This window comes from Alosa alosa, chromosome 23, assembly GCF_017589495.1.
Source record: "Alosa alosa isolate M-15738 ecotype Scorff River chromosome 23, AALO_Geno_1.1, whole genome shotgun sequence".
Lineage (NCBI taxonomy): Eukaryota > Metazoa > Chordata > Actinopteri > Clupeiformes > Clupeidae > Alosa > Alosa alosa.
The window spans coordinates 25,579,367-25,723,494 of NC_063211.1; the positions used below are offsets into that span (position 1 = coordinate 25,579,367).

Sequence of the window (144,128 nt, forward strand, 5' to 3'; positions counted from 1 at the left end):
TAGCCTAAGCTAAGATGTGTGATGATAGTACTGTAACATATGATCATATAAGTTAGCTAACTTTAATTTATCACATGCCATAGCCACTGAGAGACATTCTCTCAACATGGATTTAGCGTTTGCGTGTTAATTCTTGACATAACGCTAGTCTAGTCATGTAATCTAACGTTAACATTAACGTTAGTTAGCACAAGATATCTTCTTTTAGCGTTAGCTTTATGGCTAGCGCTAACGTTATAGCAGCTTGTATGATGTTCCGACCGGTCAATCTTTTGCGAATTTATCACTTGCTGAGAAGACATTTAATACGTTATTTCACACGTTAATTTAGTATATGTATCTTTGTCCCAAATATCCCAAACCCAAATTTGCGTCTCATCAAAGAATGAGGACATGTATAAATCACTGAGGAGTGGTGTTTGATGCCTGATGGAAGGAGCCGCAGTGTCCACCATAGAGAAACAACTCGGATTCTGCCCATTTCACATTAGTAGGATGGAAATATATTTTGATGAAATACAAGCCAAGTTTCATATTCAAAGTAAGCCACATTTATGTGTAATGCGCCAGAAGTCTTAGTTTATGGCACCTCAGGGGGAAAATAACATTTTAGAAAAGTCCAGAATGTCAGTTAACGTATTCATTGGTAACTCAAAAACGTTATGTTTGGCATATTTTATATTTCTACGTTAGAATTCTAGTGGACAGTGTAACTTGAGGTGAAGCTTATGGTTGTCCTGATGCAAGTTCTCCCAGCTTTAGTAGCATGACCCAGATATGCCCTAATATTACACATCTTTGCCTGAATGTAATGGCACCTTCTTTTAGATATTTATGTTAATGGTGTGTTTTGTGTAAAACACCTGACTGACTAACCCCTGACAGTTCATCAGATTGATGGCTCAGGTATATTGGAGCAGTTGTCTTGGGTATCACATGAAAATCCCTTGAACCAGCACGAAAGCCATTCAGCAGCTAAGAGTCTTTTGATTCCTGATCATTCAGATAACTGGAATTAGGTTGAACCACAGTTGGCGACACCTCCGATAACATAAGTATGCCCACTGTGTGTGTGTGTGTAAATATGCGTGTGAGTTAGATTGGCTGACTGAAATTGAGTCAGAGCGATTACAGGTAAGTAAATAACACGTAAAAGGTCAGGGGATAACATTGCTATCAAGTTAGGTGCACAGGGTGTTATGGGAGCTTCAGCATCCATATAGATTACTAAAGGTATTGTGGCTGTACCCTTACTATTAAAACTCTCGTTGTGATATGGAACACTCAAGCTCCATATCTCAATGTGTCCCCGTTCTTGGGAGGATGGGGGGTGGGAAAAGAGGCTGAAGTTTGTTTGGTGTGCGCTATATTGGGCAATGTTGATTGGGAGGGGTCTAGGTTTTCATGGTGGTTGTTTTGGGGCAGTGTGACTTGCACATGGCCTGGAACACACAGGGGCACCAGACGGAGCCAGCAGCTCCGCTGCAAGTTATTCCAAGAATCTTAAGGGGCCAGACTCAGGTTTCTGGCCCAGCAGCGGGCCTCTGGGCTGGGGTAGCAGTCCCGGGGGCTCAGCCGGCTTACGGAGCTCTGCCTCGAGGGTGTCTGGCCCTCTGGATGGACTTTAGTCAGTCAGGGCAGAGCTTAGCACAGTTGGCGAGAGGGCTAGCAGCACGCCTACAGAGGGATTGCTGAGTTATTTGGGATTACCGAAGCGCTCACTTGCAGTCAGATAGTAGTGCAGTATTGATGTGCAGTACTTTAATTTAGATTCAGGCTACGTTTATACGGTGACGATGAAAAGAGAAGACGCAGAAGTGGCGTCTCGTCTTCATTTTTTTATTCACATTTAGACAAGCATTCTCAGGGGGAAATCTTTGTTTATATGAAGACGCAAGAGTATGTGATATTCGATTGGATATGCATTCCAGACCGCTGGGTGGTGGAGTGATAGAACCCCGATACGTCACTCGCAGACATTCTAATTTGACAGTTTAGAGATGGTTTAGCCGTTTAGACAGAGACGCAACCCGGGTCGTCTTCAAAACTCTACACTTTGGAAGGAGTCTTCAGATTTTTGCGTCTTCAAGCCCCGATGGCGGGGTCGCCGTGTAAACGAAAGGCCCTTATGATAAAATATTTTGTCGTCTTCCTTCGCAATCGTTCTCGTATAAACGGCCCCTAAGTATATTGTGTGTGTGTGTGAGAGTTGTGGAAGTGAGGCAGTCTGTCTCTGCATGGGGTGTTGAATCTTTAGGCACCAGAGCCTCGCTGTGCAGGAAATGCCCCTGAAATGCTGGTTTTACAACCTGACGATGGATCTCATCCTGTGTTCAAATGCAGACACCATTATTACACATGATTAGCACTCATTAATATTGTTACACACACACACACACACACACACACTTGTCTTCCCAGCAGTCCCAAGCTGTTGTCCCTATGTGCTTGCTGTGATGCGATCCATCTCCTTTACTCTTCTTTATACACAGCAGTGCTGTGCACATAATCATGACTAAACACACACATCTGCATCCAAGATTAGCAATGCACACACACACACACCTCTACTCTGATTAATATGTTTATAAACACTGCACATTCTCACAGAGAGGTAATCTCCGTTTATTGCTGCATGCATGATCTACACCAAGGGCAGCTGCCGTGAAACAAATGCCTTAGAGAGAATCAGTAAGCTGACACATAATGTACCACACTGATGCGTCCTTAACATCCCTTCATTCAAAAGGCTTCTCATCAGAACTTTGTTTGAACACTTTGTGTTCTCCTGCAGATGGTACAGTAAGCCCCTCGTAGTAGCCTGGTAAGTGGTGGGGTTCCTCCCTCATGGTAACCAAGTGGCTCCCTCCTTCCTCAGCCCTCCTCTAACCCCTCCACCCCCTGGCATAGGTGATATTTTTCTCCTCTATCTGGTTGCGTAAAGGCCGTTTGCAGCTCCTGCTGAAATAAGAACCCGGCCGCTCCATCACAAGGTCTAATCCGATCCAGCCACACTGGGCCCGCTTCCTCCAGCTCTCGTGCAAAGCTCTGGATGCAGTGTGTGTGTGTGTGTGTGTGTCCTCGTGCATGCTCGTATGTACGTACGTGTTCTGGTTGCACATGGGCTGTGTAGTGTTCAAGGCTGGCTTAAGCCCATGATAGAATTTAGCCATTTTTGACTTGTTGCCACACACACACACACACACACACAGACATACAAGAGGCCATGCATATTGCACTCTTCTGTGTGTCCTGTCACTGTCCTATTATGTAACTCCATAAAACACCTTTTTCAGTAACTAGTCACTGTGCTATGTTCTTTCGTGTGTGGATACATGATCACAACATGCACTAGTGTGCAGAATGTAACTGAGTGACAGCTGGTCTCTATGGTTGCCTTAGCGACAGCGGCTCGTGTCTTTGTTCTTGGTGGTGGCCAGGCATCCCCAGTGCAGGCCATTTGTTCCTGCTGGTTCTTGGTTGCTGTGCGGCTCTAGGTTCCAGTAGGATATTTTGATGGACATGGTTGAGGGTTTTTTCCTGGGGTTATGAATATGTTTGTGTATAAAGACTGAATCTGTGCATAATTATTATAGGCTAATTATTGTATTGGATTTTGGAGGTTAACTTTTTCTGTTTTACTCTTTTTCAGACAATGCGAAGACACCGTAATGAAGTGACAGTAGAATTGAGAAAGGTAAGTGGCCCAAGTATATGTGTGTGTGTGTTATTGTGAAAGATGTGTGTATAAGTTTTGGTGATGCACATGATGCTGTGATTGCTGTCGACCAGCCTGTCAGATTTTGTTTAGTTTCACCTTAAAAAACTTTTCAAAGAAAAACCCAAACCGGACTTTGCCACTCTGCTGCCAGTTTGCATATGATGTGTATTTGTACAGATTTTCTGTGAGGAACAAACCAGATGTGTCATTAGCTTCCTGACTAGCCTAGAATGTGTTGCACTGGAGTCTTTTATCTGCACACAACACTAACAGAGAAAGTAGTCAAACAGGACCAGTATAGAGTAACATGTGACGAGAGGCCCTCAAATGCCCCCACACACACACACACCCCATCACACCCTCCCCCTAGTTTCAGCTCACCCAGTTTGTGCCCTGATGACTTCCTGCTGCTTTTGTGACGGGCAGAGATGGAGATGTGACTCCAGTTCAGAGGGCCTCCTTTGTTGAGAAGGTTCTCTTGGGTCCCTCATCCTGCCACTCTCTGTGAGACTGCACTATCTGCACTGTGGTCGTGTCCTATGGCTCAGCAAGTGAGCTGCACTGGATATGGAATGTTGAAGTGAATAGATGTTGCAAGACCACTTGACCATTGAACATATAGTGACATGCTTACAGTTGCTGAGCGTTGAACTTGGTTTAACACGAGGCTCATCAATGTCAGTTTGATGTATCCTAGCTACATTTCAGGCCTTGTCACCAATCAAAGCAATACAATTATTTATATAGGCGAGATATTTCTGTCTGTTGCATATAAATGAGGACCGATATTTCACATCACATCATTCAGCAGTGAGATAGAACTTCATCAAATAATATGGCCTGAGCGCTGCTCCCTCGATATTTCCAGTGTGATGTGGTGCACGTGTTAGCATGTGTAAATCAGTATCTGTGTTAGAGGGTGCGGGTGATTGATAAGGATGGAGAGATGGAGGCCAGGCTTGTTAGAGTGTTGTGTGGCTCTCTGATGGTCTGCAGGGCTGCAGTGTGTGGGCGGCTTGGTGTGCGAGCGTGGGAGGGAAGCCGAGCATTCTGCGACTGTGGAGGACCAAGCAGGGGCAGAAGCATTTTAATCTTGCCTGCTACTTTGCCTGCAGCACCGCAGGACACCGTGGTCCGACAGCAGTTAGTGTTGCTCGCTGCTCACATCAAACGCCAGTGGCGGGAATAATGGTGAAATGTTATGTTCAACACACACACACACACACCGCACACACACACAAGCAGTCATGCACACACTGGGCCGTCTGAGCATCGGAGGCTGCTCTACTTCAAATGGAGGCTGTTGCCATGCCAGTTCCTCTTTTGTGTGTGAGTAATTTCCACTGGCTTTTGCACTGGCCACGGGGCAACATTTCTGGTCTCTGTCCACTTTACTCCCTTAGACCCCTCCCATCTGAGTCACACTCACCCTTGACCCTATGTGGCAAACACTGGACACTGGTCACTTTTGAGCTTTGCACTTGATGCACTTCCCCTGCTCTCCACTGCAGACCAGTGGTGGCATAACACCATGGATTTGGTCACCAAGTGATCTATCACACAGTTCTGATCATCCAAAACCATAATGGGTATTTGGTCAGTATTGGGTGAGGTGTGAATGTGTAATGTGTTTATTTCAAGACCGTCATCATGATATGGTAATTGAGCTGTGAGCTCCCCACACCAGCAAGTTGACCATCTGGATGTGCTCTGCTGTGCTCTGCTGTGTTCTGCGAGTCTTTCAACTTGTTTTTCTGAAAATGCGCATGCTAACTGTAATGCTAATTTGCCACTGTGGTCAGTATCATCCAAGCTCTTAGGCGTACCCATCCACAAAACCCAGCTCACACTAGCATTATGCCTGCATCAGGTGAGGATTACAGAAAGGCCAGTTTAGGCTGGCACTGTCCCAAGACAACATCAGACTGGCAAGACTCAACAGCCAGACCAGGTAAAGTGGACAACGCCCAAATCTCATCTCAGACAGACATTCCATCAACCTAAAATCAGCCTATCTGCGCGTAGCTTTCAAAGTGGTGCTTCATTGAATCTCTGGCTCTGTGGATCTCCCAAGCAGCAGTTTTTGATTGGGCCCCAATTGGGTTGAAGACATCAGTGGCCAGATCGGGTAACCCAAATTAAACCAGACATTTCACAGATTTTTAAATCATCCTTAAATCATCTTACCTTGGCCTAGCTTTCAAACTAGCTTAAATATTCCATCTGTATCTAACGCCTCACCCTTGTGTGATTGTTTCTGCCATGATGGCTGAAGGAGAAGCAGAGTGTGTATGCTGGGCCCCCCTGTCGGGTTGAATCTCAGCTCCCACTATTGTTCCACTGGTGGGTCCGCAGCCCTGAGTGGTGTAGCTGCATGTGCTGCATGGTGCCGTGTGTCCAGCGGAATGGCCTCTGACTTGGCTCAGTGAGGCTGTGCAGTGATTGCAGAGTGGGTTGGCTCCATGCACAATGGGGCTGGGGCTGACGCACACAGAGCCAGAGTGAGTTGATGAAGGGGAGGAAGTTCGGCCGGGGCTGACTGGATCTGGGTCACCCCTTCTACCCCTCACACACACACACACACACACACACACCCTCAGTCTTAGCCCCCGTCAGAAGGGTCCTGGCTGTACCCCAGCAACTCTAGCTGAAGGGTTTCCCTCCCTCCCCTGAGCTGGCTCCCAGCCAATCAGGTCACCTCTTGCACAGGCATCACAAGCTGCCGCCAGGGACTGTACACCACCGCACAGGTACACATCTGCTCTGCCACAGCCTTCCACCTGTCACTCACAGCCCCATGACCAATCCGGAGCCCTGACTCTGGCAGGCTGATGGAGGAACTTTGGCACTTAGCTGGGTCCAGTTATGTCTGTGATTGTGGCATTGCTCCAGTTTGGCTGGTGTGGTTCAGCAAGGGGCCTGGATGGGAGGGAACTTTGTGCTGTATAGGTCCAGGGAACTTGGGGTCTTTGTCAGTGACACAGCAGTGCTGGCCTTATTTGGCTGTCAGACACACACAGGCTTACATGAGGAGGGAGGGAGGGAGAGAGAGAGAGAGAGAGAGAGGAAAATAGATAGAGAGAGAGAGCAGCACATTCCTCCCTGCACACATTCCTCTTGAGTCAGTCGTCCCGCATTTGTTTTCCTCTTCTTTTCTTCTTGTTTTCTTCAGTGCTCTTTCTCTCCCTGTCAGCTGACTCATGCTCTGTGTGTGTGCATGTCTGAATCCACCCTTAACACTCACACACACACACACACACAGTGGTTTTCATTGCAGTGCTGACATTTAGCAGTTGTTAAGACTGGGCTAGTTTGGGCTGTCTGGCATCAATGTGACTTCACTGCATTGGGTTGCTGGTGGTACTCTCCCTCCCCCTGTTTCTGCTGTTTGGGTGTCAGACACCGACTTCACTGCTGCTCAAACGAAAGCAGAAGTCTGGCTCTTCATCTATCTTTTCTCCTAGAGCAGTGGCAGCCTTGGGTTTCTAAGTAATGTTGTGGTGTAATGTGTGCGTGCGTGCGTCTGTCTGTCTGTGTCTGTGCGTCCTAATGTAAATTGTTTTTTTATTGCAGAACAAACGAGATGAGCACCTGCTGAAGAAGCGCAACGTTCCTCAGGAGGAGAGCCTCGAGGACTCAGACGTCGACTCCAGACTTCAAAGGGGTGAGGGAACGCATACACACACCCAACCATTCACACCCAAATTGTCACTTATGTCTGGATGGGATTTCCTGTTTTTGCCTTGTGTGTTGTGCTGCAGTCTCACTTAAAAATGTCTGACTGAGATTGGAATAGTCTGTGTGGTCTAAACGCAGTTCTTTTCTGCTTTTTCTATTTCAGCAAAATGTAACACTAGATGCCATCCTACAGGTCAGCAAAGCTCTCTTCACACTTTTGCATTGTGTGTTTGTGTGTTTGTGAGTGTGTCCGTGTGAAAGGAGAGTTGTGGATGACCAGTTGAGGGTGAAGGGCAATGCACAGTGACCACTGTAGGGCAGATGCTTATGTGTGTGTATATGCATGTGCGTGGGTGTTTTCTCACTTTCCATGCTGTATGCAGTCGTTCATTTTTGCTTTTCTTCTGCTCCCTGTGGTTTCTAGAACGCAACCAGTGACAATGCAGTAGTACAGCTCAGTGCAGTGCAGGCCGCCAGGTAACATGCCCAAAGCACCCACTCTCAGAGTGCCACCGCTTTCACACTATATGTTGTTCCCCATCACAAGGAATGACCCATATGCTTTCTCAGTTAAGATGACTTATATGTTTTTATGCATTTACTGACTGACCTCAAGTGCAGTATTGTTTACCTATGTCCAAAAGATGTTTTTTTTGAGGCTGCCTGCTTTCAATGTGGTGCCATTCTGGCTTTCCTTCCTCTGCAGAAAATTACTCTCCAGTGATAGAAACCCGCCCATTGATGACTTGATCAAATCTGGAATCCTCCCCATTCTAGTAAAATGCCTGGAAAGGGATGACAAGTGAGTATGCACAATGAGATCGGCCTTGCTTTGTGTGTGTGTGTGTGTGTGTGTGTGTAAATACGAGAGTGTGTGTGTGTGTGTCTGTCTGTCCAAATGCGAGGGTGGTTGAGTGTATTCATATGAAAGAGTGAGAAAGGAGCAACGAAGCCCCTTAAGTGGCAGCCCATCCTCCTGCAGGCCTGATGCTCTCTGACTCTCTTCATTCTCTCTCTCTCTCTCTCTCCCCCACACTCAAACTCTGTCTTTCTTGCCCTCCTTCTCTCTCGCCCTACTTCCTTCTCTCTTTCTTTACCCCTCACTCAAACTCTTTTCTCTCCCTCCTTCCTTCCCCTCCTCTCTCTCCCTCTGACCTCCTCTGCATGACTGCTTCAGTGAGAGCGCGGGAGCTGTGGTTCTGCCCTGCTGCTCTGGCAGCCCTGCAGTCGTCCCTCAGAGAGAGAGAGAGAGAGAGAGAGAGAAAAGGATAGGGTGAGTGAGAGAGCGTGAGTGAAGGATAGGGTGAGAGAGAGAGAGAGAGAGAGAGAGTGAAGGATAGGGTGAGAGAGAGAGAGCATGAGTGAAGGATACGGTGAGGAGAGAGAAGAGGAGAGGAAGGATAGGAGAGGAGAGAGAGAGAGAAGGATAGGGTGAGATAGGGTGAGAGAGAGAGAGAGAGTGTATGGGGGCTGGTGGTGGGGGAGAGAGAGGAGGGACTCCTGTGGCCTGAGCTGGGCCCAGTGACGTGAGAAAAGGGAGATTTCTGTTTTGACGCAGTTGCCAAAGGCCCCTGTGACTAATCCAGCAGGCAGTGGAGGAGGGAGGAGGGAGGAGGAGGAGGCAGGACGAGAGTGTGTATGGGGGAAGGTGGTGGGGGAGAGAGAGAGGTGTGATGGGGGCTGGTGGTGGGGGAGAGAGAGGAGGGACTCCTGTGGCCTGAGCTGGGCCCAGTGGCGGAGAGAAATTTCTGTTTTCTGCTTGACGAGCAAAGGCCTGTGACTAATCCAGCAAGGAGGGAGGAGGGAGGCAGGACGAGGGCTGGGGGCTCGAGCGCCAAGAACAGTGGACTTGAGCTCTCAGACATTGCTGAAATGCCTCATTCCTCAACCAAAAAAAAAGGCATCAACGTTTAACAAGCCTCTGCTCATATAAAGCTGCCTCTGTTTGTTATGAGAAGGAGCTGTTGGCCACTTAAGGCAGTCTCAGCCTGGGTCTCACAAGAATCTGGATTAAAAAATGTCACCATGTTGTCTGTCCATATCGGAGTTAGAAAGATGGGAGTGGAAAGGCCTGCCCAGCACTGCTGTTATCTTTTGGCTGTTTACAGAATTTTCAAGAACTGGTCTTGCTAATGCTGGTCTTTGTTTAGCTTACGCTGGTCTTAGTTCAGATATTGCTCGCCTGGATTTGGCCCATTGTGATCTAGTTAGGTTGAATAAGTGTAGCATTCTTCTTTGAGTGTATATTTGAACAGACCTGTCCAGCCTTCACTATTGTTTGTCTGGGTGTCAGTTGTGTAAACCCCTATACTGGTTATGGTGGTTAGGGTTGGAATGGGAGAAGGTCATTATTGGGGGTAGCACAATAGCACTTTCTTGCCCCATACCGATATAAGAACCTTGAGTATCTCCGATACCAATCTGATCTGTCTTCCCCTCTATTTAAACCACATTGCCAGGCTCCCTAATGCTAAGTAGGGGAAAGATTTCTGTTTGACTTCTGTCATTCTGTTTGTAATTGTTTGATGCCAGCTATAGTGTGAAGTTTGTGACGTTCTGCCTTCATGGCATGTTCTTCCGTGATATATATATGAGAACTTTATCTTTGTGGATTGGATCAGATTGCTATTGTGTTATTGTCCTGTATCCAGTTGAGTAATTTTGGCAGATATCGGACTGATACTGATGCTGAATATCGGTTGGCACACCCCTAGTAATCATGAGTAATCGTGATGATTAGTCATATCGTTATGCTCTGAGCTGTTATGCTCCTTTGTGTGTGTGTGTGTGTGTGTGTGTGTGTGGACTTTTTGAAGTCTCTCTCTCTTTTGCGATACACACACACACACACTGCTTGGAAGTGGGGGGTATTCTAGTTAAACCAATATTAATCCTGGATGGAGGTGTGTGTGTGTGTGTTGGTTGATTATTAGTCTTTGGTCCTTTGGGAGTCTGGTCTGAAAGCCTTTCTGACCACCTGCTCTCTCTGCAGTCCCTCGTTGCAGTTTGAGGCAGCCTGGGCCCTGACCAACATCGCATCCGGCACATCCGCACAGACCCAGGCCGTGGTCAAGTCCAGTAAGTGTATGTATGTGTGTGTGTGTCAGTCTGTGAAGGGGACGGGGGATCAATGTTGGTAACCGTTACTCTTGTTACTGACAATGCGAATGATCGATAGAGAGATTGTCCCTCAACTGGTTTAATAAAATGTCACTGGAGGGAAGCAAGCATTAGTCTTCTGTTGTTTTTTCTCTCTATTTGCTAGTGATGATTCTTTTTGAGTAGTTAGGGATGCCATGGTAGAGTGAGCCTACGCTTCAGTGGGGACATTAGAACACTGTTTTTTCCATCATGTAATTAAATTCTGAGTCTGTAACCACCAGGTGCAGCTGTGATTCTATTAGCGTTCTTACTGCTGTTATTAGCACGTACCATTTGGTTCGAGAATGTACCATGTACCTAATAGTAACTATGTTTATCATCTTACTGTCCTATCATCCTTTGTGTGTGTGTGTGTGTGTGTCCTTGCGTGTGCACGTGTACAGATGCAGTTCCCCTGTTTCTGCGGCTGCTCCACTCTCCCCACCAGAACGTGTGTGAACAGGCCGTGTGGGCGCTCGGTAACATCATCGGTGAGTAGTGACTCCAGATGAGTCATTCAGATCTACACCATGCAGCTGTGTGAGTGTGTGTGTGTGGTAACAGAGATTATAGAGAGCTGGCAGATTCTAACTCCTGGTTCAACAAAAAACAGTGCAGTTTTATTTTGTGTCTCGGATGATTGCAGTCAGTCGTGATTGTGCACAGGCACCATGATCACATCTTGCACAGAGGTTGCAGGAATGCACCATCAGAACTGTGTAGATGTGAGGGCACTTGTTCTAGACCTAGTCAGACTTATACTCCTAATGAGTGTCTAGGCTCTCCCCTAACAAACTATATGGCACTGAACTGGCAGAAATCATAGGGATGCAATGCTGTGTTATTAATCTGCCTTACAAGACTAGTGACCACACACACACAGGACCACAGTGGTCAAAACAGCCTGTGGACATCTATCCTCTGTACTACTGAGAAATAGTTTTGGTTTGCCCAGGCAGTCAAGTGATTCAGTAGAGGTGGATGCTGTGTGAATGTCTGATTCTCTGGTCTTTTCTTGCTTTGCCTGGAGCTGCCTGGATAATAAGCAGCCTGACTGATGCAGGCTCATTTCAGAGAGGTTGTGCTCTAACAAATGAAATAACACTTCCTTTTTTTTTTTTCACTCTTCTTCCTTCCTTCCCTTGCTTCCTCTCTCGCTCCATCAGGGGATGGCCCTCAGTGTAGAGATTACGTCATCTCTCTGGGCGTGGTCAAGCCGCTGCTGTCCTTCATCAATCCCTCGATTCCCATCACCTTCCTGCGGAATGTCACCTGGGTCATTGTCAACCTGTGCAGGAACAAGGATCCTCCGCCACCCATGGAGACCGTCCAGGAGGTGTGTGTGTATGTGTGTGCGCATGGATTCTTGACTGGCTGCCCTGTGACTTTAGTTTGGCGTGTGTGTGTGTGCACATGTTGTCTGGTCTAGAGAAGCAGCCCCTTGACTGTCGGCCAGAGTAATGTGGTGCCAGAGGTACCAGAGGCTAGTGGCCTGCTGGTGTTTTGTGTAATTAAAGCTCTGAGTTATGGCCATTCTCAGATGAGAAATATGCTGCAGGAGACTTTCCACCTGCCTCAGCTCTTACTGATGCTGTTGCCAGACACTCACTCACGCACTCACTCACTCACTTTAGAGCTCAACCTTGGTACTTGCTCTCTACTGCTGTTACAGGATGCACAGAGATTCATGTGCACTCACACTCATACACACCACCACTATCAGAATCTGTCCTCTCCAGTCTCAGTCAGTTTGTTTGCAGATGCTTGACACACGCACACACACACACACATGGAAGGCGTGCGCACACACACACATGGAAGGCGTGTGCACACACACAATCAGCACCAGCTGTTACATAGATCCCTACTGTGCACCTGCTGGGTAATTATTAATCTGTGCCTCACACAAGCGTGCATAGTCTTGCTTGTGTTGTCAGAGTGACCAATGGAATTGCAGTCTTAGGCTTGGCCATACTGAGCAAGTGGTTGTGTGCTTGTGTGTGTGGTTTTCAATCAGTCAATGTATTTAAGAGGGAGACTGGAAGATTTAGTGTGTGTGTGTGTGTGAGAGAGAGAGCGAGCGAAAGGGAGAGGGAGAGGCTCCATAATTCTGCTTTGTCATACCTGCCTCTGCCTGTGGGCATGCTATACTTCAGCAGTGCTACTTGATGGGATAGCTCTCTGAAGCATGTTAGGGTAGTTCTAGGAATGTGCCTCATTGTGTGTCCATTCATGAGGCAGGTATTCCCTATGGGTTTTCCATAAATCTGTGCAAAGACTTGTGTGAGGGAAGTAACTAAAACTTGTAGAATTAAATGATTGTGTTGACTTTTTACATTCACAGAAGATCTGCCCTTCACCTTACATACATCATTCAGATCAGTATCCTAGAACATTCCGGTTCCCTGTGGCTGTGGATTAAAGCGTCTGCTAAATTCCACTCACCTACCTGACCTGACCTGACCTTTCTCTCTGTTTGTTTTCTGACTCTTTGTCTTTCAGATCCTGCCAGCCCTTTGTGTCCTAATATACCACACTGATATAAATGTAAGTTTACCTTTGTTTTATGGGTTATTACTCTAATGTGTTGTGCTTATATGGCACAGTTATCCAATGTGAATAGTTAGCTGTCAATCATTTTCAGTCTCCATTGCAATTGAAGAAATAAATATGCATACTTACATATGTGTGTGTGTGTGGTCATGTAGATCCTGGTGGACACCGTCTGGGCGCTCTCCTACCTGACAGATGGAGGCAATGAGCAGATTCAGATGGTCATTGACTCGGGGGTCGTGCCCTTCCTGGTCCCGCTGCTCAGCCACCAGGAGGTCAAAGTTCAGGTAGGATAAATATACCCCTACACCAAAATACACTTGCAGATGCACATGCCTGCGTTTTATGCGTACCCTCGGCCTCTAGGGAATCCCAAGATCCTCATCAAGTTCTCAGAGGCAGATAGGCCAAGGCCAGTGTTGTTAAGTGTTGACACTCAAATGTAGCTTTAAATACTACATCAAGAATGCTCTATCTCTTGTGTTTGTCAACTTAAGTTTTGGTCTTATTTATTTAATGGCACACAGTACACAGTATCTCTCTGTTCCCCCTTCTTCCATTAATGCTCTTCCCACCCTCTCCTTCCTGCTTGTGTCATTTCCTGTAGACGGCTGCCCTGAGGGCAGTGGGGAACATAGTCACGGGGACAGACGAGCAGACACAGGTGGTTCTGAACTGTGACGTCCTCTCACATTTCCCCAACCTTCTCACACACCCAAAAGAGAAGATCAACAAGGTTTGTGTGTGTGTGTGTGAAGAAAGGAATTCTCCTATCAAAACCATACAGAATTCCAGTGATGCTTTTCAAATAAGAAACACTCACCCATTCACTTAATGTGTGGGTGTGTGTGAAGAAAGGAATTCTCCTATCAAAACCATACAGAATTCCAGTGATGCTTTTCAAATAAGAAACACTCACCCATTCACTTAATGTGTGTGTGTGTGGGTGTGGTCTGCAGGAGGCGGTGTGGTTCCTCTCCAACATCACCGCGGGCAACCAGCAGCAGGTCCAGGCAGTGATCGATGCCGGGCTCATCCCCATGATCATTCACCAGCTGGCCAAGGTGAGGCGCTCTCCCTCCCTCTATTCTCTTGAATTTCCCCTGGGGATCAATGAAGTATCTATCTATCTATCTATCTATCTATCTATCTATTCCACCCACCCCACAAACACCTTCTGCCCCTAAAGCTGCAATCAAACTAAAAACAAGGCTGTAGTGTAGTGATGGGCAAATGAAGCTTTGGTGAACCACTAAACCACAGCAGTGTGAAGCTAGCAACACTAATGAACAAATCCAATATGGCTGCCACATGTAGATTTTTCAACATAAAAGTCCTTACCCAAACCAGTATATGAAGCCAAAAATATTGGTTTGCTAAGGACTTTTATGTTGAAAAATGTATGTGTGGCGGCCATCTTTTTGCTTTTCAGCTAGTGTCACAAGGTTCACACTGCTGTGGTTCAGTGGTTCACCAAAGCTTCATTTGCCCATCACTACTGTAGTGCTACACGGGGACAGTCCGGCCTCAGTGCTAAGTGATGATTTAAGTTTGCTTTGTCCTTTTGGCTGGGCTTGTAGTAGCCATTGCATTGTGTTAAGTCTTGACCTGATGATTGTACGCTATTCTGACATTCATGAGTGTTGCGTTGTGTTCTGAAAGGGAAATCTCTGGCCACCATAGCACTGGTTTGCCCCCAGAGTCGTAGCAAACAATAGCAATGTGTCTGCCATTGCTGCTACTGCTGCCCAGTGCCGTGCCACTGTCATGTCTGCTGTGCCACCTTTTCTGCCAAACACTCACACCTGTTCCTCTCACCTCTGCTCTCATTCTCTCTCTCTCTCTGCCTACTGTGCTTCTTCTTTACCCATTGTTCTCTCCTCACCACACTCTCTCTCTATCTCACCCCCCCTCTCTCTCTGTCGACATCCCTCTTGCCCACTCCTCATGCGGTTGCATGTGGCACCGGAGGCAGGCGGCCATGCCAGTGCCTCCCCACTTTTTCACACTCTGCCAGGGGCCAGGCCCTCATGTCAGCTGCTCACACTGTTGGCCGCAGCTGCTCGTACACAAATCTTCTGTGATGGAGGGAAGGGAGATGCTGCATGTGATGTGTCTTCATTGCGTGTGTGTGTGCGTGTGTTGAACAGGGCGACTTTGGTACACAGAAAGAAGCCGCCTGGGCTATCAGCAATCTGACAATAAGTGGCAGAAAGGACCAGGTGGGTGACTTGGCTTTTTCTCACACACATCTACCTCGCACGTTCTCTCGCTGTCACATTTTTGACCATTGGCAAGTTTTTTTTTTTTTTACTGTTAAAGAATACACAATTGATGGCAATACTTAAATAAGTTTAAAAAGGACTTCTGTTCTCAAAGAGAATTAATCTGTTGAGTGACCGGTATTTTAAGAGCCTCAACATCTGTGGACAGACCCTTTATGAACTGACTGAATGCCATGTGCTGTTGTCACACTGAGAGCAATGCTGCCTAGTATTCAGTTTTCACACACAGCCAAGGAGTAGTGCTAACAGTGTCTTGCTACTCAAAGCACATTCTAACATTAATGACTGCTTGCAGAAGATTCACATTGTCAAACCAAAATGGGTTAGAAAATTGCCATTTGTGTCCTTGGCGGGCATAGCTATATTAAACAACAAAAACTGGGATTACTGTGTTAACACAACTGAGCAACCTTTGCAGTTGTGCTTTTATGATGTGTCCTCTGATTTTAATGGCTTGACTTGATTGTGTGTTGGTGTTGTGCACTATGATTGGCAGGTGGAGTACCTTGTCCAGCAGAATGTGATCCCGCCCTTCTGTAACCTGCTGTCGGTGAAGGACTCGCAGGTGGTACAGGTGGTGTTGGACGGCCTCAAGAACATCCTCATCATGGCTGGAGATGAGGCCAGCACCATCACAGACATAATCGAGGAGTGTGGAGGTACCAACAGGACCACCAGCATGCCATAAAAATGGAGGGTTAATAGAACCAATGGAGAACCAATAGAGCCAATGGAGGGTTAATAGAACCACAGAACAACACAAGAGGGTCACAGAGTTCATCAGCGGAACAGAATCATATGTTTATCAGCTATTGCTGATGTTTCTGCTCTGTGTTGATTGGATTGCACAGTTTAATTTGGTCTTAGGCTACAGGCAGCTCATTTGGTTCTGGGTTGATGCTGAAACATGATTTCAAAATATGTATTGTTGTCTGTTGTTCAGGTCTGGAGAGGATTGAACATCTCCAGCAGCATGAAAATGAAGACATCTACAAACTGGCGTTTGAGATCATCGATCAGTACTTCTCAGGAGACGATGTGAGTAGCTCTATACTGCACCCCAGGAAGAGCACTACCCTGTTAAACACAATGACTCCTATCCCCACAATGCTGAAAATGTATATGGCATGTGTGTTAACTCAGTCTAATGCTGAGTAGGTAGAACAGGTAGCTCTGGGTACCAGATAGTGTCCTCGTCCTCTGACCAAATGCTCTTGTGTCTGTCCAGATCGATGAAGACCCAAGCCTCATCCCCGACGCTACTCAGGGAGGAACCTTCAACTTTGACCCCGCCCCTAACCTGCAGACTAAGGAGTTCAAGTTCTAGGTGAGCGCGTGTTTGGGTGGGTGTGGCCTGCTCCTCATTCCGGCCCCGCCCCCAAGACATCGCGCCAACACACCAGATCTACTGGACACATACACACACATGCAGACATACACACACGCACTGAAGGATCAGCCTCTTCACCACCCATCCTCTCTGATGCTTCTGAACGAAGGAACGCAAAAAAAAAAACGAAACAGAAACCGACCACAGACTAAAAAATGATCACCACCCGCCTCCTCTGTCACTGCAGTTGCCAAAAAGTTGCTCTTTTTCCTTTTTTTTCCTTCACTGTTCTCTCTCACACATACATACACACTCACTCACTCACTCACTCACTCTCTTTCTTTCTTTCTTTCTTTCTTTCTTTCTTTCTTTCTCTCTCTCTCTCTCTCTCTCTCTCTCTCTCTCTTCTCTCTCTCTCTCTCTCTCTCTCTCTCTCTCTCTCTCTCTCTCTCTCTCTCTCTCTCTCTCTCATGTAGACTGGAGTCAGAGTCAAACAATGTGCATGAAAGTTAACACACAGACACACACACAGACACACAAAGAAGAAATGTGTGATCAAACCAGGCCTCATGTTCTTGAGGGATGGACTTGTGTGAAATCCTCACTTTGAAGAAGGCAGGGATTCCCTCCCCTCTCATCAGACAGTCACCCTCCTCCCTCACCCCCACCCCACCTCAACATATGAAACCTCTGTGCACAGTGTCCCAAGAGGCCAGACCCCCATAATCCAGCCTTGAGAGGTACAGGCCTACACTTCCCTGAATTCCTTTGGGGCTCTGCTCTCAGGCTGGGGAAGGAGGTTCCCTCCACACCCCTCTTGGACACCAGATTTTTTTTTTTTTTGGTCCAAATCTAATGGAGTCATCATGAAAACTACAAATGAACCATGGATGTTGCGTTCAAAAGGAAAATAATGAAAGGAAAAGACAACACACCACACTTGAACAGAGGAGATCATTTTCTTTCAAAGCGTTGTCATCTGTTCTGATTTTGAACACACAAACATGAACATAAACAGCCTGACTCATGCACACAGGATGGAAGTGAACTCTGTGAGATCGACGCCTGGTGGTAGCCCACCCCACCCCACCCCCCCGTCACCTCTCCCTCTGGGGCCAGGGAGCCCCACCCTAACCCCTCACCTGCCCAGAACCACCACACTGCTCCACACCTACCACTGCTGAGTCTGCTGGAGCACCAGGACCCCACCCACCCAGAAACCCTTGCCCCCCACCACCACCACCCTTCCTGTCTGGACCTGCACTGAAAAGAGCCCCTCAGCTGAAGACTGACCCTTCCTCTCACAGACACATACACACCATTTGTTTAGTGTCCCCCCCTTCGCTTAGAGGGAGCTCAACTCTCTGCTGTTCATTGTAAGGGCAAAAGAGAGAGAGAGTGGCTCAAACACAAGAGTTTGCTGCAGCAGTTGGATTTATCGGAAATACATTATTTTATTTTTTGTTTTAGTATAAGTTTTTTTTTTAGTCTGGAGTGGCAACAGTGACTGCCCCACCACCCTTTTCTCTCTCTCTTCCAACCCCCGAATCCTCTGCACATCCCCTGCAGTTACCCCTCAACCCCCAACCACCACCACCCTTCTCTATTACCTGTGGTTAGTGGAACTGCAGTATGTGTCACTGCGCTGTGGAGGAACCCATTCCCGTCGGCAGGGTTCCGCTTTTATTTTTCTTTCGCTTTTTTTATTTTCAATTCTGACATTTTATTTGCCACAGACCTAATTGTACAAACAAACAAACAAAAAAAAAAAAAAAAAAATGAAACTTAAACATAACTATCCAACTTTCTGCTCACGTAAGGTCTTTTATGAAGCCGCTGCTGCACCTACTAGTCTTTTGGTTGGGACACTTGCAGGCGCTAACCTTGTTTTACTGATGTCTGCAGTCACCAGGAATGCTGGTGTAACATGCATATTTGTGATGACAGAACGCTGTTCTTTGGACATGGGCTTTCTCACTGTTTGTGACTGGACATTTTCTTTGTTTTCCCTGTGCATTCACTTTGTAAAGGGATTTGGAAAAAAAAAACGATCTATATATAAATATATAAATATACATTTGGACTAATGTAGTAATGTTTTGGCTGTGAACTACTGAACGAGAGCTGGAGAAACAGCCAGAGCCTCTTGGAATAGCCATTTCTAATTGATGAACAAAAACTCCTAGCAGGTGTACCTTCCTGACAAATATCTAGACACATAGTAAAGAGCCACTTTAAAGGTAAGATTTTTTTCTTTTTTGTCTTGTATCAGAAACGGATACAAGCTTATGCTTGTTGCAAGATTTTACTTGCTAAAGAGAAAAAAAAAACAAAAATATGAAAAAGCGACAGATAGCATTTTGGCCTCTGATTGTTTATATCTTTTTATAAATTTTAGAATCAATTTCTCTTTAAGGTGGCTCATTGTCTCTTTTCAACTCCTGTGCATATTAAAGAAAAGAATGAGTTGAAATTCATTGTGCCTTTTGTTTTTCATTTCTGAGCAACGATTTAACCAAGATGTCTCTTAGTTAACCACTCGAGCTTAGCAGTGCTTTGAGACCCTGCAAGGGTGTGATTGGGTGTGGCGTCTCCTTGGTGATTGAGTGTGGGGGGGCTGATCACAGCTACTCTTCCAGGCTTTACTATGTGCTATGGAGTTTTACTCTATTCTCATTCTATTGGCTGACTTGTATTTGACTCCTCCCTTCATTTCCTCCCCACTCCACCCTCTCATGCTCATTGCCATGGCCACCGTACCATAACTCAAGAACCATCTCACTCATGCTCACACATCATTAAACCCTTTCCATCCCATAACCATAACCATCACAGCCATCTTCACCACCATCATATGGTTTCCATAGTCATCAGTCAACCCCCCCTCCCCAGGACATACTCTGTATCGATGATCCTAACCAAAATAAACTTGCTGTTAGCCATCGGCTCTGGACCCTTCTCCTCTGATTGACCTCTTTCAGTCTACCCCTAAATCTCTTCATTTCTCCTACTCTGATTTGTGTTCCTCCCAATCCCCTCCCTCTTTTCTTTGCCGTCTCCCAACCCTTTTCAGATATGTATTTTGTCTTTCTCCCTTTGGATTTCTTGGCCTCTTACTCTAAATCTCTTTATATTTTATTTCTTGTGTGTGAGTGAGTGAACGAATGTGTCGTTTCTGCATTGATTTACTTACTTGTATAAATGTAATTTAAGTTTTAAATAATTCTCAGTGACACCATTTGGTCAGACTCTTGGTACTAACACTAGTATTGTTACATAGAGAAACTCTTAAAAGCTTTATATACAAATGTACCCTGCCCTATAGGTGTGCTGTTGATGGTAAGTGTTATCAGAGGATGGAATTCTATCTCGGTCAAAACAAGTCAACATTAACCCACCCTGTCAGACACTTTGCCCTACTAGTGGTTTCTTAGCCCAGGGGTTCCCAAACTTTTCCACAACAAGGCCCCCCAAATACCACTAGGTTCTGGCCAAGGACCCCCTTGATGTTTTATTGATAAAACCCATCGACAATACTACGGCAAATGTAAAAATACGTTAAGCTAATCTAATAATTATTTTAGCCACAACCACATCGCGATGGAGCATACAGTGTGTAAACATTTTATTTGGGGCTTTCTGCTATATGAGAGCCATCACTCTACTATTATTCCCAGTCATTATCATGGGAAATATGTTCAGATATGCGTCACATTATTATAACGGCATTGTATAACAACCCTCATAGTATATTTTAAATGTTTCAAATGTATTTATTTCTTGCTTTTATTTTTCCCTCCAACTTACTGAGGCTCCCCAGGGGGCCCCGGCCCCCACTTTGAAAACCACTGTCTTTGCCAATACAAGGCTTGACTGGTACATTCTGATGTTAAGTGGACGTTGAACATAACAGTTAGCCTAACTGATATTTTGAAGCCATTGTCCTGGCTTGAATCCAATAAAAGGTTGTAGGTAATTAGGAGCGTAAGGTTTACCTGAACCTGGGGTAGGGTTATTAAATATAATTTATGGTACCCTGTTTGTAGGTGTTCAAGTATCTGCTATGCTTTAACTTTGAAGAAGTCTTGTATACCCGTAGTCATCAGATATGTCCCCATAGAAGCTTAAATTGCAGATATGTATTTTGAGCAACAGTTTAAATGATCTGAGGTAGGCCATAGTAGTGTGATGAAATACCGCGAGTGTCAAAACTCTTTGGCGCCAAATGTTCAACACTGCCTCTGTTTTTTGGATTGGAGACGTCTGAGCATGGGCGGGACCAGAAGTGGAGAGATTTTTCAAGGAGCCAATCGCTGCTGGTAGGTGCGGCTGGAGGAGGTAAGGCAGCCTTTGTAAAATACAATTAGTCAATGAACAAATCTTAATGCAGCTTCCATTTGTAACGGCGTAGACTCCACAATGACTGAAGCGATACAGTCAGACTCCCCTGTGCTATTTACGCAAGTCACTGTATATTCTCTCTTGGCATGCGCTGCGCAGTTTGCTGCAGGATACCTGTTTGCACAAATATGGGGCAAAAAGTGTTCAGTCACTGACCGATGGGTTCTTGTGTGGTTGTTCTACGACGCAATTGTCCACATCACTTTGGTAAGTTCGAGGAATAAGCTACACAATGTTTTTTTAAATGACTATTTTTGTTGTCATTAAGTCTTTTGCATCGCCTTAACTCAGGAGGGACCATTTGTGTACATGTCCTTCGTTGGAACCGTGGCGACCTCAGACAACATCCTTGCTGAGTTGTGTGAGTAGGCCACATTGAAGCTGACCGACAGTGCGATTATAGGCCTATTACATAACGTGTAACAGTATTAGATGCGGCAACTGGCGTTATTGTATCTGTTCAAATAGAATGCATGAGTTTACCAATGAAGACATCTAGTGGATATAATTGGAATTGTCCAAATCTAAATGGGGACATAACCATTATCTCCATGGGAAAGATTATTTTTCATCCCAATACAACAAACAACAGTTTGTGGTTTTGATGCAAATTCAGTGGTGTGTTTTGTATTTTTTTCTTATTTAAGGGAAGGAATATGGGAAAGCAGATTCACGCTGGCTGCATTCAGATCCCACCATTGTGTCCCTGGAGCTGCTGACGGTGGTGCTGGACGGCTTTCTAGCTCTGCTGTTGGTTTACGCTATAGTGAGGGATAAGCACTACCGGTAAACTATCCCATATTAGAGCCATTTGAATGCACAGACACACATGGTTTACCTGTGTCGCGTCAGAGGGTTATTGGTATCGGTCTTAACTGCTGCATTCATTGTGACTATTGGCAGGCAGAGCTTAAAGGTGCAGTCGGCGACCGTAAACGATTTCAAACCCATAGCATTTTTTGTCACATTCAAGGAACAGCATCTCACAATCCTCCTATAGCTGCCCATCCCTGAAAAAGTCTACTGAAAAAAAAAAAAAAAAAACTCTGATCTCTAGGCAGTTGGAAGTTTTTCTGGGAATAATGAAGGGAGGGGTGAGCTACCTTTGGTGTGTTTTGTTAGGTCCTTGATTTAAAATATAATATAATTTACATTGTTTTGTACACAAGCATCTGATAAGAAATTGAAATATAAACATCAATAAATGCAATGCCATGCCCAATCGCTGACTGCACCTCCAGTAAGGCTCATATGACTTCCTTTGCATATCTGACCCACTGAATGTCTGTCGTTTATTACTTTAGGCTTACTAATAGGTTATGACACATACCTACTTTTTAACCTGAATGATGGAAATATTGTATGACTTCTGCAACCTGCATTTGTTTGCTTCTGGTAAACAGGCACTTCATCCAGATCACCCTGTGCGTGTGTGAACTCTATGGGGGTTGGATGACCTTTTGTCCGGACTGGTTAATGGGAAGTCCCAGCTTGAACACCAGCAACTGGCTCTACCTGTGGGTGTACCTGGTGTTCTTTAACGGGGTGTGGGTAGTGGTGCCCGGCCTCCTGCTCTGGCAGTCCTGGCACGCACTCCAGAGTGCCCACCATCTTCTGGGAGACGACTCACGGAAGAAGAAATGACCCCTTCAGTCAACTACATTTAATTTACTCCCCCAGACATCAAATTAGTTAAGCTGAAATGATTGTGGGATACATGTTTGATAAATGGGAGGACCAGTGATAAATTCACCGGGCTCATTTCACAGATACTTTTCTTATGGGTGTATTCAACAATAGACATGTACAAATATTATTGGTTGGTAATCACTTATACACCATAACACATCTGTGCGTGCAGGCACACACACACACACACGTCTCTTACATGCAAGAAGCATCTAATTTTGTTTTACGTAGTACAAGTTAGGTTTTATTTTTTATTCCTGTCAAACATATTGTGAATTAGTAAGGATTGCCTACATACTTTCAATAAATTAATCTTCTTGTCCTGTGATGTTATTGTACTTAGTGTTTACTGTTGAAGAGAGGTATTGTACATGTCTGTGTACAGCAAGGTCATGGCGTTTTGATTCACAGAAAAAAGTCACTTTGTCAGTCATCAAAGGACGTTATCTTCGTCCATTCAGCAAACTTCACAAGAGTGTAGGTATAAATTGTTATGTTTATGTTCATGATCTCTTCAATCGTATTCTCATCTTTTTTTTTTTTCAGTCCAATGAGAAACAACACTCACCTTCAGATTGAGCAAGCATGGCCCTCTTTGACCAGCAGTCTGAACTGCCCCACCTAATCTGTATCCAGCTCAACTCTTCCTGATAAGTTTGGCCAACGACAGGAAAGCCTGCTGGAGCCCTAGACCCTTCACAGCACTGCAGCCCTGCATCTCCCAGGTCCGCTCTTTGTAGCTGGGAAGGTCCAGCTGATTAGACACCTCTCGGATGGTCATGGAGTTGGGCAGGTCCTTCTTATTGGCCAAAACCATAAGTGGCACGTCTTTCATATTCGCATCAGACAGAATTTTCTTGAGAGCCTTCTGGGCCTCTCCCATGCGCTTCCGGTCACTGCTGTCCACCACAAACACCAGAGCCTTACAGCCTTCCATATAGTATTTCCAGTTGGTCCGCATGGTATGCTGTCCTCCTATGTCCCACACAGTCATGGATGTCTTTTTGTCCAGATCCAGGGTCCCCACATTAAAGCCCACTGTTGGGGAGGTCTCCATAATGACTCCCTGCAGGAGATGGGATAGCAAGGTGGACTTACCCGCTGAGTCCAGGCCCATTAGCAGTACTTGGACTGGTTTCTGTTGGTTCCTGGTTAGTCCTAGGCCCATGGTGAGCTGATCTTGAATATGACCGAGAGCGGATTCCTCTGTTGACCAGAACAGCTATAACCTCAAGCACAGAGCTCGCCTTTGCTTTGCATATACAAGAGAGCTTGTGAGAGAGGTACTGATAACCTTGTGTGGCTGTTTGTTTTTCAAACACGATGCAAAGCAGAAGACAGACTGTTTCACAGAGCTACACTGTTGTCCACACATATAAGAGATACTCAGGGGCTGGTCTTCCCCTCTGAACCATCACGTGACTGACAAACTTGTCCTTTCACATTCCTTACATAGGAGTGCCAACTGTTGAGGAGGCTTGTAGGTAACCTCCCTCTTCATTTCAGATTATATAGATTCACACAGATTCACAGTACAAATAAGAATAATACAAAGTATGGTACATGGTATATTATTACATCAGGAAGTAGCCTGCGAACCTCTGGGCCTATAAATATTAACTCATGTCACCAGACTGGTGGTGAGTGAACTTGAAAATACAAACATGACCTCACCTGACAGATTGTCTAGTGGTCTCGGATCATGTGTGTTACTAAAACAGTTCTACAGTTAATTGTTCTAACAATTATGCAGCCGGGAAGAACAACATAGGTCTGCAATGGTGGTATTGCCAGTAGCCCTATTTGAATCCGATGGATGCATATGATTACAGGCCTAGTTGTGGGTTAGCATCTACTGTGGACAGCCAATTTAAACGTCAGCTGATAAGTAATGGCATGTCATAAACATAATCGTTGTATTATTATAACTGATTATACCCAACTTCTCAGGCAAATAATTGATACAGTATTTTTGGGGACGTTGCGTGTTCATGCCATAGCTTGGCAGTGACGTCAAGACGTCCGCGTTCAAGTACAGCGTGGCTGGTAAGAGCATCAACATCAGCTGTGCAGTCTGGGACGCAGCAGATAGCTGCAAATTGTCAACAAACGGGAGCTCGGCATCGGTAATACGGCTAATTGCCAACTGTGAATAGGGTAGGTTTACCTGTAGTTGACCCCTTTAAACTGCTAACTGTTTCTTTTTCTCTCAGTCTTCCCGGTGTCGCGATGGAGCGGTGCTCTAGGTTAGTAAAGTTACCATTAGCTGTAACGATAACCTGTGCTAGCTAGCTTGCTAACTTACATCGAAATGGTAAGCAGATGTATGTTAGTGACATAGCTAGCTAGCTGAGATTCTTTAGAAAGCTCAGCTAGCCAGGTAGTATTAACGTAACGTTAACTTGCCAGATAACGTTAGTGTTCCCTACCTTGTGTCACAGCTACATTGTAGATTGTAGCCTGGTTTGCAAGCTTTTGTTTCGTGTTGGTGGTGTTAGCAAACGTCTAACACGGTCACAGCTTTTTTGGTGTCTGTACACATGCATCTCAATAGCGTTAACCCAATCGTACTGTTAATATCTCTAACAAATCCTGCTAGCCAACTTGTAAGATAAAGCATATGTCATTCGTCTTTGGCTTGGTCTCGCTGAAATGTATATAGCGACCGCCGACTAAATTAGCACAGTCAATACCCTCATTAGTTTTAGGATGGGAGGTTGACCTGGTGTAGGCTAAGCCAAAACCAGTTAACCAACCATTACATAGCATTTCTGTCACAATGTAGCTAACATTATTGTCCGCTCGAGTTGGATACATCCGGCGAGCACAATAATGTTTTGAGAGCTGTCTGGAGCGACAGGTCAGCAGTGTGTGTGTCTGTCAGTGTGGTTATGAGCTATTCTAGCATTTATTTCAATCATCTGGCCACGTTTATGTTTTCTTTGTGTTTCTAAGCGTTTTAGTACATCTAATTGTGTAACTCGAAACAAGCATGAGCATTATTCGAGGTAGTGTAGGATAAAATGAAGACGCTAAGTTCTTGTTGAGACTATTCGTGATTGATTTGTACTCTTTACTTACATTTACATTAATGATTAGCCTTGTTTTCTTTGCGTCAATTATACAATTAAATTGCTCAATTTTAGTCAGACTTGGTGTTCTTGATGTATCATATGCTGTAAGTTTGTCATGATACAGCAACAATGATTTTTTAGGCAAAGTTCATTTGATACCCCTTGCTGTCACGCTGAGCTGTGTGCCTAGAGCCTCCCTCTGACAGTGCTTGACCAGTGGTTTGTGCATGTGTATGTGTATGTGCGTGTGTGTGTGTGTCTTGTTTGTGTTGTTACCGGGATTGTGTTGTGGGGGGTTGTGTATTGTTTGTCGTGTTCAGTGTCAGCAGCAGGGGCAGCAGCTGCGGAGCCACCCCCATCCTTAGCCCGACTGTGCCGCCACCTCCACCTCTGCCCGCGCCCCCTGGCCCCTCCACTCTGCCTGCCCGCTCGGCCCGGCAGTCCCTGAAGTGCCCAGTCATGGTGGACGTCAGCAAATGGCCACTCTTCACGCTGATGTCTGCCCAGGAACTTGTCTCCATCCGACAGGCCTGCGTCTTTGGCACCTCGGCCAACGAGGCCATCTACATCACCCACGACGATGAGGTAAGTCACCTACCTGTTGCTGTGAAGAGATGGTGGTTGATGCTGTTTGTTTGTGTGGCTGGCATGTTGTGTTTCTTTGGTTCAGTGTAAATTGGCCAAACAGCAAACAGTTAAAACAGTTGAACGCTTTGCTACCCTGTAATATTGCACCATTACAATGCCAATCTCTTTGCACCCTGCCGCTGAGCCAGAAAAGGCTTTTAGACAGATTTAAGCTGTAACCTACTTCTTCCCATTGCTGCAACTCATGACTAGATGCTGAAGTGACCGGGTGGCCTGAGTCAGAGGCTTTGTCCGAAATAGGGAAAAATCCTGCATTCTAAGATGGCATTCATTTGCAACAAGGCATCGATGCATGTCTGAATCATATATTTGTATAAGATACTGCCTTCTAAGATATCTTTGTTTTGTAGAATTTTGAAGGCAGTGTATATATTCTTAATGCTGCCTTCAACCAAAGATTCTTTAGAACATTTCTGCTTCAACTCCCTCTTATTAAGTCAGCTGTCGGTATCCTGGCAACAGTGTTTTGTGTTGCAATCTTGCTAGGCTGTCCGAAACAAAGTTCATCACTTGTACCTTGATGCCTGCATTTGATGACAAATGACTAGTTAGACAGTTGAAGGCAGCGAGGCAGCTGGCAGCTGCCTTCCATTGCGAACAGACCCACAGAGTTGTGTCCTAACTTGTGAAGTGTTCATGAGCTGACTAAGCTTGGAGAATTATGCTTTAGCAGACTTCATTAACGCCATCTCTGGTCATTTTGACTTCCAGGTGTTTGTATGCTCCATGATACATAAACATACATGGTTCTGACCCACAGGTGTTCGTGTTTGGGCTGAACTGCAGTAACTGCCTGGGCACTGGTGACAGCCAGAGCACCATCGTGCCCAAAAAGCTGGACATCCTGAGTGGGAAGAAGGTGGTCAGCCTGAGCTACGGCAGTGGACCTCATGTGTTACTGGCCACCGAAGGTAAGAGCTCCATCCACCCCCGCAGTCCCTCTTCCTCTTTTCTACCCCCCCACTCCTCTCCTCTCCACCCATTTCCTTTCCTCTCCTCTCATTTCCTTTCATCCTCCCCCTCCCTCCCCCCCTCCCTCCCCCCTCACCTGTCCCTTAGCCCAGCCTCCTGTCAGCTGTAACGCGTGCCTAAACTGCATCATCTGTTTCCTTGACCTTTTAGTAGGTGGTAGTTTCATACCCCAACATCCACGTGAACAGGAACTGGACATCATTGCTACCTCTGCAATCATTCCATGATAACAGCATTAAAACCCACTGCACACTTGCTACCCACTTTTATACCATCTCTCCCTCTCCCCTGTACACCTTCAATATGATTAGTCACACTAGTGTCACCTGCTGGGCTGAAGTGCTCTGTGCGTGAGGCTTTGTCTCATAAGTGTCTCTTCTGGCAGATGGAGATCTGTACGCCTGGGGCCACAATGGCTACAGCCAGCTGGGCAATGGAACAACTAATCAGGGCGTGGCACCGGTGCTGGTGACCACCAACCTGCAGAACAAGCGAATCACAGAGGTCTCCTGTGGCTCTCACCATTCCATGGCTCTTACATCTGAAGGGGAGGTAAGGGGTATGTGTGTGTCTGTGCGTGTGAGAGTGTTTGTGGCTTCATCTACTAGGGGAATTTGTTTTTTTCAGTATGATATTTTTTAAGTGTCCACAATGCATTGTTTCCAGAAATATTCTTGTACAGATGGAAGAGAGTATATTTTGTTTGTATGCAGACTCTGCTCACTGAGGTAATTTCCTGTGTGAGTGTGCGGATGGCCTCAAATGTTTAGAGCATGTTGACATTTTTGCTCAACTATTCCTTGCTGCAGAGTGAAAATGCTCCAAAATCTGTGTTAGTAGGTGGTAGTTATCACTGAAATGGGCAGTCTAGATTATCAGATCATGGCCAACACTTGTGAGTCATGCTCTTCTCTATCAGAGTGTTTGAACTTCATAAAGCTCCTAGAAGACTTGAGCTTGGTATGCCTGCTTGGCCTTGTCGAAGTTAAGTAGCTAACATGTACTGGGATTTGTTAGCAGGTGGCTGGTTTTGGTGTTGGTGTTGGGCTTGGTGCTCTCTGCTTGGCATTCTTAAAGTGTTATTTATATCTCACTGAAGGCTTTGAATGTGCAAGTCAGACCTGCTGGATTAGTGCAGTCTTTGCCCCAGGTGGCTCCAGGTGGCTCCAGTGTTCTAGTGTTCTGTGCTGAAGGCACACGGCATACCTCGGGGCTTTTTGGTCTTCTGCCCGAAGATTCTTGAGATCAGACATGTGATGTTATCCCTGCTGCGATATAGTGGAAGTTGCAGCTCCAGTTGTTTTGTGTGAGATAGCGTCTTTGTAGCAAGACGGCGCACTGATGCACATTTGCAGAGAAACCACGCTGCCGTTGCAAATTCTTGCTATAAATGTCAGAGGCTGTGTGTGCATTGTGTATGAAATAAGATACTAACTGAGGTTTGGGCTGTGGTTGAAATACAAATGCAAACAACCCTATTGCTATTAAGTCAAAGAATTGTTTTTATATGACTATATTGTAGTCATCTATCCTTTGTACTATCATATAGGGCTGTTTTAGAAAAGTAGGCCTTGTATGCATGTTGAATATGAATCTCTGAGCTTTCAGTGGGATTGAGTGATTGAATGGCTGACTTCTTGGAAGCCTTGTGAAAGCGCCCACCTGCACTCCTACTTCACTTTTGGCAGCCTTCTGAAGTGTTGTGAAACGGAGGCAGAAATGTAGGTTAGCTGCATATTAAGTGGCTTGAGGTAGATTTGGACTGGTGTGGTGCTTTAGCTGCTTAGCGTGGCAGCATGTGACCAGCTGTGCTAATCCACCACCATTGTCCGTCCCCGCCTGTCCAATAAAGACCCGCATTCTTCTGCCCAACACTTACATCACGGTGGCCTCATGTCGACCAACACGGATAAGAATAAAATAATTGTGACTTATGTCATTTAAGGAGCTCTTTCAGAGGGCTGTTGATTTATGTTGGAGCATTATGAGTAGAATTTAATTGCATATGTGTGTTCATTACTTTATTTTTCTGAGAAGCACAACGTGCACATTGAGATAAAAAATCGCATTTACAATGTGATGTGGTGAATGCAAAACCTAGGAAAGAACTTAACTTAAAAGTAAAAGACATTTGAATGATGCAATTTAGTCACTGTATATGGAGGATTTCTCAAAAGTGGTTGGTCAGAAAATTTTTATTTTTTTATCTTTTTACCCTACATTTGTGCATTGATAGCTTTTATGGTTGGTGCTTTTAATGTAGAAGCATGGTTACTACTGTCTGGTGGTAAAACACCATGTGTGGGTGACAGGTGTGTGTGTGTGTGTGTGTGTGTGTCTGATTGTCCCCTTGGTTGACTGCTGTTGCTGTTCCAGGTGTATGCGTGGGGCTACAACAACTGCGGCCAGGTAGGCTCAGGCTCCACGGCCAATCAGCCGACGCCGCGGAAGGTGTCCAACTGCCTGCAGAACAAGCACGTGGTCAGCCTGACCTGTGGCCAGACGTCCTCCATGGCTGTGGTGGATAATGGAGAGGTGAGCAGATTGAGCCGGTGAAAAAGGATGGCTCTCCGCGGGGAACCCATAGGTCATATATCCACGCCTGGACACTGGGGTTTACCTACAGCCAAATCTGGAGGCTTGTGACACGCTCCACTGCAATTGAAACTCTGCCGTGTGTGTGTGTGTGTGTGAGTGAATCTACTCATGTTATAAACATGTTCAGGCCTGGATAGTGGCTGGGTGATGGACTGGGTTTAGGTTGCACTTGGCCTGTAGTCCGTGTGCATCTCCATGTCCCAGTGTACAGCTAATCACTGCACTGTAGGTTGCACTGCTTTCATTTATTCATCATGTCTCATTGCAGGTGTACGGTTGGGGTTACAATGGAAATGGGCAGCTGGGTTTGGGGAACAACGGCAACCAGTTGACTCCATGTCGGCTGGCTGCTCTGCAGGGCTACTGTGTACTGCAGGTGAGAATGACCTTAGTCCACTAGTTGTCTTATTCACTCGCCCCTTTTCTTGCAGCATATTATGTCTTTAGAGGTATACTATGCAGTTTCAGGTATTTTTGGCGACTGTAGAGCTCCCCCTAGAGTCCCGATATGTTGATGTATTTATATTTTACTCTGCCGTTGTAAATAGTCTACTTCTCATGGCTTGTACTGCTGTTCACAGCACTACGCTATTTACAGTTACTGACATACTCTGAGTCTCTTACAGCCAGGCATAGTGAGCTGGCCCTCTGAAGAAAAAGTTTGGTCCCCATTGCATTAGCCGCATCTGCCAAGGGTTTTGATCATGTAATTAGGAACGGATGTCTTTAGATGTATGTTGTGTGTGTGTGTGTGTGTGTGTTTGTTGTCTGTGCTGTTGCCTAGATTGCCTCTGGCTACGCTCACACACTGGCCCTGACGGACGAGGGGCTGCTGTACGCCTGGGGGGCCAACACCTACGGGCAACTGGGCACTGGCAACAAGAGCAACCAGCTCAGCCCTGTGCAGATCATGACCGAGAAGGAGAGGTGAGTTATCACTGGGGACCGCCACAGGCCCCGCCAGGGTCAAAGGTCATGTGAGATGGGAGGTGTGAATGCTGAGCCATAGAATATGGTACACCACTGAGTCTACCCAGTTGAAGATCTGTTATAGATGTCATTTGAAATTAGATGGATTTGTGGATTCACACTGGAATAAGCTCAGTGTCACATTTACAGTGAATTTAAGATTCAAAAGACACAAGGCAGTATGTTTGTGAGCTGTTCAAAAGGTTTCAAGGTTTGCATGCCTTTTAGGTAGTTAGTTTTATTGTCTCTGGCATAAAGACCTGACTGCTACCTTAACTTCCCAAGCATGGCCAAGGCAACAGTGGGTAGTAGAGGCCTTTGGGTGGCCCCAGCTGAGGGACGGAGAGTGAGGGGGCAGAAGAGCAGTTGGAAAATTGGATTTTGTTAGTCCCACGTAGGCCAGAATAGAGATTCAGAAAAGCGAAACTGAACTCATTGAAGCCCTCTCAAGGCACGCCAGGAACAAATCAATGTGTGTGTGTAGACAATATTTATGTGACCTGATGAACTGCCGTAGCTCTGCATTGTTGTGTACCATCGACCACTTCCTGTTTGTAGTGAGGCGTTTCCTGTTCAGCAGTTTCCTGTTTTGGGGAAGATGGGTGTTGGAATGGCCCAGTGTGACACTGAGGTGCCGAGTCACAATTTAAACTCACTCGTGCCGTGCACTCACATTGGACTTTTACATTCAAATGTATTTACATACATTAGAACAGCTTTGTTTTTTTTTTTAAACAAAATGCAAAAGAAGCTGTAATGTAATGTTAATGTGTGATTTTATGAATATTGAGACCTTTCTAAATTAACTCTCACACACATGCTATGCCAGACATTATGCTATGCCACCTATGACCGCATGACTGCTCTGTTTACATACTCTCTCTCACACTTGAACTTCCACTCCCTGCTGACGTCAGTGCTCTATGCAGGATCGTCGAGATTGCAGCGTGCCACTCCACACACACGTCGGCAGCAAAGACCCAGAGTGGTCAGGTGTTCATGTGGGGCCAGTGCCGGGGCCAGGCCATCGTCCTGCCCTACCTCACACACTTCTCCTGCACCGACGACGCCTTCGCATGTTTCGCCACCCCCTCAGTCATGTGGAGGCTGCTCGCCATGGGTAAAAGAGAGAGAAAGTGTGTGTGTGTGTGTGTGTATGTATGGAGGAGGAGTATGTCCATCTTTCTGTGTGTGTATGAAGTAAAGGGGGTTGCTTTTTCCAAAGTTTATATGTGGGGTTTATGTGTGGTGCTTTTTCCCAATGTTTATGTAATCCAGGGAGCATGTCATTCAGCTTGAACGGATGGTCCTGTTGATTTCTAAAAATAGTCTTTATCGCACTTGTCACACCTCTTGTCATGTGCTATATAATGGAAAGAGAAGCCATATGGCTGGCTTAAATGAAGGACACTTCATGCCTGCATACCGACGGTCAGTGCAGTAGACTGCTCTGTCCAGATTGAGGGGTGGCATCACATCCTGTCTGTGTGTCCGTAGAGCACGACGACTTCCTGACGGTTGCGGAGTCCCTGAAGAAGGAATTTGACAGCCCTGAAACGTCCGACCTGAAGTTTAGTGTTGATGGGAAGTACATTCATGTACACAAAGCTGTCCTAAAGATCAGGTGACTATACACACACACACACACACATTACAAAAGCAGTCTTGGAGACGGTATGCCCATCCATACAGTCACACACATGAACATATCTGCATGTGATCCCCTGACTACTAGAGCGTGTGAACACAGCAAACGCGCTCACCCACGTGCAAACTATTCAGCCAAACACAAGCAATGCAACAGCATGCAATTCAAATATTCCTGTGAGTTGTGATGTAGATAATTCATTACATATATGATGTTTTCACACATTCTAGCATCATTTAATACATTATGATGACATAGATGCTGGAATTCAGATCATCATATGTGATAAATGATAACAACAATCATCTACCATCAGTCAGTATGGTAAGATTGATGTTTTGAAAGGTATGATGCTCTCAAGTGAAGACTGCAGCAGTGATGTCCATCGGCCTGTTTGCAGGTGTGAGCACTTCCGGTCAATGTTCCAGTCACATTGGAATGAGGACATGAAGGAGGTGATTGAGATTGACCAGTTCTCTTACCCTGTGTACCGCTCCTTCCTGGAGTTCCTCTACACAGACAACGTGGATCTGCCACCAGAGGATGCCATTGGTGAGTTCTCTGTGTGTGTGTGTGTGTGTGTGGATGAAGGGGAAGAAGAGGGGGGAGATTCCCTAGCTAAACTGAATGCTTGCAGCTTGCAGGTTGTGCTGTGTGTGCACTGTGCACACACACCCATACCTGTGTGAGTGTGAGCGTGAGTGTGGTAGAACATCATAGGCTCAGTTTATTACTCTCTTGGGAATCGATGAACTTCAGAAATCCATCATCTGTTTTCTCAGTACATTGAGTTATTTACGTCACACAACCTCAAACCAGTCATAAAGGCTTTTAGCAGTGGGTGGTTTGGACACTGTACTGTGGTTGGCAGTGAAGTGTGTCCCACGCATTGTTTTCCTAGTGATGACACTTTGTTTAGCCTTGTTCCTCAGAGCAGCTGTCTAGGTGGGGCTCCAGACTCACTTTTTGCATTGGTTGCAATGGTGCGCCAAACTTTTTTATTTATGTGCACCCAAATTTTTCATCGCGCCACCTTTAACGTCACAATTTCAAGGTCCCCTTTTTATTGCTCTCTATATACATTCCGTGTCTGAGCTGTTGTCAGAGTATGGACTAGGAATGACCGTATTGATTTGATTTGGGGCCATATTTCATATTTTGGAATTCATAAACTTTCTATATTTTTATGGTATAGTATTGTATGAATGGCATAATTACTAATAATAATATTTAGTCATTTGAATGCTTCATGTTGATTTTTTTTAAACTATTACAGTTGTCTTCAATATTATTACAGTGGTTGTGTGTAGGTCTAATTGAGCACTCACTCTCATCGAGCACCTTACCATGCATACAGAATTAAAGGCTCAGTCCCTGCCCTGTCACTGCAAGCGCCTCATGCTTGATCATCCTTAAGCACTCTATGTGGATATTTGATTTAGTTTATATAGTAGTATTTAGTATAGTATTGTTTTTATCATCTACTGTCTCTATTGTGCAGTGGAGTTTTTTATATTTATATACTTATATTACTTTTGTTCTGCTGTAAGTGCATGTTGTGTGTGTGTGTGATGTCTGTATGCTACTGAGACCTTGAATTTCCCCTTGGGGATCAATAAAGTATCTATCTATCTATCTATCTATCTATCTTCTATCTCACGGTTTTAGGCTAGAGCAAAATAGTCATGCGTCGTCCAAGGATATATGGATGCAATTCATTATGTTTTCTGTCATATAATCAAATAAATGTTCAAAAAACTAACAAGTCAAAGGAAATATTTATGGGATCATAGAAGAGATAAGTGTCTTGCAATGTTCTATGATTTTGTTGGAATCATCACTAATGATAGACATAACGTGTGAGCTAACAGAAACCTAGAAGGAACTCTCTCAAGATGTAAAAGTTTGCCAATAAATTCTGTAGCTTATTTCGGAAAATCCAACAGTAGGCCTAAATGAACTAAATTCCATAGCCTAGGTAGGTTAGCAAAACAAACTTGAGAGGTGCAAATCAACATCGCTACTCGATCGGATCACAACAGCTGCAAGCGAAAAGCTGCGTGCGTGTGAGGAGAAAAGACATAAAGGCTACGGGAAGCGCACCGACTGTCATTCTTAAAAGTAGGATATATCGATACTAATAAAATTAGGTATTGTGACATTTCTAATTTTAGGGTATTGCCATACTTTTGTAGTATTGGTGCATTGGTCCTAGCAGATGCTAGGAAAGTCTAGGCGCTCGCCCTTATGACGTTAGGTGCACCAGTGTGACCCAGGAAAAATTTTAGTCGCACCCTGGAGCCCTGCTAAGTGTCTGATGAGGAAGCTGAGATCAGTGGAGCTAGAAACTCTCATTGACCTGAGTTAACTTCCTGTGCTCAAGTGCACTGGTGCAACTGTCTTATAACCAGGGTAATCTTGGCTAATTTAAATGAGCATTTTCCCTCCAGTTTGGGAACTTGTGTTCCACTTGTTTGCAGTTTGCAGTCTGCATACAGCCTCCAAAAATGTTCCGATACAAACACACATATCTTTGACACATCATATTTACACTTGCACCGTGCTTTCACAGAAAAAAACAACGCCCTTGAGTGAAAAGGACTATTGCTACATTTGTCAACCATTTTCTATTATGAATAAGAAAAAAAAAAACAAATCTATTTGGCACTAGATGACAGGGTACCACCTGCTGTTCTTTTAATAATACAGCACAGAGACCTTATTAACCTCATCATTGCAACATTATTTCATCATTTGCTGGCTTAATCTGCCTCATAATAATTTTATGTTGGAGAAATTTGGCCAAGTATTTCATCAGAAAATCACAAATTAGTGTGAAATAGACACACGGTTGTGGGTGCCGTCATAAATGAGCTCACGTGCCAACCGGTCACGCTTGCCATGAGCTTCTGACCTCTCCTGTAGGCTGTGTGAAATAAAGGAATTAATTCCTGATGGAGGTCGTAAATAATGAGAGTGTGTGCTTTGGGAATGTTAATGGCCCTGTGTGTGTGCTTTGGGAATGTTAATGGCCCTGTGTGTGTGCACCTAATATTCGCTCCGTCATGGTTCTCCCTATAAGATCGACCGGTCATCTCAAGAGACAGAGCTGATACTGTACCTACTTATTGTGAGGGCAACCTTAAGTCAGAGTTCATCTTTTAGTACTGAGAGGGACTGGAAGAGTTTAGCGACCAAATTGAGCAGTCACCCCATCGAACCTCAAGCCCTGGTCTGAGGAACCTCACATTCAGCTTGACTGCAACGGTGAAGAGTCAGGCTCGCTAGTACAGCAGTCAGAATGCGTGCATGCGTTCGTGCGTGTGTGTGTGTATAAATCCTGTCTGTGTCTGTAGGGCTTCTGGATCTGGCCACCTCCTACTGTGAGAACCGTCTGAAGCGACTGTGCCAACATATCATCAAGAGAGGCATCACCGTGGAGAACGCCTTCTCCCTGCTCTCCGCCGCCATCCGCTACGATGCAGAGGTGAGTTCACACCACGACCTGATCCAAAGCAGACTGAGAACAATTACCGGAGTAAATCCAGAGCACACTAACATGTATTGTACGATAATAACGCAAGAGTACGTCTCAAGGCGCTTTACAGAGCCCAGTTTAAACAGCTTGGATATTTCATCTTTTACTGCTTTTATAAGTGGAATCTTGATCAATTGATCATTGATTTGGCCTTTTTTTTTTTTACAATAATTTACAGAAATTCCATTCTTTAATGTCAAAGGACATAAATATTCACCCCTCTTAAAGTGACTGACTTCAACAGCGGTTCACTCAATTAGTGCTAGTAGTCTCACAATTGACCGATCCCAAGCCCCTCCTCCCATTGTCAGTCCCATAGTTACTGTTGCTAAGTCGGACAAGTTTGCAGGAAAGTGTGCGAGAACGCATGTTCAACATGGGTAATGCCAGCACCATTTAGCAGAGTGTAACAGTGTATGCTAGATTTCTGGGCCAAGTAATATTGATATATTCAAAAACAGAGGCCAGAAAGGCCTTCAGTATTCGGAAGGACACATTCACAATGTCTGCTGTTATCAAAGAGGTGGAACACCACAAATTGAGGACAAACCAATCTGGTGTTACGGATCTTAATGGGATGCATGTTAACTGGGGATAAACAATTAGCACGTTATCACAAGCAGGTAGTTTACCTTATTTGCTGCAGATGTGACTGATTCAATAAACAGGTCTGTGCAAACATATGGTGTTGCGATGTCCATATCAAAATCTAACCATATTTCGAGGATTAATTAAAGACGGGTCCAAGTGTTGCAGATCCAAGTTCCCACGAACTTGGGAGAGTGGCTAGCCTGTTAAGCAGCTCATGTTGGGGAGGTGGAGAGATAGCTTCGGCTCGGTAGGCCGATAGCCTACTTATTTATTTTGAATGGCTGCTTTAGAAGGAAGAGTTCAAATAAACATGATACAAATGTGGGCTATTGAAAAAGAAACCACTAGATCTACCCGAGTTTACCCATACAACGCATACGACATATCTGCAGTTTGCAGACGGATTTGTCTTGCACAAGACTTCATCAGTGCCCGCTTATGCTATACTTAATTTAAATGTGGGCAATGTAGTAGGCCCTAATATTGGCGATTTCAGACTGCATAGCCTATACAGCAAGGTTTTCAATCGGGCACATGATTTGATCTTTAGAAGACATTGGCTATCTCTCGCTCAGCCATCAATGATGCATCGCAGTAGTCTATTCCGCTTGTTGAAAAATGGTCATTAGCTTATTTCTGTGAACAGTCTTCTATCCCAAGTTAAACATGGCAAGGTAGCCTATGCCTAAAAGCTGAAAGTATTCTTATTGTGTGTAAGGCGACACGTGATTGAAGGTGTAGCCTATGGCGCTGCATACTTCCAATTGTATGAGTGTGAGTTCAGTTCCTGCAAGGTAGGTATAATTTTTTTATGAGGCTTATGTTGTCGCTTTCAACAGTGGAAACCAGGTTTAGTTATGTTTTTGTATGTAGTTATGAACATAAAAAGGGAACATTTTTGTACACACTCAGATTTCTTTACTGAAAAGTAGCAGCCTATCCAAAGTTATGTAAAGTTAGGCCTATGTCTGTCAACGTTTCACACGGTCAGGATATCGGATGTCACTTCTACAAGTATCCCAGGCATATATTTGAACCTTTTTGAGCTCTTTAGTTATTTAGTTACTTAGGCTACTCTTGAAAAAGAAGCATTAGCATTCACATAACCGCATTGTAGGCTACAGAATGGACACTATAAAATTCAAAATTGACCGAGGTTGACCGAGGTCCTCCGACGTCCTCATTGTGACAGTAAAAGGGGGCGGGGCTTGGGATCGGTCAATTACGGCCTCTACACACAGCTGCGTGCATTGCAGTGCTGGAGACACATCCCATTCACTTTACATGGGCTTACGTCATCCGTTGCCGAACTGAATTGTGGGTCCGTTGCGTCGCGTTTCTCCCGTCGCTGGCGTTGAGAAGTTTAGCTTTTGCTGCACCCATAGACGGCGCCGCCCAATCAAGCCAATCGACGGACAGCACCAACCAATCAAATTACGGTTATACTTCAAGTCATTTGCATAGCTACCATCGGGAACACCCACTGGCATGCGTTGACTGAACGCAACTGTGTGTAGAAGCCATTAGAGAAATGGTGATCGCCTGAGTGCAGTAAATATTTATAGTATGTTTATAGTAATATAAAGACACCTGTCTCTGGAAGGTCCAGTCACTGGTCAATCGGTATTCCTGGCTACAATTCCACCATGGAGAGAAAATGTTATTGAAAATGTTATTGAAAAGCATCAAGCCAGCCAGCATAAATGAAAGGATGGATACAAAACATTTTCAATTCACTGAACATCCTCTGGAGTTCAGTGGAATCCATTATTAAAGGTGCTCTAAGCGATGTCATGCGTTTTTTAGGCTAAAACATTTCTTGTCACTTACAGCAAACATCACCTCACCATCCGCTAGCTGCCTGTGTCCTGAATACACAACCTAAAAAAAACATGATCTCTGTGGACAACCCAGGTTCCAAAAACAGCCACAAAACAACTTGGGCAAACTTTGACCATAAAAAAACATCAACTGTTCCAGCAAATCACAGATGAGATGCGCGTTTAGGAGTTTCAATTGCACGGGAGGGAGGGGGAGGAAGTAGCGAAGCTAGCTTTCTGTTTTTTTTGAACGTCAACAGAAGTGACATTACCCAGCATCGCTTAGAGCGCCTTTAAGGAATGTAACGAATATGGCGAATGTGCAAATCTGTCTAGAGAAGGCCGTCACCACAAACTGAGTGACCGTTCAAGAAGAATCGTGGTGATTACCCTATGATTACTCTGAAGAAGTTAAAAGCTTCAGCAGCTGAGGAGAAATGCATACTACAACTTTTGCCTGAGTTCTTTGCCTGAGTTCTTCACCAGTTAAAGCTCTATGGGTGAGTGGCAAAGCTGTTATTAGACATGTGAGAGACTCCAAGGTCAAAAGGAAGAGGGTTCTTTGGTCTGATGAGACCAAAATTGAGCTTTTTGGCCATCAGACTTCATGCTATGTTTGACAGAAACCAAACACTGGACATCACCAAAAACATACCATCCCTAATTTGAAGCATGGTGGTGGAAGCATCATGCTGTGGGGATACTTCTATAGCAGGCCCTAGAATGCTTGTAGAAGTAAAATTAATTCAGCAAAATATATGGAATTTCTGGAAGACAATCTGATTTAGTCTGCAAGAGAACTATGACTTGAGAAAAGATTTACTTTCCAGTAAGACAATAAGCTGAAGCATACAGCGAAAACTGAACAGAAATGGAGTGGTAGAGTCAAAGCCCATACCTCAATCCTACAGAATATCATACAGCGGAGAAAATAAGTATTAAACACGTCAACATTTTTTTCAGTAAGTATACTTCCAGAGAGGCTATTCGCATAACATTTTCTACAGACATTAGTATTAACTTAGGTAATCCAGACATATTAAAAAATCCAAACATTAATGTCCCTAAGTAGAGTTATGAGTAAAAAGTGGAATGGCATAAGGAAAAAGTATTGAACACACTAAGAAAAACAGTACACAAAGGCAAGGAATGGCAAGGAATGAGCTGGAATCTATACATAGTTAGAGAGTAATTATCCCTCCTATCTGTGCAAATTAATGTAAGCTGGGTTAGTACATATTGAGCTATAAAAAGGTTTTTCGTTACCAAGTCGTCACACAAGAAACATGTCATGATGGGTAAAAGCAAAGAGCTCTTCCAAGACCTTTGCAACATTATTGTTGCAAAACATATCAATGGAACTGGTTACAGATGCATTTCAAAACTTCAGAATCATCCAGTAAGCAGTATTGGAGCCATTATCTGCAAGTGGAAGGAACATCACTGCATCATCAATCGGCCATGCACAGGATCTCCTCACAAGATTTCTGACCAGGAAGTCAGAAGGATAGTCAGAAGTGTAGCCTAAGAGCCAAGGACCACTCCAGAAAGACTTGGAGGCAGCAGGTTCAATTGTTACAGAGAAAATCATAGGTAATGCACTCCACCGCCATGGCCTCTATGCACGCTCACCCCACATGACTCTATTACTGAAGAAAAACTCGAAGCTCATTGAATGTTTGCTACACAACATTTGGACAAGCCTATGACATACTAAGAGAATGTATTCTGGTCAGGTGAGAGCAAAATTTTACTCTTTGGATGTCATACTACACACCATATTTGGAGGAGAAATGGCACTGTGCATCACCCTAAAAATACATTACATTACATTACATTACATTACATTTGGCTGACGCTTTTTAACCAAAGTTTACTAACAACATGGTAAACAGTAAGTTTTAGAACAATTCTCACAATTTTAGGACAGTTTAAAAACATTAGAGTACAGTAAGAATAAGGCCGGTGAGTGCTGTTTTTAGCAGTTACTTGTCAGTTTAAAACGGCTGGTGAGTGCTAGGATCAGTAAGACTTGTTGTAAGTGTTGCTATGAGAGTAGATGTTCTCTAAAGAGCTGGGTCTTCAGGAGTTTTTTGAAAGTGGAAAAGGATGTCCCTGCCCTTTGTAGGAACTGGCAGTGTGTTCCACCAACGAGGAACAACAGATGAGAAAAGTTTGATTGGCTTGAGCGCATCGGGTGGTAGAGCTAGACGCCGCTCGGCCAGAGGAGCCGCGAGCGGTCTGGAGGTAGTGTAAGTCTGTAAGAGGGCATTCAAGTAGGTGGGAGCAGAACCGAGACTACTTTGTAGGCAAGCGTTAGAGACTTGAATTTGATGCGGGCCGCCATAGGTAGCCAGTGTAGCTGGATGAGCAGCGGGTAACATGTGCCCTTTTGGGTTGGTTGTAGACCAGGGCCGCCGCTCTGGATCATCTGAAGTGGTTTCACCGCGCAGGCTGGGAGACCTGTCAGGAGGGCATTGCAGTAGTCGAAGTCCTGAGATGACTATTGCCTGAACCAGAAGTTGGGCAGCATCTTGAGTCAAGTAAGTCCTGATTTTCCGTGATGTTGTAGAGTGTAAACGGCATGACCGGGCTTAATTGAGGCAACATGATCTGAGAAGTTTAGTTGGTTGTCAAGAACAACTCCTAGATTTCTTTGCAGTCCTGGTCGGTGAAACAGACAGGGAGTCAAATTTGATGTTGATGTCGCGGTGTATGGTAGGTTTAGCTGGGATGACCAGCAGTTCAGTCTTTGAGAGGTTCAGCTGGAGGTGGTGTGCCTTCATCCATGTAGCTATGTCTGAAAGGCAATCTGAGATCCGCGGCTGAAACCAGGGGGTCGCCAGGTGGAAAGGACAGATAGAGCTGTGTGTCGCCTGCATAGCAGTGGTATGAGAAGCCGCGGCGAACGGATAATCTGTCCCAAGGAGGTGGTGTAGATAGTAAAGGGGGGGGGGCCCAGCACTGAGCCCTGGGGACCCCTGTGGTGAGATGGTGAGGTGCGGATAGCTGACCAAGCCATGATACGCTAAACGAGCGCCCCTGTGAGGTAGGATTCAAACCAGGAGAGAGCAGAACCGAGATTCCCATGTCAGCGAAAGTATAGAGAGAAGGATACAGTGATTAACCGCGGTCAAAGGCAGCCGATAAGTCAAGCAGAATGAGTACTGATGACCAAGCGGGTCGCTCTGGCTTCTTTAAGGCTTCTGTTACAGACAGCAGAGCCGCTTTCGTAGAGTGGCCGCTTTTGAACCCAGACTGATTTGGATCCAGAAGGTTGTTCTGTGAAAGGAAGTCAGAGACCTGTTTGGAGACTGCTCGCTCAATGCCTTTGGATAGGAAAGGCAGTAGTGAGACAGGGCGGTAGTTCTCGAATTTGAGCAGGGTTGAGAGAAGCTTTAAGTAATGGTGTTACCCGGCCACTTTGAACGCTTGCTGGAAATGTGCCGGAGGTTAGCGAGGCATTGATCACATGTGTGATAGCTGGAGCGATGGTCGGGCTGATGGACTGAAGTAGGCTCAGAGGTATAGGGTCCAGTGAGCATGTGGTAGGACGGCTGCATGTCAGGAGTCTGGACACTTCCACTGGACCCTCGAGAGAGGCGTGAATGCTGAAAAAAGATGTTCCAGCTGTCCCTAGAGGTTGTAGGAGCGGTATCTGAGTCAGATGCGCTGAGTGGGCATGTAGAGAATTGACTGCTGATTGCCGCCACTTTGTTTGTAAAAATGAGGCGAGGGTATCTGCAGTAAGGCTGGATGGAGGAGGAGGCAGCTGAGGGTTGAGTAGCGATTTGAAGGTTGAGAGAAGTTTTCGAAAGTGTCTGTAGCTGTTGATTTTGTCATGGTAGAAAGCAGTCTTAGCAGCAGTGATGCTGGCTGAGAAGGAGGTCAGGAGGTCTGGTAGTTTTGAGGTCGCCAGCTAGTTTGGATTTGTGCCATTTCCTCTCCGCCGCTCTGAGTTTGGTGCTTTCGGCGCATCGGAGGGGTATCATTTAGCCATGGATGAGAATGTTTGGATCGAGCTGGCCTTGTGGTAAGAGGGCACAGCTCGCCCAGACACGAGGTCAGTGTGGAGCAGAGCGAAGTCAGTGGTTTCATTAACCTCCAGAGAGGAGAAGGTGTTGAGTGGAGGTAGACCGGAGGCAACCACAGAGGAGAAGCGCGCGTTGGAGACAGGTTCCGATGTTGCGGGCGAACGTGACCATCGGGCTGAGGAGCCGGAGGCTGTTCTGACAGGCTGACGCTGAACTGGATGAAGAAGTGGTCAGAAAGATGGAGAAGCTGCCACCAAGAGGGTGTCTGTGCTGCAGTCGGGAAAGTGAAGATCGTCGAAGCTCTTTGCCAGCTTTGTGAGTCGGGTGGGCTTTGAACCAGTTCGAGGTCAAAGGAGTGGACCAGGGCCAAAAGTCCGCTGGAGCCTGGGGCATCTAAGGGATGTTCATATCCCCGAGAACAAGAAGCGGACAGTCATGCTCAGGGATGGAGGATAGCAGAGTGTCAAGTTCGCCAATAAAGTACTTAGTTGGCCTGGAGGGCTGTAGATGACCAGCACGTAGAGTTTTGCTGGGGCTTATCACCGTGATGGCATGGAATTCGGTAATGAGACATATTTGTTTGAAGGCAGTAGCGGGTGAATTTCCATTTGTTGGAGATCAGCAGGCCGTCCCCGGCCTCGGCCCAGATAGGCGAGGGGTGTGGGATAGTGTAAGGTTAGTGGAGAGTGCAGCCGGGTGGCAGTGTTCTCTGGTTTGATCCAAGTCTCAGTGAGAGCAAGGAGTTCCAATGAAAGGTGGTTGGCATAGCCAGCTATGAAGTCGGTTTTGTTGACTGCCAAATACCATACCAACAGTGAAGTTTGGAGGTGGAGGCATCATGGTGTGGGCTGTTTTTCATCTCATGGTACTGGCAGACTTCATACAGTTGAAGAAATGATGAATGGAGTCATTTTTTTCTGGGAGAATCTTGCCATCCACCAGAACAATGAGGATGAGACATGGCTAGACCTTCCAGCAGGACAATGATCCAAAGCATTCAACAAAGGAAACTCTCAATTGGTTTCAGAGAAAGGAAATTCAGGCCCTGACTTAAATCCAATTGAACAGTTTTGGAAGTTACCTAAAGATCAGGATTTACAAGAGGGACCCCTGGAATCTTCAATATTAAAAGACTATCTGTTTAAAAGAATGGGCCTCAATGGGCCTGAAAACTCTCATAACTCTACTTATGAACATTAATGTGTGGATTACCTAAGTTAATACTAATGTCTGGTGAAAATTTCATGCAAATAGCCTCACTGGAAGTATACTTACTGAAAAAAATGTTGACAATGTTCAATATTTATTTTCCCCGCTGTATCTGTGGCTGAACTTAAATAGGGCTGTCTACTTTCACTTTGACATTAAAGAGGGTAATATTGTAAATTATTGTAAAAAAAGGCCAATTAAATTGATCAAGATTCCATTCATAAAAGCAGTAAAATATAATAATATATATATTATAATAATAAAATAATACGGAAATATAAAAGGGGGTTGAATACTTTTATAGGCACTGTATATTATACGCCATGATTGTTAAAATCAATTCTAATTGGGAACTACTTACTCATATTGTTAAATGTGAAATTTGCAATGAAATGGGCAATGCATCAAAGTACTTGTTGTTGATGGTTAACTGTAGTAGAATGTTTCTGTCTGATGTGTGTGTTTGTTTGTGTGCGCGTCTGTGTGTGTGTCTACGTGGAGGACCTGGAAGAGTTCTGCTTCAAGTTCTGCGTGAACCACCTGACAGAGGTGACTCAGACGGCCGCCTTCTGGCAGATTGACGGCCACATGCTCAAGGAATTCATCAGCCGCGCCAGCCGCTGTGGAGCCTTCAAGAACTAGGATCCACTCGCCGTGGCAACACCACTCTGGTGCCGTGGGAACGCCAGGCCGGCACCATGCCCCTTTTGAGAACCCTGCCGTCAATAACACTTTGCCCAACATCATCAGCCAGTTACTGTCACACACACACACACACACACACACACACACACACCAGAGAGCCTGGCCTGCACTTTTAGGGGGGTTTAAAGGGTGACTGCATTATTTTGTGATGACCACTATAGTGTTTATTCTCTTTTCTGATTGAGTGGTGCTCATGCGTACTGGCAGTGTGAGGGTTTAGAGAGAGAGAGAGAGAGAATGGCTTTTGGCTTTGCTACAGGCATTACAATGACTATGCTTTAGCTGGGAACGCTAAGAACCAGTAGTTGCTTAGTAGCTTTTCTGCTCTAATGGATTTGGGTGGAATAGTGTTTTCACAGGATTTTAAGGAGGGTGTTATGTTTCCTCTCTCATGGCCACTTTAGAGGAAGTCTCATGCCTACAGTACTGCTCTCTGAGCCTTCCATTCTGCACTTAAATGTTTTTGGTGAATGTTACACCAATCAAAGGTTCTCCTCTTTTTCTGAAATGTGAAGGAAACGTGTGGTTTACCTGCCTGCCAAGATGCAATTAGACATTCTTTTAACTTTAAAAAATTGACCAAAAAGGACTTGTAGCCATTGCTTTACAGTCTGATTGAAATGCTGAGTGCTTTGAATTGCTTGTGTTTGTATCGGAGAATACAGTTAAAGATAATGTGGACCAGCCTAGCGTTGACCATTGGAGAATTTTGAGTTCTATTAGCAGAAAACCTGGCCAGCTGGAAGTTTGTTTCAGCTAATCCAGTTTTTGAAAAACAACTCTACCCTGTCTTTTTTTTCCAGGGGAAAGGTTGCAGCACTCACGTTCACTTTGCAGAAAATGTGTAGCATTTCCTCTTGAAATGGTTGCATTATTTTCAAATTTAGTGACATGGCTTAAAAAAAAAAAAAAAAAAATCCTACTGGGACAATAAAATTACATATTTTTTGTTGCAATAAATGCCAACATTGCACCATTTTGTTACAAAGCTGTCAGCTGCATTGGAGAACAAATGAGATAATAAATATTATAGTGTATAGTTGCTTTTTGAAAAGAAGAAAAAAACATTGTATATACTGTATAGTTTTTGCATTACCTTGAAAATATAATCTATTTTATGAAGTTTTATTTATCAAGGACCTCTTATAAAAGGAAAAAAATAAATAAAAGTTTTGTTCTTCTCATGTATAGTGTGTTTTGCTTTCCACACTGTAATGTGCACTAAAACCCTTTAGTCCAAATGGCATTTTATCATGAGGAATCCTAGGGGGCCCTGCCTTGTGCTCATGTAAGATTCCATCTTGTATTAACCCAGCCTTACTCAAACTTCTTTGACTTGAGACCCAGTCATGGCAGTCTTTTGGAGTCATAGGGCCCACCTACACATAATGTAGCCTATACTAGCTGTGCTGTTACCATTCAAAGGAGCATGAATATGGAGCCATGATTTCTTTACTAGGTACAGTATACATCATTGTCCCTATTCCCTCCCAGCCAAGAAGGCGTATTTCTCATCTCCAGGATATAACACTGGACTATGAACCTGGGAGTAGTAGGTTAAAAACTTTATTACTGGAAGATACACTCAATGAAACACATCCGAAGTATTCTTCAATTAAGTTTCAGGTATGTTAAAAATTTTACTCCAAAAGCCTTTAAACAACACTGTCTAGTGAATAATTAAAATATTTCCCCAAGATTTCAGGAAAAAAGTGAGTTCACTCACTGAACTGTTTATAACTTTATTTTTAAGTTCTGCATTGCTTGGTAAAGGCACACCGTTTTGGTAAATTATGTTAATTTGGTTCAGTTGTGCATTGTAAGATAATTCATCAGTCTGGCTGTCTTCATCTAGAATCAATGCAATTGCCTGAGAACAGTCTTACAATTAGTGCATTTTCCCTGTGTATAAGTTAAAGACTACATGCATTATTGTGTTTGACACTGAGGATGGCCTATCTGAGAGACGGTGGTCTGGTTCAAATGAGTTACGTTGTGAAATTGATAATGGCACTCCGACTAAATCATTAAGTCTATTTCTTAGTATTGTGAAATTGAAATGAAATATGGACTATTGCAATCAATAATATATTGAAATTAATTAAAAGGAATCAATTTCTATGAAAAAATGGATTCCTTTTAATCTGTCAGTTGTGTGCGTGTGTCAAGTTAGGCCTGCATACTGCGCAAAAGCGCCACTCGCGCCTAGGCTATTTAATTGTATCTCCTTTAGGCTATACGTGGGATGTGCCAACTTTTCATGAGATAGAGAGACACCTTTAAAGACAAAAAGATTATTCGAGCCCTGATAGGGCCACTTTGATTTCGAACTTGAGCTGTGTGTGTGACAGAAGGGAATGGAAGAATAAGCATAACTGAAAAGTGCGAACTGAAAAAAAAAAAAAAAAGATTTACGCGCAAATGGGAGAATTCCCCCCTAAGTGAATTAAAATGAACAAAATTATGGCAATAGGCTACTTGCTGTAAATTCATAGTAAAACAAGAAACATTGAAGTTCTTATTTGATGTTCTGAGGGAGAGGTCTGTGCCAGTCCTTGATATCAGTGAGTGTTGTAGTCAAGTCATATGCCTCGAGTCCGAGTCTAGGTTCGAATCTCCAGTATTCAAGTCCAAGTCATTAAAAAAAAATTCCAAGTGAAGTCCGAGTCTAGTCCACTACTCATCCGAGTCAAGTCCGAGTCGAGTCACTATTAAATGCAAAACTGACAACCTTCGGGTATCTATGTCTCCAGGCATTTGGACAGTCGATGGGTAAAGATAGCCAAACAGTGCTGACTCTCTAAACAATCACAATACATTTGTTCATCCATTACCTTGGATTATAAGTCACTTACACCTTTATAGCTACATTGTTTTACAAAAATTATTTATTTATTTTTCAAATGCCTCTGTCAGTTCCACGTTTCAAGCTATCAAAACAAAGGTCATTTTGGATGGATGGATTTTTTTTGTGAAAAATTTGGTTAATGCACAAATTTACAAAACTTGCTGTATGCAAAACTGACGTCCGGGGCATTCATGTCTCCAGGCATTTGGCGCCTTTAAAGTTAACGTCCGTTATTGTAGGAACATGGCGTGACGTGTGATGTACAGGCCCGTATTAAGACAATGTGGTGCCCCCCCCCACCCCTGTTTCCCGTGCTGTCCTCCGGTCAAAAACATCACACATAATCAAGGGGATTTCTCTAATGTAATCTTCTATTCACTAACTTACACAACTACAGTACATGTAGGCATATGACTAGTGAGCAATATTCAATTTATTTATTATTTATTTATATTTAATATCTCATTTCAAAATGTTGAATTCAAAGCACTATATTAAAAGCACAATTTAAAATGTCTATCAATTCAAAAAGCCAAAATCAATACACATCAGTGTAGGCCTACACATCAGGCCAGCGCCACAAAAAAACACAAGACACTCCCATTATGCAGAATAGGGGAACTTCATCAGCACAGCTGACGCTGAACATCAAAACAGCAGCAGAGCCTTTAGCAGAACTGCTTCTTCCTTGATTTTGCGCAAGCAAAGGTGTGGACTACATCCCCAAAGTCCATTTCTTTGACCAACTCCGATTCAATGGTAAGCAGGGAAAGTGCAGGCAAACGCTTTCGTGTCATTGTCGTCCTGAGCTCATTCTTCACTTGTTTCAGTCGGGAGAACGACCTCTCACCTTCAGCATTTGTTACAGGCAGGGTTAGGAAAATTCTGAGCGCAACACCCACCGCTAGAGCTCGTGGTACCATCTCCCCCGCTAGCGTTACCGTCTCCACGGTTAGCTTCAGCTTCAGCTTCATCAGCAGCTGCTAGTGACCCTTCTGATGTTCTCACAAAAAAACTTTCTATCCCTGCAACATTTTGAATCGTGGCTAAACGTCAAGAATCCTTGTTTTTCTTTAACTTTCTTTTAGCACAACCACTAAATTGATGTCGGTTCATTTTGGATGAATTTTCTGTAGCAGTTAAAAGACAATACATTTGCACATCCTTGTGGACCAGCTCAACTATGACAGATTGGGGAGGGGGAGTGATAGTGATCATGTAGCCTAATCTTGATTTATTTATTATTTATTATTATTGTAACATCAGTGTTCACAAAACGAATAGGCCTAATGTAGGCTATGGTCTTTCAACAATTTCAAGTGAATAATATAACAATTTATGAAGTATGTCATGTGGTGCCCCCCATGGTTGGTGCCCCTGGGCACAGGCCCACTGGCCCTTATGGATAATCCGGCCCTGGATGTATGACATGAAGCAGTAAGATTCCATTGCACTTATATTAATACTAAAAATAATTTAGATATTAAAATCATATACCAAATACTATTCTAATGACATATTGCAATTATAGCCTAATGACATTACAAAAAAAAGTTGAGTCTTTGTCTCAATTTCCGAGTCTGCATGGTCTGAATGTATGAGTCCGAGTCCAAGTTCGAGTCATTTAGTGCTCAAGTCCAAGTCAAGTCACGAGTCTCTAAATTTAGCTAATGACTCGGACTCGAGTCCTACAACACTGCTTGATATCAACAAAATTTTTCAAAGAACAGAATTTTTCATGCAGAGTTAATGTAGGCCTTCTACTGTAAATTATTATTTTTTTCAGGTACACTCTCAATTTGTATACATCTCTGACATTAAGAAGTCAATTTTACAAATATATATGTGTCTGTTTTTCTGAACATAAGGCGTACTCCAAACACTTCTGCAGGTTTGGCATTGGTTTCATTTTACCCGCCTATCCCATGAGAATTACTATTTCTGCAATTGGTATTATTTTTTACCCTTAGCGGTCTTAAAAAGGTCTTAAAAGTCATTAAATTTGTACTTAAAAATGTGCAGATACTTTGGTAGAAGACGTTTGTTGTAGTTCATTTTAGCACCTAGGTCTACAAATCTATCACCACACAAATTAGGATTACTTTTGGAAGATGCAGTAGATTCATGCTTAATTTCCTAACCAAAGTATTTTCTCTGGTAGTGGGTGAAATCTGCAAGGAAAATGTCCACACCACTGGGTTAAACAGTACTGATCAGAAATTAGGACATGGGATCTGCAAGTCATTTTGTCAGGACATGGGCTTAGGGTACTTTTGATGGTTGATTGATAGGCAACTGTGGGAAATCACCTACCTATAACACAACGAATTTTACACCTCTCCTGTGTATACCGGAAATGGAATTTACAATTACTTGCAAGGGAGAGCTACCTGTATTGTATTGTATTGTATTGTATTGTATTGTATTGTATTGTATTGTATTGTATGTATTTATGTGAATCTAGATTGATCTATCCAAAAAAGCTTTCACAGATGAAAAGTTAATGGAACATTAGGCATGTGTTTTTTCGTGAGTCGTTTACTGTAACTCAAATTGCTGACTGAGGCGGGAGTAGGAAATGAATTTTCACAATTGTGGTTAAGATGTGAAATTCAATTCAGGGGGCGTGCAGGGTCCCTGACCACATCTAAATATAACCATCTGCTACTGTTCAGGCAGAATCACAGTTCTTACATACACTAATATCTCTCAGGTAGGTAGTCAGATAATATAAAGGCCACTTCTCAGTCATTTCCATCAAAAAACGTGCCGCTTTTTACACAAATTGATGTAAATTGGGGATTTTCTGTTTTGAATAACTCTATATTTTGTTCTGCCATGTGGTTAGACAACCTTGACCTCAAAGGTCAAATGCTCCACCCGACGGCGGGCTGAATGAAAAACAGGAAATGGCAGTGGCTTACTTAGTCAGCACCCTAAATTTTATGTTTTTCTAACATATGTCATGTTACAGGAAACATCCGTTGAGAAAAGACGGCTAGTTGGTGTATGCAGGCTTTTGCTGGGCCCTTCTGGTTCTTGCATGCAGGCCAGCGACCTCTGAACAGCATGGTCCAGGTAGTTGGAAATGCCAACAGAAAAGACCTGTAACAGTCAGCCAGCAACTGTATTGTGGGGTTCATGCATGAAATGTGATTGTTCTGATCTTATTTGTGCAGAAACTGTGATGCAAATGGGTTTTTCACCACTCAGCTGAATGTAGCCTTGCGGAGTGACGTTCAGCTCCTATAACAGCACAAACCAACATGGCCAACTCCACACCACAATTGTCTCACAAAACAGCTCAGAGTAAACACAACATCCAACGCTTCACTCTCCCTCCCCAGTACCCTGTGTATTTTCTATGATGTCTACCTGACATCCTCCAACAATGCTACTATGCTGAAACACCAGATGCAGAACTGGCTGGAGGAGGAAGAAACCCTGTCCAGTGAATTATGTGTAGGGTGTTTCTGTATTCTTGCAGCATAGTCCATGTGGTTGCTGTAACTGTTTGATCTCAATCAACTGCTGACATCTTGATTTCTTTGAGCCTTTTGTGTTTCAGTGTTCAATTCTTAACCAGAGATGCCAAAAACGGATGTAGATATAGATGCAAAATAGTTACGCTTCCAAATTTGTGTGTGTGTGTGAGAGAGAGAGAGAGAGTGTGTGTTTGCACATGGACAATGCAATTTTTGTATTTTTATCTTTGACCATTGAATAGGGCATCTTACCTAATTCTATACATTAGAAGACATTAGCCAACATGGGTCGGCAACAGGCGACCTGCGGGCCAAAGCTGGCCTGCCAGCAATATTACAGTATTTGGCCCAACAGATTATTCTGGTACACTCTTAAAACAAATGTGTTGGAAACAAACAAATATTTGTTAAAAACAACGCAAGTTGTGCTATGTTCAACATATTCGTTTTAGGAGTTGTGAGGGGAAAATGACAAAGACGGGCCTTGTGTTGTTTTGATTTGATACTTGTGTTTCTGTAAGATCTTACACTTTTGAATGGACTTGAAGCTTAAACCTAGTTTGTAATGTTCCTTAGAATTGATACTTCTACTGCAGTGTGAATTCATTCTTCCGTTGGAAACCTAGTTCTTAAACTTCTCATTTGATACTTCTGTTTCAGTAACTGATGGCAAATCATGTGTTGTATGACGATAGAAATGTTCCTAATTGACCAAGGTGTGTGTGTGTGTGCAGAGAAAGTGTAATGATACAATGAGATTATGATACCGTGCGAGGTATAAATGTGTGTGTGTGAGAAACACACAGGGATTAATAAACTACTAACGAGAAAGACTCAGTATTTATAGCTCTTTAAGCTAAATTTCTTCCACAGAGTGTAGCCTAGTCTGATTTCTTAAATCATTTTTATTTTACAATATTGATTTAAAAAATAGCCTATTCACCAATCAGACGGGCAGGTGCTTTAACAAATATGAGAAAGAACACCAGAACGCACTATCTATATTTATGTAATATAATTTACTGTATATCTACTCATTTGTAATTGTGATTCAATATCAGGTTTTGATTATTCACTGTTTGACTGTGTGCTTCTAGTCATAGGTCATTATAGTCAAACAAATATGAATAATTTAAATGCAGACATAGTGACAAATGGATTCATATAGTTATACATACTGGCTGTTGATAGAGTTCAACAATTTAAATTATTGCGCTGTTTGGAGTTGAACATATTTGTGTGTAACAGTATGGCATCAAACACTTGCCACACCTGGTATGAATGTGGAAGCTGAATATAGAAGTGAGACATGGAATGTGAAATAAAAGCATCAGACAGATCCCTTTTTGCTTGATGTATTCTTGACCCCGATGTCCACAAATCAAGAAGCATATGATATTCATTTCAGAAATGGGTAAATGCAAAGGTATTATTCTTTTTCTATGAAAACCCTTCAAAGGGCCTGTTTGTTAATTGTAGTGATTGAACAGGTAAGGCTAAGGTTCAGATAAGGGTAAGGATCAGGGTTTTAATTGTAGTGTTTTGTCCAATATCTGTATTTTATGCACTGTTGTATTTGAAGGGGTTAATTGATCTGAAGTGCCCTTCAGAAGTGCTTGCACAAGGGAAGACGTGCAAGGAAGCTTCCTGTTTGGCACCTGGAGCAGATGTCTCTTTGTCACTCTTCTGCTGCTTTGAGTAGGTGGAAGTAAGTGACAGAATCAAGCAGTCTCTGCACAATCTGCTACAGGTCGCCGCAACCAGCCTGCCATGCCCTGCTGCTCTGCTTTCGACCACACAGATCTCCGTACATGTCCGTGTTCTGTTTTGTTCTGTTTTGTGTTGTAGTTAATTGCTGATTCCGCTGGAGCTTGGTGTGTGGACTGCTGTACATTTGATCTCTTGGCTGAGTTTTTGGAGGGAGTCTGTCGGTGTCCAAGCCCGTTGCCGTGCTATATGGATAGAGGAATGGCTGCCATGATGCTCTGGGTTTTTGCTGTCCACCTTTGTCTTAATGTGATTTGCGAGGCTCAACCAGAGATGTTCAGTGGCTGTAAAGGTTAGTGCTATCTTCTGTATAATGTTGCAAAAGGTTTTTGATATAACTGGATGCATAGGTGATGAAAAAATGGTAAATATAAAATTTGAAATGTTATGTTTTTTTTTGTTCCAAATCTGTGAGCTGGCATGTAGCCTAGTCAGTCTTTGTACTCTTTCCATTTTGGCTCTATCCGTGACATACCCAAAAACTATCCCTTAGATCTGTGCATACTTGGTTGAAGAGCCAATAGTGCTACACTACTGGGGGCATGAACATATGGCTCATGAACATGCCCCCACTGTAGCTACGTGGTAGCTTTAGCTGTTGGCTGCAACAACTCGAGCTAGGTATAACCAATTGTTTTCAGGGTTTTTTCCATACCAACCGTACGCAGTGACCTTGAGAAACAGAGATCTAGCCTATGTGAAAAACCACCGGAATTCTCCACATTTAAATCAAACAAATATAGATGTTGTACATCGAAAAATTTGACATCATATTTTACCAATTTTAAGTCCACAGACAAACCAAATTCAAGTAAACAAAAAAGTTAAATAAGTAAATAAGAGGGCACATATAATAATGAAAAAATAAGACCTGAAAGGCTGTATCTGTCAGGCCACACTTGTTTTTTGCATAGTGGGCAGGATCAGAAGTGTTATGTAATTACAAACTGCAAAAGCCTTTTCTTGTATGTATTCTTGTATTATTAAGAAGCCTGGTGATCAAACAGATTGTGAGGGGTGACTTGCATCACTCACAATTTTTCCTCCTGTACATATAATGATAGATAATTCAGAGAACTGGTCAAATGTGAAATACAAAGACCATGCCAGAGTTCAGAGTGTTATCAGCATATGATGCCAAAGTTGCTCCTCATTTCCGGATACTCATGTTGTGAAGAAACTTTCAACCAGTCAAAAAGTTATATCATATTTATTTTAGGAATCTATTGGGATTGGAGTGATAGTCTTGGTACGCCTGTTGTGGTATATCTCTCCACCTAGAAATGTTAATTGTTAATTGTACAGTTAATTGTAAATGTACATAGTTATTTTTTGAATCTATAATCTCTAATATTTGCCATTTACCAAAGTTTTATCGACACTTTTGCCAAATTGGTCTTCAATAGATGTGGATCACAGTTTGTAATTGCAATAAAAATGCAAAATTACCAATTGTGTTATTTATTTTTAAAAATCTACCATTGGTTCTATAGTTCTATAAAGTATTTTCATCTTCTGTGCAACTTCAAAGGAGCTTGATGATTCAAGTATTCCTTCTGTTGTGTGAGACAGTTCAGAGAACTGAACAATGCGAGATACAGAAACCATCTGAGTGTTCTGCAGCCTTTAAGGAGGAGTGGGTTGGAGTTCAATGGAAAGCTTTTGTCGAAAGTTTCAAAGCAAAAGATAAGTGAAAGAACTTCCACACATCACGTCCTAAAAATGAACACCTTTGTGTGTGCCAAATGCCAGTGCAGAGGAAGAGTACGCAGAATCAGTGGCAGACGCCTGTCTTATAAAATTCCATTCCATTACCCACAAGCATGCACTGCCTGTCTGCATGTCTGTTATATGCAGAATTGAATCCACAGATGTGAACCGATTACAGTATTCTCATAACTACACTTGGGTTTTGCATGCATTTTTTAGATGATTAAATATAAGATAAGAGTCAGGAAGCTGATTTCTCTCCCTAGGCTCCTTCCTAGACAGTTTTTTGCTGTAGGAAAAGTGAAGAAATGTTCCTGCATTAGTATGGCACCATTGCCCTGCTTCCTGTTTGTCTAGGTGTGCCTTCTGAACTAGGCTTTTCAGCATGTCTCTAATAGTATACTACTCTGAGCACACTAATAATACTTATTGAGTTGAAGTAAAAAATGTAATACTTCGATGCACACAAGTCTTACTTCCCTTTAAATTGGTAAAATTTTACATTTTTGTGTGCATCGAAGTATTAGATTTGGTACTTTGGTAAAATTTAACATTTTTGAACACTTCACTTTTGCATTCAGTTCACAGGGGACATATTCTGCCCTGGTGAACATTCCAGCAGTCAGTCAGTATGCCAATTGCAATCCAATTCGGACTCAGAAGTTGGATTTTTTCTTCTTCTTTTAAATAGGGTCAAGGTCATTTGGAACTAGATGTACCGAATAGCGGTACAAAATATGACCGCCGCTCAGTCCTGTACATCCATTCCGCGAAAATAAATCACACTTCAATTTGTCTCCATATTTTACTCCATCCCCCACTCTTGAAACTTTTGTGTATGCTTGTTTGGCATGCCTGAGTGTGTGTGTGTGCGGCTGCACAGAAAGTAGCCTACTGGTGCTGAAAAGGTGAATAGATTGTAGAATAGCCAAAGAAGATGTAGCATTGTTATAAAACCTTTAACATCTCTAAACAATCACAAGTAGGGCAGTTCATCACAGTTCATCCATTGCAACTGGATTGATGAAAGGTCACTTACAGTTGTGCTCAAAAAAATAGCAGTGCCTTTAGAAAAATGAGTAAATGTCAAAATTCTTCAAACAAATTGTACTTTCATGAACACAGATGCATTGGGGACACAGTACATTCTATTCCAAAGAAAAACAATTGGGCAAAGTCATCAAAACTTAAATAATAATAACGATATTTCATAGAAAGTCAGAAATGCCATGTTCAAAGAAATAGCAGCGTTGCCATCTTTCCTTGGAAACTCAAAAATGTACTGTACAAACTAAGAAATTCTTGATAAGTGAACTTGGCTGAGTATCCTAAACTAATATTTTGTTGCAAAACCACGGTTTCTGATAACTGCTTCACATCTGTGGTGCATGGAGTCAACCAACTTCTGGCATCGTTCAACAGGTATTGCAGCCCAGGTTAATTGTACTGTATTCCACAATTCCTCTTTGTTTCTTGGTTTTGCCTCATGCACTGCACTTTTTATGTCAGCCCACAAGTTTTCTATGGGATTAAGGTCCGGAGATTGTGCTGGACACTCCATCAGTTGAATCCTGTTCATATGGAACCATGCTTTTGCTCGCTTGCTGGTGTGTTTCGGGTCATTATCTTGTTGAAAGGTTCACCTCAAAGGCATTTCCTCTTCAGCATGACCTCTTCCAGTATGTCAGACGCCCTGCAAACACCGAATTCAAGCCACAGTACTCAGTGAACCGTGTTATCAGGTTATCAGGTTATCAGTTATCAGAAACCGTGGTTTTGCAACAAAATATTAGTTTAGGATACTCAGCCAAGTTCACTTATCAAGAATTTCTTAGTTTGTACAGTACATTTTTGAGTTTCCAAGGAAAGATGGCAACGCTGCTATTTCTTTGAACATGGACTTTCTATGAAATATCATTATTATTATTTAAGTTTTGATGACTTTGCCCAATTGTTTTGCTTTGGAATAGAATGTACTGTGTCCCCAATGCATCTGTGTTCATGAAAGTACAATTTGTTTGAAACATTTTGACATTTTTTTACTCTTTTTATTCTTTTTTCTAAAGGCACTGCTATTTTTTTGAGCACAACTGTACACCTGTAGGCTACATTGTATTTGGGAAAAGCAAAAGGTATCAGCATAATGTTATTTATTTATTTTTTATGTATTTATAAACAAAAACATCTCTGTCAGTTCCATGCTGTTTTCAACAGCTATCAAAAACAAAGGTCATTTTTGGATGGATGGATTTTTTGTGAATGTTTCTTCTTCTTCTAAAGATTTTAGTCATCTTTAGTTCATGTAATACTTTATTGTAGATGCACAAATTAAGTAACAGTAGTCTGAAACGTTATTGTTAATGCACAAATTAAGTAACAGTAGTCTGAAACGAAATGCTGTTTTACATCTAACCAGTGGTGCAAATAACTGACTTGTCCAAATGGGCCTTGATGAAATGCGTCGCTAGACTGTTCATACACATTTTAACGGGCCAAAGTTGAAGAGCTTTTGTCCGTTATTGTTCGTGCAAATATAGGCTGATTCATGTTCCCTTGCATTGTGTAACTGAGGTCTGGCTTTCATCAGACCAAGCTCAATCTTTTAAGAAATCAAAAAATAAATAGCGGGCAGATCAGGCTGGGTTCACCCAGCCTAGTCCATAGGCACCCGATATTGTTTAATTTTCGATTGAGATATACAGCTCTGGCTATTCTAAATGCAAAAATGCATCAGGGAGTTATGACAAAACTGTAACTAACAAACTAGATCCTAATAGAAAGCTGTTAGCTTCCCTAAGCTACAGGTAGGATTATAAAGGTAGGCCTATTTACAACATAAATTGTCAATAGGCTATGCTGGCTTGATAACAAATAAAATCTCCTTTGGAAACCAATGTCTTCGCCTTACAGTATCAAGCGGACTTAAACTGCCATATCGCGGCTTAAAAGTTGTAATAAAATTCACGCAGCTCCATGAGTCAAGGAAAGCGAATGAAGTAGCCACTTCTAAATGGGACCCACAGTAGCTTAAGGTGTGTTGCTAAAGCAGCCATAATGAAATGAAGGTGTCATTGTTTGGATACTTCACACACACGTGCTTTTTAATTTCACAGACTACAACTACCAAGCTGGAATCAAAGCACATCGATTCCCCTCTCACACCCTGCACGCACTTAAAACAAAATAAACAGGCGTCTCAGCAGGGCGTCGCTAGCTATTTAAAACATTCGGGGCTAGAGCCCAGAAATTAGTCTTTTTTGTCCGGGGGATCGGGGGATCGGGAGAGATTTTGAAAATCGGGCTGATGAACATGAAATTTTAACCTACTTTGAGAATGAAAAGGAAGGCCAATCGTAATGACTCACGCCATGGCATTCGAATATTTTGATGTTTAAAGACCGTGTAAGGAGAACGTCTCTTCTGCCAAAGTGCACCATACAACACCCAAAATATGACATTAAAATAGCCTGTAGAATAAACATCGCCATGCACCTCTGTCAAGTGCACAGGTGTGAGCGTTAGATCTCCGGGATAAACATTTGGACGTAATCACCTTCAATTAATGGGCTATGGGTGCCTTGAAAGCAATGCATTTGGGTTGTGTATCACTAACTTTTGCCCAGAGAAAAAGTTCCATTCTGTCAAATGCTACAGGAGAGGAAGGGCGGAGAGAAAAGGCAGTGTGTAATTTCTCAATCTGTACATCTACCGTCATAATTCCATGGTATTCTGCAACTTTCACATCCAGTCAGCGATGGCTCAAGAGAGGATTATTGTGCAAGTCTAGTCAGTGTTCTCTTAGTCAGGTTCAGTGCCGGTGTTACATGGCAACTGGCACCCATGTTAACTGGCTGCGTTGGTGACGTTTCTTTGACAGATGTGGCCGCTTGCAGATGGCTAGCGCCGGCCCTGGTCAGGTTTCACTTCTCTTATGAATAACCCCTTACAAAAAAATAACTATAGAAATCTTTTAGTGTTTTGTATTGTATATTATATTAATACATGCATGATCACATCATATACTTTCCCAGATATGGGTAGCCTATACTGACTTGAAAACTATATAGCCTAGTATAACAGATGGCCCTTACATTGAGCTTACTAGTAAAATTAGGCCTACACTGAAAATGGCCTAGGCCTCAAAGGGTACCTAATTCATTGAAGCCCTTTAAAGGTGTGATTTACAACCCTGGGGGCTAAGCCCCCACTGTCTTTCAATCATAGTGATGTCCCTGTCTCTTACCAAAGACGTTAAATTAAAATATAGGCTACTACTGGACATCGACCTACCCTCTTGAACAAAGCATGACTGCACTTCACCACCACACCACTAGACTATATGAGCAAACTGCATAACGATCGATTTGACAGCACTTTCGCCAAGTCCGAAGAACTCACCCCTGCTTTGATGCGAGTGTTTTGTCTATTTACATAGGCGTCCATTGGGCTAGCCTACATGATTTGATACGTGCTGAAAAAGTCCTGTTTGCTGTTGAACTTGCGCTTCGCCTCTTCTATGTTTATTGACAAACCCATGAATTATGACCCATAATACAGCCTACTTCAATGATTGTGTGAATTGATCTGTAGCTATCCTCAGCCTATGGTTCCAGATAGCCTATCTGAGACGGTGGTCTGGTTCAAATGAGTTGCGTTATGAAATTGAGAATGACACTCCGACTAAATCGTTTAGTCTATTTCTTTGTATTGTGAAATTGAAATGAAATATGGACTATTGCAATCAATAATATGTTGAAATTAATTCAAAGGAATCAATTTCTATGAAAATCTGTCAGGTGTGCGTGTATCAAGGTATAGCCTAGGCCTACCGTGCGCATACTGCGCAAAAGCACCACTCGCGCCTAGGCTATTTTTGTATCGCCTCGGGATGTGCCAACTTTTTATGAGATAGAGAGACCCCCTTATAGACAAAAAGATAATTCGAGCCCTGCTTACCTTGCAGTAACAATGAATGTCAACATTCTTCTCACCACTGATAATGTGATTTGGACTTGAGACTGTATTTTGCCAGTGTTTCGTTTTCTTTCATTTTGGACACCACATACATTGAGTGACAGAACACCCTGATTCGTCATACTATATTTACATATTTGGTATTGTTGGATTCAGAACAACCCTACCTTTCTCATAAGCCATCTATGTGTTTCTATGATAATCCCTGGTAAAGCAGCTACAAAGTAAATGAAAACATTCTGCATAGATATTTATTATGACCGCCGCTAGCGAAGCGGTCATATAGGGATTGTCAAAGTTTTTTTCCGTCATCTACTTCCTGATTTTTTGGTCAACGATACCCGGGACAATCGAACCACGGGACACATGAAATTTGGTGGGTATGTAGCCCCACTAGACTTTTTACGGAAAAATTTTGTTTTAGATCCCCGGGGTCCACTCTCCCGTGCTGGGCCCCGAACCGTACCTGAACCGTGGACTGAGGGATGAAGAATCTTTTAATGGTATGTTGGTCTCAAGGGCCCACATCAATCTGGCCCATAATCACTCATTTGTGATTTGCACCCCCGGTAAAAATGAAAATGCAATATTATTCTGCTTTAATCGCCCTATCTTCAGTTAAGATGTTCAGACCTGCACCAAATTTTATTTGTATGATTGACCTGGCATTCTCTGGGGGTATGCCAAGTTTCGTAGAATTTCATCCATGGGGGGGTCTTAAAAAAATAGATTATGTGTACATTTAGTGACTGTACACTCATTGGCCTGTAGATGGCGGTGCACACATATACACATGCACACACACACACAGGCACCCACATACTATCGGTATTAGAACGGCCGATACATAATTACAAATTCAGTTGGATTAAAAGAAAGCCAAAATATATATTCATCATCATCATCATGGCTGCATTTCCAGTATTGGCGATAAGTAGTCGTTTGTCCACTAGATGAAGGTTCTAAAATTCGTTGCAGTGAGGCGTAATTTTGTTGGAAGTTAAGCGTGGGTTGGAATAACAATGGGACGCTTCCTACAAGGACTATAGTTTACCATGAGAGAGCGTCTAATAAGGATAGGATGATGTTCACATGAAATGTAATTCCCTTTTTCTTCTTGAAGCCGAAATAAATCTGAGGATGTTTATCGGACATGCTTGGTTTTACTGCAGGTGCGTTAATCTTATAATATCAATAAGGACCTAGGTAATGTTACCGTTAAGCGTTGGTTGAGTGATGATGGAGGCCAATTTGATTGATTGCATTTGTAGAAAACTATAAATGCGGTTATACCAAGCAAATTGATAGCAGCACTGTAATTGTATCTTTCGACTGTCATTTGTTGCATGTGCTACAAAAATCATTCTGTGCAATGGAAGATTTACCAACGTTACACCGGTCTGATACAGTTTTGCCTATACATGCGTGAGACTGAGACGCCTGTTTATTTTGTTTTAAGTGCGTGCAGGGTGTGAGAGGGGAATCGATGTGCTTTGATTCCAGCTTGGTAGTTGTAGTCTGTGAAATTAAAAAGCACGTGTGTGTGAAGTATCCAAACAATGACACCTTCATTTCATTATGGCTGCTTTAGCAACACACCTTAAGCTACTGTGTAGTGGGTCCCATTTAGAAGTGGCTACTTCATTCGCGCTTTCCTTGACTCATGGAGCTGCGTGAATTTTATTACAACTTTTCGCCCGCGATATGGCAGTTTAAGTCCGCTTGATACTGTAAGGCGTCAAGCCATTGGTTTCAAAGGATATTTTATTTGTGTAAGCCAGCATAGCCTATTGACAATTTATGTTGTAAATAGGCCTACCTTATAAGCCTACCTGTAGCTTAGGGAAGCTAACAGCTTTCTATTAGGATCTAGTGTGTTAGTTACAGTTTTGTCATAACTCCCTGATGCATTTTTGCATTTAGAATAGCCAGAGCGTGAACAATATCGGGTGCCTATGGACTAGGCTTGGTGAACCCAGCCTGATCTGCCCGCTATTTATTTTTTGATTTCTTAAAAGATTGAGGTTGGTCTGGTGAAAGCCAGACTAGCCATGGACCTCAGTTACACAATGCAAGGGAACATGAATCAGCCTATATTTGCATGAACAATAGCGGACAACAGCTCTTCAACTTTGGCCCGTTAAAATGTGTATGAACAGTCTAGCGGCGCATTTCATCAAGGCCCATTTGGACATGTCAGTTATTTGCACCACTAGATGTAAAACAGCATTTCAGACTTTTACTTAATTTGTGCATTAACAATAGCGTTTCAGACTACTGTTACTTAATTTCTGAATTGACAATAAAGTATTACATGAACTAAAGATGACTAAAATCTTATGTAGAAGAAGAAACATTCACAAAAATCCATCCATCCAAAATGACCTTTGTTTTTAATAGCTGTTGAAAGCGGCATGGAACTGACAGAGATGTTTTTGTTTTTTAAATAAATAAATAAATAAATAAATAAATAACATTATGCTGATACCTTTTGCTTTTCCCAAATACAATGTAGCCTACAGGTGTAAGTGACCTTTCATCAATCCAGTTGCAATGGATGAACTGTGATGAACTGCCCTACTTGTGATTGTTTAGAGATGTTAAAGGTTTTATAACAATGCTACATCTTCTTTGGCTATTCTACAATCTATTCACCTTTTCAGCACCAGTAGGCTACTCTCTGTGCAGCCCACACACACTCAGGCATGCCAAACAAGCATACACAAAAGTTTCAAGAGTGGGGGATGGAGTAAAATATGGAGACAAATTGAAGTGTAATTTATTTTTTCGCGGAAAGGATGTACAGGACTGAGCTTAAGGCGGTCATATTTTGTACCGCTATGTGGTACATCTAGTTTTTGTATGTCCGCTTATTTTTAGGTGTATGTTTACATGTCTATTCATTCTTTACATCAAGATATTCACGTACAGTCATTTCTAGTAGGTAAAAGCAACTTCCTGACTATAAACATGCCAAGTTTCAAAGTTCTCAGAGCTTGTGTGATTGATCTGCACTAATTTATATGCCTTAACTCCAATACAGACAGGCTATATTTTAGTCCTTTTGATTTTGGGGTGTATAACAATATCTGTTAATTTAACAATCTTAGCAGTAAAATAATTTTAGCCAAGAATCCATTTCATATATGGATATAGAGATGAGGAAAAACATTGTTGGGTTTAGTTCTACCTCCGGTAGGGGTATGTCAAAAACTAAAGCTCTTTCTGACCATTTGTCACTAGCCTATAAGTTAGTGTCTCTTTCTAGTTATTCAAACAAAGTGTCCTTCAAGTTAGTGAGGTGCAGTGGTAGCCTGCTAGCTAGTAACATCAGCATTGATCAACGTTGTCTTTTAGGGCTGTTTCACGAACCTGAGCTGATCGAAATGTCCTCCTGGGTTGCGGGAGATGATGACACACTGAGTTTCCACTTCTTGTCCCTGCTCTGCCCTTTTTTTTCTAAAGAAACTTCTAATATCCATTTGTCCTTCTGTACACTTATTATGACCGCCGCGCAGCGAAGCGGCGGTCATATAGGTTTAGTCAGATTTTTTTTTTTTTTTTTTTTTTTCTTTTTTCGCATGCCCAAATTTCCGTCAATGAGTCCCAGGACACTGAAAGACCGGGTACATTTAAACTTGGTGGGCATGTAACCCCACATGGATAGCATGGAACCATCGTTTTTCGTTTTGATCTGTAACCCCCTGCTTGACTGGACCCCGAAAAGGAGGGTAGGGCAGACACAGTTTTCTGTGAATATCTCGAAAACCGTGGGGTTTAGGAGGACCATTTTTTTTGTATGTTGATCTCAAGGGGCCATGTCAACCCATTCCATAACCACTCAATTCATGTATAGCCACCTAGTTAAACACAAAAAGTAAAATGAGGTGTTGTAATTGAAGGTATCTGTGACCTAACATAGTCAAAACTGCACGAAATTGGAAGTGTATGATCATTATGACACCCTCTGTATGCACGCCAAGTTTTGTGGAATTCCGTTCATGGGGGCCGTTCTGTGAATATCTTGAGAACCGTGGGGCCTAGGAGGTCCATCTTTTTATGTATGTTGGTCTTAAGGGGCATGTCAACCCATCCCATTACCACTTATTTCATGTATAGCCACCTAGTTAAAAATTAAAAAGCAAAAATTTGGTGTTTTCATCACAATATCTCTGGCTGACAAGGTCAAAACTGCACGAAATTAAAAGTGTAGGATCATTATGACACCCTCGAATGCATGCCAAGTTTTGTGTACTTTCGTTCATGGGGGCCTTGCAATAAAATAATTTATGTGTACATTTAGTGGCATTACACCAACAAGGATTCGGGACACTGAAAGACCGGGGTACCGAAACTTGGTGGGCCATTTACCCCACATGGATAGCATGGAACCGTCATTTTTTTAGTTTTTGATCTGTAGCCCCCGCTGGACTGGACCCCGAAAGGAGGTAGGGCAGACCACAGTTCTCTGTGAATATCTTGAGAACTGTAGGGCCTAGGATGACCATTTCTTTTCATTATGTTTGCCTCAGGGGTCATGTTAACCCATTTCATGTGCACACATGTGCACAAACAGATACACACACACACACATACATTCACAGTAATGTCACAGGCACAAACACAAGCACACACACACACACGCACACACACACACACACACACACACACACACTCACACTCACACACACACACAACATAAACATAACACAAACAATCAAGAATTTCTCAGAATTATAAACAGGCAAGATGGAGGTGGGGTTGTATAAAATGAATTTTACATGTGAAATCTATGAACTAATCATGTTTTGGTACTTGTTGTCTAGCAGATACCAGTGAGAATTGAGTGTGGATAATGCAATTTAGTGAGACAGTTAGAATCATATAGGCCTTTCAGCGTGATTTCTTTTTGTGGAAAAAATGTGCTGGACTGGGCGGCGGTCATATTTTGTACCGCTCTGTGGTACATCTAGTTTCGCTAAGGCTAGTAGAAGCACGAAACAGCAATGCGATATAGCGTAGAGGAGAAGGTACTTGAAATTGCAACATTTTGCAACAAATGATTCTAAACCTGCCCAGATCACGTCAGATTTTCTTGCGCTGCTGTTAATGCACACAATGGACACAAAACACAAAAGTCTCTTCTACGGGGCTATTTATTTCATTCACGATTAGAGTTTTTGTTGTTGTTGTTGTTGACGGCCCATAGATCCGGGGCTATCCCCAGACAATCCTGGGCTAAAGGCCCCGAATGCCCAGGTCTAACGACGCGCCTGCGTCTCAGTCTCACGCATGTATAGGCAAAACTGTATCAGACCGGTGTAACGTTGGTAAATCTTCCATTGCGCAGAATGATTTTGTAGCACGTGCAATAAATGACAGTCGAAAGATACAAACAGTGCTGCTATCAATTTGCTTGGTATAACCGTATTTATAGTTTTCTACAAATGCAATCAATCAAATTGGCCTCCATCACTCAACCAATGCTAACGGTAACATTACCTAGGTCCTTATTGATATTACAAGATGAACGTACCTGCAGTAAAAACCAAGCAAGTCCGATAAACATCCTCAGATTTATTTCGGCTTCAAGAAGAAATGGGAATTACACTTAATGTGAACATCGTCCTATCCTTATTAGATGTTCGCTGGGGTAAATTACAGTCCTTGTAGGAAGCGTCCATTGTTTTTCCAACCCACTTTTAACTTCCACCAAAATTACGTCTCACTGCAACGATGCGCCATCTAGTGGACAAACGACCACTTATCGCCAATACTGAAAATGTAGCCATGATAATGATGAATATTTATTTTAGCTTTCTTTTAATCCTACTGAATTTGTAATTATGTATCGGCCGTTCTAATACCGATAGTATGTGGGTGCCTGTGTGTGTGTGCATGTGTATATGTGTGCACCGCCATCTACAGGCCAATGAGTGTACAGTCACTAAATGTACACATAACCTGTTTTTTTTAGACCCCCCCATGGATGAAATTCTACGAAACGAAATTTTTCCGTAAAAGTCTAGTGGGGCTACATACCCACCAAATTTCATGTACCCCGGTGGTTTGGTGTCCCGGGTATCGTTGTCTAAAAATTCAGGAAGTAGATGACGGGAAAAATTCTTGAAATGTGTGCGTGTACAAGTTTATGTTTATGTGTGTGGGTGTGTGTGTGTGTGTATGTGCGTGCTTGTGTGTTTGCCTGCGTATGTGTGTTTGTGCATGTGCATGCATGCGTACATATGTTTACTGTGTGAGTATGTGTCATACGTATGATTACTGTAAATGTATGTGTGTGCGTGTGTATCTGTTTATGCACATGTGTGCACATGGAATGGGTTAACATGACCCCTGGAGGCAAACATATGGAAAAAATTGGTCATCCTAGGCCCTACGGTTCTCAAGATATTCACAGAAAACTGTGTCTGCCCTACCCTCTTTTCGGGGGGTCCAGTACAGCGGGGGGCTACAGATCAAAACGAAAACCGATGGTTCCATGCTATCCATGTGGGGTTACATGCCCACCAAGTTTGGTGTACCCGGTCTTTCAGTGTCCGGGGAATCCTTTGTTGGTGTAATGCGGTCACTAAATGTACACATAAATTATTTTATTATAAGGCCCCCCCATGAGCGAAAGTACACAAACTTGGCATTCATTCGGAGGGTGTCATAATGATCCTACACTTTCAATTTCGTGCAGTTTTGACCATGTCAGCCAGAGATATTGTCGAAAACACCTAATTTTTGCTTTTAATTTTTAACTAGGTGGCGCTATACATGAAATAAGTGGTAATGGGATGGGTTGACATGCCCAAGACCAACATACAAAAAAGGTGGACCTCCTAGGCCCCTACGGTTCTCGAGATATTCACAGAAAACTGTCTCCGCCACCTACAGGCCAGTTGGTGGATAGTAACATAAATTAATTTATTGTGTGGCCCCCCATTAACGGAATTGAATAAACTTGGTGTGCATTCAGAGGGTGTCACTTCCAATTTCGTGCAGTTTTGACTATGTTAGGTCACAGATACCCGCGTTACAACACCTCATTTTTACTTTTTTGTGTTTAACTAGGTGGCTTATACATGAAATGAGTGGTTATGGAATGGGTTGACATGGCCCCTTGACATCAACAAACAAACAAAAAATGGTCCTCCTAAACCTTACGGTTCTCAAGATATTCACAGAAAACTGTGTCTGCCCTACCCTCCTTTCGGGGGGTGCAGTCCAGCGGGGGGCCTACAGATCAAAACGAAAAATGATGGTTCCATGCTATCCATGTGGGGTTACATGCCCACCAAGTTTCGTTTACCCCGGTCTTTCAGTGTCCCGGGAATCCTTGACGGAAATTTGGACATATATAATATTTGGTCATATTTTGTACCGCTCTGCGGTACATCTAGTTGTCAATTTTACTGTATGTTCATTACACAGCTCTCATTAAAGTTTTCAATAACATACGCCTGAACACAGATTCAGGTAAAACATAAGTCCTAGTGCTACTGGACCTTAGTGCAGCATTTGACACTGTTGATATTTTACACACTTTTTCACAATATTTTACTACACACACTAGAACACTGGGTTGGATTTACAGACATGGTTATCAACTGGCTCAAATCATATCTACAAGAAAGGAGCTTCTTTGTTGCCATCAGAAACTGTACCTCAACACCAACGTCGTCCTTGACCTGTGGTGTTCCCCAGGGGTCGATCTTGGGGCCACTATTATTCAACCTCTATCTGCTCCCACTTAGACAAATCATCCAAAATAATTTGATTTCATATCATAGCTATGCAGATGACTCAAATTACTATGGTCCCCTTGAATCTATGTGTCAGTGTATAGAACAAATCAACACCTGGATGTCTCAAAATTTTCTTTAGCCTAACAAAGAAAAAACTGAAGTAATTATATTTGGTAAAAAGGAGGAAAGACTTAGGGTTGCACTCTCCTTGACACAAAAGGGTTGAAGGCAAATGATACTGTTAAAAATCTTGGTGTATTAATTGACAGTGATCTAATTTTCAGCCACATGAAAGTGATAACTAAATCAGCTTTTTACCATCTCAAAATATTGCCAAACTTAGATGGCTGATGTCAAAACATGATTTAGAAAAACTCATTCATGCATTTATCTCCAGCAGGGTTGATTACTGCAATGGACTGTTCACAGGCCTTCCTAAAAAGACAATCAAACAGCTTCAGGTGATACAAAATGCAGCAGCTAGGATTCTAACAAAAACTGAACTGACCACATTACTCCAATTCTTAAGTCAAGCCTGCACTGGCTTCCAGTAAGTCACAGAATTGACTTTAAAGCACTACTGCTGCTTGTTTATAAATCAGTAAATGCACTCAAACGCTCTGGTGCACGGCTGGACTGTGTTAGCATGTTGCTATGCTAGCGGGCTTTGCCGTAACTAGCCGTAGAAGTAATCAAAAACATCCACGTTTCCCGACTTAAATACAGTTGCACGAGTAGTTGATAGAAATGTCTACGACCACACAACATGAAATGTGGCGATTTTCCAAAGCGAATAAACAGGAGAACTACAATGTGTGGTAGCAATAGCACTTGGGAGTACTTGCCGACCTAAGCGTAGTAGTATTGTTAACACCTAATTGTAGATCCTATCCACTACAGAGTTTAGAATCCATGCTGAATCGACCCTCAGCCTCTCCCTCCCCTCTGGGCAAGAGAGAGGCACACACCTAGAGATCGCTGATGGGCTATTATTTCAACCATAACTGCATAGTAAAACTTATCATCCATCAGCACCAAAGTTTTTGACCAATTTTTCAAAACCGCACCCGCCCACCATCCGCTGGTTGTTTTAATGTAGGCTATATGGGTGATGCAGCGCTGCTGACGTGAGGCTAGAAATATTTGTCTATTCTGCCAGCTGTTGTCTATTCTGCCAGCTTGTGACAATATATCGTCCAAAATGCTTGATTGCATTGCATTCTCCACATTTTTAGCTAAATTTTCATGTACCACATCAGCATTTTTGTTCAGTGAATCTTTTGTAAATTGCTTTACAATTACCGTCCAAACATGGAGGGGGTGAAGAGGCAGACAGACTATGCAGAGAAGTCTATCTCTCCTCTTCCCTTAAGTGAAGCATTGAACAGTTCAATGGCCCTAGGGACAAATTACTTCCTCAGTCTGTCTGTTGTGCAAGGCAGTGAGCGAAGTCTCCAGCTGATCAGGCTCTTCTGCTTAACAGTAGTGCTGTGGAGTGGGTGACACTCATTGTCCAAGATGTTGATCAGTTTGTTCAGGGTCCTTTTGTCAGATAGTGAAGTGATGCACTCCAGTTCAGCTCCCACTACAGAGCCAGCTTTCCTTACCAGCCTGTCAATTCGCCCCGCATCCTTCTTCCTTGTGCTTCCTCCCCAACATACTACTGCATAGAAGAGGACGCAAACCATAAAAGGCCTCTAAACATACTACTGCATAGAAGAGGACCAAACCATAAAAGGCCTCTAAAATTCACACTTACTTTGATAGCAAGTTAAGGGGCTGTGGGGGGCACAATAACAGCTTGATACTGTAATTTGGACTCGGGATCAGGCATTGGGGACTCAACTCGGGCCCAGGTAATGGGGACTCGACTCGGTCTCAGATAATGGGGTCTCGACTCCGACTCAGGTAATTGTGACTTGACTTGACTCAAACACGTCTTCAGTGACTGACTTGGATCCAGACTTGAATGAGGACTTCGGTTTCGAGGTTGATTAGAACACATGAATAAGGACGTTTTCAAAATAAGCATTATAATAGTCACCATGCTATTCATTACCTTTGACCTTTTATACTTGCCTTAGCTAACCTGTACTTCCTTTTCCACGCTCTCAGTCTGTGGGAACGTCTCAATGCCATGCCCTGGCGTGCCCGGTGATGAGAAGAGCCACAAACTCTTCAGAAACGGACAACTTCTGCACTCTGTGAACTATGGCAGCAACCAGTCCAAGAAGGTCCTCAGCTCCAGAGAGCTCAGCCAGCTTATAAACCAATCGGACAATAACTCCTACTTCTTGATCTCGCAACTGAACGTCAACTCTTCCGGGATCTATGGTTGTGAGGTCTGTGTCCACTACCCGCCACCAATCACCTGTAAAAGGAACTCAGAAGCTGTTGTGTTCATAGGTATGTACACAGATATACTCAGCGCACACACATATGTGAAAAAAAAAAGAAAAATAGAAAAAAAATAATCTGCATATTTGATCTGTTTTTTGATCTGTCAGAGCGAATGATGTAAAATGTAGTGAATGCAGATAAGTGAGTCTGAGAAACTAGATTAAGAAACACTGTGAATACAAAAGGGTGCTGTTTTAAAGGGATATCCTGTTGGCATACATAGCCTGGTCAGTGGCAGACTGAGCCACTTTAAAAATGTGAAAGGCTAAGAATTGTTTCTCTATGTTTGTGCTATCATTCCACATTGTACTTCTCTAGACTTATCAAAGTGGTTATGAATGTGTTTTGATCAGATTTTCATGAGGAGGGTGAGCACTGGATCTCATGCTATTAACATTCATAATATAATAATTAAGATAATGGCCCCTATTTTGCACCCTGGCGCATGGCGTAAAACTCGTTTTCCACCCGGCACAAAGTTTATTTTCTTATTTTGCATGTCTATTTTTTAAACAATGCGCCCAGGGGTGTGGTAATTAACAACCTAGGGAGTGGCTTGGCACATTGCTATTGTACACCACCTAAAACACATTACGCCACTGACCAAGAGAAACCTGGTCAGAGGTCTATGGCGAGTTGTTTATATGTTATTTTAAGAGCGCATTGTCAACAGTCATATTGGCGAGTGCACAACGCACCATCCTTCTATCCTCCATGAACTCGCACCCGCGCATGCACATCCATGCAAAACATTAGAAATTACACGATTAAGCTACAATGGGAAACATAAATAGAATGAAGATATTATGAAATACATCTCACAATGCATTTGCAAATTGATAATAAAGGTTAAAAGTGATTAGGCGAGAGCACAGCTGAAGGTGCACTATCACGAGAAACAACTCCTGCAGGATAAACATTGTTTTATTCAGTCATTCGAAAAATATTAGGGTAAGTGTTGCTTTTTCCAGCCTATGTTTTCGATGGTAACCCATTGTCAGTCAATAGTGAAAGTAACTTACTGCGTATAACTGCCTTGTCGTTGACTGACACCATGGTGAAGTTAGTTTCACTTTGCCAATGAGTTCAAATAATAGACGAGTGCAAATGCGTAAAGGCTATGCTAGGTTTTAGTAAAGCATGGTTTAGTGGAATGACTGTTCCATACAGTCTCGCAAGCAGACTCCTTCAAATGCATCGTTGACTGTCAAAATACCAATGCATTCTTTGACGTCACGCTTTGCGCCGTTAAAGGAAATGACAGATGTTGGTTTCTGTGGATTCTCATTGGTTTAAATGATGTTACGCCCCAAACACACCCATGACTGATTAAGAAACTTAGGAACACCTTGTTGTGCACTCAACATTTGATAACAAAAACACTCCTAATTTGGACTGGACATCTTACTAAATTTGAATAAACTTTTGACTAGTGACGATGCACTTTAGACTGTCATGATAGGGCCCATAGTGATAATTTACATATATCACAGTCACTCTCCCAATTCTTCACACCCCCTTGTGTATATAACACATGGTAACGTAGTCTCTATATGTTTTTTGGACTCTCTTTCACCCTGCTGTCGGACTGCTTCTCAGAGTACAACTGTCCTTCTGTGAAGCCCACTATGGGAGTGACCAGCCCCCCAAACCCTATGCCTGACCACAGACACATCCCTCTGCTGGTGGCTCTTGGCTTGGTCACCCTCTACGGTCTCCTCCTCACCCCTGTCACCTTCAAATTCTGGGTGAGTGAAGCACCAAGCAGCAAAATAATATATATTCTATTAGTATCTGGAATTAGTTTGTTATGAGAAAATTCTACTTAGCATGCCTATGTCTAATACACTACTTGTTATGTCTGAACTACCTGAACAACCATCCAGCTGTCTGCTGACACCAAACAGGCTTGCTTTTTAACTGTAGCACTGCAAAAAATCCTTAAGAAAGTTAAGAGTGATACAGATGATAGAATGATATTAGTTGGAAAGCATTTTAATACGTCTTTTCAAGGCTGACCAAGGTTTTCCAGTCTGTCTATATCCTGTGAGAATTTGTCAAATGTGTTTTTACAAATCATGATTTGTTCTACAGGAGAAAAAAAAACACATCGCCAGGTCAGCTAAATCATTAAACATGGCAGTTTTAGAGATAGAAATATTTTAGAAAGTTTAGAAATACTTACGTTTAGATGAATCCAAGAACTGATACAACGTAGGGTGGCTGTAAGAATGTTCAACTGAGGGATAATAAATTAGAGTATGTATAAAGTAGAGGATATGTATCGACACTAGAAACCAGAAAGAGTTTTTTCTTCTTCAGTGTACACAGAATAACTGCTCCTCACTCTTGTCTGTCTTTCTTTGTTTTTTCCTTTTTAAACAGAGAGCATCAAGAAAGTCACAATTTCAGGATCACGACTACATAAACATGAGACTGTTTGGCCGCGGCAAGTACAATGGAGTCCAGCACCCAGTCCACCCAGGAAAGCATTAACATGCAACATCTGCATGGAAAAGCTTGAGGAAGGCAATCAGTCACACAGAGGCCTCAGTAACCTGTATAAGCCTTATCTAAAGGACAAACTGAAATCTAAAGGACAAAAAAGAATTTGGTGTGTTTTTGACCACTGTCTATGGTGTGTTGATGTGATTCTGTGGGTGAGTCTGCTCTGTTATTGTTTTCAAAAGTGGCCTTAACAACTAAGGTACTAAGCTAAGGTCATGCATCTGTAAATGTAATCAAAATAATGTTCCTGACTGCTCCTGAGAATGAAAGCCTAATGTGTAGGTAGGATGAGGAATTGGGCTAGTGGTCTGTCATCATGTGTGTGTCTGTATACCTGTGTTTTATTCCTGGTTTAGTGTGAAATCATTTATTTGTGTTCTAGAAATAGTTGACATACTGTAAGATTCATGTTTTAAATGGCTATTATGCAGACTGCTATTGGCAATTGCATTTTGCTATTTTTCTGAGGGCAACTGAGCTGACTGTGTAACATGACAATCTACTGTCATAGTGTGGTTAAAACTGAAAATGCCTAGCTCACAATGTTATTGAATGATTGCACGAAAGGAAGTCTATAGGGAAGCTTTCTCCATGCAGGGTGATTCCTCCTCCTCTTCCAACCATCACCAGGTTTTGCCCAGTTTGTTGGGGGCCAAGCAGAGTAGCTGGTTTTAGACAGTCCCATCCATGATTCCTTTCAAGGTTCATGTCTGCACCTTGAGTGCTGTAGCACCACCCACAGGTTAAAGTTGGACGTATGTTAACTTTTGATGTGTTGGGAAACTTATTAGCAGTATCTGGTAATATTGTCAGAGGTCCCAACGTTGAGGCATGCAAACTTGTGACATCGACTTATCCAATTTGGATATCATATTGAATTTTCCTGAAAACTCCACAAATTTCATCCAATTTTCAGAAAATTCACAATCAGTGAAACGCTTTCCCCTAAACTTTTTATCCATTTATTATTCAGGTGCCCTTTTATTCATTTTACCCTCTTATTGTATCTATTTTACTATTTTTGTCATTGTTTTATTATTTATTTTACTTTTCTCTTCTACCATTCTAGTATTTCATTTTATTCAGAGGGTTACTGTATTTATGATGTTTTCTCTGCTGTGCCCTACTTGTCTTTTTTATCTGCCGTATCTTTTTTATGCACATCATAATAATGGTCATAGTAATTTGATGATGTACTATAAAGCCGATGTCCCATGTCCAATTAGTAGAATCCCAGATGTTCCATTTGTAGAATCCCACATCTGTGGGGTCCAAATATCCCAAAAAATAAACATCTTTTACCATTTCAGATTTTTATGCAGCCATCTATTTCATAAAATAGACACATCAAAGATATAAAAAAAACATGGTTGTGCTTGAGTGGAGGTAGAGTGGAGGCTTTATTCCCACTACTGGGAAGTAGGGTCAACACTGAAGCAGGGGTGTGGCCAAGAGGTTGAACAAATATTGCCACCTGGTAAATCAGATTACATAACACCTGAGAGAAGAGCAGAGAGACAAAGAGGGAGAGAAATGCATGAATTCAGAAATGAAAGTTATTTTGGGGAAAAAATTAGAATGAACTCCAGGAGTGTAACAGCCTTCTTCGGCCTCCAAGATGTATCTTCTACCAAAATGCATTCTCATCTGACGACCAGCCATGCGTTGTCATGCCTGCCGTGCCAGTCAACATGTGAGGCACCAAAGGGGGGCATGGAGCCTGCCATCTGTGGGTGGTGCACTGTCTGTGCCAAGCAGAAGAATGAGAATTGTGGCGGCATCGTTGGTGGAACTTGACCAAGGTTGCCAGCGCTCCAGTGCTCAGACAAGTGAACAGTACCATTTTCATCATGTTTGAAGGAGTTTGTGAAGGTCTGTATGATACGAAAGGGCCTTAAGCACATTTTGTTGAATGAATGTAGGCCTATCGGTTTATGACAAGTAATTTTTAGTGCTTCCAGATGTATAGTGACCACATTTACTGTGCTTATCAGGCAATATCTGATCAGACCATTTGAATAAAAAAAATCCTGACACATATGAACAGAGGGCATTGTGCAAGACAAAATTCTGGACGGGATTGGAGGGGTTGGGGTCTGGTGGGCGTAAATACTAATATTCACACAATTATCTTAAATTATCTACAACCTGGAAACACTACTGCTATCCAACATGTCCCGACCTGCCTCAACTATGAGCGAGTTACAGACTGCAGAAATCACCAGGCCCAGTTTCAGTGTCTGAATTTAACAAACTTTGCAGCGCAATCTCCACAACACCAAACCGTGGAGAAACAAAGCCAGCAAACTTGTTTCCCCAACAGCAACGTGAGCTGAGAACAATCAAACAACCAGCGGCACCTGTGAAGATTCCGCTGATGAATGAATCTGTGTCACGCCCCCCATTTCCACGCAATTAAGGATCATCCTACCACATATGCAAATATTACCTTATACTGATGGTGAAAAACTACATATCATTTATGGTTTTATTTTGGGATATTTTATTGATAAAAATATATATATTTTTCTATTTTTTGGACCCTCCCACCTGAAATATTTTTTTGTTACCAAAGGGCAACATTGTGCGTTCCAGAGTGTAATACACATTCAAAAATCCTTTAAAGCAATCAGATAAAAAGTTAAAATCACTTCAAACATTTTGATTTTTATATGTCGTATATCATGTATTGTGTCGTGTCACTTACTACATGTTCTTCACCCTGTGTGAAATTTCAAAAAGCAGTTTTCTGTTGTGAACCACCTTCTACACATCACTTTGGGTGTTGCTGTGCAACCAGGAACTCTGCACCTGCTTGTCACACATTATTGGCCAACATGAGGTATTGTCCATGCGGACATCCTGGTTAGGGATTTACCTTTACATTTAGCCGACACTTTTACCTTACAACAACTTACAACAATTAAGGTACAATAAAGGTACAGTGCCACTAGGATATTGTTAGTGCAGCAATAAGTACTAGTAGTATAGAATAGAATAACAGTTCAAGCAGAGCCCAGGGAGGGAGAAGAGGGATAGTAAGGATAGGGAAGAAGGTAGTGGTAAGTGGTAAGCATGTCTAGTGGTAAGCATGTCCAGCTAAGTGTCCAGGTAAGTGGTAAGCATGTCCAGCTGTTAGTAGTGAGGTACTCTCAGAAGAGTTGGGTATTCAGGAGGTTTTTGAAGATAGAATGATATCCCTGGTCCGGGAGGAACTGGTAGCACATTCGACCAATGGGGAAAAAACAATGAGAAAAGTTTGGATTGCCATGAGCGTACGTGTGGCAGAGCCAGGTAGCATTCATTAAAGGTGTGCAGCGGTTGATAGCTTTCGACTCGCATATGCCTGAATGAGGGCATTCAAGTATGAGTGTGCGAGTCAGTGACTATTTTGTAGTCAAGCATTAGCAATTTGAAACTTAATGCCACCAAGGGGTTGTCAGGTAGGAATGACAGATAGAGCTGTGTGTCATCTATATAGTAGTGGTATGAGAAGTCGTGCGAGCGGATAATTGGACCCAGTGAGATGGTGTAAACACCAAAGAGAAGTGGTCCCAGCACTGAGCCCTGGGGCACCCCTGTGGTGATTGGACCATAAATGATTTCACCAGCTGATGGGTGACATGTTTTACACAAAAGGTTTTGGAATAACTACTGTCATCTTCAGGCAGAGTTTCACCTTCATCTTCATCCTGGATTTAGGGTTTAAGAAAAACTTTCCGATGCCTAAGGGCAACTCTGTGCAGTGGAGGGTTAATTTTTAGACCTTGTGAAACAAAACGTTCACCCTGCTTGTGAAACTACCCCTCAGTAAAAGCCATACAAATGGTCTTGCAAGTTGAGCAACATTCCATTATTTCACTTCATTATAAAGATACCAGAAAACTGTCAAGCAAATTTTCTCCATAAGGGTTCATTATGTAAATGGTGCTGTAAATGGTAGAAAAGTATAGGCCTAATAAATAGGTCCACTCCTCTTGTGTATAACTTTATAAATAAATAATTTTAGGAAACTGGATAAATACAAATGTATTATGAGTATAAGCAATACTCATCTAACTTGATCTTCATCTGGGCGTATCTGTCAGACCAGGAAGTAAAACAAGTGTTTAAAAAGAGAATGTGTGCAATCCATTTCCACTGAACAGAAAATAAGTCAGACACCATGTCTTTTTTTACCATTGTTCTGCCTTTGCAAATGCTGTTTTCTGCCACTATTGGAAGTCACTTCTGGGGTGGATCAATGACTTTTTCTCCTAAAGGAGTGTACCAAAATGGTTCTTACAAGGTAAAGTACCTTTTATTCTAATTTCCTTTTAAAGGAGAATTCCGGTGTGATATTGACCTAAAGTGTGTTGAAACATGATACCGCGTGTGAACGTATGTCTCATAGCCCATCTCGGCTTGTCCCCTGCACTCCAAAATCTGGCGCTAGTTAGCCGATGCTACCAACAGCTTTTTCAATGATGGTGCTTCGGCATCGGGCTAGCCATGCAAATAAATCACTGTTTTACACCATTTACGAGGCTCAATGTATCTCCACACTTTATTGGTAGACTTTCGAGGGCCCTGACATTTAAAACGAGACATTGAGAACTTTGAAAAAGCACTGGTAGTTCACTCACAAGACGATTTATACAGACAGTATCTTCACAAAGTTTAGCGTTTGCAGCCATCTTGAAGTTAGTCACGATAAGTCGAGCGATGAGTAAGAATGAACAGGTATGATAAGGGATCAGATTCCAAAAATAATTCAGTGGAAATGCATGGATTCCAGTTGCTGCTACTGGAAGAAACTGGAATCCATGCATTTCCACTGAATTATTTTTGCACAGCATGGGGTCAGAAAAATGACACAGCTAATAGACTGGTGTTACAGATCTTAATGGGATGCATGTTAACTGGGGATAAACAATTAGCACGTCATCACAAGCAGGTTTTTTTTTTTTTACTTCAGATCAGGGCTGGACTGGGACAAAAAATCAGCCCGGGCATTTTAGACTTGAAATATTGTATTTTTCACCCATCTTTACCAGGGGAACCCTTGGTCAAATCATTTCAATATTATGTTATATGATAGCCAATGATGGTGGTCCTAGTCAAAAGCTATGTATTTAAAAAAAAAAAAACAACGTCATGTTAATGTGTTGGGTTCAGCTGGAAATTTTAAGGAGCAATGTTAGCAATAAAAACATGAATGGCTGCTTTTTAGAGTATGTTGTTTAGGAAGGGTTTAAATTACAATAAACAGATGACAAAACATGAACAATGTCAACCGGGTTTAAACCCATGGCACACAGCACATACATGGTCGGTGGATGCACTATCAGGAGCGCCATCTCATTAGCCTGACGAGCCAGACCCACATCAAGATGTAGGGTCTGGGAACTTACCATTGGCACTGCTCAATCCGAGGGGTGGGATAAACGGTTGTCTTTCAAATTTCATCTGCATGCAATAGGATAGCGCTACAACTCATAGTCCCACGCATTTTCCCACCAGAGCTAGTTGGCTAGTTGATCAAACGGCAAATGTTTGCCATCAGGTTAATGCATCAAGATAATGCAATGTTGCGTTTGTGGAAAATGTTATTTATCTCTGTGAATAGGCTTCTATCCCAAGTTAATATGAAGGTAGCCTATGCAGGTGTAAGTAATTTTGTTGTGTCAAGGCAAGCCATGGTAAGTGTTTGGTATCGTGTTTGTCAGCACGTCACTCTCTAAATTCCTCATGTCACTGGTGTGCAGGTTCGAATTGGGGTATTTTTTGCAAAGGCTCATGTTGTTTGTTGTTTTTTTGACAGTCAAAAAAAGGTTTAGTTAGGCCTATGTCGTTTTGTTTGTCATGGATACGAATAAAGGGAACATTTTCTTACCATCCCACTTCTGTTGACGTTTAAACAAAACAGAGAGCTAGCTCGCCACTCCCTCCCCCTCCATCCCATGCAATTGAAACTCACATCTCGTCGTTGATTGGCTGGAACAGTTTGTTATGTTTTTATGGTCCAGATTAGACCTGAGGGGTATTTCACAAAACCTAGATAAGGGATTAAGTTGGGATTTTTAGGTTATCCTGGATGAATTTAGCTTGACTTGGTTTCACAAAAGAGATGGGACATAAGTTACCATGGGGATTTATCCTCTGCACCTAGCTTGGTCCCGACCAGGCTAACGGCCAAGCTAAGTTAATTCTAATGGTAATTATGTTGTCTTATTGGTTCAGCTAGCTGTCATTCACATCAGACCTCCGTGCTCCATTTATAAACTATTTGCTAAATGTATTTGCTCGCAAAACAAAACAGATTGTCTGCCTACTACCATATAGTTATTATTTTAATTGTGATAACCTTATAATTATTAACATAGGCCTAGGTACTTATTGTTTGCTTATTTTGATAGACGTTTGATGAATAACCTACTGTAGTTGATTGGAAGTGGAGGGGCAAGTTCTCGAAGGTATTTTCAACTATAATATTAGGTAGCCTATATCATACTATGTGCATCTTTGCAGTGGCAAGCGCTTTCTTAATGACGTTACGTGCCGAGACAAGGAAGCACTCGTGGGTGTATACGTAAATTTTCATTCAGTTGGTCTACCATGCCTACTCTTGCTGTTTTACAGAAGTAGCCATGATTCCCCATTCCAAAAAGGACAATTTTACTTCATTGTTAGTCTATATCAAAAGCGACCCAAGAAAACAAGAACATTTTTCATTTGTTTGATGTGATTTCCTGTATTCTGGTGCATTTTGGGGATGGCCAATACTAAATTCAATCACATTCATAGCCTACATCCTGATTTGTTGATATTGAGGCAATGATTCCATGCAAAGGCTTGGGCTTCAGGGCCCCCTGACCCCTTGGACCCCTGGGCCTGGGCCCGGTAGGCCCATGCAGCAATCCATCCCTGTCTGGGGGTCAGGATTTGAAGGGTTAGCTTCAGCCAGTTAGCATGTCATTTGGCCGCCGACATTTTTGAAAACATTGCGTTACATGGTTGCAACTTCCGGCACCAGTTTGCACATGCTGATTGGTAGATGACAGCTCATGCACGAGTTGGTTTGGATTTCTGGACGACGACAAATAAAACAACTAACTACTTAGATTAAGCTACTGATATTTGACTTAATGCCTACATGGTTTAGTCTGTATTATACCGGACTTTATAAAAGAAAAATGTAAATGTTGTCATATTAGGCTATTATTTGCCGTATGTGTGGGTTGACAAGGTAACTGACTATGACCATACATTTTAGCAGATCCAATGACCTATATCCAATTATTAGCCTACTCATTGCGTTGTGCATGAAAACTATTTTAAAACGCACAGGCTGTAGTTCCTACCTGTAGTCCATGACAACACAACATCTGGATGTAACCTATGTCTCCCCAAGTGATTTAAAACAAAACAAATGTCAATGACTTATTTAGTTTGCTTTCTTGCAACATTGACATGATTAGGCTATGCATTTGATTTAAATGACCAGGCTGCCAGTCGAGGCAAAAGCCAAATATCCAACAACAGTTGCAGACTCTTTGCCTGCTTGAACCACAATACCTGAGGGATGTGCGCTTATCGTTGGCTTCATTTTGTCTGCCTGCAAATGTAGCCTAGGTTTAACCGGGTTTAACAAGCTGCAAATGCACACTGGGTGCAGCAAATATTTCAGCTATCCACAAGTTTCTTACATCCCATATGTCTACTTAATTTTAGTAATTTTCGTTATTGCGTAATACAACCTGTCCAAATATAGCATTTAGGGTTCATTATTTGTGTAGCCTAAAGTGACTCAATATTGATTCGCATTGTTTATTATCACATTTGAACATCACATTAAATAACCTAGGACGTCAGCGACAGGGCAAACTTCTACCACCATTCCCAATATGTTATCCCAACTAATTTAATAAATTTGCGCTTATAACGAGGTGAAGCGCGTTCCCGAACAACTTCTTTTCCTCTGAGGGAATGTCCAATATTCATCAACGACATACCGTTGTCTCCGACTGTAACGTGAAATCTAATAGGCTAATTCTAGCTGGTGCCGGAAATGAACACCCATGAAACGCCATTTTTGTAAAGATGGCTGCGGTCAATTTCAAACTTTTTTGGTAGCTAGCCTAGAATGGTCCATTGAAATGAACCTGAGCCTGGGCTGTCCATAGAGACAGCATTTTTTACAGTATATTCAGGGAACAGGCAGCTAGCGGATGGTGATGTTTGCTGTATGTAAAAAATGTTTTAGCTTAGAAACCGCGTAACATCGCTTAGCGCACCTTTTTTAAGATTCGAAACACCGGCATGTTGAGCTGTGAAGGTATGCACTATAGTGACCCCAGGATCGCAGACCATACCTTAATAAATTAGTTTTAGCTAATGGCGACTGTCTGCCTGATCCTGAGCTGATAACAGAATGGGTAGACACGACAAGACGTTAGCAAGTGGCCAGAGTTTCATTGGTCTGCCATATACGCTATCTGGTTGACAAGCCCATACAGGCGAAAAAGTAGTAAAAGTAGGCATTTTTCTTGACATTTCCTTGACATTGTCAATTCACACACAATTCAATTCAATGGAATGGAAAGCTTTCTGACCCTGATATTGTGACGTGAAACCAGAAGGGGTATATGCAGTAGGCCTACTTCTTCAGGAGTACTCTCTGGTTTATGCAGTTGGTGTTTTACTGGCGAGAAAATGTCGTGGAAAATTAACCACTTTCTCAAACCTCCAATCTCAATAAGCACTCTAATGTCAAAGGACCCGAAGGAGAACACCAAGACGAGAGATGCTGAAGACTTGATTCTTTATTTGCAGTCTTGCAGTGAAGATACAATTCTAACAGTGTCAGGACTGGACCGTCAGGCAAGAGAGCGATGGGCAACAGCTGCTTCCCTGATGAGATCTGATCTGAATGTGCCTGCGTTCTACCTTTTATGCTTCTAGGGGCCTGGGAGATGTCTCTCTCCTAAGAAAGGCCCCTTTTTAGCCAATCAGAACGTTTCTCGAACTTGGGATATTGGTGGAAACTCCTCCTCATTTAGACATTAAAAATATGTATTGGCCAGGTTCTATGTGTAATTACTTGTTGCTAGGTAGGGCCTGTATTCATTTTGGCTCTGTGACCTAATTTTACTTCCTCTTTTTACCTGCCTTGACATTTCAATCTTATGACTTAGTCTCATAATTTTTCCAGCAAATGTTGCATGACATTGTACAAACAGTATTAAATCAATTTTCTGGTAAATCAAATCAGCATATGTAACGGGAAGCAGGTTATAACTGTTGACCCTTGAGGCACACACACACACACACAACGTTGAAGGATTTTTTTATAAAAACAGTTTTATTAAATTCTTAAAAATGGAGCGGTTCAGATACGACAAACAGTTCGACACAAAAATACATTACCAGTTGTAAGCAATTAAAAGTATAGGACCAGTGTGAAAGAGCTGGAGGGCCACAGATTAAATCAATAGCCTATGTGAAGTTCACAACCCAATTGTAGTATAAGACCAGTATGAAAGAACTGAAGGGCCACAGAACAAATCAATAGCCCATGTAAGTTTACAGCCTGTTTACAGTATAGGACCAGTATGGAAGCACTGAAACTACAAAACAAAATCAATAGCCTAGTATATGTAAATACCATATTCTGGCGCCCTCTAGAGGAGGGAGATCTCAGGCTATAATGCTCTACACAATGTGGGTATGCCTGACGGTGTGACGGCATATAACAGCACACAATTATCATGCAACACAGCACACAATTATCAATCCTCACGGCAAACGTAAAGGGCCATACAAGCCAACAGTATCACGGTGAATAATAAGAGCACTGAACACCACGGCAACACAGCAAATTTAAGCTACAGTGACACTCAGACAAAACGGGCAATAGGCCCACAGAGACATAGAGCACTTAACAGCAATAAGACAATCACCAGATTCAGGATCACATAGCAGGCCTATCTAGCACCATGGGTAGCCGGACATAATAATAAGGCTAGACAACTGGTAATATTAGCTCGTACAAGGAAAAGGCTAATAAGGGCTATAGAGGAAAAGTCCATGCACCACTCACGACCCAGCGATTTACTCCTCCACGTAGTAGCTGCTGGCTTTCGAAGCTAGCTAGCCTACTCAATGGTCGCCCGCGGTGAACAGTCCAGACCCGACACTCCCAGTAGTCCTCTCCTTATGGCACGCCTTTTCGCTTTCACGACCCACATGCCTCTTAAGAGACACCCAGCAGAGCTGTGGAAGGGGGACAGTGATCAGCAATCACACTGACACGAAGTTTAGGCCACTCGCACAAATAGTGGTAGGCTACGATATGAGTACTTCCCTTTAGTGCAATACATAGAGAACGATATATAGCCTCTCCCCAGGTGCGCTGTGCGTTGCGTCTTCCGAGCACCCTTTACTTCTCCGGGCTTCGGTGGTAGTCCTTGCGGGTGCCTACTGCCACCAAGAATCTCCCAGTCAAAGGCCGCCATTGGCATTTTAAATCTCTCAACCACCAACTGCGCAGGTCTGCCATTGAGGGGCGATTGAATGCACCTGTAGAAGAGCACACAAACCACATACACACCACAACGTAATCATACACTATTAACCAGCCCCACCACCTACCATCAGTCAATGTTCCTGATAACACATTCAGTATATGATCAAATAAAATCACCACACATTGCACAAACAGTTTACATCAATTTTCTGGTAAATCAATCAGTATACACACACATGTATTTATGATCAAATAAAATCAGCAGAATGCACTTAGCCAGGTTCTATTGTGTAATTACTTGTTGCTAGGTAGGGCCTGTATTCGTTTTGGCTCTGTGTGTCACTTTCACCTAATTCTACTTCCTCTTTTTACCTGCCTTGACATTTCAATCTTATGACTTAGTTTCATGATTTCCAGACAGTCCTGCCTTTTCAATCTTAAGATATTGGTGGAAACTCCTCCTCATTTAGACATTAAAAATATGTATTGGCCAGGTTCTATGTGTAATTACTTGTTGCTAGGTAGGGCCTGTATTTGTTTTGGCTCTGTGAAGCACTGTCACCTAATTTTACTTCCTCTTTTTACCTGCCTTGACATTTCAATCTAACGACTTCCAGACAGTCTAGTCAGCAATTTTTCAGCAAATGTTGCATGACATTGTACAAACAGTATTACATCAATTTTCTGGTAAATCAAATCAGCATACATACACATGTATATGATCAAATAAAATCACAACAAAAACTCTGCCTGTTACAGTAGAAGTAAAACTCTACCTGTAGAAGACTCGTCTTTGTTTTCAGCACATTTTAACAGTGAATTTTGTTCTGAACAAAATATTTTACTTATCAACTGGCCTAATTGCTGAATTTCTACCACAATACCCATGCATGAAGTATAAAGTTTCTTTTACATTTTTTGTTTGATCTTCAGTCTCTCTTTCTCTAACCAGAATCATTTTGGTGTGATTCTTCTTTTCAGGTGGAGTTTCGCTTCAAACAAACTTTTGATAGATGTAGTTATTTTACCTGGAATAACTGCATCAGTGGAAACTGTGGAATTGAAGGCAGCCTCAAAAGTGGTGAGATATACAACACAGCAGGGAGGCATGCAGGCGATTTCAACTGGTGCCAGACAGAAGGGATTAGGACAAGATTGATACCCACAGATAACCCATTCAGTTTGAGGTAACTTGGTGTCAGATCATTCTGTTCCCATCAATTTGGGAGGAGATTTTTGTAGCATTTACTATTTTGCTTTTGGCTACAGTGAAAGGAGCGGCAATTGGGTGAGTCTACAAAATGGTGTTGTAAGTTGGAGGCTACTCACAGTTGTTGATCTTGGAAAGCGATCCGACACAAATAAAGCAAACAGATCCCCAGTCACTACCAGCATATCATTTGTCAGGTATTTATTAACTATTATTACCATAATTATCAGATTCTTTTTTTTGGAAATACTGATTGTATGCATGTGTATATACTAAATATATATGTAGATTAAGATAAATGGAGTAAGTGGAGTTATTGTGTTTAAATATAAAATACAATATTACATGATGAATGGTATGATATACAATCTTAATGGCACTGATTCACCCACTAGTGTCCCTCAGAACTGCCCACGGATGTATACGCTGGTAACGTTTGATCCAGACAATGACCAAGGCAGATGCAGATATGGCACTCTCCTGGATCAAGAATGCTCTGTCTGCCAGCTTCCTCTTGGGTTTACCCTGACGCAAAACAGAATCAAAGAGAAAGTACATAAGTCTCCTTCTTACCTATATTCTTTTCCTGCTTTGGTTCTTTGGAAACACAACTTTCTCAAAGGGAATCAAGACATTCTCCACTCTACATTATCTGAGCTAGGCATTTCTGAGAAAGCTCTAAATTGCACTTATCAACCGACTAAACATGCAGCCATGTGATTTCAAGATATTTCTGCCAAAACTCCTCTTAACTTGTTCTTTAAAAAAAAAAAAAAAGTATCCATACAAACTGATTACCGAAAGCAGCTAAAAATGTTGGGTTTGGCCACGAATAATGTAATGGCCCACCTGAAGGGCGGCACTAAGAATGCATTTGAAAATCTCACTACACGCAATTGGATAACACTATACGACCAATGTTAACTGACTGATTCCGGACTTTGACGCAATTGGATAACACTACGACTGTCACCTGTTTAGCTTGCCTCTGGCCCGCCTATATCAGATACACAGATATGATTGGTTCCCCGTGATGCAAGGGGCAAAAGTTCCATGCATCATTACTCGTTGCCAGAGCAAATGCTTCCGCGAGAACTCTGGATTCCCAGAGTAGCACAAGCTGTCAAAGGATGCAAAAGGAGGAGTTATTGACTTGTACAGACCTTCTCCTAATAACATGGTCCCCTGTCAGTATATCTAAAGTATGTCTGAAAAGGTCACTAAAATCTGTGCTTACAAACAGTTTTGATTCTATGTTCACAGGCAGAAAAATGGCCATTAAATTGAATGACCGTCAGACGTCATGTCAGGGCCCGTCACAACCCTATGTAACTGCCATAGTTGGGATAGTTCCAATTAGTTATTTTAAAAAATGCATTTGATCATGAGTTGGCACAATATGTGTTCCTAAGTGGAAATTTACATTTCTGGTAGAATGTCCTACAAATATGATCATAAATCAATTAATCAAATTACATTTTTTAAAGTCAAAAGAAACAGGTTATCTTGAAATTGCAATAGTAGATACTACACACAAATGTAGTATAATTAATAATAGGTAATTAGCCAATAATGATCTGCGCTGATCACAATTAGCCAACATGAGAACAACCGTGTTCAGTGAAGCTCACATATTTCATTGATGGTTATTGCTAACGTGTCAGCCCTCGTGTGATGATGAGCAAGTTTACCTGTGCAATTTCACTGAGCAAAGGGCACAGACTAAGACAACCAGTCTTACTGTTTCTATGTCAATCCTTAATGGAAATAAGTTCCAGATATCTCAATGAACCAAAATGACATCAATAGGTGGTAGGTTTGTTTGAGTTCCTTTCCTTGTAGCATCCCTTTCTAAATTCCACAGTGGGGAAAAGTTAACCTTATCTAAATAACAATTCTAATTCCTCATTCTTCATGAGGTTGAAGATATTTAGCATATATCAAGTTTGTCACTTCAACTTCAAGATACAGTACATAGCCTTATGATTCTATTGTTCAGTTCTTCACTCGACTTAAGTTAGGAACCTCATGCCCCCAGACCCCCCTAGCGTTAGGGAGCTCACAATTATTTTCTTTCATAGGGCCATTTCTAGCCGTGTCCCTGGTAGGCCCAACAGCTGATTTGGGTTGAGGCTATATTTAGCCTAATTGAATTACTTGATGATAGAGAAGACAAACGTCATTTTGTGGTTTGATGCATGGTCATATGAAATTTGCACTGGTGTGACAACAAAAAAGTCTAGGTGTAAGTGACATCACGCTCAGCACAGCAATCTCTGCCAGTCTGTGTCTGCCCCTGGTAATGCTTTTCATGTGTGGCATTCGATTCGGGACTGTGCAGTCTGAATTGTTATTTGTTTATTCAAAGTCCAAAGACACTCCAAAGTAGGGTATTCGAGGTGTCAGATTATTAACACATCATTTTTATGTCGTTTTGAATAGGCATTGGCTGCAAGTGTTGGATGCCATGTTTTTGCAAAAGCATAAGCCTCCAGACAGACAGACATCATCCAAACATAAGCCTGCTGTAACCTACACAGCACCTGCTTGACTGCTGTGTGAGAGAGGGAGTGGCTAGCCTACAGTGGCTAGAGCGGTAAAAGCCAATGTGTGCTTCATTTATCGATCTTTAATTATATTTTGCATTTCTTATCCAAACAACTTCAAACTTGGCACTGCACTCACTCGTGCCTGTAGCAAGACACCTGCCAAGTTTGGCGAACGGTACAAGAGATATATACATACAGACAGACGTTCCTGTCATCAATAGATACATTTGATAGGATTATTTTGTCTTTATAAAAATACATTTTGGAGACTCCCACTTAGCCTACCACTAGAGAGAGTCTGGGTAACACTGGTGGCTACCACAGTTTGACAACCACTGTCCTATGTTGTTGAAGTTAAAGTTGAAAAAGCCTACATTAAGCATAATAGTAATAATAACAATAATATCAACTAGAAGGGCAATTCCAAGAAATTACCAGTGTATTAAAAATGCAAAAATGATTATGCAGATAATGCAAGCACAGAAATAGTTGATATGGTGTTGCTAGGGTACATATAGTGATTGCTATACTAAACAAAGCAGGGTAATCATGTTGGTTGCTATGGCGGTTGCTAGATGGGCATCATGTTAGTGATTTTAAGTTGTTGCTAGGGTAATTTAAAAGGTTGCTAGGGTGTTGTTAGGGTAGATATAGTGGTTGCTATGCTGGTTACTAGGATAATCATGTTGGTTGCTATGCCAGTTGCTAGGTTCACATTATGGTAGTGGTTGTAGGTTGTTGCTAGGGTAATTGAGATGGTTGCTAGGGTGTTGCCAGGGTAGATATGGTGGTTGCTAAGCTAAATAAAGCAGTTGCTTTGCTGCTTGCTAGAGTAATAATGTTGGTCACTATGGCAGTTGCTTGGTTGACATTATGGTAGTGGTTGCTAGGGTAATTGAGATGGTTGCTAGGGTGTTGCTATACCTTTCATGCCTCCTTGAAAATCCCCCCAAAACAATCGGTTTTCACCTAGCTTGAGATGCTGCAGCCAACAGCTAAATCAGCCAGGCAGCTACAGAGCTACACTCTGGGGGCATATGCATGTTCACGAGCCCCCATGTTAATGCCCCCAGAGTGTAGTGCTTTAGAAGCACAGAACAGTCTAAAGTCATGGGCGATCCTGCAGATCACCAGCTCGGTGGACTTTGACAGTGAACGTTTGTTATTTCGTGAGATCACTGTCATCAGAGTTCTTCAACGTTAGCTTCTACTCAATCCAGACTCCAGGCAGCTAATGTTAGCATGGCAGCTCGCAGGTCAGCAGCAGTTCGGTGGTCGCGGCAGCGGCAGCTCTCTTGCAGAGTAGGTCCACAGCCCTGAGCAATCTTTCCGATCAGACAATGAAGTGCAGTGCTGTGCAGGATGATGGAAGGATGTCAGAGGCCCAAGGCAGAAACTAGCCAGCATGGCCATGGCAAGCTCTTTAGTCCAATGGAATAAGGTTACCGTCAGAACTTGACTTTAACGTCATGGCATCAGCCAACTTGTAAGCAGAAGGACTAATATTGTATTCTACCTTTAAATTGTGAATATCAATAGCAATCAATAGCACCCAGCACATGAGCATACTGTAGGCTGTAATAAGAAAATATTGGGACACAACATTTTCTTACGCTTAATTTTTCATTAACAATGATGACTAATGTATTATGTAGCTCTAGAATAAATGTGTAGGACTAATGGTAGCCTAGTTTTATGTGGTCCGGGAATAGTGGGAACTGTGATTTGTTTAACTATGTTTCAACACATTTATAAACATTCCCTTCTCAGGATTTCTGCTCACTACGTTATAACAAGGCCACAACTGGTGTCTATGGGTTAGAGCTGGTTGTGGAGGATTTCCCCCAGCAAAACATCATTCTCTCCTACAACAATGGCTCCCGCGCTTTCAGGGGTCCATTTAATCAAGCTGCCAGTCCTCTTAGCAAGCTTCCTCTGCACTTTGCTGTCAAAGGTGAGATTTATTGACACATCACATCGTAGCGCAGTCCTCTGATGGTAATATTTGGGAGTATTCTGGTCCCTCTTTGAAGAACACAGTTCAATTCATATATCTACTACTGACATCCGATCTCAATTTTAAATTTTTTTGCCATCTTGCTAGATTTTTAAAATCTTTCTGACATTTACGGCATTAGGTAATAATAGTGCGATTTATGATTACTTTGGCCAGTCGATCCTCCTATTGCTTCTTGTGATGAGGGAGTGTTCTTGCCAAAGTTTGTTCCACCTACCCCTGAGAATGGAGACACAATTCAAGCTGTGATCAACCAGGAGCTTAAAATCATAATAAATGCAACAGCCTCTGAAGCAGGGTAAGACACTGTTGTTAAAATGACATTGAAAATACGTTTTATTTTTTGTATTTAGTGTCTGACTGTGCTGTAATGTCTCTTATTTCGAAGAATTCGTGGTCTTGTGATCAGTGGACCCTTGAATATCACAAGTAGTTCTGAAAGATCTGATGGCCTTGAACAACTGGTCCTGAAATGGACTCCAAGGAGTGATGATCTTGGGGAATATTTCCCCATCTGTTTTATTGCTGAAACTAATCCAATAAAGTAAGGATATAAAGGAGTATATGTTTTAAAAATCATCAGGTTACATTACACTGTATACATTAAAAATGTAATCACATTAGAAACATTCTAATTAGGAACATTCAGAAATAAACACAGCAGTTTCAGTGTTATTCTACATTTAAAACTGGCAGAGCATTGGAACATGAATAAAATAATATTGTTAAATGATGTGCATTAGTTTTCCATTAGGCTATTACAACAATACACTGAGTAACAATACACTTACAATAACAAGCACCGATTTACACGTAAGGGCAAAATGAATACTCACAAAATGAGTAGGCCTACTTGTATAATAGCTGTGAAAGCATTTTAACTCTGTGGTGTAAATGTTTTCAGCTCCACCTATTATCAATCTGACATGAGATGCATCATTGTTGAAGTTGGAAATCCTCCCGGTTGGTATTACATTAAATTTGATTTTACTCTCTGACAATATTCATGTGCTGTTATATTTATGATGAACTTATGATGAACTTTTAAATAATTTAACAAGGATCCCTGTGCTATTTTATAAAGCAGAAAATGTTTATTGTATATGAGTCTTTCCTTGTTCAGAGTGCACACAAAATTGATAGTGAACCTGTTAACCTCCAGAGGTACTCCAGAACAGCCTTGATGTAATCAGTACATCAGTGATTCGGTTAAAGGGAAACTCCCGTCTAACAACAACCAAGGGTCTATTTTTCCAATGATAACGATTTTTTTTTGTTCGGGACCAAAACAACGTCAATTGGTGCAATTTTGTAGCCTGGAGATTCCAGACCCAAATCTGAAAGATGAAAGGTCTGGCCACGAATAATGTAATGGGCCAACTCGAGGGGCGGCACCAAGCATGATTTGACAATGACAAATTTGACTATATTTAAACAGTATTTCTCCATAGAGGAAGAGTCCAGGTGCTAAAATGGCCTGTCTGCAGTCCAGACCTGTCATGGAATGACAAACATGACCCATGTTGAGCAACTGAAATCCTATATCGGGCAGGAATGGGACAACATTTCATTCTCAAAACTCTAGCAGCTGGTCTCCTCAGTTTCTAAAAATGTACAGAATTTCATGCCTGCAGGTAGGCCTGCTTTAAAAATAGGATAGGGAAAACATAATTCCAGGTAAGCATTCAATAATGAATAGGCCTATAGATAATATAATAATATAATAAATGTGAAGTGAGCAGAATAATATATATATATATATATATATATATATATATACATATATATATATATATATATGCTTAGCCTATTGAATAACTTGATGATAGAGAAAACAAACCATTTTGTGGAATGATGCATCATATGAAATTTGCAACGGTCTCTGGTGGCCTTTAAGTGACATCACACTCTGTCTGCCACTCGTTGCTTGTCGCTGGTTATGCTTTGCATGTGTTTTCAGCTCCACCTATTGTCGCTGGTTATGCTTTGCATGTGTGGCATTCTGAGACGTTCTTTAATTCGGGACCATTATCGCTCGTTTCAATTTAGGACCTTGCAGTTGGAATTGTCGTTTGCTTATTCAAAGTCTAAAGACAGTCCAAAGTAGCCTGGGCTATTCGAAGTGTCTTATTGCACGTCATTTTTTACGTCATTTTGAAGAGCCACTGCATAGGCCTACCTGTGTGTGTTGGCGTGTTGTTGCAAAATCCGCGGAGTTCACTTTATTGTTGAGGTCAGACATGTTGAGTTTTTACCCGTGTAACCTACACTGATCCAGTTCTGCAAAAGCTCTGCTTTTATCCTCACTGGTAGCTTACAGCAGTGGTTGTCCTGGGGGCTAGGGGGCCCTCAGCAAGTTGGAAGGAAAAATAGAAGAAACAAATAAATACATTTGAAAAATATAAAATATACCTATTACTATGAGGGTTGTTATACAATGCCATGAGAATAATGTTAGGCATATCTTAACATTATATTTCCCATGATAATGACTGGGAATAATAGTAGCGTGATAGCTTTCATATAGCAGAAAGCCCCAAATACAATTTTTACACACTGTATGCTCCATCGCGAAGTGCTTGTTGCTAAAATAATTATTAGGATTAGCTTAATGTATTTTTACATTTGCCGTAGTATTGTCGATGGGTTTAATAACACATCAAGGGGGTCCTTGGCCAGAACCTAATGTTATTTGGGGGGCCTTGTCATGGAAAAGTTTGGGAACCCCTGGCTTACAGTACAGTGGTGTGTGGAAGGGGGAGTGGCTAGCAGCGAAAGCCAATGTGCTTCTTTTACCGATATATTTAACGATATCTTTTGCATTTCTTATTCAAACAACGTCATTGTTTTGTTTGCAATTTGGCACTGCACTTACTCATGCCCCATAGCAAGACACCTGAGTTTGAAATCAGTCTGACAAACGGTCAGCGAGATATGCGTGCCACAGACACACAGACGCTTCTTGCTTTATAGCCTAGATAGATTTTCCATGAAATATCCAAATTTGTAATTTTCAACATTTTATATGTTGTCTACATCCTTTTTGCAACTAAATATGGGTTTTCGAGATTAGTAGACTTTCACATTCTGTTTTTATTTGCATTCTACACAACGTTCCAACTTTTTCTGATTTGAGGTTGTAAGCTACAACTCAATAGCTACAGTACGCTATGAATATGCTATTCAGTCGTAAATCCATTTTCTGGTCTTACTCAAACGTCACCAAAGCTGTTTTGATCCCAAAAAAAATGAACATTCATTATTATCCACAAACAGATCCTAGATTGTTTTAATCTTTAATTTATTGACGACTACACCCTAGATTGTTGTTAGACCAGAGTTTCCCTGTAAGACCATTAAGAAAATCGGTGGAACTATACACAATACAGCATAGACTACATTAATTACCCATGAAATTGCAAGACCCCATAATGTGTTGGGGGGCATAATATATTTGCAGTAGGCTTATTGCAGTTTCCTTTCTTCATATTCAGTAACACTCTCCTTCACCCACAGGTCCTGGTCCAACTGGAGAGAATATGTTTGTGTTCTAGTAGTAGTAGTAACGAGTTTCTTTAAGGAAAAGCTATAGGTTATGTTTGTTATACCTATATATAGTGGAAATAACTTCAGTTATTTCATGGCAAACTAGATGTACCGCATAGCGGTACAAAATATGACCGCCGCTCAGTCCTGTACATCTGTTCCGCGAAAATAAATCACACTTCAATTTGTCTCCATATTTTACTCCATCCCCCACTCTTGAAACTTTTGTGTATGCTTGTTTGGCATGCCTGAGTCGTAAAAAGGGCTGCACAGAAAGTAGCCTACTGGTGCTGAAAAGGTGAATAGATTGTAGAATAGCCAAAGAAGATGTAACATTGTTATAAAACCTTTAAAATCACAAAGTAGGACAGTTCATCACAGTTCATCCATTGCAACTGGATTAATGAAAGGTCACTTACACCTGTAGGCTACATTGTATTTGGGAAAAGCAAAAGGTATCAGCATAATGTTATTTATTTATTTATAAACAAAAACATCTCTGTCAGTTCCATGCCGTTTTCAACAGCTATCAAAAACAAAGGTCATTTTTGAATGGATGGATTTTTTGTGAATGTTTCTTCTTCTACATAAGATTTTAGTCATCTTTAGTTCATGTAATACTTTATTGTCAATGCACAAATTAAGTAACAGTAGTCTGAAACGTTATTGTTAATGCATAAATTAAGTAACAGTAGTCTGAAACGAAATGCTGTTTTACATCTAACCAGTGGTGCAAATAACTGACATGTCCAAATGGGCCTTGATGAAATGCGTCGCTAGACTGTTCATACACATTTTAACGGGCCAAAGTTGAAGAGCTGTTGTCCGTTATTGTTTGTGCAAATATAGGCTGATTCATGTCCCCTTGCATTGTGTACCTGAGGTCCATGGCTACTCTGGCTATTCTAAATGCAAAAATGCATCAGGGAGTTATGACAAAACTGTAACTAACAAACTAGATCCTAATAGAAAGCTGTTAGCTTCCCTAAGCTACAGGTAGGCTAATAAGGTAGGCCTATTTACAACATAAATTGTCAATAGGCTATGCTGGCGACACAAATAAAATCTCCTTTGAAACCAATGGCTTCGCCTTACAGTATCAAGCGGACTTAAACTGCCATATCGTGGCGAAAAGTTGTAATAAAATTCACGCAGCTCCATGAGTCAAGGAAAGCGCGAATGAAGTAGCCACTTCTAAATGGGACCCACTACACAGTAGCTTAAGGTGTGTTGCTAAAGCAGCCATAATGAAATAAAGGTGTCATTGTTTGGATACTTCGCACACACATGCTTTTTAATTTCACAGACTACAACTACCAAGCTGGAATCAAAGCACATCGATTCCCCTCTCACACCCTGCACGCACTTAAAACAAAATAAACAGGCGTCTCAGTCTCATGTATAGGCAAAACTGTATCAGACCGGTGTAACGTTGGTAAATCTTCCATTGCACAGAATGATTTTTGTACCATGTGCAACAAATGACAGTCGAAAGATACAATTACAGTGCTGCTATCAATTTGCTTGGTATAACCGCATTTATAGTTTTCTACAAATGCAATCAATCAAATTGGCCTCCATCACTCAACCAACGCTTAACGGTAACATTACCTAGGTCCTTATTGATATTATAAGATTATCGTACCTGCAGTAAAACCAAGCATGTCCGATAAACATCCTCAGATTTATTTCGGCTTCAAGAAGAAATGGGAATTACATTTCATGTGAACATCGCCCTATCCTTATTAGACGTTCTCTGCATGTAAACTACAGTCCTTGTAGGAAGCGCCCATTGTTTTTCCAACCCACTTTTAACTTCCAACAAAATTACGCCTCACTGCAATGATCGCCATCTAGTGGACAAACGACTACTTATCGCCAATACTGGAAATGCAGCCATGATGATGAATATTTATTTTGGCTTTCTTTTAATCCTACTGAATTTGTAATTATGTATCGGCCATTCTAATACCGATAGTATGTGGGTGCCTGTGTGTGTGTGTGCATGTGTGTGCCACAGATAGTTATTTAGGAAAAACTGCTTTTTTTGCGGTTCGGGGGGCCCAGCACGGGAGGGGAGTGGCCCCCGGGGACGAAACAAAATTTTTCCGTAAAAGTCTAGTGGGGCTACATACCCACCAAATTTCATGTATACCAGTGTTTCGGTGTCCCGGGTATCGTTGACAAAAAATTCAGGAAGCAGATGACGGAAAAAAAAAAAAAAAAATTCATTATATCATTATATGACCGCTTCGCTAGCGGCGGTCATAAAAAAAACTTTGTCAATCATTATATGAACACTTCGCTAACTTTGCTAGCGGCGGTCATAATGACCGCTTCGCTAGCGGCGGTCATAATAATGATTCCTTTTCTGAAAACTGACTGCGGTACATACTGTAACTTTAATAACTTTAATGGCTTAAAAAAATCGATGTGTTTTTATAGCTCATTCATCTTCGTAACAGTTAAGAGTGTGTTTTTCTATTGACAGAGACTGTGGTAGGCCTGAGGATGATGGTTGAGTCTACAGATGCACTAACTGAGGCAGAAATTGAAGAAGAAGTGATTAAGCCAGTGAGTTTTTCTTCTTGTCTGAACACAACCCCCCCCCCCCCCCACACACACACACACATACAGACTGTTTTGACAAGCTAATCAAGAGTTAATGATAGCCAAGTGACTGCAATAAAGTTCTCCAGTAGCCTATCGTATAGGTTATATATAGCTTAGTTGGCTTGTGCATGAATATGATTTGACATTTTGTAGCCTACATTTCCATCTACAGTCTTTTAGTCCATCTTTACCAAGAGAACCCTTCCAAGATAGACCCTTTTCGACACTCTATGGGCCCACACTCTACGGCCTACTTTGAGAGACCAACCACCACTCATGCTATCAGTGTTGAATTTTGGACCACTGCCATATCATTACATCATCACAATTAATAAGTTATCATAATCGTCATCGTTAGCATGGCAAGTCACACAAAGCCTACCTGCTCCATCACTGAGTTCTTGTTATCATGTAGCCTCAATAGGCTACACTCTCCACCACCTGCTCACTGTCCCTCTGTTCTGTATGCTTGCTTTCATCTCCTTGTTCAAATTCAACAAACTTTAACATGTTGCTGACATAGGCTAGCGTACGCGCAATATTGTATTGTATGCCAGATGGCCAGTCTGCCCCTGTTCATGGACGTCACCTTCGGCTGAACCTCCCAAAGACCAAACTGCTTGTCCCCCCAAAGTAACTATACATGACATTAAGATCAAAACTGACTCCCTATCTCTTGCCCCTGCCAGAGTGATTGATGACCAAATAACCTTTGATCACATTGCCTCAGTTACTTGGTCATGCTGCTTCGCTCTCTACAACATAAGAAAAATCAGGTTGCTTTCTACAACATAAGAAAAATCAGGTTGTACCTGACTCAATGCCTGTTCACCATCAATAATCCACAATCGTTTTTACAAATCCCTCACTCTGTCACATCTTTTCCTGACACCAAATGTCCCCACTTTTTTTTTTCTGATACATCATCACACTAGAGCAACACATAGTTCATACTCAACACACACCACAATTAAAGTACTAATTTCCTGGACACCACACTTTTCTTCAAACCCACTGATAAAATTTTCTTCAAACCCACTGATACGACTTTGCATAAATCCAGTTACCACCCCTAAACACACTTTCCGAGGCATCATTAAATCACAAATCATTCAAGATTTCCAATCGTATCTGCACTTTTCCCACAGACCTCCAGGAAGCGATAGAAATTCTCTTTAGAGCCCTCCCACGTGGATATTTGAAGAGATTCCTCAGGAAAATTAAAACAGACACCCTGACCCTTCTTGCTCCCACCCTCGCTCTGACACTAATTCTCCTCCCACCATAATGGCCCCCAACCCCCTCCTGACCCCAACCCCACTGCCACACCTTTCATTCCACTAGTCACTACCTTTTCACAACCCACCACACATTTGCACCACACTCTCAAACAACACTTCACCCACTTTAAGTCCTCCCACACTCACTTCCAACATCACAGACTCATCTCAGCCTTCCGTAAAACAAAACCTTCAAGAGACCTCCTCATTAGATCACGTTTCTCCAGGAAGCCCCCACTCAAGCCATCACCACAGGGCTCCTTCTTCAAACCACAACACTTCATCACTAACCTTCACTCACACCTTTCTGCCCCTAACACACCCCTCTCACTAGACACCACAAATGCTGTCTACATCATCACATGCAATAAATGTCACTTACAGTACATAGGAGAAACAGGTCACTCAATCAAAACCAGACTCAAACAGCATCTATACACCATTTCTAGGAACTCACGCACCACCCACATAGTCACACATTTCCAGCAACACAGCACTGCACACCTTGGCATTTGTGGTCTCGAGAGCAACCCCGGCTGGACCTGAGCACAGAGGCAACGATCAGAATGGAGCTGGATCAATAAACTTCACACTTTCTTCCCCCTTGGTCTCAATTAATCCACTCCTCTGTTTCTTCTGGTTCTCAATAAAGCTACATTTTTTCTTTCCCCTCTTTTCCCAGGTCCTGTCTTATTTATTTATATAAAAAACTGTTATTACTATGTTATTAATCCTTTATTACTTTGTTATTACCTCTCCCCCCTTTTTTTAGTCTCTTAAGTTCTCCACCCCAGTTTTCCACTCCCCCTAGACTAAACCAGGACTTTTACTTTGATTTTTTTATTTTCACCATACACAATTTAGATGTGTTTACCTTTTATTTTTGCAGTGTCGTGGTTATTTTCAAAGGTTGTTTTTCATGAATTTTACACTTTTGATTTTCAGCACTTATAGCACTTTTGATTTCTAGCACTTATAGCACTTTTCCTGGTTTTAGTCTACCCTTTACTCCCAGCCCCAATTCTTGCACTTACTTTTTTCTTTTTCTTTTAGCCCCAGTCCCTAGTTTTAACCCCACCCAGCTGCTTGGCCCAACCCCAACCCCTATCCCTAAACCTAACCTCCAGCCACTTGGCTAAACTCCAAACCCCACCCCTTAGCCTAACCCCAACCCAAACCCCTACCCCTTAGCCTAACCCCAACCCCCATCCCTTAACCTAACCCCAACCCCCATCCCTTAACCTAACCTCCAGCCACTTGGCTAAATTCCAACCCCCACCCCTTAGCCTAACCCCAACCCCCACCCCTTAGCCTAACCCCAACCCCTTAGCCTAACCCCTTAGCCCAACCCCAGCCCCTATCCTAAGGCTAACCCTTATCCCCACCCTCAGGCTAACTTCAACCCCCAAGGCCGACTCCAGCCCCCCACCCCTTATCCAAATCAGCCCCTTGGCCTAAACCCAACCCCTCATCTTAACCCTTTATTTATTATTTTAATTTTCTTTTTCCTTCCCCCTTTCTAATATACATAATTTCTTAATTAAATATTTCTTTATATATATTATTTTATACTAGACAGTTGCCTTCTTCCTACCCTATTCCCTTCCTTGCTGGTGTGGTTGGATCCAATCACAGTCACCCACTCCACCAAAGATCATGTTCCCCTAACCCAACCCCTACACATAACCCCTACCCCCTACACCTAACCCCAACCCCTAAGCCTAACCCCCACCCTAAGGCTAACACCAACGCCTACAGCTAACCCTAACCCCAACCCCTTAGCCTAACCCCCAACCCACAGGCTAACTTCAACCCCAAGGGCCAACTCCAGCCCCCCACCCCTTATCCTAATCAGCCCCTTGGCCTAAACCCAACCCCTCATCTTAACCCTTTATTTATTTATTATTTATTTATTTAATTTTCTTTTTCCTTCTTTCTCCCCCTCTTCTAATATACATAATTTCTTAATTAAATATTTCTTTATATATATATATTATTTTATTTCTAGACATTTGCCTTCTTCCTACCCTTATTCCCCTTCTTGTTGGTGTGGTTGGATCCAATCGGCCAGTGCACTCACAGTCACCCACTCCACCAAAGATCATGTTCCCCTATCCTACCAGAGCAGGGGCATCCCTCTCTATCTTCAAAAACCTCTGAAGACCCAACTCTTCTGAGAGTACTTCCTCTCTTAGCACTACTTAGCCTACAGCTGCTGAACATGCTTAATCTAGCACTTACCACTACGTACCTTCCTCCATTCTGACTATCCCTCTTCTCCCTCCCTTGACTTAGCTTGAGCTGTTCTATTCTATGTGAATAGTACTTATTGCTAGTCTAGAAATCTAGACGCACCCTAGCTGCAGCAAATGTGGGTCTGGCTCGTCAGGCTAACTTATTGCCGCACTAACTTATTGTACCTTCATTGTTGCTTTGGATAAAAGTGTGAGATAAATGACTAAATGTAAATGTGTGACAGATGTCAAGTGTCAGACACATGAGTAACACTGTGAGGAATGTGGACTGTTTGCATGGACTGATAATTCCATATTGCTTCTTTAAAAAGCTTCAAGAGGAGCTTATCCGAAATGGTCTACCCAACACCACCACTCTGAGTCTGAGACGAGTGTACAGCCCGTGAAGAAGTGCTATGGAAGCATTTGAATAAACAGGTGCACTCCTTTGGGTTTTATAACTTTATAAGCACTGTTTCATTTTAGGAATGTATGTAGCCAGCAATCAGGAGCTGGTGCCCAGCTACTGAAAACTATCTGCTGATTTCTTCTGTTGTACAAAATGAATCAAGTGTGAGCCCGTATAGAAGAGAAATGCGGTTTGTATACAGCGATCCTATGTCTTTTTTGTTTAAATCGGGCAAAATGACATTATATGTTTCATATAAGACCAATACATATCTGTTAAACAATAAAAAGGCAGCCTATGGCCACTTTCATACTAAAAGGCACACAACATCTTATAGTGGATTTGTGGGTCATATTAGGATAATATAAACATTCTTTCTTGTAAAAGGTATGTGGTAATTTAAGATATTAATGAGATAATGTAGAAAATAAATATGAAATGTACCAGTTTGGGGGTAAATCCATGAATTATTCATATTAAAGTCATATATGATTTCTTCACATTTTCTGTCCTTTGTTTATATGGAAAGTTGAGTGTTTTCTGTTCATTTACTATCTTCACGTTTCCACCTAATCAGAGATTATACTATTATTACATTCTCACATACACTTATTATATAATATTTCAGTTTAACACAAAACATGCTAATGATGTGATGAAACCGAAACACGTTTTTTTAGAGTGCACTGGTGTTTTGAGTGAGTTTTGAGTGAAAGGTTTTAACAATGGATGGAAACTAGAGGCAGAGGAGGAAAAGCATATTCAAGAAGCACTGTGTGCTTACTCGCGTATTGTGTACATTTCATCAGAATAGTGTTGCCTCAAATCGAACACCAACTCTGTGCACTTAATAGAAATGACGCTCGCAACATTAAAAAATAATTGGTGTCCTCTATTAGGCAGTGACATGGTAGTAGGGGAGAACAGGGGTAAGGTGAGTCTTGTCAAAGAGGCTTTGTTTTGTAATCTTCACACCAAACAAATATTTAGCGTTCTTCTACTTCTGTAACCAACAACTCTTTAATAACTTATAAGGGTAAATATTTGGTGGCACATCTTACTTCATAACCACCATCACCACCGCTTCTCAGAACAAGCTAGGGTAACACTCATTATTTCGTTTAGCCCTCAATTGAGGTTTAATGCATCTGAATGTTGTTCTATTCTCGTTTTCTCTGAATCACTCTAACTCTGGACATACAGTAAATGGAATCCACTTAGAGAGCAAAAAAACATATTTTTACACATATATTCTTACCACATTTGCCATGTGCGGTACCATTCCACAGATTGTAAGGAATGATTCCCTCTTCCTTAAAATGCTGTCATATGATAAAATTTGTTTACGGTTTCTTAGAAAAAAAGGGTGGCTCATCTTACACTTATGCTTACCCCATTTTCCACTACTGTGTCAAAACATGAACAGTTTTTGTTCTAACTTGCTTGTACATCTGTAGAGTATGTTTTCCACTACTACTGCTCCAGCTTCCTCGTGATTATCACAAGTTTGAAAAAGGCTCCATCCCCTTCCGCTATGTAGCTAAGATGGCATCCTTTGAGGGGGTGTCCACCGTTCTACAATCAGGCTGTTTCTCGAAGTCAGGGATCCTTTAAGGCTGCTATTTGAAGGATGTTATGTTATCGAGTCCCGCCAAAGTACTGTTCCAATATTCAAGTCAAGTCAAGTCACGTTTATTTATAAAGCACTTTAAAAACAACAACAGCTGACCAAACTGCTGGACAGGCAAGTTAATACGACCTGACAACAAAAAAGACAACAAAAAGTGAGGATAACAGTATTTACAAGCAAACAAGACAATCAGGCTGTGTTAAACGCCAGGGCATAAAAATGGGTTTTTAGGTGAGATTTAAAAACACTCACGGAGGGAGCCAGGCGTATATGTAGGGGCAGCTCCAGAGCTTCGGTGCAATCACCGCAAAAGCCCGATCCCATATGCTCTTTAACCTAGAACGAGGCACAACCAGCCAGAGTTGTCAAGCTTCCATCAAAGTCTATCATATTCTAGCAAGGACAAAGTCCTTCGTTTTGTAGAATTTTCGAGGATGCATGACTATCCTCAGTGTGCTCAGTGTGCCCAACAACAGCTGACCAAAGTGCTGGACAGCAGATTCTCTGTGGCCACCATAGTCGATTGATTGAGGAGAATAGGTAATTGGTTGTTTTTGGTCATTAAAGGTTACTGTAAATGTCCATATATCAAGGCCAGGGGGGTCCGCATTCTCCCCCGGAATGACCCTTTTTATGAAAAGAGAAGGATGGAGAAGAAGCAACTTCACACAGGGGCTTGGGCTTCAGGGCCCTCTGAGCTCTTGGGCCCTTTACGCCCATTCAGTACCTGGACCTGTGGTATGAGTCTATTTGTCTCCAAAACGTATATTTATTAGGGGTCCGAGCAGCGTAGCTACCTATTGTTTCTGTACCTGTCATTTTTGGCCAAAATTCTGTAAAAGTCATACTGCAGCCTAAACCGTAACTCCAAAACTCTTCAAATTTTCAGGTATGGTTACCAGTACCCCCCTCTACCCATAACCCAAAATTTGGGGTACTGCACCCAAAGTTGGCGCTATTGGGAAAAAAAATTAATTATGCTAATTTCTCCTTACCAGATTGACCTGAATGACATCAGGAAATCAACATACACAGTCATTAGTTGCCAAGAATCAGAATCGCGAGACACTCTGACATTTATGGGAACTTCTTTGTTTACTATTTTTCCTTCATTATTAAGTCTATCATATTTATATTTCATCCATTAGTGTTCTTCTCTACAAATGTCTAATTGCCCCAGAATTTCAAAAAGATTTCAGGTGTACTCTTTCAGGAAAGCCCTTCATTTTATTGTCAAATGTATGCTTGGAGTTTTTCTTGTGTGTTTACCAACACACATTTTCACGATGTGAATGTGACTGCCCAATGTGTATGATTGTTAGTGGCTCAGTGGGATAATTCCTTGTACTTAGGTTGAGTGTTTGAATCCCTGTTAGAACTTTAGGATCAAGCTGCACATGCTATTGGTCATTTAAGATTCACACCATTGAACAGCACCTGAATGACATCAGCCAATCAACATTCATACTCATCAGTTGCCAAGAATCAGAATGCCGAGACACTATGACATTCAGGGCAACTTCTTTGTTTACTATTTTTCCTTCATCATTAAGTCTATCATATTTATATTTCATCTATTAGTGTTCATCTCTACAAATGTCTAATTGCCCCTCCATGCTTGGAGTTTTTCTTGTTGTGTGTTTACCAATACACATTATCACCATGTGAATGTGACTGACCAACATTCAAGGATTGACAGTGGCTCGGTGGGATAATCCCTTGTACTGGTGGTCCTTAGGATCCTTAGGTTGAGAGTTCAAATCCCACTTGAAGCATTAGTGATAGAGTACTTTTGGGTTCTGGATGTTAACATACTACAATAGAATGCTGTTGGGTTGTGGAGGTTAACACACTATGACATTACAGCTACTTGTCAATATGGACTTGTAGTGCAAGGCAATATTACTGTATAATTATAGGCTGTTTATCTTATTGACTCCGACACAGCTGTAGCCTATAATTATTTGTTATTCTTATAATATTTGTCATTTCTTATACATATTTAGTCGGCTCTTCCACTTGACAGAACAACTCTATATCGGTTAAGGATGTCACGAATGAATCTGAAGGAGAAATTTTGGATTACTAACATTTTTTTATATTCTGTATATGCTTTCTATACATTCTATACTGTGCATCAACTTTGCTTTGTCTGTCATTTGCTCTCTCCATGTCATGATTTTCTAATAAAGGTCATGCGACCCCCTTTGTCACGAGTTAAGGGTATTCTGCCTGAGGCAGTAATATTAGGAATATCCGACAGGAACTAGACTATGGCAAGAGAATGCTGAAGGATGTATATGTATTGTATTGACCAATCATCTACTTACTTGGAGTAGCCACATGACTTGCGTATGGTGCATGGATCACATGCTATGTCCAAGAAGTGTATATGTATTGTTGTATTTCTGCATGTATGAGGATTTTTGGAAAAGACCATTGTACTCATGTGATTTGTATTACCAATGTAATTAACATGTATAAGATGGGGCTTCGCCCTAGAGAACTTTGAGTAGTGTTACTGGAACATGCTGTTGAGTGACCTGCTCCCGTTATCGTGAATAAACCTGCAGTGGTTCCTCACACCTGAGTGTTGCCTGGATATTTTTGACCTCATTTTGGTGACAGCGGTGGGATACCTAACTCCGAGACGCGGCGGTGAAACCTGGAAGGCGTAGGACCCGAAAAGCGCTTACGGGAGATCTATTTTTGATTTTGGGACAATACCGTGGAAAAAAAGGCAACATCGCCCGCGGGACCCATCCTTGCCAGAAGGGAGTCATCCTGTGTCTCGGATACGGTATTACCGTATTGTGATCACAGGCACCTAGGTGGTGAGTGGGAAGCGATTTTTTTTCTACCGCTTTGTAGTTAAGAATTGGCTTGTGTGCCGGGGTGCCACCGAAGCAATCTGCTCTACTTGTAGGAAGGTAGAAAGGTTGGCTTGTGAGCACAGCCGAAGAGCAATCGATAAAGGATCTGCTAAGAGAAGCAATCGGTAGGATTGGCTTAAAAAGCAATGATGAGGGATTTGATTGGTTGAGAACATTGCTATTGTACTCTGATAGTTTGCTCTGTTTTAGGCGTGAGGTAATTTGGCTAATAAAAATATATTAAAGGGACACTGCTATGGGGACTAGTAATAGTAAAACTGTTAAATTGCCCAAAGGTATACATAATCCTGGATGTTTAAAAGATATGTATAAGAAATATGGACCTGAATGTGTAGATGGATGTTTATTGGATAAGTGGAGTAGATGGATTGAAGGAAAATTTCCTTTAAATGGTACGTTGAGTTTGGAAAGGTTAATTGAATGTGGGGCTATGATGGAAAGGAAGGCTAGGCCTTTTAAGCATGATTTGTTTGAAAAGTGGGAAAGAGAAGCGAGGGAAAGATAGGAGAAGAGAAAGTGAGTTATGGAACAGAAAGAGCAGGGCCAGAGAGAGAGAGAGAGAAGGTTTGTGCGGAGCTATGGACATTTCAACTGAAGTCTATGTGCAGACGAGTGAACCTGACCTCCAGCCTTAGTCCGTAAATCTCCACCACCATTCCCTTCAGCACCCCCTGCACCACAACCAGCTGTGGCTGTTCCTGCTCCTAAGCCCCTGCAAGTATTCACCTACTGAAGATTGGACTAAAATGGCTATTTTTCAGCTTACAACAGACTGCTAGAGAATTCTTGGGAAGAGTGGCTTCAGCAGTTAACAAACTTTGTGGAGGGAGGAGAGCAGGATTTAGGTGGACTGAAAGAGATGGTTGCTGGAATTGTGGAGACGTAGAACACATAGCGAGATATTGTCCGAAGCAGAGTGATTGGAAACAAGACGGGGATAAATCATCACAACGACGCCCTCAGGGTCCGGTCTGGACACAGAATGGAAATTCTGAATAGGACAGGGAGGACTCTGAACAGGGGACTCCGGGACCCCTCACCAACACTTCTGTATCACCTTATGAACTTTATCCCCAACTGACTTTGAATGCTGCCGCACAACCTAAGCTAACTCTTTCTCTGAATGGTAAGGACGTATCTTTTTTAGTTGATACAGGAGCGGATGTTAGTACACTTGGAAAGAAAGATAGTTGTAAGTTTTAACATTAAAAAGCAATAGAGTTATATATGTAACAGGAACTTCAGGCCAATCAGTGGCAGAACCAGTTTCTACCCCTTTAGTGGTTCAATATGAACATCAGACAGTAGAACATTCTTTTCTCTTGAGCAGTGTTTGCCCTGAAAATTTACTAGGCCGAGATCTAATGTGTAAATTAAATCTTACACTTTTTCTTTCTCCTGACGGAGTAGGTCTAGAAGGGCCCATTTATCTGTATTGTCAGAGTGAACCCCACATGGATAGGATATGAGTGTAAAGACATTAGTTTAGCATTAAAATCTCCAATCTCGGTTCTAGAAAAGACAGAAACCCCTGAGCAATTTCAGTGTACAATCACATGTTTTCAAGGCTCTCCAGATCAGCTGTATGTGAAAGAGTGGTACCAGATAGGAAATAGTATTGAGACTATTGATGTATTGAGCTCTAAAATCTACTCTGCAGTAGTAGTAGACCTGTCTTCAGGTCTGAAATATTTGTTTGCAAGCCAAAATTCTTATCCACATGTTGCATTGGTAAAAGCCCAAGAAAATTGGATTGATTTAGGGCCATTTGTGAAAGCGTGTGTGAATGCTAAAGATTGGACAGTTGTCCGGAATACCCCAAATTTGTTTTATTCACCATCACGAGATGCATATTTTTTCCAACAATGGTGTTCTTTGAAAGTTACACCTGTGCAGAAAGAGCTCTCTGCATGTTTAACACCCTCATTAACCCAACCCGATGAATGGAGGGTTCTCTCTTTAAAAGAGAAAGCAGATCTGTTAGCCGCTGTTCCAGATAATCTTTGGGCAGCTGATAGTTATGACTTTGGGACTCTATCTACTGCTCAACCATTAAAAATATGCGCAAAAACATTGCATTACCCGTCGAAAGCCCAATATCCGTTGTCGAAAGAGGCTGAGCAGGGGATAGAGCCCATATTCAAATCATTATTGGACAGGGGAGCTATTGTGCGTTGCAGTTCCTCCCCAGTTAACACACCAATTTTGCCCGTTAAGAAGTCTGATGGCACTTGGAGATTTGTGCAAGATTTAAGACTTGTTAACGACGCTATTCACCCGAGGCATCCTATTGTGCCAAATCCTTGCACAATTTTCTCTAGTCTGCCATCCACTGCGAAGTTTTATTCTGTAATTGATATTAAAAATGCGTTTTTTACGATAAGAGTACATCCTGCCTCTCAATTTTGGTTTGCCTTCACCTTTAAAGGTCAATGGTATACTTGGAGTCGTTTGCCTATGGGATACACAGAATCACCTTCAGTGTTTAATGAGGCATTAGGGGCCTGTCTGACACAATTTACTCCACTGGCAGGAAGTACTGTTATTTCTTATGTTGATGATGTTTTATTAGGAAGTCCATCAAAAGAATCATGCCTGATTGACACAGTGGCATTGCTGAAATACCTGGCCAGGGTGGGACTTAAAGTCTCTAAAGAAAAGTTGCAACTCTGCCAAGAGCAAGTTAAGTACTTGGGTCATATACTCACTCCTGGCTGCAGGGCCCTGGATGCGTCACGCATCACTGCAATTACTGGCTGTCCGAGACCCAGGACAAAGCAGCAATTGTTAAGCTTCTTAGGAATGATTGGTTATTGTCGTGCTTGGATTTTAGACTTCTCGGAGAAGGCACAACCTCTCCGAGCATGCGCAAATGCTTGTAAGAGTTTGACTGACATTGTAACTTGGACTGATGACTGTGAGACTGCTTTTGTGATTTTGAAACAAGCTTTAGCTTCAGCTCCAGCTTTGGGATTGCCTAATTATGATCTTGATTTTCATTTGTTTGTGTGTGAAAAAGGAGGTTACATGTCTGGGGTATTATTTCAGTTGCATGGTGGACAGTATAAACAATACTGTCAAAGAGACTGGATCCGGTAGCAAGAGGCTGGGTGCCTTGTTTGAAGTCTGTTGCAGCTGCTTCAAATGCAGTAATGGCTTGTGCGGATCTAGTATTAATGCATCCTTTGACTGTTCATGTTCCACATGATGTGCATGCATTGCTTTTACAAGCTAAGACATCACATCAGACAACTGCCCACCTCCTCTCGTACCAACATGTGTTATTGACTTTAGCACGTCACACTTGTACGTTGTACCACCCTCAACCCATCGACATTATTACATACCGCCGAAGATGGCGAAAGCCATGATTGTTGTGATGTCATAACAATTTGTACTAAACCTCGTCCTGATATATCTGAGGAACCCCTTACTAACCCTGACTTAATTTTTTATGTCGATGGTTCCTCATTACGCTTGGAATCTGGAGAGGTAGGAAGTGGCTACGCTGTGGTGAATCAATTTGAAGTGGTTGAATCTTACTCACTCCCTCCAACTTTTTCTGCCCAATCTGCTGAGTTGATTGGACTTTTTTGAGCTTGTGTGTTGGCAGCTGGAAAATCTGTTTGCATATACACTGATAGTAGTTATTCCTGGGAAATTGTTCATGACCATGGAGCAATATGGAAAGAAAGAGGCTTTCTTACGGCTACTGGTAAACCTATACAACATAAAGAGTTCATTGTATTGTTGCTAGAGGCAATTCAGCTTCCTTCTGCTGTAGCAGTAATTAAGTGTGCAGCGCATATTAGAGGCGCTGATGAGGTCAGCCTTGGTAATGAGAGGGCTGACTCGGCTGCTAAAAGTGCCGCGAAGCCCTTTTGAGATTTTGACTGCCCGTCCCATACCAATTCCAGGTTTACCTAATCCTAACCTAATGTAGTTGGTACCTTGTCTGGTTACATGCGAGAACTGATTGCTGCTCTATCTTTTGTTTCTCAACAGGTGGCGTCAGCTTTGCCTCAACGTTTTCTGGATACATACCCAGTGGAACCAGGCTCTTGGGTGCTTGTTTAGGACTTTCGAAGAAAACGCTGGAATGAAGAAAGGTGGGGCGGACCGTATCAAGTTCTGTTGTCTACACCTACCGCAGTGAGAATTGCGGAAAGAGACTCTTGGATTCATTTGTCACACTGCAGAGTGGTGAAAGAACCGGAACATTATCTCAACGGATTGTGACTTTATGCTTGAGGTTGACCAGCGGAGGTTTGGCAAACTTCGCCAGTAGGCCTTTGGATATATGTTCCATCGGGGATAAGGGAAGTGTTGCAAGACCCTGTTGTTTTAACCTGCATTACAACTAGAAAATATTGGACTGCAAATGAAGGGAAGTATGCTCTGATTGTTACACATTTTACTAAGTACACATGTGAAGTCATTCCTTTGAGGGTAGGGAAATCAATTAGTGTGGTCCACCAGTGTCCATTAAAATTAGTGGATTCAACCATCCATCATCCAAATCAGTGGTGGATATTAAAAGTAGAAACAAGATATCAGTATACAATAAACTAGCACTGTTTTATTTCCAGTTTAGCTAGATATTTCATCATCGCTGGACAGTGACCTAGGGAGGGCCTAAAAAACCCAAGCCAGCTCTGCTGTTGAAGATAGAATAGAGTCTTTGTTGTTTTGTAACTGGGAGTAGAGTGGGGCTAGTGTTGTTATTCTGTGTGTTCTTACTGATTATGCCCACTTCTCCAGGGGAGTAGATCTGTGGTACTAATAAAGCCTGTCAACTGGCTTTCCAAGCTAGAACAACTGTAGCAGGGACAAATTTCTATACATTCAATACTGTGCATCAACTTTGCTTTGTCTTGTCATTTGCTCTCTCTCTGTTTATGTCATTTGTTATTCTTATAATATTTTTTCTTATAATATTTAAAGGTCAACTCTATATCGGGTTAAGGATGTCACTTAATGAATCTGAAGGAGAAATTTTGGATTACTAACATTTTTTTATATTCTGTATATGCTTTCTATACATTCTATACTGTGCATCAACTTTGCTTTGTCTGTCATTTGCTCTCCATGTCATGATTTTTACCCCTTTGTTAGTTAAGGGTATTCTGCCTGAGGCAGTAATATTAGGAATATCCCGACAGGAACTAGACTATGGCAAGAGAATGCTGAAGGATGTATATGTATTGTATTGACCAATTATCTACTTACTTGGAGTAGCCACATGACTTGCTTATGGTGCATGGATCACATGCTATGTCCAAGAAGTGTATATGTATTGTTGTATTTCTGCATGTATGAGGATCTTTGGAAAAGACCATTGTACTCATGTGATTTGTATTACCAATGTAATTAACATGTATAAGATGGGGCTTAAGCCCTAGAGAACTTTGAGTAGTGTTACTGGAACATGCTGTTGCTAGTGACCTGCTCCCGGTATCGTGAATAAACCTGCAGTGGTTCCTCACACCTGAGTGTTGCCTGGATATTTTTGACCTCAAAACAATGCTGCAGAAACACGAAAATACGACTTTGAGTTTAGTAGGTTATAATTTTCAGTTCCTGTTTATCTATTGCACAATGGGTAATAATTTAAAGGAATCGTGTTGCAGTCTTGTAAATAGTGACCCTGCAAGATCCCTAGTCATTGCAAAATCATAGTCTGTGACTTAAAATTCTACTTCTTGTCTTTAGATGTGAGAGGGTCTGAGACTGTAGTCTTTCAAAAATATTTTCCAAATCTTTCCAAAGTCTGTCAGTGTAAGGAGGGCTTGAGGTGAAAGTGCTATGGAGAAATTGCAGGATTGTTTGGCTCTGCCACCTAACCACACCCAGTTTACCTGCTGGGAAACCCTGTAGCTCGAGACAGGGGGCTCAGATCAGGATAAAATGTTTGCTCGCCCTCAGTTCACTCTTTTGTTCATCTCAACCCAGCACTCCAGTGTGTCCTGCTCTGTGTGCGTCTTTGAGTTAATGTAAGTCATCACTTTAATGACCCTCACTATGACTTTTGTGATGTTTATCAGTTTGTAGAGTAGCTCTGCCATCATGTGTAAAGTTAAGGTCTTTGTTTGTTGGTTTGGTGTGTTGGAGTCCCATGTGAGAGATGATTAGGTGATGTTGGTTGACTTGGGATGTCAAGTATTGTTTAGTTGTACCTTATATAACCATATGATTTCAGTTTATTGTTCAAATGTCAATTGGTTTGTTTGTGAGTTGGAATCTGTACTGATTTACTCCATTTCACTGATTACTCCATTTTCTGTTTGTTTCCTCGTTGATGCAGCACACATACAAGTAAAGAACAGATGAATTGAAACTCAAATAAAGTTAACTTGTGTTGCACAAGAAACCTGCCATCTCCGTGTCATCACTCCATACCATTGAGCCTTCTGACCGAGGCTCTGCCTGCTCGCCACACACTCACTCTACCTTGACCCACATCGCCCCCTACAGTTCCTTCAGTTGGGTTGTAGAGGTTGGCATACTAGAATAGAATACTGTTAAGAATACTGTTGGGTTGTGGAGGTTAGCACACTATAACGTTACAGCTACTAGTCAGGACTTGTCGTGCAAGACAAGTATAACTACATAATTATAGGCTGTTCATCTTGACTCCAACACAGAACCCACCCCCCTTCACCTACCACCACAAATACAATTCCATTCTGTGGGAAACACTGCCTTCCATTATCAGACCCTTCATCTTACCCATGACGAATGCATAGTCCTGTAGAATAGAGTATTGTTAGAATACTATTGAGTTGTGGAGATTAGCGCACTAGAATACTACTGTTAGAATACTGGGTTGTGGAGGTTAGCACACTAGAATAGGGTATTGTTAGAATACTATTAGGTTGTGGAGGTTAGCACACTATAATGTTACAGCACAGGGTAATCCTAATTTTATGCATCAAATTTATTCCAATCCAACTCAAAAGTTTTGAACAACACAAAGTGAAGGTTTTATCCAGATCAAAACCAAGAATAGATTATGTGATCTAATCCAATTTCAGGATCCTTGTTTCCCTTTGAACAACCCATTTTCAAGATTTGATCCAATCCGATAGCCGAAATCCGGTAACTGAAATCCAATAACCGAAATCCGATCACGTTTCTTTTGAACAATTGTGCCCAAACAATCAAAGAATATGTAAAACTAAAAAGCTATGCTACCTCATGTTCGTTTTGCTCGGACCCCGTAAATCACCGCTTGCGGTTATATTTTAAAATAAATTACAAACTAGAGTATCTTTGTTAATCTCTATATTACACAGAATGCAGTGGTTCTTTGACTAATTACTTACACCTGAAGATTTTTTTTAAAACTAAGGCTTAGACTCATAGACCTTTTAGCCTAATAAGATTTTTTCTTTTAATTTAGATTTTATTATGCTGGTGGCCAATCACACAATTTTAACATGGTTTGAAAGGGACATGATTCAGGAATAGGCTACTAAGACGGCCCCTCTTCTGTCTGACTCACCTTACCCCATGTATTATAGACTGGTTTCTGACAGAAATTACGTTTTGTGCCAACATGTAGAAACACTAGGCCTACTACAGCCTTTAATTGGTGAATGGAGGTGCAATTTCCTTTCTTTGGTCATTGTCCGTGATTCACATTAACTGTAGGCTATCACCGCCAGTGCATTGTAAACGTTTTTTCCAACTTGTGTGCCATCGCCACATTTGATTCCTATGTTTTGCCTGCATGGATGCGCGATTGAGTGCGCATCTAAACACGTAAAATGCAACAACCATTTCTAAGAGGCCTATAAACAGGGTCATTTCTGACAGTATTACTAGCATATGAATGCATTATTTATGTTGTAAGACGTAAAAGAAATGAATCAGAATGACACAGGCTTGCACAAATTCATCATTCAAAATAAAAGGGCACTATGTTTCACTTTCGCTATCATTGCGAGAATAGGCTACATTTTGGTCATATTTGAATATTGTATGGTGACTACGGCCCTGCCATATGTCACTTTGCCCATATGAGACTTGAGAGGAAATGAATCACTTGGTGAAAGCAATTTGCCATGAGTGCCAGTTGGGTTGGTAAATGATACCCAAGGCTGTAGTTGGGCTGTAGGCTGCTTGAGGATGTCCTGGCATATTGTTGCCATTCATAGAGTGCCTCTTGTCCAATCAGATATGAATACAATGTTTGACCGGAACTAACTGTTGTATCATTTTAAAGTGCTTATTCCCTTTTGTAGAATTGCGAGACTGCCACATGAGAGCAGAAGGTCTCCAATGTTCCCCTTACAGCAAGGGGCTGTCATAGTTGACGTGCTCCTTCAAAGTTGTTGAAGACAATGCAAATTTTGAAGGCATCAACAGTGTCAGCCTTTCCACCATTGTCCGTGCCCTTAATAGTTGCATGTTAAGCAAGTGTACAGGTTATCCTTTCAGCACAACTAAGAAAGGGTCAAAGGTCAATTATTTCTGTGTGTGCAAGTACGTAACTGTTCATTCAAACAAAGCTGCATTACAATGTCATATATAAAATCAGGAGTGCATACCCTCTTCAGCACAGACCTTTCTTTACAAAACTACATGTTTCATACATGTGGAGTGTTTACATTGGATGCCATGGAAAGACCCATAGATGTAAACTTTTGTGGATAAAGATGGGTTCAAGCTGACAAAGAAGAAAAGGAAAGGCCAGAACATACTTAGCCAACAGGTCACTGTGGATATGTTTGGGCAGGCTCAATACCAGGCAGAGCATCCTGTCAGTTTGAGATGTCAGTTTTCACTGTATCATGATACTGCAGTGGCTCTAACAGTGATTCATAAACGTTTGCCTTCCACCACTTCTTCTGCAGGGTGGTGAAAGGTATATTAGCAAAACCCTACACTATATAAAAAATCTCCTATAGACTCTGGGATTGGCCTGTAAACAGTTGGAAACACTATTTTGAGTGGTTTGGCCAAATAGGCTAAGATGGCTACAACACTATTTAATTTTGAGCACAGATTAAACTGTTTTGAGGCAGTTGTTTAATATTGCAAGAGTCCGCTCGGTTAGTGAACATAGTTTGAAAATTGGTAGGTGTTTTGGTAGGTAGACAGTTTTGAAAAATGCATAAAGGAAATGTGTCTGGGCTGGAAATTGTGGAAATTATAAAACATCAACATCAATTTGGCTGGAACACAATTTCTCCACCGGGGGGCGGTGGAGTTCCCTAAGAGTCAGAGCTGGGTCTGGTAAGAGGAGGACCACAACCGAAAGAGAAGAGGAGTTTAAAAGCCCTGTTTTTGCTCGTGAATGCCAGTGACTGGATCTTTAGTTCGGACTAGTGTGCGTGCACACGGCCGCATATTTCAGCAGTACAGTGTTTCTGACAGGAGACACAATTAGCCAACGCCGGGGCTGTTTATGGGGACTCTGTCCAACTAGGTGTAGCAATTAGCTGAAGTCTGTCTTTCATCTTTGAGTGAGCAATGTTATGAGGTTTTAATGCATTCATCTTTCTGCATCACGCAGCGCTGTTTGCCTGCATCCTATTTCAAAATGATAGGTCAGTGTTTCTGTTCAGTGTAACCTAATATCCCGAGGTCATCCAGGGTGCATTGTAAAATGGATTTTCTACAGTTAAACGTAACTGTATCAACACTACTGGAGTTTATCAAAACCCCAATCAATGGCTCTGAACAAGCCATAAAGGCATCAGTGGAAGTTAACAACGCTACCTGTTGCAATGCATCGCTCATCCCGCGTCCCCGAGCAGGGCAGAAAGGTGAGTTTTGTGGAAAATACAGTTGGCTGTGTGAATTACTGAAGTATGCGATTTCATTTATAAAGCATGTGTTGTCCTCGTCGTCGTTTTTGTTTTGCATGGACACAGGAGGAACTGTAGCCTGTAGTGGCGGATCTCAGTGCGATGGATGCGTGCATCATCATTAGTTCGCAGCATGAGTTTAGGGCCATAGTAGAGAGCGTCTTTGTTGCTCCCCGAAATCCGATTTATTGTGAGCTCATAACACAAATAGTATGTTAGACAATAAACGAATGCACCCCATAGACGTTACGTGCGTAAAGATGCGCAATGTACAGAGAATTGCGGCTAATTAAAACTTTAATATGCTTTGCTTGATGAACACAGTGGTTAATAAAAGCACTATCAAGGGCGCTGAACATAAGAAATGCTTAATTATGTATTCATAATTATTTCTTTCTCTTTATTATACCCCTGGCTAAAAATATAACCTATGCCACCAGACTTCAAAATGATATGCCACATGCCCATTTTATTGTTGGAATGCCATACCCAAGACTTGCAACCTGTGATTGTTAAGCATGTATTTTAACTGAAGATGTTTGTGAATTGAGGCAGTTAGATCGAACCGAAAGAGTATAGGCTTCATTGCTGAAACGTAGCACACCCAGCACGTTGTGCATCTTACATCGTCTCTTGGTTTGGACGCATTATTTGTGTTCCACACCTGAGGAACCAGAATGAAAACATCCATTACTACAGAAGCTAGAAAGAAAGATGACACATAGGTCCATTGTTTCACTAATAAAGGAATAAAACAAACAATTATATATCTAACTCCTACAGTTTGAAGCAAAGCAATTACTGATGTTAAATTGCGAAGGTTACAGAAATTGACAATATACCCTGTTTACATGTATAACTATATAAAAACATCAGCAATAATGTTTGTACTATCGGATCATATAAATGATTTAGCTATATTTAAGTAGAATTCACTAATACTTAAAAAGTGAAATAAGTCTTTTAGTTTCTGTTTGCAGCCAGTAATATTGAGTGTGTTTTGAATTTGCCCATCTTGTACATGTGTCCTTTCCATTGATAATAAATGAAATAAATAAAAGTGTTAGAGCAAACTTCAACTTCATTTTCTAAGCTTTAGCCTATTTTGCATTTACCTTAGGTATCCTCTACATAATAAGAGACTTTCCCTGGCAGTTAAGGGTACATTTGGTTTAGCATGAATTGTTTCCTTAATCCTTCATCAAAATTCTTACAGCTCAGTTTTTTTCCAGTATGATTTCAGCTTTCGTTTCTACCTTCCCATATTCGAAAATGCATCGTCTACATGGCAAAATGGATGAGCTAAAATATGGAAAATATGTGGACTGAACAATCTTTTAGATAATAAAAAAAACTTTGAAGTTCGCTTATGACATGGCAGAGTCAGATTAAATGTTATCACTAAATTAATCTATAGCCTACTCTCCGAGGTTAATCTTTAAAGTTTTTCTCCTTAGTGATTAAACTGTGCAGAGCCTTCCCCAGAAGCTTCGAAGCCCTGCCGGAGTTTTTGTATTTTTATGACAAGAGACTGCAAATGCCTGTGGGAATAGGACACACTATCGCAAATCCCCTCTGTCCCCTGTTGTAATTTTGCGTCCAGGGATGCGAAACGAAACAACTACGGACCGACGGACTTTGGTCCAGAGTGTCGATTTCGTTATCCGACCAGAAGACGTTTTTTTCCTGTCAGACTTGCAGGCCAGATCCTCTTTAGGTAGGCTATGGCTGCACGTTTCGGAGAAAAAGCGTTTTTGTAGACGGACAAGTCTATTTTCTCTCCATATCAGTCAACTACAAAACACTATAGCCACCACCAGTAGTCTATTTTTGCTTTGTTTCAACTGTCCATATTCCGGCCACTGATCCCTTGATGCTGCTGGTAGGGTTCCATTATATTGTTTGCTCGTGTGCAAGAGGTTATAGGGAAAAATTAGAGTTTTTAGAAAAATAAGTCTCTTTGGTGAGAAGGTCCACGTCTCTTGGAGTAATAAAGGTCTGTTGGTGTGCCTTGAAGCCAGAAGCTGTTGGTTTCCCCATCTATAAATCTCTTGTTCTCACTCTCTCTATTTCTCTCCCTTTATTTTATTCTCTCTATTCCTTCCTGTGCAGTGCTGTCATAAATATCTTTGGGGAATGTGAAGAACTATATATGCCAACATCTTCATCTATGACCCTGCTGTCAGATTTGTAGAAAGCAAGCAGCAATATCCATGCCATAAGTCTATTTTAGCCTCCAAATGACACTGGTGTGGAGCACTTTGTCATCCCCAAGACATGGTTCATGGGTGCTTACTGATACTTTCTGTCATGCCGTGCCATACATTTGCCTGTGACTTGATGGATCACATGGATGTGCTGCTGGAGGCATTACCTTGTCTTTGGCCTCTAATTATGACCCTCCTGTGTGGGATCAAGCAGTAAACAGACGGTTTTATCATGGGTAATGTGACCAGACTGAACCCACAGGAGACATGCAGCCTGCAGGAAAGCAAAAAATAGTATTTTATAAATACTTAGTTTATTATGTGGCACGCAATACTGTTAAACATATACTCATAACAGTGCACTATACTAAGGTTGTTGTCCATTGCAGATCAAGATCAGCTCACTGCTCCAAGTGTGTGTGTGTGTGTGTGTGTGTGTAGGAATGTGTGCACACTACACCTGGACGGGTAAAATGCAGAGAGCCAATTTCCTCACAGGCCCACCCCCTTCCCCTTTATATTATATTAAATGAACCGAAACACTTAATCAGTGAGACACAGTCAAAGAAGAAAGTTCCAACCTGCACTGCACCCACTGTCAAAATAAAGCTTCTAAAATAAAGTAGCACTTAATTGGCTCAGACTCTGTTTTCACTGAGATCTCTGTCACCTGTCACTTGCGTGGAACAGAGATTCGTAAACATATCAGCTTAGATTAATGAGGCTGTTTGTTGGCGAAGTCACGGAAGTCGGTTAGACATGGCACTCGTTTGTTTAGTCCAGAACACAGAGATACGGTCATTAATCACAGCCACAGTTGGTGTGTCTGGGTGGCGAGCCTGTGAGGAAGCAGAGGTCTGATTGGCAGCTACCGCCACAGTCCAGAGATTTAAACCCTCAGTAATCACTCTATGGTTGTTAGGAAGCTTTTTGCTGATCTGCCAGTGTGTGTCCGTGTGTGTGTGTGTGTGTGTGTGTGTGTGTGTGTGTGTGTGTGTGTGTGTGTGTTTGGCTGCATTTGCAGTGTGAGGGGCAGTGTATATTTGTTTGATGTTGAGTTTGATGTGTTCTGATGTGTGCTACTGTATACTGTGATGTATGGGAGTCACAATCTGTACTGTATGTCTGAGTGAAGATAAGGAGTGGTAGTATTTGTGTCAGCTTGTGCATGGGTGGTTATGCATGTGTGTGTGTGTCTGCACTGTTTCACCCTCAGGTAGGACACATAGCATTGACAATGAAGGGAGACTTCTGTCCACCTGCTGTCAGGATGGCTTAGGCTCATTCACAGACCCCTTCCTCCAGCCACACACACACATACAGAGAGAGAGAGAGAGAGAGAGAGAGAACAGACATGAACAGACAGCCCCGAGTGGCAGCTCAGAGTCACAGCTTTTCTGCAGGTCTAGGTTGAGAAGACATGAAGGGGGAGGACCACGCCGTACTTCCCTTAAAAGCCTAATGTGTCTACAGCATTGTGACAGCTGTTTTGACCTGTGATGCTGCCTTCCGGTGGCAAAGAATCAGTGGGCATAGTGTGTTTTTGTTTATAGATGATCTTTGCAATATTATGAGTTTCAGACAGACCGACAAACAGATTTGAATGCACAGCAAGTCCAATGGGATCCTGCGAGACACATTCTTGGCTATGTTATGTCACAATAGGAGATGACACCAACGGCACCAGCACTCCTGCAAATCAAGCAGAAGCATTCCCATCACTGAAACCTTATTTTTCATTTATCGGATGGAAAAGTGACACCTCAATGTTGCATTGATCTCTCCAAGGTGGTCCTAGTCAATGATGTATTAATCTCGGTGTAAACACATGGTTGTTGGTCACAGAGGCTGAGACTAATTGGACTGAAGATATGAGACCACCTCCTTCTTCTTGTAATCCTTCCTGCTGACAAGTGTATCAATTAAACAAGATTCATGTTGGAACAAATGTGTTCATCAATAATTTCTATTTATTTCCCTCCCTCCCCCTCTCTCTTGCCTTCCCTCTTCCTCTTGCTCTTTCTTGTCTTCTTTGTGTTACCCTCAATCCCTCTGCTTTTGATCTCCTCTGCTCTCCTCTTATCTCCTTCTCTTCATCCCTTTTGTCCTCGTCTTTTTCTTCCACATACACCCATCTCTCTCTCTCTCCTCTTTACCTCTCTTCTCAGTCCTGTTTCTTCCACCCTCCTCCTTTGTTTCTACTTTTACTCTTTTCTTTTCTCCCCTATCTTTCTGCCCTGCTCCTTTCCCCTCTCTACCTCCATTCATCCTTCATTCCACCTCTCTCCCTCCCCCTCTCTCTCTCTCTCCCTCTTCCTCCTCAGAGATGGACTCGGTGCGCATCCTGCTCTACACGCTCATCTTCCTCCTCAGCGTCTTCGGGAACCTGCTCATCATCGCCGTGCTGACACTCAACAAGCGCATGCGCACTGTCACCAACTGCTTCCTGCTCTCGCTGGCCGTCAGTGACCTCATGCTGGCCATCTTCTGCATGCCCTTCACCCTCATCCCCAACTTGCTCCAAGACTTCATCTTCGGCGCTGCCATGTGCAAGATCGTCACCTACTTCATGGGTATGGACATTGGACACTCTACTGCTATTGTTACCTGTTCTTAAAGAGTAATATTTGAAGAGTTTGGTTCCAAAATGCTATATCTTCCATTTTAATGAATTTTCATGAAGCTTTTTTTTTTTTATTTTGTTTTCCAGGTAATTTCAGTAGAACTGTAATTGGGTATCGTTGTTTGATTTATCTTTACTCAATCAAAACGACACAATTGCAATTGTATTGATATTACCTGAAATACACAAATAAATTATATGAATCTTTTGTTTAAAAATGGAGATATAGTGTTTTGGAACCAAACTCTTCATTTGATCATTTTACCCTCTTTTCTGTGATGTCCCAGACCATAGGGGAAATTAGCACTTTTCTGGAGAGTTGCATGCATGCTCCTGCCCTGTGTATTTTCTATCTGTCCATGTTCTCAGGGACGCTGGTTGAAATCAGTGAAATGATCTTTCTCTTGACGAGCCCAGCCACATCAGTCAAATGTGTGGAGCTAATCCCAAGTAGTATCACAATGAGTTCAGTTAGGTGAGATGGAAACCTAGACAGGAGGGGCCAGAGGCAGGGCCGAGAGCCAGTAGTGTAGTAGAGCATGGAATTGGGTGTAAAAGTGGGTTGGAGGAGTCTTTTCAAAGGCCAGGCATCTCCTTACTGAACAAAAACAAAATCACTAGAACAAAATGTTATTATTATAATTAGAGCCATGGTCAAGCATGCTCTGGGGTCCAAGTTGTCATGCGAGTCTTGGTTAATTGGGTGAGACTGTCATCTACTTTATGGGTGAAGAGGGACAAGGATAACGCCATAATGAAGGATGGGCATTGCTTGCTGCTTTTTCCCATAGGACACATAAGCCATTTTTTCAAGTCATTAGAGAGTTCCTGTAATGGGTTTGAGCAGTTGGCTTTGAGTTTGTTTAAATTTGTGAGCTCTCCCTGGATATCACCAGCCTCACAGAGCCTCATGGTCACCCTGACTCAGAGGAAAAGCATGCCTCCCCCACAAGTGAGAAATGCTTCAATGCTCGGATCTCTGTTGGTGTGTGACAGCACACACACACACACACACACACACACACACACACACACACACTAAGCATCTACAGTTTCATACAAGCACACACCCACACATTCTTTCACACACCATTCGCTCATGCCTAGAGCATTCATTTCCCATAGATAATGCAAAAGCAGTGGCAAGCCTTACTGTAACTCATTACTCTTTTTTTCTTGCTTGTGTGTATGTGTGAATATATGCCAGTCATCTCTATCTTACAGGAAATGTACCTCATACAACACAGTTGCAGATGCAGTTGAATGTATATGGCACACACATTTGAATCAGCGGTCTTGACCTCTGGTGTAACTCAGTAGACCTTTGTGACTCTTTATGTTCCCCAAATCCCCAATCCCCCTTTCCATTTCTCTGTCTGTTTTGCTCCTCCCTCTTTTCTCTATCTTTCACTGTCTTACATACAGTATATACTCTGGCCTTCCTTTCCCCAAATCCTTTTTTTCCCTTCTGAAATTTAAGTGATTTCTGAAAATGTCCATTTCCTCCGACACTCTGTGTCTGTCTTGGTCCATGGGGATTTGCAGGATTTGCCTCTTCGACTTGATCAGACTTTATTTGACAAAAGGCAGCTTTGGCCCTTACCCTGAAAGTGGATTGAATAGAGCAGGAGAGACCAGTCAGAACCATCACAAGTCTAGGATAATGGGGAGTCAGTTTCTTCAATGCACACACACACACACACATACACTCGCGCACACACATGCACACACACACACATGCACACACACACACACGCACACACACACACGCGCACACACACACACACACATACACACACACACACACACACACACACGCATGCACGCACATGGTCACGCACACACACACACACACGATAAACACACTCACATTCACATTGGTTGCTGGTGTTGTAAAGTGTCTGGTCATACACTCACCCATGAACACAGCCCCCTAGAGATTTGGAACATTTTATCGTCCTTTGCAGAAGTAAGGATAACATTTCCTATGGACCTGTAACTTGATGTGAATCTAATACACAGAAGTGAATTCTAGTTGAAATGATAAAGGCGAGGTATGTGACATGGCAGTAAATCAACATCACACTCAGAAATGGATCACCACAATGGCATGGTCCTATGTGTTCTATATGTTATGTATAAGATGTTACTGTAAAATCCTACATTTGTCATGTTTGCATTGTCTGTTGGATACTGCAAAAAAGATTGATGGTTCATTAGCAGTGTCTTACGTGTCGTCTGTAAAGTCACCAGCCACTAATCCCTAGGGGAAATTCCTTTACATAATTTGAAATAGTAAACAAGAAAGTTCATCAAGTTCACACAGACTTTACACACTGATGTGTAATGTCATCGTAAGACGGGAACATCCTCAATCAGTAGTTAGATTTTTAATGACTTTTTCTGAGTTTGGTCTGGTTTGTTCTCTTGCCTTTTGTGCTTCTTTTTCTTCTGAGTTCTGTCACCATTCTCTGATTCCTCTCATAACTGCGGGATCTCTTGGGCAGCCACTTCTCTGGTTTATGGGCACGCGCATGATGCACTAGGCACCATGGCAACGCCTCCTCACTGACACATACGTCATCCGCGTTGCACCCATCACTTTGCGTCTCTTGGAGATAGAATCAGTCTGGAATAGGAGAAGGATCAAAATAGAAATACAAATGGATGACGCAGCAGGTATAAGAACACACATAAGAACACATGAGCTAAAGGGCTCACCAGGGGATCTGACTTCTGCTCAGCTCCACCCCTGCCAGGCTTAGTCACAGACTTAATGCCTGCTATCTGAATGTGAGTCTCAGGTGTGTGTGATTAAGGTTGCAGCTATGCTTTACTGGTTGGCCAAGCATTAGGTCATTGCAGATTACTAACTGAAGTATTTACAGTGTTTTTGAGCCTGGTAGCAGGTTGTGTAGGCTGTGGTCAGAGTTCATCTAGCAGAATAGTCATAGGATTGAAGCAATTAAACAGTTAAACTATAAAGTTATAAAGCAGTTAAACTAGAAAGCACATTTGTTGAAAATCATATTATTTCAATAATTGAGATGTATATACGTATATGTGAGTGGTCCTAAATGTAGCCGGGTGTACAGCCTGGTGTGTGTGTACACATACAGTAGGCCAATGAGAGAGAGGGTTTCATAGGATCTAATGATGCCTGATGTTAGCTGTGCAAATTACCACTGGATGACATGGTTCTGTGAAAATTAAGTTATTATCTAAAGTCACATAGATCATACATGGGTCTCAGCTTGTGGCGCATGGCGTATACACCGACCCCTGGTTTCCAAGAAGCGGAGGTTAGTAGTGTAAGTGATTTGTGATGGGGAGGGTGTTTACATAATCTGTGCAGGGCTGTTTGCAGGCTAAGGATTCGGCCATTCTGTACACACAGAGGGCTGTTTGGGCTGAAGAGTGAGGGTGAAGCTGATTCCAGGTCACTTCAGGACGCTAAACTGCAAGCACTGTGGTTTTACAGTAGGGAATCCTATAGCAGTATCTAATGATTTAGGTGACATGTAAATATCCATACATTTATTTGTGTTTTTCTGGAATTGTTTGTACGGACAACATGTAAGCTATTAACAAGTCTAGCAATACTGGAACTCTGTTCAGTCACTACTTTGTTGTGTTTATTCATTTTGTGTCAACCATTTTAAGTGTTTATTCAAAAGATGTGTTTGTCCACAAGCAAAATATCGATATTGTGAATAATTTAAACTGAGGCCCGGGGATGATGCAACATAAAAAGAAGACTCTACGTTAAAAAAATCTGTATTTTTTACATTTACAGCATTTGCTGAAAGTTTCATGCAGATGACTGTGGTGCTAGACATACATTTTAATAAGCAAATACATTTTAATATCCAAACAGCAAAGCTAAAAAAAATATATCTTCCCTCATAACAAAAAGCTCTCTATACTAAGTTTAGTGTAGTTGATCCAACCCCTACTTTTTATCCAATGAACAAATTCAGTGTGCTGACCTCACAACACGTTCATCATTATTTATTTACATCTTGTGTTTTAACTTCACTGCCAGTTGTGAGGAAGCTGCTTGTTTGTTTTGGTCTTGTTATTTATACCAGTGGTAGACTGAGCCGACTACTAATCTAGTGAGTCTAGATTTTCCTTTTTTGTGTAAATTGATGAGTTTGATCAAAAAAAGCTGGACATCTCATCAGTGCAAGAAAAAGGAAAGATTTATGACACCATGGTAACAGGCACCGTGTGACTAGTGAAGTGATCAGGATGCAGCCGTAAAAGGCTGGGTGCTCCTTAGTCTTTGACCTGGGTCAGTTCTCTTGTGTTTACACTCAGACAGCCTCCCAAACAAGAGTCGGAAAAGCAGCATCTAGCAGGCAGTTTCTTACAGGGACCTTTGAACCATAAAAATTACAAATATGGACCAATTATTTTCACAACAAATGTAACTTCTGTGCTTACTGCACAGACAACAAATTCAGTTATATATTTGCAGCAAAGCAAAGACAAGACCGTTAAAGTTACTTTGTGGTAAAAAGCATGATTTCATAAAAGTTCCAGAAGCAGGTGAACTAATAAAGCATTCACTCAGGAGAGTGAGAGTGTGCTCCTTCCCCTGACTTACTACAAAAGACCTCTTGCACCAAAGCATGGAGCTGTGAGCGGGAGGTTTCTAGAAAGAGCTGAACCTTCTGAAATAGCAGTATCTGACTTGAATAATTCATCAGAGGAGTTTGTGGATCATGTTTGGTGCATCATGTACTAACTCAGAATGACAGGCAGCAGTTTTGGGCAGGAAATTACTGAGGGGAAAGGATTAAAAAGGAGCTTGTCAGTCGTGAACACGGCTACTTTACTTAATTGGTGGAGGTGGGAATGTTTTCTTCTTTTTGCAGTCAATTCTGTTTGCTTTTCATGCCAAAAACCACTACCGCATTAAATACATATTCATGTATGCAAACAATGTCACAATTGCTGTTTTGAGTTTCGCCTTTATGAATTTTACATTAATTCATTTATTTCTCTCTGGTAGTTCTACTCTCATTTTCCCTAATGTGCTTTTCTAGGCCTGTTTTTTCCCAAGCAGCGTCAGCCTCCTTCGCAATTTCCATCACTTAACTCATGCCAGTCTATGACAATGTGTTTCATTCACTCTGCTGCCGTCACACTCATTAAGCAGCAGCTCCTGTGAAAGGGGAGGATTTTCTTTTTTATTCATTACTGTTAAAGCATTAATGAAATCACTTACACTTTCTCTCTGATTCTTTCACACTCTCTCTCTCACACTTCATTCTCTCTCATCCTTTATTTCTCTCACTTTCTCTCTCCCTCTCGCTTCCTCGGTCTCTCTTCAGGTATTTCCGTCAGTATCTCTACCTTCAGCCTGGTCGCCATAGCGATCGAGAGGTACAGTGCCATCTGCAACCCGCTCAAGTCGCGCTCCTGGCAGACACGTTCCCATGCCTACAAGGTCATCGCGGCAACCTGGGTCGTCTCTGTGATCATCATGGTTCCGTATCCGGTGTTCAGTCAGCTGGTGCCGTTCCGCAAAGCCAACAACTCCACGGGCCACATGTGTCGACTGGACTGGCCCAGAGGGCACGTGGAGCAGACCTGGTGAGCAGCACTCAGAGAAGCTTAACCTTAACCCTGCCCAAACCCATGAGGCCACTGCTCTGTATGTGGATTAAGCCTAGTCCTCAACTAAAACAAACATCAAGAAAAAACGTTTAGTCTCGGACTAGTGATAATGAACTAATGATAAACCCCAGTGAGTCTAGACTAGACTAAAAAGATCTACTAAGCTTTTAGTTGAGGACTAGGCTCATGTGCGGGACTGTCCGTTAGAGTATTGTGTTTGCCCTTTCTGTGAAAGGTTTTTGATGTTTGATCAGTAAGACCCCTCCCTTATGTGTCCTTGAAGCAATGTGTCAATAGACTGTAAGTGTTAAGGCTCAGTCTGAGCTGCCATATCTCCCAATTATATACTGTGCATCCTTAAAGTGATGGTTCGGAGTAATTTCACCCCAGGGTCCTTTGCACCATGACCCCGAGCCAAACACCCTCCAAGAACCTGTTTTCCCCTTCGTCGAACCATGGTCGAGTAGCGCTGTCAGAAACGAATGAGTTTCTGCAGTCGTAATGGTACCAACTTTTATCTCGTAAATTACCCCACTAATAATGCCCTGAATGGAACGAAACTTCTACAGTAGTACAACTATGTTCTTTACTCATAAAACGAGGCATTGAAAAGTTTGTAAATACACCAGGAGTTTATTTAAATAACACTTGCCTGATGGATGCTACTATACCACTGGGAAAAGCCTGTAAAAGTCCAGGCAGGAAGCATGCATAAGGATGTAGATCCAGGAATGCACTAATATTTTGTTCGTAGTACCAGTTTGCAACAATTATTAGTTAACACTAAGTTGTAAACACTTCGGAAAAAAAATATTAAAAACTGGATATACCAAAAAACGTTGATGTAATCGCATTTCCGGTACGGTACTCTGGATGGAGTAAATTATTCATGGGGAAAATTATTTGTTTGTACATGTTTATTAGGGTTTGAAGAACCCTTCAAGAATTTACTTGCTTGGAAATCAGTTGTGGATGATTAAAGGGGGCTAAAGTGTTCAAAACAACTCCTTTTGGGTTCTTAACAAGCATACAACAGAGGAGCCACTTATGAGAGAGAGTGTATAAAGCCTGTGTTATAGCAGAGCCAGCTGCCTCCTTAGAATAACTGAATACAAACCGAGGTTGTAAATAACCCTTTGAAATGCAGACAGCGGACTTCAATCAGCCCTCTGAAAGTATTCATTTCTCATCAGACTTCAGGTGCTTTAATATTCATCCCCGAGACAAATAAGAAGTAAATGGTTGAAATGCATTATTAGACATTTTACATTTATATATATATATAACGTAAGATCTATTTATATTTATTAAGTTATTATATTTGGTGGTGATGCTTTGGATTAAAACACCTGTTAAATAAGCCAGTTTTTGCTTTTATTTTTATATTCTCCCAATGTTCCTGCTAATTGTGTGCTATGTGTTGAATCAGTGCTCCTCCCCAGCCTTAAAGCAGTCCAGGTGGCTGGTCAGCTCTGCCTGCTTGGCATTCCTTGAACAGAGGCTTCTCTGTGGAGTCTGATGAGTCTTTGGGCTTTTCTACTGAGTCCAGTAGAGGAACAGGGCAATTAAGGCAGCCCTGTGGACGTGCTGTGGAGTTCAGGAGAGAACGGCTGGCAGGCTGGGCCTTAGGAAGCACACGCAGCTAGTGTGGAGGTGTCCTACTGGTGTGTGTGTGTGTGTGTGTGTGTGTGTGTGTGCAGGACGGCAGGGGCCTTTCTTTCGTTTCGGCACTATGAATTGACAATTGTCCAGAGATGCTCACACACACACACACACACACACATGAATTGTAACTGCTGTGAAGGGGAGATACAGTATGAGCTGAGCTTTTCAGCACACAAGAGTCACTGGCTCCAGTTGACTGGTTCTGACAGGCAACATTTTGTTCCTGTCCTGTATCACGCTGGATCCATGTTTGGCTGGTGGTGGAGATGGTGACTATGCCAGACTCTTCTGTGGGTCTTAACTCTTTTTGAATGCACACCCCTGACCTCATCATGACCTCTCTTGCCCCCTCCCACCACCACCACCACACACACAACATACAAAGGTAGTGGTATATGATTATATGCATATGCAATAGACCCAGACTGATACTCTTATTGGAAATCAGTGAGTAGGCCATTTGAAGCCAATTGACCATAACAAAAATATTTTTAGCCTACAGAGACCAGTGTTTTCATCCTAAATGTCAAAATGTTGGAATGATTATGAGTGGTGATGTATGCAATGTCTGATGTATTCTATTTAAGAAAAGGCCTCACATGGTTATTTCTGTTGATGTTTGAATATCATTAGGCTCGCTAAACGACACCTATTAAGGCTAATGCCGACTACTTCCATGAGAGACAGGAAAAGATGACTTTGGCAGACAGAGTTTGAAACAATTAGGGGATTCTCCATAAAGAAGATTCCATGTTGTGGAATCATTTTACTTTAGTAGTCTCTTTATCTTAAACAAACTCCACTTTGCACATGTATTAGGCCTTAAACACTTGTAAGCACCCTTGAGTATAGCTATATAATGCCCATATCATTTAAGACCTCAATAAACAGACCTGTGTTGTAGGTTCCACTGAGCATAGCTCTGTAAATGTATACCGCAGACAATAAAAGCTAACCCAGTGCGCAAATTGAACCTGAAAAAGTCACAGCTTCAAATGAGCTAAAAGAGGCAACTTGCAAACTACATCTAGTTTCATTTGTATCACTTAGTCCTCCTCCTCCTCTTGTATCTAAGTGTTCTTGTGGGTAGAACTCATTTCCTGTCATGCACGGTTATAGCTTTGCCCTTAGAATAGTGAAACTGAGGTAGGGAGGGAAGCCTTTGAATGTCAGGCAGACAGCCCTTTGAAAGAGTCCTTCAATCAACGTCAGCCAGTGTCACAGCACTCCAACATCACTCTTCCATTGTTCAAATGTTAACCCAAAGCAGCAATACATGACAAGTTGCTCTTCCAAAGTCAGGCGGAAAGAAAGGATGGTTTAGTTAAGCCTGTTCAGTGTTCAGTGGACCTTAAAGAGAGGCGTTAGAAGGGCATTGCCCCAAGAGGAGAAACAGAGCTATTTAGTCAGTTCTCCAGACGGGAAAATCTCATTCCTGAATGTTAAGCTGTACCCATAAACTGTCATGTTGGTCTCTAAGCTTTCAGTGCTTGTGTGTGTGTATGTGTGTGTGAGTAATTGCCCATCGTCTGTTGGGCTAACAAAGGAGAATGAGGAACTCTACTGGGATTTTTATACTGTTAATAGTTTTGAGCAATTAAACTGCTGGCATACTCACACACACATTCACACTCACTTCCTCGAATGCACACTTAACGTCCATGCTAGGGTGTGATATTACTGGATATGTCCTGTGGGGGCTTTCACAGGCAGAGAGAACAAATACAGCAAACAAGAGAATGAAAGAAGGAAAGGGAGAAAACACACAACACACACACACAGAGAAAGAGAGAGAGAGAGAGAAAGAGAGAGAGAGAGAGAGAGAGATTCTTACAGACTGTTGTGCTTATCACACTTTTGCAGACACACACCTACACATAGATATACAGAAGACTTCAATATATGGTAGTTTGAGCTATCCTCCACAGGCCTGGCAGCAGATGGAGTGTGAATACAGACTAATTGCTGTAGATCTTGTGACAGCTCCCCGAGGCAGCTGCAAGGTGTGTCAGGGACGTCATTCATGGCGGCGGAAACACTCGGCAGGTGAGGGGCACCTTTGCTTTGATCTGTGTTCTAAGCGCGAGGACGGAGGTGAAGGTGCTATGGTGGCAAAATGAGGAACCGTCTGCTCAGGGAATCAGAGAGCTTCTCTACAGCATCACAACCCCACACACACACACACACACACACAAGGAATCAAAGAGCTTCTCTACAGCCCGAAATAAATTCAACCCACTGCAGCCCGCCCCTGATATGAGCTGGTGTTGGAGGTGAAACACACACACACACACACACGTACACACACACACACACACACACACACACCACAGAGAGAGAGACCCCAGTGTATTTGTTTGTGTAATCTCTCATCACCAGTTCCTCTCATTGTATTTGTTTTTTCCTTCCTTTCTCCATCTCTGTGCTTCTCTTTCTCTTTGGACCCAGCGGTGTCCCTTGGGGGTGTGTGTGTGCTTTGCCTTTGATTGGCTTCCCCTTTTTTGTTAGGGACCAACTTGAAAGCCATAAAAGATGGCAAAGATGAAACGGTTTAATACGCATGCACTCTCTCCCCCCCCTCTCCTCCTCCTCACGCGTCTCACACCCCAGAGGAAAAAAGCGAAAGAGCAGGGAAGATGAAAAAGAGGTCACTTTGGAAGGAGCGATCCGAGGGGGTCAATGACAGAGGGGGTGCAGAGGCGTCCCTATTACACACCCACGCAGACCATGAGAGTGGCGTCAGGGGCCAGGGTGCGAAAACGAGGCTGATGCGTAATGAACGCTCCCAGCTGGAGGGTGGGGCACGCTTCACAGCGCCACACTGTCCTCACATCAACACAGGGGCAAGGGTGTGTGTGTGAGTGTGTGTGTGTGTGTGTGTGTGTGTGTGTGTGTGTGTGTGTGTGTGCGTGTGATATTTTTACATGTTTTTTATGCAGCTCATTTTAATTTGTATGGGTTGTGTGCTTTGTATCTTTCTGCTTCCACTTTAGCTGTTAGTGAAGAGTATGTAAGTGTGTGTAAGTCGAAAATATACATACACTTTCAGCAGATGTTCCCTAAAACCATTTGATATGTACAGTATGTTCCCACTTTTTAAAACTCTTATAAAAGGAAATAAATGTGAAATCATTAATATGTGATTCACAAAAATCTCATTCCATCTTTATATCAAGAAGTAAGAAAAAAAGGAATTGAAACTCAAACTGAGGAAGTTGTACATTAAGTAGAAGTCAAATCAATAAAGTACACTAAGCATGTGTTCCTGGTCCTGGTGTTGTGGCAGGTACATCCTGCTTCTGCTGGTGCTGTTCCTGATCCCTGGAGTGGTGATGATGATCGCCTACGGCCTCATCTCCCGGGAGCTCTACCGGGGCATCCAGTTCGAGCTGGAGCAGAAGAATGAGGCCTCTGGTAAGAATCTGAACACAAATATTCAGTTCTGTGTCAGCGGTCATGATTTTTTCAGAAATGTCTTTAATAGTTTTGGTGTATTAGGAAATATTATTCATGCAAATAAAGTATAAATTGAATCTTTCAGAGGACACTGGAAAAGATTACAAGATAACTAGATTAGATACAACTAGAATAGATAGAATTAGAATTGCCGTGGAGACATTCTTCTGGCAATTCTCTTCCTGATTTTGATCATTTTCCAAATGGTCACAGAATGAATTTGTAGACTAATGACCCACAAACACAAACTATGTGCCAGTAGTGACTTCCACTGCTGAATCAAGAGCAGCAGATGGCTGCCTACTAGGCCTACTAAATACATATGACAATAAACCAAACTTGAATTTGAATGGCAGGTGCGCCCAACGATGCCCTCTGGTTGCCCTTCTCAACAGCCAACTACAAAAGTGATCACCATGCAGTCGATGCTTTCCTGTCCCGCCCTGTATGATTGTTTGGTTGGAACCGGCTGTGGATGGCCCTGATGTAGGCTGTTCTGCCTGGGGCTGGACGGGCAGCCAATCTCTGCCTTTCTACCATCCCTTGGGCCAGCCTTCTGATACTTTATGTCGGGCTGTGGAGGGTTATTGCCCATCGCACCGTGGTGCCAAACGTGAGAATAAATGCCTACTTCAAGGGCAGTCTGTGTCTGGAGAGGCTGATCTGTCTCTCTGCCTGTGGACAGGTCCGTCGCCGATCTTAGGGGCGGAGTGCAGGCACCATCTCGCTGAGTTAAATTGCACCTCTAATGAGACCCATCCATCTCCAAACAACAGGCCCTGCAAAGCTGGATTGCCTGTATTGACTGTGATAACAGCAAAAACCCCAGTGTAGATCTTCGCAATCATGTTGAGGCACTTCGAGGCTGTCATTTTCATGGAGGGCATTGCGATGGCGTTTGAAAGGTCATTTCGTTCAAGGGTGGCAGATTTGATAGGACGTTTAGCTGAGAATTCCTGAGTTTTACACAATATACCACAGGCTATTTGACCAGTTGAAGGTGCTCTAAGCGATGTATGTGGTTTCTCAGCTTAAACATTTTTTGTCACATACAGCAAACATGTCCCCACAATCCACTAGCTGCCTGTCCCCTGAATACACTGTAAAAATGTGGTCTCTGTAGACAGCCCAGGCTCCAAAAACGGCAACAAAAGCAGCCTGATGCAGTCTGGACCACAAAACATAAACATTTTCAGCTATTCACCAATGAGATGAGCGTTCAGGAGAGTTTCAGTTGCACATGAAGGAGGAGGAGGGAGGGAGGAGGAGCTAGCTCTCTGTTTTGTTTGAATGTCAACAGAAATGACGTTACATCGCTTAGAGCACCTATGAGCGCCATGTTTGAAAACAACAATCCTAAAACTGCCAGAAAAAAAGGTGAAAGCAAATAAAAGTGTACTGGCTGATGTCAGTGTCAAATGTGCCACTTTGTTCACATTATCTGTTCTTGTTATATAAACTACATCTTCCGACACAAACCATCAGCTTTCACTGTAGGATTGATGTTTTTTTCATGTCTGTGTACATGTCTGTGTACATGTAATGTCTTTAGGGATCAAAAACGACAAGTTGTCTTGAGAGCCACCATTCAGTTTTACAAACGAAACAGCTGAAACAGTCAGAGGCTGGTCCATCTTAATACGTATCAGAAGTGTGGTCTGAAATGTTATATAAACAGTTTGTACAGTTATATAAACTGGTTCTGTTATATAAATTAAGAGACAGTCAGCATACAAAGAAATTGTATATTCCATCCCCATCCTGCTATTACCATATATTGATTGTGTGGTTCTAAGCTTTATTGACAGTGGACAAACAGCAGTGGAAAAACAAACAGCAGTGGACTGAAAGGGCAACCCTGATGTGTTCCTCTGGATAAATGTTGTGAACAAAATCTATTAGTGACTACTGCTGCTTTTCGAGATGAATGCAGTAGTCAAACCCAATAACCAAATTGTGGACCAAACCCAAACCTATACCCAACACAGAAAAGACACGATTCTGTCGAATACCTGCTCTGCGTGCTCCCAGATGCTGGAGAATGTACCACATTTAGAAGTCTACGGATGTTAATGCATTAATGAATGACGCCATCCCACAAAACCCAAATTATATCAGAAGCTTAACTGTGATAAGAGCCTCTGTGAGGCTCTGTGGGAGGGCTTCCTGTTCAAAAGAGTGGTTAAACATGTTAAGAAGCAAAGTTAAAATGTTAAGTTAATTGCCATAATGTAAAGTGTAATAAGTATAATGGAATGCTTCTTTACATACTTGAACATTAACCAAATTACCATGCAATAAAATAAATATATATAAATAACACAAGAGAGAGAAATGGTAATACAGTATTTTCCGGACTATAAGTCGCTCCTGATCAGTCACATCAAAAAATGCATCATGAACAGGAAAAAAACATATATAAGTCGCGACCGACTATAAGTCGATTTATTTAGAAATGTATTTCACAAAATCCAAAACCAAAACAGAGACTATGTAACTGGATTATTGAGGCCAAAAAGAAGAAGGAGTGAAGGCAGCCAAGAGGAGGGCAGGAAGGTAATTGCAAAGCAAAATATTCACTGAAAGAAAATACCACGCGGTACACCAAAATGTATCTAAAATGTGGAGATGCAAATCAAGAATGGGCAATCAAGCAGATTAAATTTGAGAGAGAAAAAGATGCAGTTTTAGACGGACTGAAGCAAGTCAGGCAATAGGCCTATAGGCAGCAGATGTAAAGCAATTTACAAAAGATTCACTGAACAAAAAATGCTGATATGATACATGAGAAAAAAAGAATGCAGTTTTGGGCGTGGAGACTGGAAGATTAAATGCTCAGGAAAAAAAGAGGTTTTTAAAATAGGCCTATAGGCAAGCCAGGCAATAGGCCAAAGGTAATTGTAAAGCAATTTACAAAAGATTCACTGAACAAAAATGCTTATGTGGTACATAAAAATTTAGCTAAAAAGTGTGGAGAATGCAATGCAATCAAGCATTTTGAACGATGTGGAGAGACAAGCCGGCAGCAGATTAAATGCTTGAGAGATAAAAAGATGCGGTTTTAAAAGGACGTGCAGACCAAAGCTGCTGCAAGCAGGTGATATTCAGAAATTTATTTCACAAAATCCAAGACTAAGAACAGACAGACTATGTAACTGGACACATTGAGGCCAAAAATATTATATCTACAAGGAATGTTGAAGAGGAAGGAGTGAATAGTGGCAAGAGGCAAGCCGAAGGCTGCTGACAAGGGCCCGATGCTATTGTAAAGTAATTTACCAAAGATTCACTGAACAAAAATGCTGATGTGGTACATGAAAATGTAGCTGAAAATGTGGAGAATGCAATGCAATCAAACATTTTGGACGATATATTGGCACAAGCTGGCAGCAGAACAAATGCTCGCCGAGAGAACGAGAGAAAAAAAGATGCACATTTCAGTGCGGGATTGCGGGTATTGCGCATAAATTAATACTAAGTAATGAGCATACTAATAAAAGTAAGCAACTCTAACCATCATAATGCGAGAAATTCCCACACATTTTACAACGCTGTCTGACATCAATCTAATAATGGAGCGGCCTGAATGCGGGACTATTGACTGGACGGACCAACTCTGACTTCAATTGAACCCCATGCAGACACACACACACGCGCGGGTGCAGGACCACTTTGGGGGTGCCTCTCTCTGTTTGCTCTCTCTCTCAGCATTTGTCACTGCTAAAGTCAAATTATAGCCTTTAGGTGCTTCTACATCAACCGCTATCGACAGGAAAGGAAAACAAACGTTTAGCAATCAGGAACCGTCAGGAATTTTGCAAACACAGAAGCATGACAGCCTATAATATAACGCAAGAGAACATGGATTTGTTCTCCATTTGAGGAACGTTATAATCGATTGCGGACGTGAACAGACAGCTACAGACACGGAGCGCATTTTCTGTGCATATTCACGTGAAAGATAATTAGTAGCAAAACAGCGATCAAATATTACATGGCAGTGAGTTTTGTTTTCAAATATTTTCATGCATGTCTAGATAACGGGTGAGGAATGTTTAGGGGACAGACTATCGTAAATCCTCAAATTATGCCTGGGCAAAGCACAGCACCTTTATTTGGACCATGGCTATTCGAGTCAGCTATAGGCCTTTATTTCTTGCGTTTTACTGTGAGACATAGGCCTATACTTTTCGTTTGGAGCGGCATACCGGTAGGCTATCAATGGCAATGGTTCACTATTAAGTTTCATGTATGAAAGAGTGTAGGGATTTCCAGGCATCAGCTTTCATTCATTCATGAAACGTGTGTTGTGCTGCAAGGGAAACCTTTATTCCGTATAGCCAAAGAGGTCTAAGATAGCCTAAATTTAGTTATTTTTTAAATTATGCATGATTTACTTTTTTATAAAATTCGCCTGGCAGCAATAATTGTGTTTAAATGTAGGTTAACCTGGGGCTGCGTGCCACTGGTAGCTTGAGAGCAACGTGTTGGAGACTCATGGTAGGACGATGACTTTTCATTGGCAACAATATTAAACCAACTAACAATATAAATTATTAAAAAGAGCTCTTTTATTAGTTAAATTGAAACAAAATTATACTGTCTTTTATTTGTCCGAATCTGAGGCCCGGCTATAAATAGAATCCCGGCCATAATTTGAGGATTTATGTATGCACGTGTGTTTCAAGCGCAAGCACTAATCTCTGACTGAAAGTGCACAGGACTTGTGCATTTGAGAGCGCTCTCTCAAGGCTGTAGACGATAATGTTTCATGTAGTGTTCATGACAGTTAAAAAAAATTAACATTTAAAAACATTTATATTTTTTTTCATATATAAGTCACACCTGACCATTAGTCGCAGGACCAGCCAAACTATGAAAAAATGTGCGACTTATAGTCCGGAAAATACGGTAAGTGCATGTTAATGAGTGTGTTGAGTGTTAAACAGTCTTATGGCACAGGGATACACATTGTCCCCAGGGGTGTAGTGGTAAAATGCCATGCCTTCCATAATACCCACCGTAAACTATGAATTCTATTATCACGGTCAGGTGTACTGCGTCTTGCTGTATCAGATTTTTAAGAAAGGCATTCAGAATACCAGTGGTATTAAATGGTTGATGGTGAGTGTACATATTGTGAATGTGGATAATACAGTGTAGCAGGGTCGGACTGGGAGCAAAATTCGACCCTGGCAGTTTTCTCCTGGACCGGCCCACCACTGGACCGACACCCCCCCCCCATAAATAACAAACACACAGTATTATGCTGTAGCAACACTTCATAAACTGAACCCAAACATTTAGATTTGGACCTATAGCCTAATCACAATAACACGGGGGTCCGGACCGGGGTTGTCTCTCTCCGGGATTTAAAAAAACAATTCTGGTTGCTAATCACACCGTTTTAAAGTAATTTGAAATTGAGAGGGACAGGATTCAGGGATAGGCTAAAGACAGGCTCATCTTCTGTCTGTCTCACGTCATGTTACCCCATGCATTAAACCACATGTCACTGCTTGATTAAATGAAAAATATAGGCTACTGAACATAGACATCGTCATGACGACACAACTCTGGTGGGTCTCATCACCAAGGGCGACGAGACTCAATACAGGTTGGAGGTCGACCATCTGACCACGTGGTGCAGGGACAACAACCTCCTGCTGAACGCCAGCAAGACCAAAGAGATTGTTGTTGACTTTGGAGAGGTCACACCCAACACCTGCCACTGACCATCGACGGTTGCTGTGGTGGAGAGAGCGAGCAGCACCAAATTCCTGGGGGTGCACATCAGTGAAGACCTCTCCTGGACCACCAACACTGCATCACTGGCTTAAGAGAGCTCAGCGCCGCCTGTACTTCCTGTGAAACTCAGGCGAGCAAGTGCTCCACCAGCCATCATGACCACATTCTACCGAGGCACCATTGAGAGCATCCTCTCCAGCTGTATCGCTGTGTGGGCGGAAGCTGCACTGAATACAACAGGAAAGCCCTGCAGCGCATAGTGAACACAGCTGGAAGGATCATTGGTGCTTCACTCCCTCCCTGAAGGACATTTACACCACCCACCTCACCGCAAGTATGCCAAAATTGTGAGTGATGCAAGTCACCCGGCTCACAATCTGTTTGATCTACTGCCCTCTGGGAAGAGGTACAGAAGCCGCCTCAAGGCTCAGACTCACCAACTCACCAGACACGTGCAAGCTGTAAGGATGCTGGACTCTCTCCCTCCTCTCCCCCTCCACCCCTCAGCTACATAACATCCTGGACATTGGACCCACAATGGCCGCCTGCACTACTCCACTTGCACACTTGAACACTTGCACACTTGTACACTTTACAACTTGGTGTTGTTGTCCTGAAAACACAACACTTCTGCTGCTCTTACATAACTTGCACCACTATGCCACTTTCTTTATTACTCAGGTCAAACAGAACTACCCAAGCCTCTTATTGGCCTGACTTTGCACTAGTTTTTATTGACTGTCTATGCACAATTTCAACAAAAATTTTGCTGCTCTTATTTTTCATTATTATATGTGCCCTCTTATTTACTTATTTACTTACTTTTTTGTTTACTTGAATGTTATGTTTGTCTGTGGACTTAAAATTGGTAAAATATGTCTTGTCTTCACCGTGGGATAGTGAGAAACGTAATTTCGATCTCTTTGTATGTCTGGAACATGTGAAGAAATTGACAATAAAGCTGACTTTGACTTTGACTTTGATAGTTGACAGAAATTACGTTTTGTGCCAACATGTTGTAGAAACACAAACACAGCCTTTATTTGGTGCAAATCTTCTCCTTTACTTTGGTTATAGTCCGCGATTCACATTAACTGTAGGCTATCACCACAAGTGTAGGCTATACTAAACGTTTTTGCCCTAGTTTCTGTGCCGTCATCACATTTTGCAATATCTTCGTTACTAACCTACCAGTTGATAGCCTACTTTTTACCTGCATCGAGTGGCGATTGATTGTGCATCTAATGTAACACTCGGTGGAGAGACCACTTTCCAAGTTTCACTTTCGTTGTGAGCTAAAAGGATAGGCCTACTATATGGGAAATACTTTGAAGTTCCTTTTGAGTAGTATCAGCTCCAAAAATGAATGCGCTACACTTTTCCACCAAGTTGTGCGAAAATTGTAGGCTATCCGTAGTTTTTTTTTATGTTGACAGAACCGCACTATAGTAGGTGCAGTAGCCTAAATGAGCTCTTGGTAGCGCGTGCAACTAACGTCTATAAAAACAATATATTTATGGAATAAAACTAGACCTCTGATTGCTGTTTACGGTTAAACTGCAATAGGCCTACTGTTAACATCAGCTAGCGGAGGGCACTTATAGTGCCTAGGCTACCATGCACTCGAACTAGCGGCTGCTTGGACAAATCCACTTGAGGGGTGGGGCAGTAGGGCGCGATCGTAACACACACTGAACCTGTCATTAAGAGGCCAAAATTATTGACCTGTCACCCCCCAAGCCAAATGGATGCAACTGCATTTATAGGCTAGGCCTAGGCCTACATGACGGCCCGCAAATAGGCTAAATAACTTAAAAAAAATTTAAAAATCCCGGAGGTCACCGGCCCACTTTTTTGCCCGGTTGTACAGATTACCAGTCCGAGCCTGCAGTGTAGTTTTTGAATGTTAAAAGTTGAAATTGGTGAATACACTCTTTTGACAGATTCTAATAAGACAGTGTTTCCCATACATTGACTCATTTGTGGCGGCCCACCACAATATCAACATTGACCACCACATAATGATTTTCCATGTTGTACTATTTAAATTGGATGGAATTTGTTCATTGTAGAGCTATGTGCACCTTCGTACAGCCTCTCCTTGTCTCTGTCTCTAAAAGAACCTACAAGCCTGTTTAAAGTAAACATTAACAGTCCTGCAAGGCATAGAAGCAAACTGGCTAAATTGTGCTTAAATCTGTTCATAACCTGCATCATAACCACGCTGCGTTAATTTGTTAAAAACTGTTGCATTCAAGTTAATTCTGCAAACCTACCACCACAAATAGAATTCAATTATGTGGGAAACACTGTAAGATGTGGATAAACTCATACATTTCAGAGGTGGATAAACTGCATTTACTTGCATTTAGCCTCCACTACATCCCTGATTTTCCCTGAATCTCATTGTGTCCATGCGGATAGCCCTGAGCCGTTTACCAGTGAGGAGACCAGTGCCAGTGCAGGGTGCCTAGAGTGTTTCATGATGCGCCTGCTTTTCCTGAGGCCGCCTGTGATGTACTGTAGATGTCCTGCATTGCAGGGAGCTGTGTGCCCATAAGTCTTTGTGCTGTGATGTACTGTAGATGTCCTGCATTGCAGGGAGCTGTGTGCCCATAAGTCTTTGTGCTGTGATGTACTGTAGATGTCCTGCATTGCAGGGAGCTGTGTGCCCATAAGTCTTTGTGCTGTGATGTCCTGTAGATGTCCTGCATTGCAGGGAGCTGTGTGCCCATAAGTCTTTGTGCTGTGATGTCCTGTAGATGTCCTGCATTGCAGGGAGCTGTGTGCCCATAAGTCTTTGTGCTGTGATGTACTGTAGATGTCCTGCATTGCAGGGGAGCTGTGTGCCCATAAGTCTTTGTGCTGTGATGTCCTGTAGATGTCCTGCATTGCAGGGAGCTGTGTGCCCATAAGTCTTTGTGCTGTGATGTACTGTAGATGTCCTGCATTGCAGGGAGCTGTGTGCCCATAAGTCTTTGTGCTGTGATGTCCTGTAGATGTCCTGCATTGCAGGGAGCTGTGTGCCCATAAGTCTTTGTGCTGTGATGTCCTGTAGATGTCCTGTGCTGTTTTAACCAGCGTTTGTAGGGCTTTATTGTCCCGTGCAGTGAAGCTGCCCCACCAGGATGTGATGCACTCTGTGAGGATGGACTCCACAGCACTCAGGATGTAATGCACTCTGTGAGGATGGACTCCACAGCACTCAGGATGTAATGCACTCTGTGAGGATGGACTCCACAGCACTCTTGTAAAACTGTTGAGGACGGTAGAGAGCACCTGAGATTTCCGCAGACCGAAGATGTGCGTGAAGGTGTTGATGAAGGTGTTGATGGGCCTTTTTTGTGACAGCTGCTGCATGCTCTGTCCTCTTGAGGTCATCACTGAGGGTGACCCCAAGGAATTTAAAGCTGTGGTTTAATCTTTCTATCAGCTGTGTGTAACACATGTGTGTGTAACACATTGAAGACATCTCCTAGATCCGGTTGCACTCAACCATGCCTGGAAACGAGTAACAGTGTCTGTAAGTGTATTCACAGAGGATTGGAGCAATGCAGTCACCTTCTGAATTAGAGCAGACATGTCTTCTTTGAGTGAAGTTCCTTGTTTAGCTACCTCAACTACAAGCTAGCTCATTTCATCACTAGATACATACAGGATATAGGTCTCTCCGCACCCAAACCAGCAGGTTCAGAGGAAGCTTCTTCCCAGCGGAGCTTCTTCCCAAATCCTGATTAAATGTGTTTATGATGTTATGATTTTAAATGTTTTTATGATTAAATTAATACACCTCTCTTAAACCAGCAGAAGCATGGCAAACTATGCATCATGTATTGATGGAGCTTTTAGAATTCCCCTACACTCCTTAGTGCCCTCGTGACTGACAGCTCCCAGTTGCCTGTCAGAAGGGAAAGGAGTCTGGGGACCCAGGAAGCCTTTCTGATTGGCTATTGTACTAGTTTCCATGCAGAGGGGGCAGAAGGGCAGAAGCCCTGCTGATATGTATTTGTGTATGTTGGAGTGAGCAAGACTGTGTGTGTGTGTGTGTGTGTGTGTGTGTGTGTGTGTGTTTGTGTGTGTGTGTGTGTGTGTGTGTGTGTGTGTGTGTGTGTGTGTGTGTGTGTGTGTGTGTGTGTTCTGTGTAGCCCTACACAAGAGAAGAGAGAGAGAGATTTGTGTGAGGGGAGAGAAGGGAAAGAGAGGGAGAACGATAGAGAGAGAGAGAGACACCCTGGAGGCCATCCCCTTTGGCTCTCCAGTCTGATTTGTACACGACTTTACACTTCCCATCTCCGTCCTGAGGGACGTGTACACAAGCCTGGGCTTGGCTTTAAGGGCCATGCCATTGTGAAGCGTGCAGGGGCTGCCCCAGTCCCCTGGAGTCCAGACAGGGCTGAGCATGGGGGTGGAGGGGAGGTGGACATCTATGGGGCCAGATCAAGATGGGGGGTGTATTTTACATAACCCACTCATCCCCGACGGGAGAGGGACTAGCTACTGCTTTGTGCAGAGGAATATGTCAGGGATGAAAACACAAGGGCTCTGATGGATAGAGTTTTGATACGAGCGCTGGCAGCTTTGACAAAGGACTTGGTCTTGTATTTACATAATAAAAGTTAATTATATTTAAAAGAATAAAGATGACATTTTAACAGTGCAAGAGGATGTTTAAAATAAAATTCTCATTAGATAGTGATTTCTTATTTCCTTTCCAGGCGCACACACCCAGGTGGTATATTTCTAATGGTCTGTGATTGTCAGATATATCACAGATGTCCCTCCTCTTCTCTGCTTCCTCTTCCTGGCTTAGGGATGAAAAATGGCCTGAATGGTGTTGTCTCTCCAAGTGGCAGTGGCAGTGGCAGTGGCAGTGGCGGCACTGGCAGTGACGAAAGCGACGGCTGCTACATCCAGGTGCCCAAGAAGGGCGCGGCGGTGGCCGGCAACTCCATGAAGCTGTCGCCTCTGACCGCTCCACCCCGTGCGCCCGAGCGGCCACGCTCCAACACATCCGAGGCCAAGCTGCTGGCCAAGAAGCGTGTCATTCGCATGCTGTTGGTCATCGTGGCCATGTTCTTCATCTGCTGGATGCCGCTGTACTCGGTCAACACATGGAAGGCGTTTGACTTGCGCTCGGCCCACCGCGCCCTCTCGGGCGCCCCCATCTCGCTCATCCACCTGCTCTCGTACACCTCGGCCTGTGTCAACCCCATCATCTACTGCTTCATGAACAAGCGCTTCCGCAAGGCGCTGCTCAGCACCTGTGCCGGGTGCCTGTGCCGCCGGGCGTTGCCGTGCCCGGGCCATGGCGCCAGCAGAAAGGGCCGTGGGCCCGACGATGACGTCACTGTCATGACCACAGGCATGTCCAAGGTCAGCTACATGTCGGTCAGCACGGTGATTCCACCCTAGAAGGCATGGGTGGTGGAGGGAGTGAAAAAATAACTGTTTGCCCCCAATGACTCCTCAAGTTTATTTTAGTTTGTTTATTTATTCGATTGGCTGTCACTGCATTTTTCTAGTCAGCATTTCTCATGTCAGACTTCTGATAAGATAGTTGACTATGGTCTTGGCTTTGTCTTTTCTTTCTTCAATGTGTTTCAGTCTAAATTAATGTGTTAAATGGTTGTTGATGAGGGTTTTGAACTGTCCTCTTTTCTATTTGCTTCTGCTGCTAGTTTCTCCTATTTTGTGTGACAAATTCAACCTGAGGAGAGTTGGCTTTTAGTCGTCTGATTCTGCTGTTCAATATTCTTGTATTAATGTTGTGATCTCTGTGCTAAAACTAACAGCTACAGGATTTTTGTGGATTCTGTGCATTTTAAGTTTATTTCTGCTGTATAAATAATGTTTAATCCACCATCTAACCAGAAAAAAACAGTTCTATATTCACATCAATACAGGTTTACAAGCCCTAAATATATACTTTTACCTATTGAGCTGTATAATTCTTATGGACATCACGACTTCATGACCATTTTGCATGGACAGGCTTGACCACACAAAGCAAGCTCTCCCTCTCGCTGTGCTGGACTACAGATGGAGCTGCTGGCGGGGGCAGCACTCTGTTCCATTCACTCTGATCTCATTTGTCCTGCTCCTGTGCCTCACAGAGCGTGTGCATTTCTAATGTCTATGTGCACGGTCCCTCTGCACAACACTGCACAGCAGTACACTGGCCTTGTGTGGAAATTGTCTAATGTGAAAGCAGACAGTTTTTCACTTTGGCAATCAAGGACGAAGCATTTATTGAGGAACAAAAACATTGAACCATTGAACATTGAACTAAAATGGTTTCACCCTTCACCATGACAACTGTGGAACTTGTGTTACAATGATATTTTCTTACTAGAAGGTATGGCATTTACGTAAGCCAGACAGGTACTGTGTGCGTGCAACACAAATGAACTATTGCTTAAAGTGAATTATGTCACTAATCTGTGACATTATATCACTAATCAGTCACTACTCTGACCTTTTTTCATTCACCATATACTATAACGTATATCACATCAAAATATTCTTGTTTTTTTATTTTGTTTTGTGAAAGCTTAGATTTCATCAGATGTTCCTATCCAGCCAACCTATCATTTTTAAGAGGGCTGGTTACCTGTACATACTCCATTTATTCGACCTGGTATCCATCAGAAAACCACAGCATGTCTATGGATAAAAAAGGGGCATGGACTTAAACAGAGTAATCTTTCATCAAAATAGGCTTTCTTGTTCATTTTCACATTGTGATCAGTCGTCTACCTCAGCTTACCTCTGCTGTATACCCTCCTTCTCTCTGGTAATAACCTGCAAATCAATATGCTGCTTTGCTATTCAAGCTCATTTCCTTTGCCTCAGAGAAGACCATATAAAAGTACTGTAATGGCTTGTGTTACATCAAGTATATTACACCTGTAAAAAGGACTTCTCGGAGATCTAGACAAAGTGATTCTAACTCTCCATCTCTGAAGCTGACGATAGCAGACACACTCAATGAGTCCACTTCACACTGGGCCCCTGTCCAAAATTCCAGTTCCTTTAAACGAATTTCTCTCCACCAACACAATGTATTAATCTGTTGCTCTCTGTGGCGTTACAGAATAGCGGTGAATGAATCAGACGTGAAACGAAGTGGCACCCACAGTCGAAGTGAGATGACCAGGACAGATGTGAATTGATAGTGTTTTGTTTTTGCTGGAGTTATGCTTTCGGCTATCGTGAATGGAGCCAACAAAAGTGTAATGTTGTGCTACACCACAAGATGGATGGCTATAATCTGTTAGCTGAACAGTCATGCAGTTTTAATGGTGTATTGCTGCTGGTGGTTCCTGAGCTGTGTACACTGCTGATGTAAGGAGAGAAATTGTCGCCTCGAACACACAGCTGTCAGACACTATTAGAGCCCCCACCCCCTGTTTACCTCTGCCTGCCTGAAAGTCAATATACCCCTAAAGCCCATAGACTCATGTGTTAGTATGTGTGTGTGTGTGTGTGTGTGTGTTCCATTAGCTATGGTATTTCCCATGCCATGCCCATAGGGACTTTCTTCTTATTTGTCTTCTACTCCTTTCTCCTTCATCCTGCTATCTCTTCTCTCATCTGCCTGAAAACACCACTGATATGTCACTGCATGCATTAGCAAATGCATATTCTCTCTCACACACACACACACACACACACTGCTTGCACATTCTTTAAAAATGTTTTCTCACCTCTTGTGTCTCTATGTGTGTAAGTATTTGTGCTTGCATTCGCTTGCGTGTCAGTGTGTCTTTCAAGTCACTCTTTTGAAGTGATAACTTTGGAAGTGAAGAAATGGAAGTTGTCAGGTTTGGATCAATCTTTGTTTTTGAACAAGGCGAGTTCCTGGACTCCTTTACAGTGAACCTTAAATTGGCTCCTATCCTAGCAATAATCCTGGTTGTAACTGTGCTTTTACTGTCTTGACAGCCCCCCTCAATCAGAGTCTAGCCAGACACAAGAGGAACTGTCTGAGACACCAAAGTTTCCAGGGACACTTTTAACAAGGCTTTTATCCGCTCCATTCAATCAAGCTCTGCTTTGATCCATGAGCCTAATATCAGCTGGGGTGACTTATGTTTAATTGAAATTTCTTTCATAACCACCAAAGACAATAGGAATAACAGACGAGCCCTTGTTCCTCTGTGTTGACTTCAAGCAACGACGGTAAACAATATTTTCTTGTTTAGAAGCCCCCTAATTACCTGTTGGCCACAAAGGACCCCTTTGTCTCCCCTTTCATTGCTTTCAAATTGAGAATGGCTGTTTTTAGCCCCGGTTATGGGCTCTAGAATGGACAGCTTGAGCTCTCTCAAGAGGGAGATGCAACACAGGCTGCATTATTAGACCAACAATATGACTGAGAATAACACTTTAAGGCGAGACAGTGGGCTATATAGAATCTCCGGTTTATTAACTGTCCATGGAATGCGCCTCTCTAAAGAAAGAATTATTAAATATTAGCAGCCTGCGAAGAATATGTTTTGTTGTTAACTGTGAACTATATTCAACTGTATCATAGCCAGTGTGTTATATATGTTTAAATGTAATGTGTTGTGCCAAGATATATTGCTCTCTTAAGTGGCAGTCTCTATGTATTAGGAAAATATTATGCAGTGCTGATTATTAGATACCGTGCATCTCAAAGCAATGTCAGTGTGTCTGTGTGTAGATATTATGGATAATAATTTCCAACCCTCGCCCTCCAAAGACAAAGCAAACTTGCCATGTTATATAAATATTTGTGAACATTTTTTTTTCACTGTATAAGCATTGATAGCTCCGACAGAAAACACTAACTAGAGAATGTGAAAGGAAGAACTTTTTAACATCACAGTCTCAAGGCCACCATAGCCTTAACAGAGAGAGAGAGAGTATGTGTGCATGTGTGCAGTGTGCATGTAGCCTACACTGTGTGTGTGTGTGTGTGTGTGTTTGCGTATTTGTGTATGTGATTTTGGATTATAGATCCTGAGCTGGCCATCCTGGGGCAACGGGGTATTGTTTGTACTTTAACTTCAGAGATACCTGTTCAATCACTGTAGAAAAATGGGCCGCTTTGTCATTTATATTGTTTTGTATTATGAGATGATCGAACTGATCCTCATTTACAGTGCCTCTTGTTCCACAAAAAAGAAAACAAAATGAAACGCCAGAGCCCATATTTCTGTTATTTTTGATTCAGTGATCATATGAATTAAAGCTCTTTGAAAGGACACCATTTAGGTGAGGAATAGCTGTTAGCTTGCCAAATCATCTTGCCGGAACATCTCTATGTGGTGCTGGCTGAGTCACTGAGTCGTTATCTGTGCACGCACCCTCTCAGTGGCCACTGTGAACCCTTTTAACATCACTTCTGTGATTATTTAGGTGTGTGCTCGCGACTGCGCTAGAAAGTCTTTGTGAAAGTCATCAGCAGTTCTTACAACGGCAAGTTCTTATCTGCAATCATAAACAGTAAGCTCCTTTTACAGCTTCTTCCTCTCCCACCTTGGTTAAAAGGAGGATTGTGTGCCTTTATCGTGATCTGGTACATTTACGATTACAGCCTGCTGACAAATATGGTGATTCATAGCTTGGTATTAAAAGCAATGAGACAAACATTTACCTTTGCCTCTTGTTACGAGTATAACAGTTGGAACAGTGTGTCAGTGAGTGGTCAACTTAAGGTTTACCTTGTGTGTACACACCAGAGGAGTGATGGGGATTGTAATGTAGACATGTGTAGGCTTCCTCGAAGAGTGTGTACAGTACATAGTAGCGGGGTGGGGTGGGTGCATTGTCTCTGCCATACATGTAAATATATATGTATGTGAAACTGTGTCTGTGGAAGTCTGCCTGGCAGACCAACGAGGTTCACACTGAATAAAGCTTTGTTCGTGACATGGATGATGGCATGAATTTTTTCATATGTACTTTGAAAAGAGATTGAATGGGGTTCAAACTAGAATGTACAGTTATTCAATGTGTGTGAAAAGTTGAAAGTAGATTCAATAAACCCATTGAAATGTAGGAAAAACACTCCAGCTTTCTTAT

At 42.3% G+C, this 144,128-nt stretch overlaps 7 protein-coding genes across 10 annotated transcripts in view; 6 read left to right on the forward strand and 1 right to left on the reverse strand.

The window, feature by feature from the left end:
• LOC125288346 (importin subunit alpha-4-like) overlaps nucleotides 1-18,042 on the forward strand; it is a 20,172-nt gene extending 2,130 nt beyond the window's left edge. The window contains 17 exon segments of the mRNA XM_048234643.1: nucleotides 3,653-3,697; nucleotides 7,295-7,372; nucleotides 7,374-7,385; nucleotides 7,563-7,592; nucleotides 7,824-7,876; nucleotides 8,106-8,201; nucleotides 10,392-10,477; nucleotides 10,945-11,031; nucleotides 11,707-11,876; nucleotides 13,043-13,087; nucleotides 13,249-13,380; nucleotides 13,701-13,829; nucleotides 14,053-14,157; nucleotides 15,244-15,315; nucleotides 15,875-16,037; nucleotides 16,322-16,416; nucleotides 16,607-18,042. Coding sequence (XP_048090600.1) covers nucleotides 3,653-3,697; nucleotides 7,295-7,372; nucleotides 7,374-7,385; nucleotides 7,563-7,592; nucleotides 7,824-7,876; nucleotides 8,106-8,201; nucleotides 10,392-10,477; nucleotides 10,945-11,031; nucleotides 11,707-11,876; nucleotides 13,043-13,087; nucleotides 13,249-13,380; nucleotides 13,701-13,829; nucleotides 14,053-14,157; nucleotides 15,244-15,315; nucleotides 15,875-16,037; nucleotides 16,322-16,416; nucleotides 16,607-16,705 — 1,497 coding nt within the window. The 3' untranslated portion in view covers nucleotides 16,706-18,042.
• Nucleotides 18,043-20,984: 2,942 nt separating this feature from the next.
• Nucleotides 20,985-23,126, forward strand: ebpl (EBP like). Its single transcript, XM_048234759.1, has 4 exons — nucleotides 20,985-21,316; nucleotides 21,401-21,470; nucleotides 21,757-21,895; nucleotides 22,513-23,126. The coding sequence occupies exons 1-4, from the start codon at nucleotides 21,128-21,130 to the stop codon at nucleotides 22,751-22,753; spliced, it is 639 nt and encodes a 212-aa protein (XP_048090716.1). The 5' UTR covers nucleotides 20,985-21,127; the 3' UTR covers nucleotides 22,754-23,126.
• A 93-nt stretch (nucleotides 23,127-23,219) lies between these two features.
• arl11 (ADP-ribosylation factor-like 11) lies at nucleotides 23,220-24,129 on the reverse strand. The gene has a single exon (XM_048234760.1). The coding sequence runs from the start codon at nucleotides 23,964-23,966 to the stop codon at nucleotides 23,436-23,438; it is 531 nt and encodes a 176-aa protein (XP_048090717.1). The 5' UTR covers nucleotides 23,967-24,129; the 3' UTR covers nucleotides 23,220-23,435.
• Nucleotides 24,130-24,796: 667 nt separating this feature from the next.
• Nucleotides 24,797-45,788, forward strand: rcbtb1 (regulator of chromosome condensation (RCC1) and BTB (POZ) domain containing protein 1). 3 transcript variants are annotated; one of them, XM_048234757.1, is made up of 13 exons: nucleotides 24,797-24,924; nucleotides 25,012-25,044; nucleotides 26,193-26,457; nucleotides 27,281-27,431; nucleotides 27,878-28,044; nucleotides 29,869-30,027; nucleotides 30,359-30,466; nucleotides 30,875-31,017; nucleotides 31,989-32,179; nucleotides 32,557-32,683; nucleotides 33,108-33,259; nucleotides 36,064-36,194; nucleotides 44,339-44,459. In XM_048234757.1, the coding sequence occupies exons 2-13, from the start codon at nucleotides 25,028-25,030 to the stop codon at nucleotides 44,351-44,353; spliced, it is 1,626 nt and encodes a 541-aa protein (XP_048090714.1). In that variant the 5' UTR covers nucleotides 24,797-24,924; nucleotides 25,012-25,027; the 3' UTR covers nucleotides 44,354-44,459. The 3 variants fall into 3 exon arrangements, with proteins under 3 accessions (XP_048090714.1, XP_048090712.1, XP_048090715.1); XM_048234755.1 differs by having other exon boundaries at nucleotides 24,801-24,924; nucleotides 44,401-45,788; XM_048234758.1 differs by lacking the exon at nucleotides 25,012-25,044 and having other exon boundaries at nucleotides 24,801-24,955; nucleotides 44,401-45,788.
• A 412-nt stretch (nucleotides 45,789-46,200) lies between these two features.
• Nucleotides 46,201-73,324, forward strand: si:dkey-1h24.6. The gene is made up of 5 exons (XM_048235152.1): nucleotides 46,201-46,230; nucleotides 52,786-52,996; nucleotides 69,255-69,545; nucleotides 71,139-71,287; nucleotides 71,925-73,324. The coding sequence occupies exons 2-5, from the start codon at nucleotides 52,894-52,896 to the stop codon at nucleotides 72,033-72,035; spliced, it is 654 nt and encodes a 217-aa protein (XP_048091109.1). The 5' UTR covers nucleotides 46,201-46,230; nucleotides 52,786-52,893; the 3' UTR covers nucleotides 72,036-73,324.
• A 2,884-nt stretch (nucleotides 73,325-76,208) lies between these two features.
• On the forward strand, nucleotides 76,209-98,914 carry LOC125288533. Its single transcript, XM_048234983.1, has 10 exons — nucleotides 76,209-76,335; nucleotides 83,536-83,741; nucleotides 83,824-83,961; nucleotides 84,160-84,316; nucleotides 88,084-88,267; nucleotides 88,487-88,628; nucleotides 88,719-88,874; nucleotides 89,235-89,293; nucleotides 94,368-94,450; nucleotides 98,336-98,914. Exons 1-10 carry the CDS (start codon nucleotides 76,213-76,215, stop codon nucleotides 98,408-98,410), a joined length of 1,323 nt encoding a protein of 440 aa, XP_048090940.1. The 5' UTR covers nucleotides 76,209-76,212; the 3' UTR covers nucleotides 98,411-98,914.
• A 9,862-nt stretch (nucleotides 98,915-108,776) lies between these two features.
• Nucleotides 108,777-140,165, forward strand: cckbra (cholecystokinin B receptor a). Of its 2 annotated transcripts, none has more exons than XM_048235505.1 (5): nucleotides 108,777-108,929; nucleotides 117,283-117,531; nucleotides 122,924-123,185; nucleotides 128,161-128,288; nucleotides 138,889-140,165. In XM_048235505.1, exons 2-5 carry the CDS (start codon nucleotides 117,285-117,287, stop codon nucleotides 139,488-139,490), a joined length of 1,239 nt encoding a protein of 412 aa, XP_048091462.1. In that variant the 5' UTR covers nucleotides 108,777-108,929; nucleotides 117,283-117,284; the 3' UTR covers nucleotides 139,491-140,165. The 2 variants fall into 2 exon arrangements, with proteins under 2 accessions (XP_048091462.1, XP_048091461.1); XM_048235504.1 differs by lacking the exon at nucleotides 108,777-108,929 and adding an exon at nucleotides 112,256-112,709.
• The last annotated feature ends 3,963 nt before the right edge of the window (nucleotides 140,166-144,128 follow it).

Bases quoted from the DNA above. Each gene is read 5' to 3' on its own strand.
- ebpl (XM_048234759.1), top strand. From the start codon at position 21,128: ATGACTGAAGCGATACAGTCAGACTCCCCTGTGCTATTTACGCAAGTC. The intron at 21,317-21,400 runs GTAAGTTCGAGG...GCCTTAACTCAG, and splicing joins CAATTGTCCACATCACTTTG to GAGGGACCATTTGTGTACAT. The intron at 21,471-21,756 runs GTGAGTAGGCCA...TTCTTATTTAAG, and splicing joins CAACATCCTTGCTGAGTTGT to GGAAGGAATATGGGAAAGCA.
- arl11 (XM_048234760.1), bottom strand. From the start codon at position 23,966: ATGGGCCTAGGACTAACCAGGAACCAACAGAAACCAGTCCAAGTACTG.
- rcbtb1 (XM_048234755.1), top strand. The intron at 28,045-29,868 runs GTAAGGGGTATG...TTGCTGTTCCAG, and splicing joins CTCTTACATCTGAAGGGGAG to GTGTATGCGTGGGGCTACAA. The intron at 30,028-30,358 runs GTGAGCAGATTG...GTCTCATTGCAG, and splicing joins CTGTGGTGGATAATGGAGAG to GTGTACGGTTGGGGTTACAA.
- si:dkey-1h24.6 (XM_048235152.1), top strand. From the start codon at position 52,894: ATGGATAGAGGAATGGCTGCCATGATGCTCTGGGTTTTTGCTGTCCAC. The intron at 69,546-71,138 runs GTATGTACACAG...ACTGCTTCTCAG, and splicing joins AGAAGCTGTTGTGTTCATAG to AGTACAACTGTCCTTCTGTG. The intron at 71,288-71,924 runs GTGAGTGAAGCA...CTTTTTAAACAG, and splicing joins CTGTCACCTTCAAATTCTGG to AGAGCATCAAGAAAGTCACA.
- LOC125288533 (XM_048234983.1), top strand. From the start codon at position 76,213: ATGTCTTTTTTTACCATTGTTCTGCCTTTGCAAATGCTGTTTTCTGCC. The intron at 84,317-88,083 runs GTACATAAGTCT...TTCCCTTCTCAG, and splicing joins AAAACAGAATCAAAGAGAAA to GATTTCTGCTCACTACGTTA. The intron at 88,268-88,486 runs GTGAGATTTATT...TACTTTGGCCAG, and splicing joins TCTGCACTTTGCTGTCAAAG to TCGATCCTCCTATTGCTTCT.
- cckbra (XM_048235504.1), top strand. From the start codon at position 112,550: ATGGATTTTCTACAGTTAAACGTAACTGTATCAACACTACTGGAGTTT. The intron at 112,710-117,282 runs GTGAGTTTTGTG...CTTCCTCCTCAG, and splicing joins TCCCCGAGCAGGGCAGAAAG to AGATGGACTCGGTGCGCATC. The intron at 128,289-138,888 runs GTAAGAATCTGA...TTCCTGGCTTAG, and splicing joins GCAGAAGAATGAGGCCTCTG to GGATGAAAAATGGCCTGAAT.